General features: G+C 31.5%; 4 protein-coding genes across 5 annotated transcripts; 2 read left to right on the top strand and 2 right to left on the bottom strand.

Moving 5' to 3' along the window:
- The first annotated feature begins 8,705 nt into the window (after window positions 1–8,705).
- On the top strand, window positions 8,706–34,981 carry LOC139529094 (protein yippee-like 1). Its single transcript, XM_071325352.1, has 5 exons — window positions 8,706–8,889; window positions 17,951–18,192; window positions 21,084–21,127; window positions 26,412–26,520; window positions 28,669–34,981. The coding sequence occupies exons 2-5, from the start codon at window positions 18,088–18,090 to the stop codon at window positions 28,756–28,758; spliced, it is 348 nt and encodes a 115-aa protein (XP_071181453.1). The 5' UTR covers window positions 8,706–8,889; window positions 17,951–18,087; the 3' UTR covers window positions 28,759–34,981.
- Window positions 34,982–45,157: 10,176 nt separating this feature from the next.
- On the bottom strand, window positions 45,158–53,989 carry LOC139529093 (uncharacterized). Its single transcript, XM_071325351.1, has 3 exons — window positions 53,737–53,989; window positions 47,895–48,045; window positions 45,158–47,505 (listed from the first exon to the last, which is right to left on the bottom strand). The coding sequence occupies exons 2-3, from the start codon at window positions 47,914–47,916 to the stop codon at window positions 45,236–45,238; spliced, it is 2,292 nt and encodes a 763-aa protein (XP_071181452.1). The 5' UTR covers window positions 47,917–48,045; window positions 53,737–53,989; the 3' UTR covers window positions 45,158–45,235.
- A 5,978-nt stretch (window positions 53,990–59,967) lies between these two features.
- Window positions 59,968–122,695, top strand: LOC139529074 (lactase/phlorizin hydrolase-like). Of its 2 annotated transcripts, none has more exons than XM_071325323.1 (36): window positions 59,968–60,132; window positions 62,369–62,499; window positions 63,198–63,452; window positions 64,167–64,350; window positions 64,562–64,741; window positions 65,477–65,597; window positions 65,984–66,162; window positions 66,363–66,698; window positions 67,134–67,261; window positions 72,400–72,657; window positions 73,466–73,622; window positions 75,303–75,521; window positions 76,182–76,317; window positions 76,570–76,748; window positions 77,373–77,702; window positions 79,753–79,883; window positions 80,546–80,806; window positions 82,129–82,309; window positions 82,760–82,999; window positions 88,293–88,425; window positions 88,899–89,080; window positions 90,582–90,911; window positions 91,287–91,414; window positions 93,382–93,639; window positions 95,412–95,598; window positions 96,453–96,680; window positions 97,561–97,690; window positions 98,041–98,228; window positions 99,625–99,978; window positions 100,410–100,537; window positions 113,328–113,588; window positions 113,926–114,109; window positions 114,972–115,214; window positions 117,607–117,736; window positions 121,452–121,636; window positions 122,197–122,695. In XM_071325323.1, the coding sequence occupies exons 1-36, from the start codon at window positions 59,994–59,996 to the stop codon at window positions 122,541–122,543; spliced, it is 7,341 nt and encodes a 2,446-aa protein (XP_071181424.1). In that variant the 5' UTR covers window positions 59,968–59,993; the 3' UTR covers window positions 122,544–122,695. The 2 variants fall into 2 exon arrangements, with proteins under 2 accessions (XP_071181424.1, XP_071181425.1); XM_071325324.1 differs by lacking the exons at window positions 113,328–113,588; window positions 113,926–114,109; window positions 114,972–115,214; ... (1 more) ...; window positions 121,452–121,636; window positions 122,197–122,695 and adding exons at window positions 101,023–101,283; window positions 101,546–101,729; window positions 102,465–102,707; ... (1 more) ...; window positions 105,144–105,328; window positions 107,338–107,787.
- Window positions 122,649–128,954, bottom strand: LOC139529091 (uncharacterized). Its single transcript, XM_071325349.1, has 4 exons — window positions 128,846–128,954; window positions 125,953–126,100; window positions 124,679–124,824; window positions 122,649–122,904 (listed from the first exon to the last, which is right to left on the bottom strand). Exons 1-4 carry the CDS (start codon window positions 128,895–128,897, stop codon window positions 122,825–122,827), a joined length of 426 nt encoding a protein of 141 aa, XP_071181450.1. The 5' UTR covers window positions 128,898–128,954; the 3' UTR covers window positions 122,649–122,824.
- Window positions 128,955–144,179: the final 15,225 nt, after the last annotated feature.

Raw genomic sequence — 144,179 nt, 5'->3', positions numbered from 1 at the left:
TTAAAATTACTGATTGAGAAAAATGTATTTTGTATTGCCACAAATATTCTCTGGAATAGCCTACTAGTATATGTGTGATGTGGTAATTAACATTATAGTATTTGATGTATTGCAAATTTGTTGTGCTGTAATTTGTGAAATATAATAAAATACTAAATCAAAATCTAGTAAAATGGAGTCTGCAACACTATTATACATCTGCATTTACAAACAGTACAAAAATATCGTCGCTCACTTCAGGATCTAACCAGACCTGTAAATAGGCTAATTCGCAAGGGATATAGTTACGAACCTGTTGTCATTAAAGGCGGTATTTTTTGGAATTAATGTTGATTCACTCAAAGGAACTTTGCATCGGAGATAAACAATTATTTTAAAACCAGTTGTTGGCATGATACAGGTAATGTTCTTCTGATATATTTTATGAATGTATGATACTAAACCTCTTTAGTGAAGGACTGTGCTTGATTTTCATAAAATGATGACATAATCTTTCAATCAGTTAAATTAAGGTCTGGAGCTGACAAGTCAGTAACTTCTAGTAGTCCTTTGTTAATTTATGTTGACTTGTCATTTTGCTTAGTTTCTTCTGTTATCTATTACAACATCGGACTCGGTTTTCTTTTAAACTGAGTTGTAATGTGCGTATTGCATTGCTATGTGTTAGCTTATTCTATATTGGCTAGAGGTATATAGAGAGGGTTGAGATCTCACAAACATGTTAAGCACCATGCATTTATGCTCATGTCCCAATTCAGGAACCTCTAGCCTCTGTTAGTCTGTATTTTTATCGGCCAACTGAAGCCCGCCCCCGGTTCCTTGCAAATCGGAAAACACATCTACTTTAAATCCTTACGGAAGTAGTTTATTATAAAGTTTGGACCGTACAATTTTAAACATTTCCAGGTATATGAATAAAGGCGACAGTAGTTCATCGCTGTTCAAATCTCGTAAATCAAACATTAAGAGACAAATCAAATTTGGTTTTAAAGAAAACACCGTAAGTAACATGATGATCGGAGATTTGAAATCATATCCTGTCCCCATATAAAACACTCGTCAAGTTGCTCGCATAGGTACACATCCGGTAATAAGTCTAATTCGATTGATCACATTCGGGGAAACAGGGATTGTAGTTACGATGATTGGAACAGTGTCCTCATCTGTGAAACACATATTCCATAACGGTCCATCAACTTGTGATGGCGTCCATAGATGTCTTCAATTTCACCACTTTGAATTCTGATTTGATTGGCTCCTTAGGAATAGTGACCCTCCAGCAAAGAAATCATCAAAGGAAATACAAGCACTGGAGTAACGTTTCAACTGAAATATATCGTATGCAGGAGCTCCTAGAATGTTGCTACATACAAATGGAAAGTTCACAATTGGGAAGCTAAAACCTTCTCTTTGGTCGTAAAGTTTTGTTTTCAATCAAAATTTTAACTATATACAGATGCAACCCCATTTGGTGGCCTTCCGTTATTTTCTGATTTATGGTCGGGTTGTTAATTCCTTGACACATTCCACATTTTCATTAGATCTATTTTATTGACGGCAACTTTAAGTAAGTGTGAAAGAATTTCAACTTTACAGATGCTAAGAGAATAGCTTTGGTGAAGTAGACAAGCATAAAGCTTTTAAATTAATGTTCGAATGATACAAACACAAAATAGTTAGAACCATCTCATTATCTATAAGACCATCTTCGACACCTAAATTGGTGATCAAAACTTTTTAGATATATCCTTAGTTAAGCTATGTTTGAGGAACCTAAAATATAGGACTAATAAAGGTGGTTCTCAGACATATTTAATGAATTTTCGATAAACAGGCTTCAGATTAAAAACAATTAATTTCCAAAAGAATTTCTACAATCTTACTGTTTGCGTCAATAAACAAAATATTAACTTTTCACAGTTTCTGTTAAGAATCTATACAAACTGTTGTCATCAGATAAAGTTTTATGTAACAGCTGGTGATTTACACATAAAAAAAGGGTTTGATTGTGATATATTTAATGTTGACATGTGTTGTCATAACACGTGGTCTTTTGTTTACAAACATTTATGATATATGTTATGTTTTTATTTTTAACTACATTGTCAATAGGATCTTAAAAGTATGTCAACATTTGTCCTTAACAATAAGGGTCAAGTCTTAAAAAATTATATAACTGCGTCATAAGTTTCTATTTTTAAATAAGGTTGAAATCCTATTACAAAAAGGTATGCAGTATGAAACGTTCAGGCAAATATAGACTAGGTGTTATACGGATGGTGTTATACGGCAGATTTTTTCAAGCTAACCTATTTCTTCCTCTCTATTCTCATAATTCGTGAACTGGTACGAGACGATATTTTTTTATCGAAATAATATGTATACGTAGTATACTGTCTATACTGATTGAAGGTTATAGACGGCCGCGGGTTAACAGGATAGCTTATGAAAAAATGCTGTTTAAGGGCAAAAAACAACAACGAAGAATAAAAAGGGAGAGAAGAAGAAAGAATAGAGAATATAGAATATATGGGCACAATAAAAAAAAGTAAAGATCAAACTTTAATTGTGTAAAAATTGAATGAATAATCTACATCCTTCTTCTATATCATATCTATAATACTTTTTTTTTTAGCATGCACATGTTATTCTAGAAGTGAGTTAAACTTATTTATTAATGAAGTAGTCAAATTTAGAGTGTGTGCCAATGTAATAAACCAATTGCATTAAAAACAAACTATTATAGAAACATTGTATATGGCACTAACAGGTGCATGTATACAGCTTTTGAATTTCATATTTAGTGCACGTCATCGGGGAAAGGAAATCAGACAATCATATACAACGCAAAAATTAAAACAATGATTTTAGATTATTTATAAGATTTCTACAACACGTTTCGTACAGTTCATGACAACTAATAGCTTTATTAAATAATATTTGCATATATCGTGTTCAATGTTTATAAGCAGTGCATATTTGGCTGATTTTTCACCCTACTCTTTATTTTAAAAAAATTGTCTTTTGATAAGTGCATTTCTTGGTCCATTGACCGAAATTCAAAGAAGGTTAAGATCTTAAAATAGTATATGCTAGTATTTATAGCATGAGCCAGCTTCCTGATGCGAGTCAGGAACTTCGGCAGTTATGCATTTGACAATCGGAAAATTTGGTGTTGTCTGTTAAATCTATCCACATGTTTTTAGCCTGACTTATTGTATAAGCTAACACAACTGTCTATTGTTGGAGACTGTTGGTTTACATAATTACCTCTTTGTGGCATTTTTTTTATAATCTTTTTTAACAGACCGGGATTGGTCTGTAGCTAGATGAGGACATTTTGCAACAATACAATTCCGGATGTTCCATACATCAATTTTGACAAAATAAGTGTGGGTGGGATCACGGATCTCATATTACAAAGTAATTGATGTCTGAACATTATAGAAAACAAAGATAAACAAAGCACTGCATCGTGACAAAACATTTATACTGATCTGACGCACCATATTTTACTTTCAGAAATTGTTATTTTCTTCTTTCTTTTTTTTTAATAAACGTCGCTTACGTATTAATGTCGGATGGGAGATATTCTAGTATATAACTAACTGGCCATATTTCTATGCATAAAAAAATAAGATGTTGTATGATTGCCAATGAGGCAACTCTAAAATGACACAGACAATCAAATTAACGACTAAAGGGAGTTCGCTTTTCAGTTTCAAAATAATAAGCTTTTCAAAACACTAATTTTTATTGATAGGGGATTAATAAAGGAATCCAAAGAGCAAAAAAAAATATAGGTCGCCGTGCGAGATATTACCCATTGAAATTTTGGCGGGAAAATATTCTCTCTGGACTTTTCATAGCTTTTTCATTGACAAGTTGAAGTTCTCCAAAACTGTCAAAAAATAGTTAAAATTTTATAAGACTTTTACAGATGGCTTATCATTATACATGTAAAAGATTTACAAAAAGAAAAATGGGGGTCGCCGTGCAAATTTTTCAAGGCATTCAAATGGATAAAACCAGAGGATTCCGAAAATCTGACAAAAAATTCGAAATATGACAAGCCAGCTTCCTTAACATGCTTAATATTAATAACGTACAAAAAATTATCGTAAAACAAATATATAACGCACATCCATTCTTTAAAACATCAAAGTCGGATTTAATCCTGCCTTTTTATATAGAGCCTAAAAGAATTCGGTTTTAAGGCCGACATACCATACCCTCGGAAAAAGAAAAAAATAATAGTCAGCTGTTGTCTAGAGTTTTCAGAAACTGCGCACGCTTGAAGATATCAAAGTGAAATCTGACGGACATAGTAATTGAATAAATCGCTCAATGCAGAGTACAATTGTTGCGTAAGTGTATTTGATCAGCTGTATTTTCCAGTAAACTGTCTTAATTATTGCATGATAAAATATTAAGCCTTTATCGGTCAATGTATGTTTATCCCAGGTTAAAAGTTTAATTCTTGTTATATAAATGATATGATTAAAATGTTAGAACACACATTTATAAATATCATTGGAATAAAAGTAATCCGCTTATGGTAAATACAAAATGTTACATGCTAAATTGTATTACCTCATCCATTTTGATATTGAATACTAGTAGATGGAAAAAGTGGGTCAATTAAAGTTTAAGAAGTTTATCATGGAAGTAAAAAACAAAATTCTACATGTTCAACAAATACTAAGAATGTTTCTGTTGGACTTAATACAATGTCAACCTTATTTACTATATATATAATTATGCTCTTGTAATCTTCCTTCTAAACAACTTTTATTGGAAATTGGTTTGTCTTTTTTTTTAATAGCACATAAAACAAAATTAGGTCCTTTTACTAATTTGAAGCACTGATTGTTCCGTGTTTTCCCGACTTTATTGATAATTTCTTTCGCCTTGGTAAAACTTAAGCCTTTTAGAAATGAATCTCAGTGTTGAGCTATTTAATAAGCCTTTTCAGTCTTAAAAAAAAAAACCCTATCATATGTTTATCTGGTCCTAGAATTCGGTATTTGTTGTTTATCATACAAACTTCATGCGATATTTATAAGAAAGAGCAGATTTATCGGTCGACTTGGCTTCAGAATAATGTGTCTTATTAGAGTGCGATCTATCTTCCTACGGACAGTTGATTTTGTACCTAGTACGTTAGAATCCACGCCAACGATGGAAGTTTTTAACGACCTTGACTGGCTAAACAGCCATGCAGCGTGTTGGTATATTTTAGTATATATATATAGGGCATAGTGTAACATAAACATCAGGCCCGTAGCCAGGAATTTCCAAAGGGGGTTCTTTGGACTCATGAACTCGACTTTAACAATTTGAACAAAACGTTGACTTTAACAGTGCTTATTTGATCCCCCCCCGGCTACGGGTATGAACATGCATGAATTGTCTGCCGTCGGACGTTCAACATAAATCGATCATTATATCTGTTTCCAAATATTTCGTAAAAGGTCTTTATAATATTTTTGTTTACCATATTGCTTTATGGTGACACTGCTTTACTAATCTGTCATATATACTAAAATACTGCTATAATACCCATTAAATTGACGTACGGTAGATCGAATCTTATTGTTAGAAAACAAATTTGATATGTTATGCAAACATTTTAGCATTTCTCTATACAACAGAACATCAATACCTGCAGCAATTAACACACAGTTACATGACCTTTAAATCTGTAATATATTCAGCTGTTTATTTGTTTTTCCAACCAGTCAAGTGCCAATATTGTATAAGTGTGTTATGTTACATATATATATATATATATTTGACTTTGTATTCTGATGCGAATGTTAAATCGTTTTATACGACTCTGATGAATAATACGATAGAGGAAGATATCATCGGGTGTTATTGTCAATGATAGAACATTTTACCAGAGACCAAGTGGCATGAAAATTACTATTCATAGATCACCGTGCGGCCTTCAAAATCGAGCAAAACCCATAGCGTATAGTAAATTATAACATGTTTTGATGACTCTTTTGTAGAGGAAACGCGCGTCTGGCGTAAATATACAATTTCAATCCTGGTATCTATGATGAGTTTATCTATAATGCAACGAAATGTCAAATGTGAAACAATTCAAAGAGAAAACTACCATATTTATGTAAAAAACAATGAATTAATTTAAGAACAAATGGTATACAGCAACATACGAAAACAAATGATCTACAGGTTCCTAACTTGGGACAGATCTGAGAATACTCCCAGTTAAAGACAACTAGTTGAAAGCCAATCTTACAGTACAGGATATATATCATATTATATATATAGAATTAGATGATCTATATAAAATAATTATTTCTGCGACTGCATCTTTCGATCCTCTACGAAAGATAATTTAGCTAATCTGCAACTAATCCCATCTGCATGCCTAATACATCATTTACTACATGTACAAGGAAATGTTACACTATGCCACCGAAAGCTGATTTTTTTTTTAGGGGGGTCAATCTAGGTGGCAGAGTGGTCTACAGTGCTGGACACAATATACCATGAGTTCGAATGCAGGCGAGGGAAGAAAAATTTGCTTCCACGAAATTAAGATAGTAAAAAGATTTTTATTATACTTCGTGTCATTTCATATGCATGCATATCAACTCAAAGAATGATCGTTCGATCGTTCTTAATATCAAACGGTGTTTTAGTTGTTTCATTTATGGTTTTATTGAAAAACGAGGTTGGATGTCAAATATATAATCATATTGAAACTGATTTTGGCCTTGATTATGTGTTTATACTATTCAACAAACGAGGTCAGCAACTCAAACTTCTTATCAAAGATTTAACGGCCTTCATCATTATAGTATTCAGTCTGGAAATGTTAAGTTTTGCTAACGACATTCGACGTCGCAGAAAACAAACAAGGCGATACAAAAACGGTTTTTAAAACATGCCGACGATTATTTGAAACTAAAATCCAATCGTGTAATAATGATGAATAGTGTCTTTCTAAGTATAAATGAACAGGGTACAGACAACAATACCCCTGTATTTGTTCAATCATTGGATTAAAATTCAAAAGTTGATGAATTAGAATTTTAAGGAGATTCGATAATGTTCCTTGATTTAACATGCACAACAAACATATTATCACAATTGTAGATTTATGTTTGAATTAATTTTTATTTTAGATCTATGGTAACCTCTTACTCGTCTCATGAACAAAACGAAATTACTCAGGGGAGATCTATATACTGTATATAGTTAAGTAGATTGAATACCACTATTGTCTATAGAGGGTGCTGGTTTCCAATTAACTTGATGAGTGAAACAAATTACGGTAACTTTAAAAGTAACTATAGAAGCTTGTTACTGCAGTTTGTTTATGGCATGACATCAGCTTATTCTGTACAAGTTGACCTAGTATCTTTGATCGTGTTCAGTGAATGCATATGTATTTTTAATCAATTTAAAAAGGATGCGGTTTGTGAAAGGTTTTTATGAAATGCAAGCATGTTGTTAGAAAGCAATCGAAAAAGAAGAGATCTATTATATTGTAATCCTGTAGAATAATATATTGAAAATAAATAGGTTTAATTTAAAACGTACACATACATCTCGTGTTTCTTCATAAGACATTTAACTTATCACGAACGCTTTTATGCAACATTAAAACATCTAATATATATAATATACTGATAAGATATTCGTGCTTCTGTTGCCAGAATATTGTAGCATATTGGTCTGTCGTCTTTTGCATCTGCATGTAGATATAGATTTGTATCCTCATAATCTTGGTTTTAATTGTTGATAAATAATAGACACAAACGAAAAATTTTAAAAATCGTTTAAATATTAGATTGGAATGATTGACTATTCCGTGTTCCCCCTCTGATTTCCCTTATAAACAAAAAATATGATATATGTAATATTAAAACCCGCGTCTTTTTATAAACATGTTAGATTTATTGGCTTGTTAGTTTTTTAACGGACGAACTGAAGGAAGAGCAGGTCTCATTGTAGCATGGCTTTTGAATATTGTAAATCTACCACTTGTATTTTTTGTATTATGGTTTTTCTTTAAATTATTTTTAAGAAGCTAAAGTCCTTGGGAGAATTGCCATTAGCAGGGTTGAGAATTTTATCGTTATTTAGATAATAATCTGATTATTATAATAATTTATTATTATTATTATTATTATTATTATTATTATTATTATTATTATTATTATTATTATTATTATTATTATTATTATTATTATTATTATTATTATTATTATTATTATTATTATTATTATTATTGTTATTATTATTATTATTATTATAATTATCATTATTATTATTATTATTATTATTATTATTATTATTATTATTATTATTATTGTTATTATTATTATTATAATTATTATTATTATAATTATTATTGTTATTATTATTATTATTATTATTATTATTATTATTATTATTATTATTATTATTATTATTATTATTATTATTATTATTATTATTATTATTATTATTATCAAGGATTTGATAGTCTAACTATACAAATCCTTGTTATTATCATTATTATCAAGGATACAAATCCTTGTTTTTATATATTCCAAATATCAATACTTCAGATGAGTATAAAGTCACAGCCTCTTATCCATATCTTCATGATACTCTTGAAAATTTACGATAAAATTATACCAATGAACATTTGTTGACATGAAACAGCTGATTGCTATCACGTGGTTTTGTTTACGTTGCGAATGGAAAAGTCACGTGGTAGGTTTCGTCACCATATTTCCGTAATAACACAAGACGACCTCAAGAACGAAGCAGACGAAGTGGTTGATTTCAGGAGAGTTTTTTCCCGATAACAACCAAGGAAAACCAGAGATATTCAGCCAGTTCAGTAGATTAATACTTCAGGTATGACATATCTTTTTGTCATTGTGATGTTTTTATTGTTAGGCCTCGGAAAACCCACTTTAATCGAAGCCAATATCTTTGTTTTGGTCGCCATTCTTTGTGTATTGGATCTTGTAAACAAAGGCGCTCACACACTGTATTCTAAAGTTTGACATTGCATTACAGTGACAGTATTCAATTAATAGAATTTCAAATTCATAATTGATAAAAACATAAGTTACGAGTTTTGTTGTAAAAAAATAGTTACTTGTAAATTAAAAGTGGGTCATATGTGAAACAAAGGAAAACAAAGGACCTTGTTTATGTCTGCCACATGGTGAACCAAACAAAGACAAAACATGAAAATTTGGATTGAACAATTACAAATAAGTAAGGCTATTATAAAAAAAGTTCCACAATTAAATATTATATAATTAATACTCAATAGTAAGATATAAATCTAAATCTAGGCTAGTTCTATCTGAGAGCTAGTTCTATTACCTTTGTGGGGGATTACAAATGTCCACATACATATTTAATATAGCCAAAACTTTGCAAATATACATGTATGGAACACACACACAGACATACTTGTTGATGTATCACATTGCTCATTTGCAAATCCAAGGACATTCAGGTACTGTCTGGGACTATTATACTAAGTCCCAGGTACTGTTGCCAGTTGGAGTATGAAGTATTTTGTTTTATCATGAGATAAAAAGCGGTAAAGGCAGTCCAGATTTGATGACATCATATAATAGGAATAAACAAAGGACATCAAACCTTGCTAACATTTCAAAAGGCTTTGAATGAAGGTTTATCATGTTTATAAAGAAACACAATTTACACTTAAATGACTTCGACTGATTTTATATTTTCTTCATTCATTTCATGGTTTGTTCAAGATCAGTGGATGAACCATTAGATTCATTTAACATGTCAAGTAAATAAGTTAAGGGGGATCCATAAATGATAAATGTAATAAAGGGGGGGGGGGGGGGGGGGCATTGACTGCCTAATAGGGGGTTGCACCAGTCATGCTTCAGTGATTCCTATAATAATCAACCAAATTTATCCCAAAAAAAGGGGGCTAATCTGCTTCTGAAGTTTACATTTTTTGTAGCAAGAAGGAAGGAAATAAAAATGGTAAATAATCAATGATTCATGAATCGGAGAAGAAGAGATGAAATTATGACAGAAAAATTAAAATGAAAACAGTCAAACAAATAACATGTGACATACATGTATTACAAAGAAAACTAAAAGATTGACAAATTTAACCCAATATCAAAAAAAGACAGGTCCAGTGCTCTAAAGGAGGAAATAATGTCGGTGGACCTTTTGAATTTCATTGTTAATGCAATTCCCTGTGCTGACTATATATTGTCATTTGATACCTACGTACAGTCTAGTATTACTGCATGTATTCCCTAAACTAACTACATGTACATGTACCTATTCAGAGTTGATGGTAGACTCTTGTATGCATCTGGTTTGTCTATTTATATGATCTGAAAACTTGGGTTACATATTATTTCACAGCTACATACATGATACATGTATATCATATAGTTTTCCTTGCTTACAAAGATTTAATATTTAGTAAATAATCTGTTAGCTACATGTATATATAGAGACTGTTAGATCTACATGTTAAACAGTGATATTGTTTGCCTTAAATTACTGGAGAATAAAGGCTTTTTCCCCCTGGAGAAGAATCCCAATTTGAAAAAAAAAATGGCTTAAAATTATTCCCAAAAAGATAACTTTTCCCCTAACAGGGCAGTCTCGGTAGTAATTGTGCATGAATACAAACTGAAAAACACTCATTTAAACATTTTTCGAATTATGCCTAAAATGACTATATGTGCAGATGTAAGGGTCTATTTATGTATTATCACTGACAATAAGGGGTCTTATTTCAAATGAGGGTTTACCTTGATTGGGTATCTGCAAATTGAAGTTCCAGTCACATTCGTGGCTTATTATAAATCTCCCAATTTGATAAAATTGATGCATATTTTCCCAATAAAAAAAGGGTAGAGGTACATCTATGGTGTACTCAACTTGAGATTCATGATAATCCATCATTAATTGTTTTATATGTTTACATGTGTGTATATGGGCCGACCAGGTGTTAATAGATACAATGTAGATATATATAGTTGTACATATATATTGATGATGATTGATATGGATATAAATGATGGGTATCTGTTCCTGGTGTATAATGTATACATCTATTACAAATTGTACTGTAGTTCAGTGTGGAAGATCGCTTTGTATAGCATGTATAGTATTTATAGACATTAGATTAAATGAAATAATTGCAGCATATTTAGAAGAATGTTATTAAGAGAGGCAGATTCACAAAGATTTCCTTTTGACCCCCTTCTCAAGTTCTGTGATGCATGTTAGAGTTATCAGGATAGTGCTACATGTACATGTAGTATTCTATTCTTTGTATTTTGAGTATAAAGCATTAAAATGTGATCAATAAACTATACTCAGCAACAAAATAAATGCACATCATCATGATCATGGGTTGAGGTCCCATTTCTTTGTCATTGTGTGAAATGTTGTTTTTATTTAATGAACTAAAGTGACAGTGGTAATCCACAAAGGTTCTAAATTAATTTTATTGGGGATTGTTCGCTTTTAGATACTAGAACTCAGAACATAGAATAAAATGTATCTTTTATTATCACTATTAATGGGGAGGATTTAGCGCCAGTAAACATGTTTAAACTTGCCACATTCTTTATGTACAAAATGGGCATTGTAATTTGTATATGTGACTGCCCCAAGTCAGAATCATGTATTTCAGTTATTGTCATTAGTTCATGTCTGTCGTATTTGTTTTTCATAATTTTCGATGCCCTTGTTGAAGCAGAAGGGGCATGACACATTACCCTTGTTCTGTCTGTAGGTCATACACGTCCACAAAATTGGTGTTTATTCTCTTTCTTTAGTTTGCCTGAGTTCATGAGTTATGCCCCTTCATGAACATAAACATTGCTGAATTTTTCATTTCCATTCTCTAATTTTTGTTTGCCTTAACCTACATAATGTACACTTGGGACAGTCTATTTCGAGGTACTGTAACCTTTTCAACAACACACTTTGACCTGTGAATTTTTCTTGTGTAAGTTTAAGTAAAGTTGTAATATAAAGGAAGTTTGAAAAGACATCTAATGTCTGGTTTTAGAACTTTTGTCCTGTTGACATATATAGTACTCACATCTCCTTTATTTTTGATGTTAATTTCCATGGTTACATTTGGTTGTAGAGGATATCTAAGACTTAATAATACTGGTATTACCAGTTCTACCTGTAGATACCTGGTATTAAACAACAAAATCAATAATGTATGGATCAGCTGGGTGTTAATTGATCGTTCTTCTTTAATTGTTAATGACGTCAGGACTCCAATCATTGAAACTTTCAGTCACTTTTCAACGATAGTTTGTGTGTGCATATACATGTACTTTAAAGACATTGACCTTTAACAACTGTTTAACTATCTGTTTTTCCTGTGTAAACCTGAACAAAATGAAACAAAGATTACATGTAGGTGTTGAGACACTAGCTACTACAAGCTACGTATACGTACAAATTATTAGTTCAGGTCTGATTCTAGCAGAAATGACAGAAATCGTCAGACAACTCTTCATTGGAGTAATTTACAATTTTTTCAAAATTTTTGCTTTTTTGGCTTGAATCTTTAAAACTGAAATAGATAGATAAAAATTAAAATATGGTAGTAAAATTATCAGAGGTCAACATGGTCAATATGGCCAAACTTACTGGTCAACTCATTGTCGGAGTTATTGCTCTTTGATAATGATTTTTACCAATTTCTAATGTTTTTGCCTTATTGTGGAACTATTTATTCGAAGTGTAGAATCTTTGTTGCACATACAATGAATTTTTTTTGGAAACTGAAAGATATATTTGAACAAGAATTAGAAATACTAAACAGGTTTATTGTGAAGATGTGCCTTAGCATTTCTTACCTGTTTAGAAAATTTATTATAAATAAAAATAATATTTCAAGACAATATATAGATGGTTATAAAAAAGATGTAGTATGATTGCCAATGAGACAACTCTCCACAAGAGACCAAATGACACAGAAATTAACAACTATAGGTGACTGTACAGCCTTTAACAAAGCCCATACTGCATAGTCATCTATGAAAGGTCCCAAAATGACAATGTTAAACAATACAAATAAGAAAAGAAAACTCATTGTTGTTCTCTTTACACCTGTTCCAAAAGAAAAGGAAACATTTTAAGTAGAAGGCAACAATTTTGATTCAGACAGACATATTTGGTGAAAATTCCACAAACTTTTTTTCATTGACGTCATAGATTAAACTCTTAGCAGAAACACACGCCATCAGGACTACAAAACTTATTATGCTTTATATGCTCCGTAAATGAACATCAAAAAGGAATATACACCAACATGGTGCATAAAAATTTTGCTGTGCAAATTAGTTGCTGTTGTAGTATAAATTTACATATAACATTCTCTACTAAAAGGATTAATTAACTTCATGTTCAATATAGTCGCTTGTAAATGTACTTAAGGTAGATTCATGGTATACCGCCATCTTGGATTGTACAATTACAGTAAAAAATCGGTCTAGTTATTTGCCCAAATCCGTAAATTTGGAAACAGATTTGCAATTTAATGCTTAGACTATTTATTTATATAAAGAAAACTAGTTAATTTATTATATAATTCAAAATATTTTAACAAATATCAAACTTTTTGGTATTTAAAACCATTTTTTTCAAATGAGCCATTTAAGGGGAGATAACTCTTTAAGTACAAAATTTATACTGGGTTAATAGGGAAATTTTTAATTATTACTTTTGGCAAGAAAACAAGTTCGGTGACACCATCTTTTCTTTTTATTTTCTTAAAACATATTATGAAACCTTTCTTCTCACAATTTATTTCAAAATTCTCATAGATTTTTATACGACCACAAATTTTGAAAAAATTTTCGTCGTATATTGCTATCACGTTGGCGTCGTTGTCGTCGTCGTCGTCGTCGTCCGGCGTCCAAATACTTTTAGTTTTCGCACTCTAACTTTAGTAAAAGTGAATGGAAATCTATGAAATTTTAACACAAGGTTTATGACCACAAAAGGAAGGTTGGTATTGATTTTGGGAGTTTTGGTCCCAACATTTTAGGAATTAGGGGCCAAAAAGGGCCCAAATAAGCATTTTCTTGGTTTTCGCACTATAACTTTAGTTTAAGTTAATAGAAATCTATGAAATTTTGACACAAGGTTTATGACCACAAAAGAACGGTTGGGATTGATTTTGGGAGTTTTGGTCTCAACAGTTTAGGAATTAGGGGCCAAAAAAGGGCCCAAATAAGCATTATTCTTGGTTTTCGCACAATAACATTAGTTTAAGTAAATAGAAATCAATGAAATTTAAAGACAATGTTAATGACTACAAAAGGAAGGTTGGTATTGATTTTGGGAGTTTAGGTCCCAACAGTTTAGGAATTAGGGGCCAAAAAGGGACCCAAATAAGCATTTTTCTTGGTTTTCGCACCATAACGTTAGTATAAGTAAATAGAAATCTATGAAATTTAAACACAAGGTTTATGACCATAAAAGAAAGGTTGGGTTTGATTTTTGGAGTTTTGGTCCCAACATAATAAGGGGCCCAAAGGGTCCAAAATTAAACTTTTGTTTGATTTCATCAAAATTGAATAATTGGGGTTCTTTGATATGCTGAATCTAACTGTCATGACTGTGTATGTAGATTCTTAACTTTTGGTCCCGTTTTCAAATTGGTCTACATTAAGGTCCAAAGGGTCCAAAATTAAACTTAGTTTGATTTTGACAAAAAATGAATCAGTTAGGTTCTTTGATATGCTGAATCTAAAAATGTACTTAGATTCTTGATTATTGGCCCAGTTTTCAAGTTGGTCCAAATCGGGGTCCAAAATTAAACTTTGTTTGATTTCATCAAAAATTGAATAAATGGGGTTCTTTGATATACCAAATCTAACTGTGTATGTAGATTCTTCATTTTTGGTCCTGTTTTCAAATTGGTCTACACTAAAGTCCAAAGGGTCCAAAATTAAACTTGGTATGATTTTAACAAAAATTGAAATCTTGAAGTTCTTTGATATGCTGAATTCAAAAATGTACTTAGATTTTTTATTATGGGCCCAGTTTTCAAGTTGGTCCAAATCAGGATCTAAAATTATTATATTAAGTATTGTGCAATAGCAAGTCTTTTCAATTGCACAGTATTGCGCAATGGCAAGAAATATCTAATTGCACAATATTGTGAAATATCAAAAAAAAAATTAATTAGAGTTATCTTTCTTTGTCCAGAATAGTAAGCAAGAAATATCTAATTGCAAAATATTGTGCAATAGCAAGATTTTTTTTTAATTGGAGTTATCTTTCTTTGTCCAGAATCAACTTAAATCTTTGTTATATACAATATACAATGTATATTCACTTTTTACTACCAACTGATAAATTAAAATAATCTTTACCATTCAGTGATAACAAGCAGTTTTTTTACATCTTAATATTTTATGATGTATTTAAATGAGTAGTTATTGTTGCAAACTCCATTAGAAATTTTAATTGAGATTAGTTTTGGAATAAGGGAAAGGGGGATGTGATTAAAAAAATTGGGTTCAATTTTTCTCATTTGAAATTTCATAAATAAAAAAGAAAATTTCTTCAAACATTTTTTTGAGAGGATTAATATTCAACAGCATAGTGAATTGCTCTAAGAGAAACAAAAATTTTAAGTTCATTAGAACACATTCATTCTGTGTCAGAAACCTATGCTGTGTCAACTATTTAATCACAATCCAAATTTAGAGCTGAATCCAGCTTGAATGTTGTGTCCATACTTGCCCTAACCGTTCAGGGTTCAACCTCTGCGGTCGTATAAAGCTACGCCCTGCGGAGCATCTGGTTTTTTATGCACTCTTATGTGTTTTTTCATGAACAAACTAACCAAATTTAGGCAATTTTTAACGACTCATAGCTTGAAAAATAGCACGGTGACCCACACTTTTTATTATATTTTTTAAAAAAGCATAGAAAAATCTTCATTTAAGCAAAATATTAGAAAATTCTGTCTCAAAAAACATTTACTTTTGATCTACAATGTACCTTAATAGATAGATGGTACGGTAGGTACATACATTGTATGTATGCTGAAAACATTATAAGAACATTGTTTTTATGATACAGAGGAAGTTTTCAAAGGTCAACAAAAAACAAAGCAATAATGCATATCCTGGCTTCATATTAAGATTTTTAAGCTGATCAATAGCATTGTTTTTAGCAGACATTTAATGATTAAATTGAAAATGTCATTGTTTTGATTAAATTGAAAATGTTATTGTTTTGATAATGCTTTTGCACTTTGACAGAACTTAAACAGTTTAAATAATCTGTTAGTGAATGGAAATTAATATTTAAAACAGTCTTTTTATGTTTCTTCATTATACTACTTTCAAAAAAACATATTCTTGATCAGCTTAATTCAATATTTAGTAGTACTTATCTTTTGTTTTACTCTGTACCAATGGTCAAGGTCATATATTATTATTTATACATTGTATGTATGTATGTTTGTAAATATCAATAAGTATTCAGTGTATATTATATTCTGCCATATAATAGAGATGTGGCCAGGAGATAAATATTAGTGGTATTTACACATTTGTCACATTCTAACAAGGGGGAGGATAATTTATAAGAAAATGTATTTTAAAAGAGTTTGATTACATGTTAGCATTATACATGCATGTACATGTTATTATAAGATAATGTAGGTGGAAATTATTTTTGACAAAATATACAATATCAAGCTATTTGAAAACATCTCATTATTTAAGGAAAACGAAAAATCAAGGCAAATACATGTAAGAATGAGAAATGGATGAAGTATGCAGAAAGTAATGCCTCGTTCACACGTACATTTAATTCCAATTGAATTTGAATTGTATGCGAATCGAATTCGCTAATCACGTTCACAGACTCTTCTTTTTTAATTCGAATTGGCTAATTCGAATTAACTTATAAATTCGCATTAGAAATATGTTTTTGTTAATACAAATTAAAAGTTAATGTCGTTGGGACAGTAAAGCGAATTTGACGTGCATTGCAATTCGAATTAGGATTGACGTTAGGACGTTAAATGTTTTGAATGCAAATTTAACTAATTCGAATTAGTTAATGAAAATCATATTTGAATTACATGTGAACTCAGCATAAGAAGAAAATGGAAAAAAAGGCTTCATAATAGAAATGTTAAAATGCTTGCATTACATTTACAACTTTTTAATTTACAATGTACAAATGTAATCCTTTAAAATGAAAAGATGTTTTATATAATTGTAAGTCCAGATCATTATTAATGTATAATTCTACTTTGTAATTATACTTTAACTTTTTAATTGTTTATTTTCTGAGTATACCTTGAATTAAATTTCAAGCTTCAAAAAATGTATTAATATTTGCACATATCTCTAATCAAGCATTATATGTATTGATCTACTACATACATGACATTTATTGTGTTTTCAGTTTGATCTTCTGTTTAAGTTTAAACTAAATAACATTTGTGCATACATGTAGGTTGGTTTAGTGCATACATGTACACCTAGGATTAGGGTGCATGAGGTTTATTTGAATCATTGTGGTTTAAATAATTGTACATAGTTTTGGTGCTGAAACAGACACATAAATATAAACCTCAATGAGTAGTTCACATTAATTTATAAAGATGCATTTAAGTTCGTTTCTTTATATCAAAACTTGTTCAAATTGAAATCTAGAGGGAATTGAGATTTTATATGTTCATATTGGTTAAGTTCATCAATTTAACAAATAAGTGCATGAGTCATTGTTAAAGATTTTAACACGATCGAAATGACAATGATAAATACTCTAACAGGAAAAAACTCGGACAAAGAGATCATGATTTAACTAAATAAAGGTTTTAAACAATTAGAAAACATTGGTGGCTTAGTTGCCCATATTGAACACTGTGTCAATCTTTTTCTTACAGTATACCAGTTAACAGTACAGATAGCTGTATAAAAGTCAAACCAGGGGGAGATAAACCCAGTAAAAAAAAGCTAAACAGACTTTTGGTGCTGTAACCTGGTTTCATGTTAGATAATTTGATGTCTAAGAACACTCAAAATGGTGAAAACCTTTCAAGCATATTTGCCAAACAAATGTCACCGCACTTATAGCTGTGTTCACTGTCGAGCTCACCTAGCCAATCATGATGAGTTGATATCTAAGGTAAGACCAACTTGAAGCTGGCTATTTCTGACAATTTCGTAACAAACTTTCTTTCAAAGACGAAACAGTTTTATTTGAATTTAAATCGATTAGTCATATGATATTTCATTTACATATAGTTTTTTATTTAATTTAGGTACTAATATAATGCAAGGCTTTTGATATTTGGTATAAAGTAAAGTCACAAAAATACTGAACTCAGAGGAAAATTTAATCGGAAAGTCCATAATCACATGGCAAAATCAAATGACAAAACACATTAAAAACGAATGGACAAGAACTGTCATATTCCTGACTTGCATGGTACAGGCATTTTCAAATGTAGAAAATTGTGGATTAAACCTGGTTTTAAAGCACCAAACCTCTCACTTTGATGACAGTCTCATCAAACTACGTATGAGGTTGTGTTAAAGCCTTCACACATGTATGTATTATAGATTTTTAAAGTCTTCAATAAAAAGGGAGTTGTATGTAGTCATATTCTAATAAAGGAGAGAAAAGCTAATGATAATATGTAATTATTATTAAAGATTGGAAAATGTGTTCATAAGACCACTAATATTAGAACTTGTTACTAGCTGTTTTATGGGAAATTAAGTGGCACAAAAATAAGTTTTTACAAATTTTGTATCTGTACCAAGGGAAGTCTTGTCACAAAATCTGAGGTGATTACGCTAATGGTCTTTTGAAATATATAATATTGGTAGTTATTATATTAAGACATTTATATTACTGAAATCGATAAAGATATTTCTGTCCTTTCTGAGCTAAAATTGTAACCATATTATGTGACCTTTCTCCATAGCTTGAAAGCAATATATTTATGTAGCTGCAATCATTATATCATTTTAAGGAATAAATCTACTTTGTTTGTTTGTCAGTCAGTTTATATCAGCTCCTTACCTTAAACATTCATTGATTTATTGACTCTTTAAAGTCTTTCTATTCTTGTAATTGAAATAAGGAATCGTGATCAATATTTCTTTATTCTTCTGTTATTCTGTAATAATACAATAATAATTCAAAATATTTTTGTTTAAAAAACGCTCTGTCACATGCACATGTGAAACAAGTGGTAAACATATATATAAAATACAGTCATAAGAAGAGTAATTAATCAGAAAATTCACGTCACATGATATGGTGAATTTATGATTTAACAGTTGAAAAGTGATATGTTTCATAATGATCATTGATGTTTGGGTTATTTTTTCTTTAAAAACAGACTTAATTATAAAAAATTTTAAAAAATCACCACAACAAACACAAAATTATATATCTTGGCTTTGAGACCACAAAAACTGAGCTTGTTATGGATCTCAAATGAGAAAAAAAATTGTTCAATGTCCTAAAAATTAAATCTTGGTATCTTTACTAATTTGTCAATAGGTTGTAGTCTTGTAATTGACTGCTCCATAGGCTTACATGCAAAACAGCTGATCTTTGAAAATAAAAAAATAAAAAATGCAACCTAGAATTTTTTTTTCATGTTCATATCATGTATGCACTTATGTGAAATTGTGTGATTTAATCGAAAAAAAAGTGGCTCATGCCACGAAGAATAAAAAGTTACGTAAACCTGAAGTCAAAACATTTTTTTTCTACTTTTTGTTTGCTGTGTTTACTAGGCCGCACCACTTCCAGTAAACATGCATATGATATCCTTCCACTTTCCTGGATTGATATCCCCAAAAGATGCAAGATTTTCTTAAATTCTATATATATGTTTCAATTCGGCATAAACCTATAATCAAACAGAAAAAAATCAGAAAAAATGCACTATTTTGTTTCCCTCCATGTTTTGACATGGACCAGAAACTGGAGTTGTAATACAAGACTGGTACCATTAACATAGATAAATTGTGATATGAGCATTGGTGAAATGAAACCATTAATATAATTAACGGTACCAATTTTCTTGCACCAGATGCGCATTTCGACAATACATGTCTCTTCAGTGATGCTCGTGGCCAAAATATTTGAAATCCAAAGCTTATATAAAAGATGAAGAGCTATAATTCAAAAGGTCCAACAGTTGATAGCTGTAAGCCAACTCCATAGTAAATGTATCTTTGAAGTGATTGCATTTAGTCAACTATATATATATGTGTCATATGATATGAAATTTAAGTTTAAGGACATATAATATTATCTTGATCAGGTCAGGAAAATGAAACTTACAGATATCTCACCAAGTATTTGAATAATTTTGTCCTTGTTAGGTTGTCTTATTTAGCTAGCTTCAAAATCAAGTTTAATCCACTATCTTCTACATAAGGAAATGCAAGAAACATTAGTAAGGAATATGACATTTGTTTTTCCAATCATTTGATGTGTTTGAGCTTTTGATCTTGAAATATGATAAAGGACTTTCTGTTTTGATTTTCCTTGAAGTTTTTTTGTTATTTACTTTTTTTAGGGGAAGTCCTTCTTGTTTCAATAGTTTGAGTTAGGAACAGTGTTATAAATGATTAAAATGATAATAAATATGTACTGGTGAATGGACACTTTTTATAGTCCTTTTCATAAAATTTTAATTTTTTGATAGTTTATTTTATATTTTTCAACATTTTAATAAAAAGAATTAAATTTAATTCTTTTTATTAAAATGAATTAAATTTAATTCTTTTTATTAAAATGAATTAAATTTAATTCTTTTTATTAAAATGTTGAAAAATATAAAATTATAAAGTATGTGAAAGGTCTCATTGCTAGCTGGTATATATGCTAGCATTCTTCATTAAATCATTATTTATATTTGTTATGGAATTTTTTGAATTGTACATGGGGTTACTAAACATATGAAACCATTCTTAATACTTGGAAATAGCAGGTCACTGTTTTGATGAAATACTTCCTGGTTCTTAACTTTATCTTTGTTTTAATTTCAGTCATTTCAAGGAAGTCAAGGAAGAGCTTACCTGTTTAATTCTGTGTAAGTATAGATATTAGTTTACCTGTTTAATGCTAGTCAGTAAAGACAATACATGTAGTTGACCTGTGTAATTCTGTGTAAGTATAGACAATAGTTAATCTGTTTAATTCTGTGTAAGTATAGACAATAGTTGACCTGTTTAATTCTGTGTAAGTATAGACAAAAGTTGACCTGTTTAATTCTGTGTAAGTATAGACAATAGTTAATCTCTGTAATTCTGTGTAAGCATAGACAATAGTTGACCTGTTTAATTCTGTGTAAGTATAGACAAAAGTTGACCTGTTTAATTCTGTGTAAGTATAGACAATAGTTGACCTGTTTAATTCTGTGTAAGTACATGAAGTATAGACAAATAGTTTACCTGTTTAATTCTGTGTAAGTATATACAAAAGTTGACCTGTTTAATTCTGTGTAAGTATAGACAATAGTTCACATGTTTAATTCTGTTTAAGTATGGACAATACATGTAGTTCTCATGATGTTTAATTCTGTGTAGTTGACCTGTTTAATTCTGTGTAAGTATAGACAATAGTTCACATGTTTAATTCTGTTTAAGTATGGACAATAGTTCTCATGATATTTATTTCTATGTAGTTGACCTGTTTAATTCTGTGTAAGTATAGACAATAGCTAATCTGTTTAATTCTGTGTAAGTATAGACAATAGTTAATCTGTTTAATTCTGTGTAAGTATAGACAATAGTTGACCTGTTTAATTCTGTGTAAGTACATGAAGTATAAACAAATAGTTTACCTGTTTAATTCTGTGTAAGTATAGACAAAAGTTGACCTGTTTAATTCTGTGTAAGTATAGACAATAGTTCATATGTTTAATTCTGTTTAAGTATGGACAATAGTTCTCATGATGTTTAATTCTGTGTAGTTGACCTGTTTAATTCTGTTTAAGTATAGACAATAGTTCACATGTTTAATTCTGTTTAAGTATGGATAATAGTTCTAATGTTTAATTCTGTTTAAGTATGGACAATAGTTCTCATGTTTAATTCTGTTTAAGTATGGACAATAGTTCTCATGTTTAATTCTGTTCAAGTATGAACAATAGTTCTCATGTTTAATTCTGTTTAAGTATGGACAATAGTTCTCATGTTTAATTCTGTTTAAGTATAGACAATAGTTCTCATGTTTAATTCTGTTTAAGTATGGACAATATAGTTCTCATGATGTTTAATTCTGTGTAAGTTTAGACAATAGTTCTCATGTTCAATTCTGTTTAAGTATGGACAATAGTTCTCATGTTTAATTCTGTTTAAGTATGGACAATAGTTCTCATGTTTAATTCTGTTTAAGTATGGACAATAGTTCTCATGTTTAATTCTGTTTAAGTATGGACAATATAGTTCTCATGATGTTTAATTCTGTGTAAGTTTAGACAATAGTTCTCATGTTCAATTCTGTTTAAGTATGGACAATAGTTCTCATGTTTAATTCTGTTTAAGTATGGACAATAGTTCTCATGTTTAATTCTGTTTAAGTATGGACAATAGTTCTAATGTTCAATTCTGTTTAAGGATGGACAATAGTTCTCATGTTTAATTCTGTTTAAGTATGGACAATAGTTCTCATGTTTAATTCTGTTTAAGTATGGACAATAGTTCTCATGTTCAATTCTGTTAGAGTATGGACAATAGTTCTACTGTTCAATTCTGTTTAAGTATGGACAATAGTTCTCATGTTTAATTCTGTTTAAGTATGGACAATAGTTCTAATGTTCAATTCTGTTTAAGTATGGACAATAGTTCTCATGTTTAATTCTGTTTAAGTATGGACAATAGTTCTCATGTTTAATTCTGTTTAAGTATGGACAATAGTTCTCATGATGTTTAATTCTATGTAATTTCAGACAATAGTGCATTGTAGAAAGACATAGAAAGAAATAAGATTTAAAATTCTCAGGATCACCTTCGAGGCAATATTTCTCCTTTTTTTTTATTAGTTGAATTTAATTTTCTTGAATATTTGAATTGTATTTACAGATCTTTATGAAATTAGTTAGAGAAAACCTTGAAATTTATTGGATTATTGAAGGACATTATTTGGGAAAATAGAACGCAATAAAAGTTGTTGAACCTCTATTTAACATAATTAAGACAAATTAGTAATTTCTTAGGTTTCTCATAGAAACAAACAAGATTTTTTAGTTGTTTTTGTTTCCAAGGAAATATAAAAGTTGTTGACTTCATTGGTTTTGTATTGCTGTCTTTACTGTTAATGGCAAATATTTCATACATATAAAGGATATGATGAATATTTAACTTAATATTTTATCTTTGAAACATTTATTTTTATTTTCACACTCCTGAACCTTTGGGCATATACTGTTTCCTATGTCTGTCCTTCTCCAGGAAATTATGCAGTTCTCCAGACAGGTTTTGCTACAATCAATGGTTAATTATAAGAATTGAGGCAGGGGCATTGATGTCCTATACAGATACATTTATTTTGTAATAACTTGGGATGTACACATTCATTCCATTCAAAATCAAAATCTGTGTTTCATAGAATCCAACATGCATCAACCTGTTAAGTCAAGGTCGTTGACTCACAATGATGAGTAATAAAATTTAATGTTTCTCAGACAAGGATAAATGTCCTTTATGGCATTACAGCATTGATTTGTTTTTAAGTGTTGCATATTCTCCTATATACTGACAGTCAAAACATGTCAATTATGGTTTAGTTATACCTTAAGGAAATCAACACTCAGAGTCAATTTTATGGTCAACAAAATGATTTATTATTTATACCATACTAAGGTCAGATTTGCAATGAGTATATGTAGTTAAATTAGAATGCATTTAATTGAATATTTTAATAACTTAGAAATCCAAGTTGATAGCTGCATCTTAACTTTTTCAATGTTTTACCATATTTATTGATTGAAGGAACACTACTGTTTGTCTATATGAGTTTTAAACTAGTACATACTTGTGTTTAGGTGCCAGCTAAAGTTAATTTGCTTCTGGGTGCAGGATTTTCTCACTGTGTTGAAGACCCAATGGTGGCTGTGGTTGTAGTCTGGTTGTTGTCTCTTTGACATCTTCCTGGCATTTCCATTCTCAAATCAATCTTATATGTTCCTATGAATTGCCCTTTTTAGTGGTATTTTGAATTGTTGTATGGATGTTTCTTTCTTTAGACAGTTTGAATTATTTCAAGTCTTATAAAATTCTTCCACAATGTTTTGTGGTTTTAATATTTTAAGATTGGTCATGGTTTTAGATATTGAGTGTCAGAAATGTGTAGAGGGAACCCTAAAACACCTTTTTTTCTAATTTTAATTCACAGTATTTGTCAACTACTGTAAAATTCCAAAGATGTAAGATGCCCAATTGGCCAGGTTTGGTCAATCAAAAGAAATAAAAATCAAATAATTTGATAAAAGAACTGGCCAGTAAAGAACTTATTGTCAAAGCTTGTCAGCTTGTTCATAGAAATAAAGCGCTAAAATTAGTAATAGCTAAAAAATTATAATTCATTTCAAGAAAGCTTAAAAAAAGTGACAGAAAGATTAGAATTGATTATGAATTAAGTATGATTTATCATTATAAGGAACCTGTACTGCATGTCCAACATGTCCAAGAAATAATATCTGTTATCACTTAAATGAATCATTGTCATATTCTAATTGGACAGTTTAACACTTGTCTTTGTTAAATGATATTGATTTTGATTTAGAAGAGACGTAACAGCATCTGCTATCTTCAGATCATTTGACCTTTTCTTGAAATGTTCATCAGATATTGAATATTTCCTTAATTATAAGCGGCTATTGACATCCCTTTGTGAATTGACTTTATTACATACAAATTGAAGGGTTGTTAAACAGGTGATAGACGTTGACACAAATTGGTGACCTATTTCTTTTGTCAAGCTAGATTGATTTGTTTCATTTTAACCTGTTATTAATTGTAGTGTAATTAGTATGTAGGTTTGTCGGACTTTCCTAATGTATTAAGTGAAAGTAGGTTACATATGATTGATCACCCCTATAATAGATCAGACTGTATTGATCAAAGTGGTTAGAGAAGCTTATATGGTTGAATACCTGCAAGAACATATATATATATGAGAAGTTTAGACACAAATTAAAAAAAAAAATCCTTTGTCTTAATTGACGAAATCTGGGAATTCTGTGTACATGAATAATTCATACAGGACCAGTATATTTGAACATATGTTGAAGAAACCGTTCTTTTTAAATGTACATTCTTCTATAACTTATTGAAGGGAGAAATCGAATTCGCCAAGCGCGTTCACACTGTGTTCTTTTTTAAGTATCTACTGTTAGTCATGAGTCAGTTAATAGCATAATGGTCCACAGGGTGAAATTCAAAATACTAACAGATTAAAAATTTAATTCTCATATAATAATAAATATATAAGCAATAAACTTTTAGAAACTACACTAGCTTGTATTTCTTTCCTTTTTGTAACCAAAAATAATATTTTTTTTCCAAGCAATTGGATTGCCGTGATTGGCTAATATATCCTTTAAGAACAAAAAATTGGGTGTTATAAATGCTTATTATTTATGGAAAGTTGTTTTGGGCTGCTGCTCTTCTCACTTTACCAGGCAGTGGCTGATATTCATAGTAATATGATATGATATGTCACTGTCATGCAGAATAATAATTTGGTTAAAATGTCATAACAAAGCTTCAAAAAGACTGTATTGTGGTTGGTTCCCTTCTTAATATTAATTATAAAAGATCATACCACAACAAAATACATGTCTGTCAAAAAATTAGGTAATAACAATACATGGATGGAGAGTCTCATTGGCACTCACATGACTTCTTATATCTATATACATGTAAATTAAGGACTGAATATAGGTCTGAGCTGGTACTAAATAATAATAAACACTACATGTAGATTAAGGACTGGATATAGGTCAGTTGGTACATAATAATATTATTGTTGTCCAATATCTTTGTTATTGTTTGTAGTGAGATTTGTACTATCTAATGAGCTGTCAGATCAAAGTCCAAAGTTAGAAATATTGTCACAGTTGTTATTTTCATTATTTTAAGTAGCTATGACAGACAAGAAGTCCATGTTTATATACCTATTTACAGGATAGTATTAGAATTTAGATTTAACAAAGATCACCATACTTTCAGGTTTTCCCTGTTAAGATTATTATACCCTTGAATAGAGTATTACAATTTATATATATCTGCTGATGCTGAATGGTAGAGACTAGAAATATTATACCGGTATGTTATAATGTTATAAATAGTGTTATAACTTTTCTTTTTTAGTGTAAATGTAGGCTGTGGTCCTGCTGAAGAAAGAGTATTACTAACAGGCTTACATGCTGTAGCAGATATATTCTGTGAATGCTGTAAAACTACACTCGGCTGGAAATATGTAAGTCTACAATCATTATAAAGAGAGGACACAGATATAGGCCTTGACTAATTGTTATTGTTTCCCCTTGAAATACCTCTAAATGATTCACAATGTCTATACAAGTCTTCTTAAGTGATAGTCCCTGAGATGATGTTCCTGAACCTGGTATTGCAAACCCTGTTGTATCATATGTTAGTTTCTAAGATAATGTCCCTGAACCCCTGATGGTATCACACACCCTGTAGTATCATATGTTAGTCCCAAAGATAATGTCCCTGAACCTGGTATTGCAAAACCTGTAGCATCATATGTATCCCCAAGATAATGCAAAGTCCCTGAACCCTGATGGTATCACAAACTCTGTAGTAAGATATGTTTGTCCCCAAGATAATGCAAAGTCCCTGAATCCCAATGGTATCACAACCACTATAGCATCATATGTTAGTCCCCAAGATAATGCAGAGTCCCGGAACCCTGATGGTATCACAAACCCTGTAGCATCATATGTTAGTCCCAAAGATAATACAAAGTCCCTGAACCCTGATGGTATCACAAACCCTTTACAATCAAATGTTAGTCCCCAAGATAATGCAAAGTCACTGAAGCCTGATGGTATCACAAACCTTTTACAATCATATGTTAGTCCCCAAGATAATGCAAAGTCCCTGAAGCCTGATGATATCACAAACCCTGTATTATTCATATGTCTTAATACAGTTTCATAAGCCCTGTAGTGTAATATCCTGGACCTTTATTATGTAAATAGTAAAGTTTCTGAAGATGTTTTTCCAGAAGAAATGACTACAATAGACTACCGTTATGTTAAGGCCTGATCTGTGTCTGATTATTATTGTTATTAAACTTATCTGTTTCAAATGAATTGTTTGTTTATTATTAAGTACATGTATTTGTTTGATTTAAGTATTTAAGATGACTATTTTGTTAAGAGGTCAAGGTAGAAAGATGTCTGTTTACCTGGTTAAAAGTCTACCTGTAGTGTCAAAACAAATATTTACATAAACTTTGCATGTCAGTTTTACATATGTTGAAATCTGTTCCTAAAAATAAACCACTTAATCATCAGTTGTATTTTGAAATTTTGTAGAAACACGATGTGAAAGTTTTCACAGAATATCCTTAACTAAGAGGGTTATAGTCTGAATAAACACTTTCACTGTCTTAACTTCTTAAAGTCTAGGCAGAATTTAAGAATACTTCAGACTAATGAAAATACTCTAGGCTATTTATCGGACAAGTTAAGAAACAGAAAACAGATTTTTCTGTCAATGATAGAAAGGAAAAGTTTAACATGTTTAAGGGGGAAAAGAGTAACCCAGCAAAGTTTTATGGATTAAAGGTAACACAACCTCTCTTATCAGTACATCTGTTATAAGTGTTGAAGAAGTGGTTTTGTCTTGTGTTTATTAAATTTTAAGATTGAAAGATACCCTCTGTCTTAAACTGTTGCAATCTTTATATTCTGTAGAATTATTTTATGACCTGAACTTTCATTTCAGTACTAATAAATTTTTTCGTCAGGTTGTATATATATCCTTGTTTCATATATCATATATTATATTGGCAGAAAAATGGATTAATTATTAGTACATATCTTCAAAAGGAATATATCATGACATACTATTATTTGTAAAGGTCTTCATAAGGCACAAAGATAATTATTCTTTACCCCTGGTAATTAGATCAGTGACATCTTATTTGACTAAGACAATACCTGCTGTTTATCTCTAGTTTCATTGCAATCTTATTATAAATAGATATAAGAAGATGTGATATGAGTGCCAATGAGACAACTCTCCATCCAAGTCACAAGCTTTAAAAATAAACCTTTTTAGGTCAAAGTACAGTCTTCAACACAGAGGCTTGGCTCACACCGCACAGCAAGCTATAATGGGCCCCAAAAATTACTAGTGTAAAACCATTCAAACTGAAAAACCAAGGGTCTAATCTATGAGATACTAGAAACACTTAAGAACCACATCCATTTATATTGCTTTTCTATAAAGATTGTTTGGCATTTTAATAATATATATATCTTCTTATATATATTTTATTCCTGTACCAAAATTCCAAAATAATTAATCATTATGCATGCTAACCTAAAAAATTGGTCTTAATTAAACTTCTTATATCTTTTCTTATTTGTAGGAACATGCCTTTGAATCTAGTCAGAAATACAAGGAAGGGAAATTCATAATAGAACTTGCACACATGATCAAAGATAATGGATGGGACTGACCACAGATAAATCTTATTTGACCAGATCATGTCATTGTTTTCAGAACCTTGTCAATTGCGATAAATGGACGCTAAATGATTCATTACTTTTGAATCTAGTGTTCATGGATAGAATCGTGCTAAGTTCAAACTAGACACTGTATGAAAGAAATGTTCATTTTTCTCCTTTGTATCCGGTGCACAATCACTATCATTAAAACTGGATACATGTGATCATTTGGAATGATTTAATTGGTTAATTATTTCAATATATGTTGTAGAGTTTGATTCAACATGCTTTATTATTCAAAAAGTGTTGAGTATATATTTTTGTATGTATGATAATCTTTGACCTACCTTTACAAATGTCAAGGTAGTCTGAAATTGTTGTAAAGAAAAGAGTTACAGTCTAAGGTAGACAACTCAATTTTGTAAACAGATAAATTATTTGAAATTTATTTTTCAAGTTGAAAGTTTTTATGAAGTGTGGATGTTTAGATCAGGAAACTCTGATAACAATTTTCAACATCTCAGTCAGAGAATTAAAAAAAAAAAGACATTATACTAAAAAAATAAAAGGAGATTATGAAAAAAGATGAGAATAATTTCAAGATTGTATTTAAAAATAAGCATTAATTGGATCTCACCCTCCTTTACTTTATCTCAGGAAATGTTTAACTTCACTGCTTGTGTTTGTGAGGGATGATAACATAATAACGAATGTACATGTCATTTAGTTTCCATCTTTTTATTAAGAAGGACTTTTTGTATTTATTGTCATATGACAGATTTAATAAGTAAGAATCAATTACAGTACTTACATAATTTTGTTTTCCATGTCTCCTTTCATTCTCTATTTAACACTACTGATCTACTGAAAGCTTGAAATTAAAGGCTGTTCTATTTTAAAACTTGATGGAGAAGTTCTGTAGAAAACAATAAAATTGTATGTGTTCTGACTTTTCAGCTGCTTAAATTTTTGTTTAATTTTTCAATAAAAAGTCTATACACACTAATTTTGGTACTACCGTAATTAAAAACATTAAGTAGTTCTTACAATATTTTTTCAAGTCTCTTTATTTTTCACATTTAGTTAAACATGTTTAAAGAATATTTACTAAATGAAGAAATCCTTTTGATTGCTGTTATAAGTATAATGAGGTGGACAGTTATACACAAATATAGTACTGGTGGTAACAAGCCCTCATGTATAACATGTTACACTTTATCTGCATATGAATACATTGTCGATACCAATACTGGCTTTAATACAATGGTTTATATCACACTATTTACAGTAGCTAAACATTGTCAGAATTGTAAACTCTTGATATTGAAGTAAGATGTACATTTGGTTCCTATTACTGATATGCTCTTAACCTATGTATTTCATTGTTTTTTTAGCCTGAATATTTAAGTAAAGTTTTGTTTGATAGAACAAATTATGTAAAATGAAGAAGAATAATTGTAAATTTCTAAAAAAAAAAAAAATAAACAAGACAGATAAGCCCCATTTGTTTGGTAACAAAATGAGAAAAAAATTATGTATGTAAATTATTACATGGCATTTTACATATATAGCATTCAGTTATTTTAAAAGACTTTCAATGTTTGATTGCAACATAAAAAGTTTTTCAGTCATTTATATTTATTTTCAAATACTAAAAAATCAAAAAGTAGTTTTATTCTTCGTATGGTATCATTTATTTATGTCATAGCTACCTTGAATATCCTTTTCTTTTCATAGAATGTAATAAGAACCACATGTATATTTTATTTAAGCCTTTTTATGAAAAAAATATTTATTTGTTAAATTATTTATTTTATGTAAAACTTTTGTATGTAAACAACCAACTTTTTGTATACTTGTATTTATTTGATGCAGTAGTAAATGGAGAGTACTAAAGGTGACCATTACATTGCCAATTACTAAACAGATAAAGCATCAGTAACACTTCTATAATACAGGTCAATTGTCAAACATTTATTATAAAATTTGACAATATTGTTAAGATACTAGACATTTAATGACAAAATGACATTGTTTCTCTTTTCATCTGTGGATATTTTCTTATAGTTATCTTCAATAATATTATTTGCATGTTATTATTCAAATTCTTTTAAGGTTATTTTGTAGACAAAACAAATTCTTTCTCACAAAATCATCTGAAATGTATCTCAGTTAGATTGTCTTTATACTTCAGGTTCTGCAAAATTGTCATATTTTGTAAGTGTTAGTCCCAAAAAAATAAATAAAAATAAAACAAACGTATTCAGTACATATCAACCCTACAATTCTTTTACAAAAAGGGAAGACAACTCCAGTGGTTAAAAGAGGAAATACTTTTAAAAAAATTACTTTGAAACAATTTATTAAACATACTTATGGCTATAATAGTAAACATATATATAACAACACCACTATCTTTAGGTCAGAAAATAATCAAAGCTTTCATATTTTTGTCTTCTAAGAAAATGAATTGAATTTTTTATGATGATGTCATTTTGTAAGTCTGTAAAACAAGTATTGTATGGCGATTGGCAATACCACAGAACACATATGAAATGAAGATATATTTTTTTAATTGTTGTGATATGACAAAACTTTTATAAAGTGACATTGTAAAAGTTATCAGTAAAGTCTTTCAATTTTTGAAGTCAAAGTTGGCTTACCTTATTGTTTTATATAACCACACGAATCTCAGTACATTAACCATCACACATGTCATGTATTTCTCTTCATATTTTGTTTGAGTTTTCATATTTTGCAGGATACATGAACTGATAAGAAATCCTGGCTCTGACTGTCATTATTTGTCATTTGAGTTAGTAATTCTGTTATTTTACTTGTGAAATTCAAGTCATCATCGGATAATGATCACGGTTTGATTGACTGTGTCATAAACCAAAGAGATACAGGACTATGGGAGCTAGATGGAAGTCAGGTGTACTCCAAGAATTGAAATAGTCCTGCTAAACTGTAGATCTAAAGTGATTTATAAGATGATGCATCACTGCATAAGTGAAAAAACTAATTTTTCATTGCACATACATATATTGTACAAATGTCATATGAGTATCATCATGTGATCTTCTAAGTGCTGTAATACTTTGTCTTTTCTGTCTTTCATTAACATTATGTCTCATGTTGTGTGCTTTTTTTTGTAGTGCTAAGTATACTGCTCCATAATGTTATTATTCAATTGAATGTTTTTTTTCACTTATCTAAGATACCTGATTCATGATTTGGTAACTCAGATGTGCTTTTTTTTTATCTACATAAAGACTCAACAGTGGTGCTTGAATCAAAACAGTCTGAAATATTGAAAAGCATTGAAGTCGTGAAAATGATACTTTTTATAAAAAATAACAAGAAAGTGAGGTGTCATCATCTCTTAACTTTTTTTTATCAATCTACTTTAGTACAAGTGGATTCAAGAACCATGATTTTAATTTGAGCATAAGGCCCCAAAAATTTGTTTGTTATTTCTACTATGTTTTTCTGTTGGCTTGTGTTCAAGACAAGATTTATAGAGTGTTGTAAATTTTCATGTTAATGAGCAGAATGACTTAAGGCTAAGAATATCAGAAGATTATGTTTTTGATTTATCAGAAAAGTTTCATTTTGTTGTTGATCAGCAGATATATTAATGTTGTCATACACTAAAAATACGTAATAATTTATCATTTGATTTTGAGTGCTTTCCATGGTCTTAATTTAAGTGCTTGTTTTTAGCTCGCCTGGCCCAAAGGGCCAAGTGAGCTTTTCCCATCACTTTGCGTCAGGCGTCCGGCGTCGTCGTCCATCGTCGTTGTCCGTCGTCGTTAATAGCTTTTTACAAAAATCTTCTCCTCTGAAACTACTGGGCCAAATTAAACCAAACTTGGCCACAATCATCATTATGGTATCTAGTTTAAAAAATGTGTGGCGTGACCCGGCCAACCAACCAAGATGGCCGCCATGGCTAAAAATAGAACATAGGGGTAAAATGTAGTTTTTGGCTTATAACTCTGAAACCAAAGGATTTAGAGCAAATCTGACATGGGGTAAAATTGGTTATCAGGTGAAGATCTATCTGCCCTGACATTTTCAGATGAATCTGACAACCCGTTGTTGGGTTGCTGCCCTGGAATTGGCAATTTTAAGGAAATTATATCGTTTTTGGGTTATTATCTTGAATATTATTATAGAAAGAGATAAACTGTAAACAGCAATAATGTTCAGCAAAGTAAGATCTACAAATAAGTCAATATGACCAAAATTATCAGTTGACCCCTTAAGGAGTTATTTCCCTTTATAGCCAATTTTGACCAATTTTTCGTAAATTTTTGTAATCTTTTACAAAAATCTTCTCCTCTGAAACTACTGGGCCAAATTTAACCAAACTTGGCCACAATCATTATTGGAGTATCTAGTTTAAAAAATGTGTGGCGTGACCTGGCCAACCAACCAAGATGGCCACCATGGCTAAAAATGGAACATAGGGGTGAAATGTAGATTTTGGCTTATACTCTGAAACCGAAGCATTTGGAGCAAATTTGACATGGGGGTTAAATTGTTTATCAGGTCAAGATCTATCTGCCCTGAAATTTTCAGACAAATCAGACAACCAGTTGTTGGGTTGCTGTTGGAATTAGTAATTTTAAGGAAATTTTGCAGATTTTGGTTATTATCTTGAATATTATTATAGATAGAGATAAACTGTAAACAGCAATAATTTTCAGCAAAATAAGATCTACAAATAAGTCAACATGACCAAAATTTTCAATTGACCCCTTAAGGAGTTATTGCCCTTTATAGTCAATTGTTAACAATTTTCATACATTTTTGTTAATTTTTGTAAATTTTGGGGAAATGTTTTCCACTGTAATTACTGGGCCAAGTTCATTATAGATAGAGATAATTGTAGCAACAAGAATTTTCAGTAAAGAAAGATCTACAAACACATTACCATCACCAAAACACCATTTTGTCATGAATTTATCTGTGTCCGTTGTTAATATGCACATAGACCAAGGTGAGCGACACAGGCTCTTGAGAGCCTCTAGTTTTTTATATTTATAAGTATCAGATATAAATGTAATGGAGCAGTATACACGATATGATTGTTGTGTATTTAATATATATATAGTGTAAATGTGATCAGTTTTAGATATGATATACATACCATCAATGTTTGATGTGTACATATTTATTCATATATTATATATAGTGTTTTTTTCTGAATTGTTTGAAGTTTTAGTTCTTAGACTGATACACTCTTAAATGTTACATTGATTTTATTTATTATTTTGTTAATGTTTGTTGTTAATATGGAAAATTGTTTTATCTGAAAAATAAGGAAAAAATTGCCATTTGCCAAATATTGCTTACTTAAATGTTATGTTTAAACTTTAAAATTCAGACAACTGTGAACAATATAATAAACAATCTTGGGACATCATTTGAGGGAGTTAATCTTCACTCTGAAAATTTACTTCACAGTCATAATATTTTGTAACTGTCAAAATTTTACTATTTGGAAAAAGCAAAATATTAACCTATTGAAAATAAATTGAATCCAGAAGTTAGTTTTATTTTGGATGTTACATGTTTTATGATCTTCTTATGCCCTTTGATGTTGTAGAATCTGGAATGTGGGAAGTTGCTTTGATCAAATTTACATGTATTGTTTATAAAAAAAAGATAACATCAATATTATGTTGTTCACAAGTACCAGACTTATTGTTTTGAATTTTTGTTTTTATTTTGACGGTTTCTTCACTCGGAGACATACACAAGTGTGTATATGTATCTGGTTCACTTTAAAAAAAAACAGTCAACTTTTCTGATTGTCCTTTTTTAAAATTAGAAACTCCACAACTTGACTAATGTTCCATTGAATAATAAAAATTAATAATTTTGGAATTAATTTTTTTTAGTGAATTTATGAAGACTACACATATATAAATGTCTTGCAGTTGGAAAAAAGTTTAAGCTTTCCGATATTTTATTTGAAGAGAACAACCAGTAAAGCTACACAAATATCAGAAATTAAAAACTGTTAAAGTAAATTACTCAAAACTTGTTTACCAACATTTTTCCTTCAAGATTGATTAGTTTATTGTGTGAAATTCATTTGTACATACCTAACCTGAAGAAGAGAGTTCCTCATCAAGATTGTACATCAGTTTTATGTGATTGTGACATTGGTAAGAATGATACTAGGCTGAACGGCTTTGCAATAAATATCTAAATATTGTAGTTCTTGTTTGATTTTAGTCTAACTAACATAAAGGTCAGCTGAGTAATGACAGTTGTAACTTGTTTACTTTTTGGAGCTGTCAAACAAATATTTACAACATACAAGTTTGAACAATACATGGATATATCTCAAATATGTCAAGCTCTCATTTATTCTAAGTCTTTCAAAGGTATGTATAGATAAAGGCAACAGTAGTATACCGCAGCCTGCTGATGCTGCATATAGCAAACAACAATCAATCAATTTAGAGGTATGAATTAGTTGAAGATGGTTTGTAAATAAGGCAATAATCAAATCTGTTTTAGTAACTATTACATTGACCTAATATAAAGTGTCTCCTCATCACGTGAATTAATAACCATTAGTGAAGATCTCAGGTGTCATAGACTTACATTGTTACAGTGTTATACTGTTTGGTTTTTTGTCTCACTTAAGTGTTTCTGTTGTTTCGTTGTTTCCTCTTAAAGTTGATGTGTTTCCCTTGTTTTTAGTTAATAATCCGGATTTGTTTTCCCTCGATTTATGACTTTCAAACAACAATATACTTCTGTTGCCACTACTTACAATTTCTTTGCCTAACAGACATCAGTTAATTTTCAAAGGGTATGAACCTACCTGCCTGAATTGTTTGGGTTAAAAACATAGTAAATAAAATTCTAACCTATTTCTTCATATATCACCTGACAGACATAATTAACTAACTCACAGGGTGAGATTTTGGTACGCAATTATGACATGGATACATTGAACCTGATTATTGCAAGCCATATCATAAACAAAACACCTATTCCTTAATAAAGGAGTTGTTACAAAGTAAAACATATTTGTGCATTGTATCTGAAATATGTTTACATTCCTTTCAACTGATTACAAGTTAGTTTTTATACGACCGCAAAAAATTTTGCAGTCGTATATTGGTATCACGTCGTTGTTGTCAGCATAATCCGAAGACGGATGGTTTCTGTATAATAACTTTAGTATAAGTTAACAGAAATCAATAAAATTTTAACACAATGTTTGTAACAAAAAAAGGAAGCTTGGGATTGATTTTGGGGGTTATGGTCCCTTAGGTTTAGGAATTAGGACCCAAAGGACCCAAGGATAGCATTTATCTAGTGTCAGAACAATAAGTTTATAAGTATTTCAATTGTTCTGAAATTGTACCACAATACCACAAGTAGAATGTTGAGATATATTTTAAGAGTTATGGGGCAAACAGTCTAGGAATAAAGGGCCAAAAAGGGATAAAAAAACAAGCACTTTTGTAGTTTCAAGTCAATAAATTGGAGTTATCTTTCTTTGTCCAGAATGGTTGTTGAATCACCTAAAACCAATGCTTTATTTAATCTTCTTTGAAAATTGGAGTTATCTTTCTTTGTCCAGAATAGAAGTTGAATCACCTTAAATCAATGCTATATACAATATACATGTACAATGCAATATTTACTTTACTACCAACTGATAAATTAAAGCAATCTTTACCATTCAGTGATTACAAGCACTTTGATTACCATTCTAGGGTTATGCCCCTTTACAAGTGGAAAAATTAAAGAATTTTTTAGTTTCTGTTCTCTTAACTTAGGTTTGTCTCGACTAGATTTAATGAAATGTGTATATAATGCTTATAACCTCCAAACTCAGTTTGAGTTCAATTTTTGGCAGCTTCAATTTTACAGTTCTGAGTTATGTCCCTTTATAACATTATATACTAGCGGGGTCATCATCTGTGTCCTTTTGGACACATTCCCAATTTATTTTTTTAGAAGTTACTATTAACTATTATTAATTTTAACCATGACTGTATGACATTTTATATTTGAATATTTTATGATGTATTTAAATGATTAGTTATTGTTGCAAACTCCATTAGAAATTTGAATTGAGATCATGTCTGGAATAAGGGAAAGGGGGAAGTGAAAAAAAAAATTGGGGTGGGTGTCAATTTTTTTTTCTCATTTCAGATTTCAGAATTTAAAAAGAAAATTTCTTCAAATATGTTTTCTTTGAGAGGATTAGTATTCAACAGCATAGTTAATTGCTCAAAAGCAAAAAAAAAAATAAGTTCATCAGACCACATTCATTCTGTGTCAGAAACCTATGCTGTGTCAACTATTTAATCACAATCCGAACTCAGAGCTATATCCAGCTTGAATATTGTGTCCATACTTGCCCCAGCCGTTCAGGGTTCGACATCTGCGGTCGTACAAAGCTGTGCCCTGCGGAGCATCTGGTTCTTATTAATAACAGATATAATCTTGTGCAACATATTTTTATTTTGTTTACCTTAGGCATTAAAAGTTCCCCTTGACAACCCATCCTTCTGTATGTCCGTTCTCTCGTCTGTCAGTCTGCCATTTCATCTGAATTAGAATATGGACAGTGAGCAGTGAGACATTGCTGTTCTAGAGTTATGCCCGTTAAAATTTTAAGTTTTTTAGTTTCCAGTGTGTACTTTCCATACATGAACTTAAGTTAGTGTAATCCTAATTCTACGAAACTCGTACACTATGCTTAGGAACCACAGCATGCAGACAGAGTTCAGATTGAATTTGCAATTAATTTACGGCTAAAGAGTTTTGCTGAACTAAGTTAATGGAAAATAGCAAAGCTTAAGCGGGGGCTTTCATGTCCTCAGACATAATCTTTTATTTTTAGATAATTTTTTTAATATATATATTTCTCAATGTAGGACCACTTTCTGCATTCACAAATTTTACTTGGCACAGTTGTACTGCCTAGCAAGTTATCTTCCACATTCTTGAGAATGAATAATAAACTTGACTTAAAAGACTCACAAAGTAGAAAGAAAACTATTAGAAAAAATACGCGGAGACTTGGAAGTAAAATTTCTCAGAATGAAACATTTATTAAGTATTTATTTCACTGTATAAATAACTGTAAGATGTAAAAAGATGCTGTTAAAATTAATGTTATCTAGTCACTGATACGTGCTACACTGTTTATATAAAAGCAGCACATAATCAGTAACAAGAAAAAATTTTAACTTATACATTTTTAGGCAGTAGTAATTTCAGAAGTTAAAATGTTAAATTTCTGAAGAAAAGAAACTACATGAGAAAAAAGAGAAATATGCACTTCCATTAGATTAGTACAAAAAATAACATACTCTCACTTTTATCCATCTCATTTTCCATCTCCCCCTTTTAAGCTCACCCGGCCCGAAGGGCCAAGTGATCTTTTCTCATCACTTTGCGTCCGGCGTCGTCTGTTAACTTTTACAAAAATCTTCTGAGTTATGTCCCTTTATAACATTATATACTAGCGGGGTCATCATCTGTGTCCTTTTGGACACATTCCTAATTTATTTTTTTAGAAGTTACTATTAACTATTATTAATTTTAACCATGACTGTATGACATTTTATATTTGAATATTTTATGATGTATTTAAATGATTAGTTATTGTTGCAAACTCCATTAGAAATTTGAATTGAGATCATGTCTGGAATAAGGGAAAGGGGGAAGTGAAAAAAAAAATTGGGGTGGGTGTCAATTTTTTTTTCTCATTTCAGATTTCAGAATTTAAAAAGAAAATTTCTTCAAATATGTTTTCTTTGAGAGGATTAGTATTCAACAGCATAGTTAATTGCTCAAAAGCAAAAAAAAAAATAAGTTCATCAGACCACATTCATTCTGTCTCAGAAACCTATGCTGTGTCAACTATTTAATCACAATCCGAACTCAGAGCTATATCCAGCTTGAATATTGTGTCCATACTTGCCCCAGCCGTTCAGGGTTCGACATCTGCGGTCGTACAAAGCTGTGCCCTGCGGAGCATCTGGTTCTTATTAATAACAGATATAATCTTGTGCAACATATTTTTATTTTGTTTACCTTAGGCATTAAAAGTTCCCCTAAAACAACTAGGCCAAATTTTACCAAACTTAGCCACAATCATCATTGGAGTATCTAGTTTAAAAAATGTGTCCGGTGACCCGGCCAACCAACCAAGATGGCCGCAGTGGCTAAAAATAGAACATAGGGGTAAAATGTAGATTTTGGCTTATAACTCTGAAACCATAGCATTTAAAGCAAATCTGACATGGGGGTAAAATTGTTCATCAGGTCAAGATCTATTTTCCGTGAAATTTTCAGATGAATCGGACAACCCGTTGTTGGGTTGCTGCCCATAAATTGGTAATTTTAGAAATTTTGCTGTTTTTTGGTTATTATCTTGAATACTATTATAGATAGAGATGAACTGTAAACAGCAATAATATTCAGCAAAGTAAGATCTACAAATAAGTCAATATGATCAAAATGGTCAGTTGACCTCTTAAGGAGTTATTACCCTTTATAGTCATTTTTTACCAATTTTTCGTAAATTTTGTAGTCTTTTACAAAAATGTTCTTCTCTGAAACTACTTTGCCAAATTTCACAAAACTTAGCCACAATCATCATTGGAGTATCTAGTTTTAAAAATGTGTCCGGTGATCCGGCCAACCAACCAAGATGGCCGCCACGACTGAAAATAGAACATAGGGGTAAAATGTAGATTTTGGCTTATAACTCTGAAACCAAAGCATTTAGAGTAAATCTCAAAAGGGGTTAAATTATTTATCTAGTCAATATTTATCTGCCCTAGAATTTTCAGATGAATTGGACAATGGGTTGTTGGGTTGCTGCCCCTTAATTGGTAATTTTTAAAGAAATTTTACTGTTTTTGGTTATTATCTTGAATATTAGTATAGATAGAGATAAACTGTCAACAGCAATAATGTTCAGCAAAGTAAGATCTACAAATAATTCAACATGACCTAAATGGTCAGTTGACCCCTCAAAGAGTAATTGTCCTTTATAGTCAATTTTTAACAATATTCATTAAAAAAATATTTTCCGCTGTAATTACTGGGCCAAGTTTATTATAGATAGAGAAAATTGTAGGTAGCAAGAATGTTCAGTAAAGTAAGATCTACAAACACATCACCATCATCAAAACACAATTTTGTCATGAATCCATCTGTGTCCTTTGTTTAATACATATATGCACATAGACCAAGGTGAGCGACACAGGCTCTTAAGAGCCTCTAGTTTTGTATTGATAAGGTCTTTCCACCTTTCTGTTGAAAGACCTATTGATTTTTTTCTGATTATTATTTTTTCTTCTTCCGCCATATTTTTGTCCTGTAGTGTAAAGTGAAAAGGCAAGAAGTGGCTTAGATTTTTTTTGCATATGATATGGAACAATTATTGCGCTTTTGAAACCGATCCTGTTTAATGAAAACTTTATAATACGACCGCACATTTTTTGTTGGGTTCGTATAATGGTATGATATAGTCGTATTTTATCCAATGTGCTCGTTATATCCTCAGGATCTTAAAACAATTTGACCAAAGTGACTCAAACACTTCATATGATAGTTATTTCTTTTTATGTATTTCAAATAAGTGAAATGTAGTTGTAACCGGTAAACCTGAAGTGATAGATACCTAGAGCGTTCCTTGAATTGAGGCCCTTGTTCCACCAAACAGAAAATAGGAGTAATGTCAAAGGTCAAGGTCAGTTTTGTTTTGGCTAAATATTGTGTCTTTTCAGAAACTGCGTAATATATCGACACATTATTTTAACTTAACTGATATTTGCAACACATCGTAACATACATATTTTGTTTAGTTTTAAAAAAGAGTGCTTTGACTTTTGATGGGAGTTACCTCTCTCTTATACTCAAAAATAAGAATTATGCTTTATGAACTTCAAATTTAGTTCAAGGTCGAAGGTAAATTGTCGTTCTACGTTTTGACCTTTGCTGTAGATTCGTATTTATACATAATTAAGCCTAGGGCTCTTTGGCGTTAGTTTAGTAGACATATAAACTTTAAAATATCAACCAGAAGTGACATTTTTTTTAAAATCGGAAGTAGCAATGTATATGGTAAGCCGTTTGACTATTTATTCTAACTTCAAGATATCTCAAATAATATATAAGATATCTCATATAATATATATTATAAGATATCTAATATAATGTATAAGATATCTTATCTAATCCAGTTTTTATAGATATCGTATAAACTTTAGAAGATATCTTATAAAGAAAATTATATGAAATATCTTATCTCATAAACTTTATAAGATATCTTGTATACTTTATAAGATATCTTATATAGTTTACAAGATATCTGACATAATTTATAAGATATCTTATAAAGAAAATTAAATGAGATATCTTATAAACTATATGATATATCTTATAAAGTTTATAAGATATCTTGAAAACAATTTTTTATATAAGATATCTTATATACTTTATAAGATATGTCGTATAGTTTATAAGATATATTATATACTTTATAAGATATCTTATATAGTTTATAAGATATATTATATACTTTATAAGATATCTTATATAGTTTATAAGATATCTTATAAACTGTATAAGATATCTTATAAAGTATAAGATATCTTATAAAGTATAAGATATCTTATAAACTATATAAGATATCTTATAACCGATATGAGCTAACTTATAAAGTTTATTAGATATCTTGAAGTTAAAATAAAAAGTAAAACGGCTGGCCATAAATGTATCTCCATTATTTTAAGCAAAAGTATATAGAAGCTAATTGATGAAAAAAGTTCCCCAGACAATTTCAAATCCTTTTAATCTTTCTTATATCTGAGGCTTGAATCTACTGAATTTATCTAACAAGATTTAAGGTTCAGATACTAGTATAGAATTTTGGTGTTTTGTGTCTATGTGTTACTGGTACATTGATGTATATCTTAGACATCTTACATATTCATAGAATAAAATCTCCCTCTACAGTGCTGTTGATCTTTAAATTGTTTTTTGATTGAGGAGTGTAGAAAAGTCTAAAAAGTTGAAAATATCTTTAAATGAGTTGTTTTCTTCTCTAATCTCAAAACTACACTTTCAGTGTAATTAAGCAACTGCATATTTTAAATGTTTATAAACTCCATGTTAAATAGTTATCTTTATATCCAGCTGCTTATTCAAATAATGTATATTTGATTGCAAATTAATTTACTTGGACGTATGACCCCATAAAATGAGAGAAAAAACCTCCATTGATGTTTAGATCACTATGTCAAAGTCATTGTTACTAAAAATGCACAGATATACGTATTGAAAAGTGATTCCAAGATCCTGAATTTAATACATATAACATATTGGATTACAACCTAACTTGCATATATATATATATATTCCTCTTTTACGTGTAGTATTTGCTTTAGCATCTACAAAATACATTTATACACATATTCTTCTGATTATTGTGTTCTTCAACTTTTCTGTGCAAAGACCTACATGTATAATTGTTTTTCTTCTGATTGTATTTTTTATCTTCTTCCGCCACTTTTATTCCTTGCGTATAAACTTTATTCCGTAAGATGTTGCTTAGATGTTTGATATATGATATCGAACAGTGTATGCGCCTTTGAAATTGACTTATTATTTATGTACGTGCCTGTCCAAAGTCAGGAGCCAGTAATTCAGTGGTTGTCGTTTTTTGATGTGTTACATATTTGTTGTTCGTTCATATCTTTATGTAAATAAGGCCGTTAGTTTTCTCGTTTGAATTGTTTTACATTGTCATTTCGGGGCCTTTAATAGCTGACTATGCGGTATGGGCTTTGCTCATTGTTGAAGCCGTACGGTGACCTATAGTTGTTAATTTCTGTGTCATTTTGGTCTCTTGTTGGCGGTTGTCTCATTTGCAGTCATGACACATCTTCTTTTTCATATAGGCTTAACAGTATACTTTTCTTTGTAGGAGTTATCTCCCTGGACACTGTTTTCCTTGCGAGTGCATCTCCTCCGTAACAGTAAAAGAAATTGACAAATTTCTTTAACCAAATTGCTCTTTATATCCTCAGGATGTTTTGTTCAATTTTAATCGAAGCAATATGAGTACTCAATATAAGAATCCCTTCTGTATTTGACATAAGGGATACTATTATATAAATGTATAGCATGAATGGTAATTGATATAGACCTAAGGTACATTGATTTGAGGTCCCTGGTTCATTTAAATGAATTTGAGGCAAAGGTCAAATGTCGAGGTCATTTTATAAATTTTGACTTTTACTTGTTTTATGATCTCCTTTGTGGATACTTTAAAAAAAAATTCCAAAGATCTTTTAGAGTACATACAATCTAACTCTCTTTCATCGTGTAATAGTATTAAACATTTGACTTTTCTACACTTTACACAAGTATTCCACATTCCAAACTAAAAGACAAATTGAAAGAGTTGGTATTGCTTTGTTTCATAAAAAAGAATGGCCAACGTAAATACAAGTATCTTGTCTTAGGGAGGGATAAATCCTACTTTGTAAAGGATCACTCTGATTCAAACAAAAAAATCTCTGAAACTGACATTATCAAGATTCTTGATTTCTTGATTGACAACATATTTGTTACGTTTGGAGGACATGTTTTTCAACAGACTGTCGGCATTTCTATGGGAGCAAATTGTGCGCCTCTTCTTGTCGACTTGTTTCTTTATTATTATGAGGCTGACTTCATACAGGAACTTCTTAGGAAGAAAGATAGGAAGTTAGCAATATCCTTTAACTCTACTTTCCGCCATATAGACGATGTTCTTTCACTAAATAATTCAAAATTTGGTGTCTATGTTGAGGGCATTTATCCCATTGAACTAGAGATAAAGGATACTACAGAACGAAACAGTTAAGTCGGTCTCATATCTCGACTTACATCTATAAATTGGCAATGAGGGTCAGTTGAAAATAAAACTTTACGACAAATTAGATGATTTCAGCCTTCCGATTGTGAATTTTCCATTTCTATGTAGCTACATTTCAGCAGCACCTACATACGGTGTATATATCTCCTAATTGATACGATATTCCCGTGCTTGCATTTTCTATTATGATTTCCTTGATAGAGGGTTGCTGCTCACAAAGAAGCTTTTAAGCCAAGAATTCCAAATGGTGAAGTTGAAATAATCACTTCGTAAATGTTACATTTGGTCTGAAACAATCCATTGACATCGGAAAGGAGTTTTTGTCCCTGAAATTTAAGGTGTATTTGATTATTACTCCAACTTATTTCACGATAAAGCCATAAGGTTTTAAGCAAACTGTTAGTTGACAAATATCAACCGGAATGACCTTGAGTAAACCGGAAGTAGTAATTTTTGCACTTCTGTAATGGAAAAGTACATAGTTACTATTTCTTTTTTTAAATATGCATGATACATAAACCTATCCTGTTAGACCGGAAGTGACCTTCACTAAACAGGAAGTACATAATATCTCTCTTATTACGAGAAAAGGTATATAAAAAATACAGTTTTGGAGTCAGTGTAAATCACTTATATGAGACCGGAAGTGACATTTTTAAAAGTTGACAATTATCTCCCTCATTTTTCAGGCAAAATATAAAGCAACATTTATTATTGAATCCGTATGAAGAAACCTAAGCCTGGACGCCAATAGTTACTCTGAGTAAACCAGAAGTAGCTTATCATCCATAATTAAGAAAATTGATGTGGAAAGACCTTCAATTGTTCTCTGAACAATTGGTTTTTAATTTCTTCGAGTTTTAATTTTGGTTTCTTTTGTAGTTCGCACTTTATAGGCACCCAAGAACATGGAAAATATTTTCTAATGGCAGATATATACGCCAAATTCTGTATATGCTTGTATCAAGTCAGAAGTCTGTTATTCAGTAGTTGTCGTTTGTTTCTTAATATATAATACCAGTCATTTTGTCTTATACTGAATGAATATTGGATTATTTATAAATAAATTACTGCATTCTAATTAAAATAAATCCCATCGGGATAGTGAACAATTGAACTCAAGCTATTAATTTTATTCGTAATTTCTTGTAATGCGTTGCTTTCTCGATTTGAGTGCAGAGGATTGTAAGTAAGATCCTTGGCCGGGTCAAACGAAAGACCTGCAAATTTGTGTTTTCTATTTCTCTGCTTAGCATTCAGTAGTTAGAAGTCAAATCATAGAATTATCAGCTCGAATAAGAATTGTAATACTATATCCGAGTATAGTTACATGTTGCTCTGTAGGATTAGCACTGGTACGTTTAAATGTTTATCGATCTAATAAAACATAGGGTTTTATTCATATCCCATTATTATGGAGTCGCTATAAGAGTGCTTGAACTGGTCTTGTGTTTTAAACATTAAACTACAATGTAAATAAAATTTGAAACTTGTTTATTGGAGTTCAAGGGTTTAATCCCTACTCCTAGAACACCGACGATCTTGAAGAGGTGCATATTTCAATGTGAATCACATTTATCTTCTATGCCATATCTGAGTAGTCGCAAATAAGATTTGTCTTCGTGTTGTAACGCCCACGAGATCGGACTTGTCGATGCATTATCGGTTATGTTTATATCGGCCCCTTTTTTAAAGAAAAAATCAACCGTTGATTTTTGTCCTTCTAGGCATGCCCAATATATTGCTGTTTTACCTGTGTTGTCCTTTTCGTTAATGTTGCAACGTTGTTCTAATAACTTATCAATGGCACTATTGTTTCCTGTGATACCCGCCCACATAAGTGGTGTTTTCCCGGAATTATCTGGTTTTCTCGTATAAGCACCGTTCAGAATAAGAAATTCAACTATAAAACTAGTATTATGCCATTGACATGCATATATGATTGGCGTCCAGCCATTGTCATCTTCTTGATTAATGTCTGTTCCTTTTTCAATAAGTAGAATAACTGTTGAATAAGGTGCCCATTGGCATGCCCACATCAAAGGACTCTTACTGTTCCGATCTCTTATGTTAATATTAGCTCCATTTTCGATTAGCAATTCTATTGTCTTTTCATGCCCTTCTTTACTTGTCCAAACTAATGGCGATTTGCCTTGATCATCTTTTTCGTTGATATCTGCTTTGTTATCGAGTAACATTTTAACAACTGAATAATGTCCGTTTTTACTTGCGCATAAAAGAGGTGTCATTCCATCATCATTTTGAAGTCCTATATTACCACCATTTTTAATCAGTAAATGAACTATATGGCCATGCCCTTTATCACTACTTATTAGGATTGGTGTTTGGCCGTAAATGTCCAATGCATTCACATTTATTCCTTTCTCTATTAAAACATGAACAATATCTATACATCCACTGCGGCATGCTGTATGCATTATAAGATTTTTATAAAACATTGATAAATCGACTTGATGTATAGCATTAATAATGTATTCAGTAATTTCAAAGTATCCTTTTGAACATGCCAATGATGCAATCGAGTTTCCTGCTCTGTCGATTAGATCATGACAAAACGTATTGTAATATATATCAAACATTGAAAACAGGTACAAACCTTTTTGCATGTAAGTAACCAAAATTTTTCTAAACTTCGGAAATTTCATTTGGTGGTTGTTGACAACGGAGGAAATTTCTCCGTTCTTGATATCTTTCATGATTCTCATCATATATGCGTTTTCATTATCGTTTGTAATCATAATCTGAAATTCCTCGTGGTCTTCCCTGATACTTTCTACTTGTGTCCTCTCACACAATACCGCACTTGATACGTAACGGATAAATGTGCCTTGTACTTTTGTTCCAAAATAAAAGCATACTACATCAAACAGGCGATCATGAATACGGGAGTAAACTTTCATGTTGATTTCTTCAAATCGTTCATTGAAGAGAGTTGACATGATTATAATTAGATAGGTATGGTCGAGTGTGTTCAATTGTTCAACAATGTCACAAACTGGAGTACCCCGGTTTAAACCAATTTCATCAAAGATACTTTCATAGTAGGATCTACTGATTGTACTTATTTTTGACTCACTCAAGAAACCATTATGTAAGACGTACAAAAGTAAAGCACAGAATTTGCGTTTATCGCTTTGTTTGTAAAGTTTTTCGATATCATACAAATAAAAATTGTATGGATTTTCAAAATACTCACTAACATTTATGGTCGGATTATTTTTATACAATGAGCACATCAATGGAAATATGTCAAATTTCATAAGAGAATTATTATTTATCAGTTTTACAGCATTAATCGGTAAATATTTCTTTGCAACTTTAAGTCGTATTTCAGCTGATAGACCGAATTCCTTCGAAGAAAGATTAAAGAAGTTCTCAGTAAAAAAATCGAGACGCTGAAATTGTTTCTCGTGATAAATTTGTAGTCGACATGAAATAATCAGCTTTACTTTTCTTGTACTTAAGATACGTAAAATAGTTTGTTCATGTTTTATCCATTCATCCACCGCGGATTGATTAATTGTGTATCTTCCGCATACATCATCAAGGATGAATAATTGAGTTTTGTTTGCTCTAAAATGTGATTCAATATCAGATGGACTATGACACAGAATAACTCTGAAACCATAATTTTCCCTCATTTTCAGAGCAACATGGATTATTGTGGAGGTTTTCCCGATTCCAGGTTTGCCAATAATTGTTGTTGTGTTTCTTTCAATAACAGATTTCGTAATGGTTTCAACTGCCTTCGTCTTAACAAACGTTGCATCATTTTCTTTGCTATATTTCAAATCGAGGTCATGTAAGTCTGTAACAGATAGGTAGAAAATTAATCTATTGAAAAACTTAAAATGAGTGGTTTAGATATAAAGTGGAAATTACAATTTCAAGGAAGCATCGTCGTCATACTGAATATTTGTTTGTGCAATGAATTTGTTATGAATTTCGCGAAGTCATGATTAAGTTATTAATAAGTGATTCTAAATGAAAATCATAAAATAAACGTCGCTAGGTAAGCAACTCGACATACATCTTTAATTGATTCAAATTCATTTGTTTGCATTTAACAAGCAATAATATTACACACAAAAATGTTTTGACTGCGTACAAAGTAAGCGACAAATTTGCATACACATGTACTTAATTCTTTTCTTTCAGAGACATCACCTTATTGAATCTGCAATGTGGTTTACTTACGAACACAGCTACAGTCAGCCATAACTATAAGCCCTGTTTAAGTATGAGACTCCTCAGTTTTCTAAGTTAATCTGAGCCTTTAAAAATCTTCTTTTCGGCACTGTTATTGTTGACACATTCAAAATTGTCTATTATTCTTTTTTATGTACACCTGGAAGGATATTAAAATTTCAATCTGACAAAGTAGTTAAAATATATGTCAAACCATAACTTTCTTTTGTGTTTGGGTTCTGATACCTTTTAGGCATTCACATGTATGAGGGTTTTACCTACTTATCATTCAAATGATTGAGGTTTAAAAACTCCTTGTCATTAAAATGTTTGTGGGTGTAATACTAGTACATACTTGTCATTCAAATGTTTGGAGGCTTACATCTCCTTGACATTCAAATGTTTGAGATCGTATACCTCCGTGATATTCAAATTATGAGGTGTTATTAAAATCTGCTTGTTATTCAAATCTCTGGGGTCAATGATTAATTGATTGTTGGTTGCTTAACGTCCAGTGGCCAATATTTCATGCATGTTCAGGACGAGAACAAGTTAACAATAAATACAATATGTAGGTCTTTTTATAATACAGGCCATTCAGGATGATGGTCCGAGAAAATTTGGACTGCCACTGGAAAAAGAGGGAATATTGGAGAGGAACAGAAATTTTGCCTCATAACAGGCCACCTACGGACCCCTCAAAGAGTTGTTGCAAGGGTTCCTAAGAGTGTGGCATTTTCTTAACACGAGGCATCGGTATATGACACTGACCGTACGTCAGTGTCATATACTTTCGTGTTATTCAAATACTTAAAGTCTTTTTACTCCTTGTCATTCAAATGTTTGAGGTATACTTCCTCCTTAGCATCCAAAACATTGAGGTCAGTCCGTGGGAGTATCACCAGCATAGTAGTCAGCACTTCGATGAATATCTTTTATATGGTCATTTTTATAAATTTTCTGTTACAAAACTTGGAATTTTTCGAAAAACTAAGGATCATCTTATCCCAGGAATAGATTACCTGAGCCGTATTTGGCCCAATACTTTTTGGATTTGTTGACCCCCAATGATCTACAAATTTGTACTTGTTTGGCGATATAACTATTTTGATCTGAGCGTCACTGATGAGTCTTATGTAGATGAAACGCGCGTCTAGCGTATTGAACTATAATCCTGGTACCTGTGATAACTATAATATCTCCTCGTCAATCAAAACATTAAAGGCTAATACCTCCTTGGCTTTCAAATGTTTGGGGTTTTTTACTTCTTCGGCATTCAAATGTTTGATGTTTTATGCCTCCTTGGCATTCAAATGTTGAAAGTCTTATACTTCTTTGGCATTCAAAAAAATATGGTTTTATTCCTCCTTGGCATTTAAATGTTTCAGATCTTAAACTTAATTTGCATTCAAGTGTTTGAGGTCTTATAGATTCTTTTCCTTCAAATGTTTGAGGTATTACACCTCCTTGACATTCAAATGTTAAGTGTCTGATAACTCCTTAGTTTTCAAATGTTCAGGTCTACACCTTGAAATAAAATGTTTGAGATCTTTATGTCATTAGTATTCAAAGGTTTGTGTGGGTATACCTCTGTAGCGTTCGAATGTTTGAGATGTTAAACCAAATCAACATGCAAATGTTTGATGTCTTATAGCACCTGAGATCACCCCCTAATTTTTGGTGGGGTTCGTGTTGTTTTTTCTTTAGTTTTCTATGTTGTGTCATGTGTAGTATTGTTTGTCTGTTTGTCTGTTTGTCTGTTTGTCTTTTTCATTTTTAGCCATGGCGTTGTCAGTTTATTTTCGATTTATGAGTTTAACTGTCCCTTTGGTATCTTTTGTCCCTCTTTTCTTGGCTATCAAATGTTTGAGATCTTTTAACTACTTTCCATTTCAATGTGTGAAGTCCCCTTGACAATCCAACGTTTGATGTCATATACCTTTTTGGTATATAAATGTTTGTTCTCTAATACCCTCTTATCATTCAAATGTTTGAGATTTTATACCTCCTTGGTATTCAAATGTTTGAGGTCGTAAAACTCCTTTGCACTAAATGTTTGAGGTATTTTACCTCTTTAGCATTTTTAAACGTTTAAGGTCTTATAACTACATGGTATTCATTTATTTAGGTTTTACACTTACATGGCCTTCAAATGTTTGGGTATGTTTAACTTCTTTGTAATTCAAATGTTTCATGTTTTATACCTCCTTGGAATTCAAATGTTTCATATCTTTAACCTCATTTGCATTCAGATGCTTTCGGTCTTATACCTCATATACATTCAAATGTTTGAAGACAAATAGTTCCTTAGCATTCCAATATGTGAGGTCTTATACCTCTTATGCATTCAAATGTTTGAAGTCATAGAACTCCTTGGTTGTCAAATATGAGGTCTCAAACCTCCTATGCATTCCAATGTTTGAAGTGATATAACTTCTTAGCATTCAAATATGTGATGTTTAATTGTTATACCTTCTATGCATACAAATGTTTGAAGTCATATAATTCCTTGGCATTTAAATACCGGTATGTGATTTCTAATACCTCCAATGCATTCAAATATTTGAAGTCATATAACTCCTTGCCATTCTCATATATGAGGTTTTATACCTCCTTAACATTCAAATGTTTGAAGTCATAAACTCCTTAGCATTTAAATATGTAAAGTCTTATACCCCCTATCGTTTAAATGTTAAATGTCTTATACTTTCTCGACACTCAACTGTTTGATGTTTTATACTTCCGGGATATTAGAGTATCTTATGGTTTAGTCAGATATTTATCAATGTATCTGTTTTGTCGTTGTTTTCCTCTGATAGTTGATGAGTTAACCTCAGTTTTGGGTTGTAACCCGTGCTCAATCAGTTTATAACTTTCAAACAGCGGTATACATCTGTTGTCTTTATTTATAACTCTTTGGCATTCAAATGTTTTATGTCTTATACCTACATTTCGTTCAAATGTTTTATGTCTTATATCTATTGGTATTAAAATCATTTAGGTCTTATAATTCGTTGGCTTTTAAAATATGTGCGGTCAAATACATTTTTGTTTTCAAATGTTTGAGGTCTGATACATCCTTGGCAATCAAATGTTTTGGGATTTATATACATAGTTAACATTCAAATGTTTGGGGTCTTTAACCTTCTTGACATTTGAATGTTGGGAATCGAGCGTTCATGGTCAAGTTCAATTCCCAAAAAGTGCTTCGGGCGTTAGAAAGTGCATTTATTACTTAGAATTATCATCTTTATCCGTGATGTTTTAAAAGCTTTAAATCTTACTGCATTGATTCCAACGGCAAATACGTGAATAATTAGATATTATGTTCAATTTTTAGAACCAGTTTATGCTGATATATATTTGATGTTTTTATTACTGAGATTTTTAAAAGACTAGCTATCGATTAACAGAATAAAACAGATGAGCGCCACGGAAATTGAGGCATCTAATGCAAAGCAGGAAACTTCAAAATATAAAGACATAAAGCTATTACAGAACTTATTTATTTTCATATTATCCTGAATAATTGGCTTGGAATATTTAATACTTTTACAGATTTGGGACGGTTAAGAGCTTTACATATTGTATAGCCGCATGCTTTTGTTCAAGACTTGTTGTTGTTAGATTATTGTCTCATCTCCTTTTCTGGAAGATAAGTAGATATAAGAAGATGCGGCTTGAATTTAGATTAAACATATTTTAATGTTCAAATATGGGTTATACACAAGTTTTTCAAATTAATATCGTCTTCTCCATGAGTGCAAATGAGACATCTCTCATCCAATTCACAGTATAAAAAAGTAAACCATTAAAGGTCAAAGTACGGTCTTAAACACCGAGCCTTTGGTCACACCGAACAGGAAGCTATAAAGGGCCTCGAAATGACATGATTAAACTATTCAAACGTTAAAACCAACGGTCGTATCTGTATCGTATCTGGCAAAACTTTTAGGAATTTTGGTCCTCAATGCTCTTCAACTTTATTTGGCCTTTTTAACTTGTTTGGATTAGAGCGTCACTGATGAGTCCTTTGTAGACGAAACGCGCGTCTGGCGTTTATACCGAATTTAGTCCTGTTATCTATGATGAGTTTATCTATACAAAACATCTAAACAAAACGGAGAAACGAAAAACACTGATGAACCACATCAACAAACGACTAAACATCAGATTCCTGACCTAAGACAGGTGCAAACAAATTCTACGGGTTTAAACACTGTAACAACCTTCGACCTCATCTGAAATAATAGAACTTTTACCACAGTTCAACACAGAAATAGCACAACTTAACGTTTAGTGTTACCTTTTCACTACTTGGTCATTTGATATACTATGATGCAGCGTTCAGACATTGAGTCTCATACCGACACACCCAACAATCATTGTTTAAAGACAAGGTAATACAAAAGCTTCAATTTTAAACTCTATAACTGACAGTAATCTTAATTTATTTTGTAAAGGTAACACTAAACCGTACAAACGTATATCATTTAGAAACTTCCTGATCTGGAAAAAATATTTCATTGGAAAGTACCTATTACACACCATTTATAAATATTGTCGTGCGTATCAACAAATTACATATAGATAAAATTACAATCAAACTATCAATGTATGAATTAAAAATGCAACACAGCTTTATATATTAAAAGGAAATGAATATTTGATTTTACAAATTTTTATCAAAATTTCGTCTGCTTAACAATTCTTTTTGTATGCTTCTGGTATAGTAGGACCATGTGATCTTTTCCATTTCATATGTGATCCTTTAAAATTAACAAAAAATATCAATATATATTTTATAAACTTGAATTATCAAAATGTAGATAGACTTTCTTTTAAAGGAAAATTAACTTCTTAATTCTACCAAAATCTGAAGAAATATACTGCTGATGTACGGTCTTCCCACTATCTTAGATATTCGCTAACCGCATATCGCAAGCACAGAGGGAACAGCCTTGATGGAAGAAAGGGTTAAAAAATTGTAAGGGATATATACCGATTTAAACAAAAACATACACCAAATCATTTTAACAAATATCAAGACAAAAGTTCAATAACAAATGGGAAAGCACAAAACATAAAAAAAACACAATAAACATCGTTCTATCATCTCACTTGTTATGTATACACGTGCTCCATGATACCGTCTTGGTTGTTTAGCAAGGTCACAATCGGAAATCATGGCCAAACCTCCTAAGTTAACAGCCAAACTTTTCCATCAAAAATCAACAAATGAATAATCTTTTGTGGATTATACGTTATTGATTCGTAAATGCAGAATACTTGCACATATGTCCATGTTTACTATGCATTGTTTCAATAATAATCTAACATAATTATCACCTAAAACATGTTTCAAATCACTTGTAAATCTATCATACGATTTTCTTTAAAAAATTCTAAATTGGAGTCAAATTTCAGTAAACAATGTAATAATCCTCGCTAAAACTCATGACATTTAATTGAATTTGTTAGCTATGAAGTGTAACATCATTAGCATATTATTGGTATGACCAGGTTTGATATTAAAAATAAAAATAAATGAATAAATGGTAAAGGAAAAGATATGGGGTATTCATTTATAAATTCATGAAACAAAATCAGTACCACAGCAAAAAACACACAAAAAGCAAACAAAAATAGTTTTTTTTTTGGCTGTTCTTGATCTCAAAGTCAACACGAGGCCGTCAACACGGAGCCAAAGAAACTATGATCATTCTACAATTCATTTGAGTTTCAATTTTTCATTATTATACTTCGAATAAACTCATCAAACTAAAAATAAAAGCGAAATAACTAAGTAAAAAATTGAAGAATGCACAAATTTACTGCAGACATTACTTACCCGATCAAAAATAGTGGATTTTTAATACAGTTGAATCACCAGCATTAAGTTACTTAGCCCTTTAAAAGCAAACAGTCGTTACAGCAAAAAAAAAACCCAGAGGAAGTAATAAATATCTCCTAACATCCTAAATAAAAATAAAGTCTATACTGACATATGACTTGACTTTTGTTTGTAAAGTCCCAAAATCGACGGAGCTGTAAATAGTATAACTCAACTTCCTGATTGAAAATACGTTAAAATAGGAATACCTGTATCATATAGCTATATACAAGTCTAAATTGAAAACTACGTTCAAACCTATGATTGCGTTCGATAAAAACCGCAATTCTTATACGTGTGCATGTAAAACAAATTTCGTTGTAGAAGGGCACAAACAACATTTTCCAAAAGACCAAAAGAGTGAAAAAGTATATTTAAACAAAACGCATTTGACTAACAGGTCGAACAACTGATGTTCTTTAACCCTGCTGACTGCCATTGGCGATTGCCAAAGAAAACCTTGTCGAGTGATCACAATGAGTAATAAAGTGTTAAATATTACCTCCCCTGCAAGCACTGAAAACTTTATCCTTTGAGTTTGTCCCGTTTTAGCAAGGACGCTAATATAACTATAACAACAGACTGTAGCAATATAGGAGAATTGTGTAAAATTTATTTAATATGCTGCTATATACGGATAAATGTCTAGAGTGTCAACCTCAATTTATTCTTCGACTTGTTGAATACCTCTCTGGATATATGTATGCAGCTAGAGATCATAGAAGAAAAGGAAAAATACACAAAAAATGATTGATATGCAGTAACTTAAGAAAATTTAAACTGACCTTATCCGTAAACTTTGAATGTCCGTATATGTACATAAAAATCGACACAACTTATTCTTAAATTTATGGGAAAAGGTCCAAATTCTTTGATGGGATGTCCTACTTTGTGAAATTATTTATCTTCAATGTTTCTGAACTGCATAAACACTTCTTTTGAACAGTTATATTCACTTAAAGACAATACGTCTAAAAGTTGAGAAACTTTGTGAGAGACAAAGAAGCTGTAAAATGTCTATCATCTCTTCACGACTAATATGTTATTGTTCCTGCACACAAAGCTTCACATAATATTGTCTTTGTATGTAAATTGTACTGCCACGAAGGTCTTGCAAACGAATACGGACTAAATGAGCACTCAGATAATTCCACATACAAAAACATATCCTTTGACAAGGATGAGATTTTGGCGAATCGTGTCCTTCATGGATGGCTTCAATAAACATTACATTGAACAGCAAATCGCCGGCTCATATGTATATTCGACGTAGGGGTGTCCATTAGATTGACAAAGAGTATGTCTGCGGTGGAAGTGGTTCTTTAGAAAAACTGTCAAACTGTTTACTCGCGTAGTGTTATTAACTTAATGTGGGTTCTAAAAATCTCTATACATAATTTCAAATTTCGATCTTTCTCTGCAATTTTTTCTTTCAAACTTTTGATTCATTAACCCTGTATACCACTAAACCCAATATGAAATTAAAATTGTCTAAAAGAAATAATTAACGATGCTTTCTAACATAAAATTTTCCTTGCTGATCTCTTTTTATTTTCATATGAATCGGAGTTCCTTCAGACACTTGTCAAAAACAAGATCAAAGAAGACAGGTTATCTAATTTCATTTTCATATATATTGATGATGTTCATTTCATTAACAATCCAAACTGTTCTGATTGCGGTCAATTAATATATCCCCAAGAACTAATAATTACAGAAACAGCAGACACGCCTAATTTATAGACGTAACACTCGAAATTGACATACACAGTGAATCAATGACAAACGAGACGATTTTAATTTTGAAGTTATCAATTTCCCCCACCTTAGAAGCAATATACCAACTTCACCTGCATATGAGAATACATTTCCCAACTGATTCGGTATTCAGGAGCTTACATCTCCTACTCAATCTTTATAAAACGTCACCAGTGTCTGATCAGAAAGTTGATGAACCAGGGGTATGTCTAAGAACGCCTCGTCCTTTTTTCTAGAAAGTTCAAGGTGCCAATCCCTTGTTGATAAATATTCCGTATCAACTTCATAAATAATACACGATAGTCTTGAAGTATAGATTCTGAGTGCTGACGATGTTTATCATCTTAATACGTGTTATAGTGTTCTTTTATTTGTTTTTATTAATATTACTTTTACTGTTTGGTCTGTTTTTGGTGATATCTATTTGACGTGGCTCTTTAATTATGCATCCCATCATTGTGTTATTTGCATCATCTTTCATAGTTGCTTTGTTCGTGTGACTGTTTGTGTTTCTTTGATACATATTTCGTGGCTCTGTACTTAAACATCTCGGTATTGTTCTAATATATTTTTTGTATTCTGGTCTTCTATATTTATAATGCTTTGCCTATATGCCCTTTTGTGTTTCTTTTATACATAATGACGTGGCTCTTTCTTTCTTTTTTTTTTATAGAGGAAATAGACAATTAACCTATATATAGACAAGCGGCAAGAATGAAATGAAAACTTTTAATTTACATTGTAAGGGATCTGTATAAAGAACTATAGACTCAAAGACAAAGTTATTTTATATCTCTACCTGTGTGACGTTTACATTCTGACATCAAACGTGCGATTTTGTGCGGTTCCAGTGTTTATAGTCTTTCAATCGTTTATGGGTGAATTTCATCACATAAATAAAATTTATATATTATTGTTTATGATATTTTCGAATTCTTGTCTTTCATTTTACTAATGTGCTTTGTTTATTATACACCTTTTAGTGTTACTTCGAAAACTGTTAGTTGCTTGTCTTTTATTTTTGCTATTACATTTGTCTATATGCCTTTTTGTGTTTCTTTGTTATCGCGTGGCTCTGTACTTATACATCCCGTCATTGTGGTATTGTACTATGTTAAATTTGTGTATTCTTGTATTTAATTTTTCTAATATGGTTGGTCTATATGCCGTTTTGTGCTTCTTTGTTACATACTTGTATGCTTTTAAGTGATTAAGATTGAAACACAATGTTCACTGCTGTATTTTTGACATTTTAACCTATTATGTCTGTTTGTTTTGTTCACTCATCGTTGTCAATAAAATGATGCGACTGTCATACAAGTGAGAGGTTTAGCTAGCTATGAAAACAGGCTCAATCCAACATTTTATACATGGAAATTCACGGACATATGCCTCTATAAATGTCAGAGCAAGTTTTTGATACGCCACGGGTGCTTGTTAAACGTTCACGAAGCGCTGAAACAATGCTTGCCGTATGTTACAAAAAAGCCCCGCATAAGTCCAAGTAAAAGTCCTGGTAAAAGTCGAAAGATCTTGCGGGGTATACAACGTGCCCTCAACGTGTCTCAAATATATCTGTAGCATTTTGAAACGCGATTGTAACGTATATAGTACGCGCTTGAACGCTTGACAAACGCTAGAGCTAGGTACATTTTTTATGCTTCATAAACATTTCCTGGAGTTGCAGCGTTCATCAAGTAAATACCTCTGCATTTCTACGTACTTTAAACATATGCAACGCTTGCGTGCATCTAATGTTTACGGGCATAGTCAATTTTCTCTGTACGTCTGGTGCACGTCTGTCTAAATGCCAATGTTTGACGCCGGCACAAGTCCGAAAAACAATTATCTTTGGCTGGATCCGTTTCCGGTCTTTCTTATCGCCGCTAAGCATATACCTGAAAAACATTTAAAAACAACAACAGAAAAATAATCCAAATAGGAGAATGTCGGGGTAGATTGGTTGGATTGAGCAAGCTTCCCGTTGAAATGGTAGACACGGTCAAAGTTCAAAATGCAAAAGATAAAAAGGGGACATCGAGGAGAATAAATACGGAATCATAATTTTTATTAACCTGTATTATTAATAAATCGATATACAAAGTCTTTTTCAAAAAAGTTAAAAATGCTTTATGTAGATTCCAATCGTAATTTCTCACTAAAGCATTTGACATAAGTTCAAGTTGAATCTCTGGTGACATAAGTTTGAGTCTCTGGAATAAATTGGTTGTTATGATGTTTGGTTTTTGCGTGTGGGTGTATTTTGTGTGTGTAAACTATGTGTTAGGAGATGTCTCAGCATGTGTAATTGTCTTTAGATAATGTAACTATTTTAAGGAAATTTATCTGCTTCATTTGAATTCTGACATAGTTATATACACCATTTTAAAACAATAAATTATTTTACAAGTAGCACGATCAATGCTGTTTTTTTCTATGGTCGGGTTGTTGTCTCTTTGGCACATTCCCCATTTCCATTCTCAATTTAAATTTTATGTTGTATGTTAGATTGTGCAGACACCAACTTAAAACAGTGTATTATTGACAGCAGAATTATTATAGGTGGTTAATGAAACGTGTGTTGATCAACTTAATAATAGACAGAATTTTTTTTATATAATACATGTATTACACTAGTAATTTTTGGGCCCGTTATAGCTTGTTGTTCGGTGTGAGCCAAGGCTCCGTGTTGAAGGACGTGCATTGACCTATAATGGTTTGCCTTTTTTTAAATTGTTATTTGGATGGAGAGTTGTCTCATTGGCACTCACACCACATCTTCCTGTATCTACATATTACGGTTATTATTACCATAATGAATATATCAAAGTTTGATGCTTTAACACTATCTGCACTCTCAAAGAAAATTGCCTCTCGAAACCAGAATCTTGTACGTTTTTATTTTTATTTAAACATTTTTATTTACAGTAGATTGGGAAACAAATTATTTAATACAACTTACCACTTTGCAGGTACGAGTGCTGCCTTGTAGCATAAGCCTGCTCTTTTTTGAAATCTACAAGGTTGTCTTTTACGTGCAAGAGATATTGATTTCTCTTAACACGGGTCAGCCATTATTTATCGTCCCCTTCCGACGGACTATGATCTTTTCTCAAGACCATACTCGCAAATGGTGTCAAGGGAATGCCGAAAATTCAGTCCCTGAAATTTTCTCAATGGAACGGGGATCGAACAAGAAACCTTTATGTGACGTCCTATGTGTTAAATACTTCACCAAGGCTGGACCTTCAAAAAAGTAATTGTCAATATAAAAAACAGTTGTTAATCTATAAGATAGTGCCAGATAACGATGCTTACCCACAGTAATTTGAGTAAAGTATATTAATGTGTTTGAATTTTATTGAAACCTACTTAGAAAATACACAAAAAACTTATTGACTTTTCTAGCTCTTAAATAACGTGTTTACACAAATAAAACATAAAATAGTCTTTAACATTTTTTGCCCCTTATAGAATTAAGACACTATACATATCGTGTGCTTGTATCAACTTACCCAAATAAAGATTTTTTATTAAAGCCTGAACATTGTGACACGGTTTTGTAATTTGTATCCGTGCTGTTTTTTTTAATATTATCACTGGCTCATGTTTAGGTTCGACTAAATATCCATATCCAAATTTCGTCAGGTGACTATAATATTTTGTGTTCTTCTCTTTTTCTTCTTATTGTCTGTGATCTTGTAAACTGTTATATTTACAATAGAATAGACAATGTTTGCATTTTTTCCTAAGTTATTTTTTTGCTTTGGTGGCCTTAACCATGATAACGGTTGACAAAAAGGGCTATCGGACACATATTGTTTTTTACTTAATACCCAATCAAATACTTATTGCTCCAATTTGCTCTATGGCTCCAGCGGAACGGCTAATGGATAACCGACAACGGACGCCAGATGGTGTAAAAAGGATCACTACGACTTAAAATATTTATCTAACTTTAAATTTATGTATTTTGCACTATTGAATGTGAACGATTGTTACAAAAACTAAATGAAGGAAACAATATTCGTCGTGTCAATATTCTTGTTTTGAAAGCGATATAACAAACCTTTGAAATAAATAGTATTACATGTAATATAGATTTTAGGTAAAATAAAACGATTTTTTTTTCTTTAAAAATCAAAGGTCGTGTTGTTACTGTCGAGTGAGTGAAAAAAAAATAGAGGACATGATATTTCAGTTAGTTTTTTCAAGAAAAGAAACCATGCTCAATTTGTTTAATGAAAATTCCTGATGAAAATAAATCATCAAATGCTTCCAAAGAACCAAATATTATAAAGTGTTGTTCTCAAGAAACTGATAAAACATACACACACACAGTCATATGATGTTAATGGGTTATCCATGATACTTTACAAACATTAAATTACGATAAGAAAATCAGTAGATAAAAGTTTTTCAACGGGTAAAGTGGTACATCATTAATACTCAAAAGAATGCTAAAATTATTGATTTTTTCATCACTTTTATATTTTTGCAATTCAGAAGAATTTTTATTAGGAAAGTTTCCAGAAGGTTTCGGATGGGGGGCTTGCAGTTCTGCCTATCAAACAGAGGGTGCATGGAACCAAGACGGTATTTATTATTTCTTGTATTACAATATTATAATCATTGAAACGAGCAATGGTAAAAAATCGCATTTAAAATCTTCCGAATAACTAATTGAAATTTTGTTTTTGTCATCGGCTTCCAACCACTATGACAATGTGAGAGGTTTACCTCACAGTAATCTGTCAGTATGTGTCCTGTCTTATTTGAGACTTTTCAGAATCGTATATGTCTACATTATCATACAAAATGTCTGCAAGTTCTCTCGAAAAAATTATTTGAGAGGTTCGAATTTCTCGTCATCCTTTGATGAATGTGTGACTTTTTCAAGATGATGCTTCGAAACTATCATTGGTCATTTTTAATCCTTTTATAATTTTTCCTATATTGTCAGACTTTGAACTGACGGATGTTTTTCAGGAAGGCCTATTAAATAAGAATGAAAATTAAGCATACCCATATAATTCAGAAAGGGGTTTTGGTATAGGTTCACTAGGCAGCAATTATACCACTATAACTCAAAAACTATTTTTTTGCACGCATGCAGGTTTTTTTAACTATATTATGTCTTGATAAATATAATCTTGCGTCATGCACAATTTGTTGTCTTAAAAAAAAAGAATCTTGCAATATTTCATTCGAAGTCGATTTTTTTTTCGACCGAGCAAAACATAATTAATTGTCTAATTTCTATTTTCCAAAGATTTGGACTTCGAAATAAAACAAAATTGAGCCGATGTTAAGATTTAACAAATAAACCAGTTCCCTGAACAGCTTCTCGTACTAGTGCATTGTCCGGCGTACAGAGATTTAAAAAGTGTTTGTCTAGGTATAATACAACGTGTAGACAAAATCTCAAAAGGTTGTAAATAAGGATGGATCTTTGTATAGTCGCATTTACTTAGTTATTTATTGTCATGAATGTAAGTGCGTATTATGATATTTTCTTTACTATGATATACCGGAATTTGTTCGTCGTTATCTTTGAATTGTAATATCTCTGTAAATATTGGTTATATCATTGATAACGAATTGAAGCACAGTGATACACGAGAAAAAAGTCTGGTCTGAAACCTGGGAGAATACATTAATTATTATTCTAAACCTTACACATAAATCGTCGATTAAATACAATAAAATAAAATTTAAAACATAAGAATATGTACAAGGTGGTGTTTTCCTGTGCAAAATAAATATACATTTATTGTCGTTTTTTTTACTGACATGGTATATATAACCTAAAAAAAAGTAACCAGGATTACAATTTAATACGCCAGACGCGGTTTTCTCAGTTAAAAACAAGTACAGCAGTTTTTAACAATATAATTTTTTTAAGTTTTTTCGCATTCTGTAAACGATTACAATCTTTGAATGGTATTAAATTTTTTTCATCTTTACTTCAGTCAAGTGTGTTACTAAAGAGTTAGATAGCATTTATAATTCCACAACAGGAAACTGTGTATGTTTTGTAGAGTATAATGATCTGCAAATCAAAAAAGGACAAAAAGAAAACACCTTATCATTCAGACTAATCAAAAGTAAAAACACAAAAATACTGAACTCCGAGGAAAATCCGAAACGGAAAGTCTAAAATCAAAAGGCAAAATCAAAAGTCCAAACACATCAAACGAATGGATAACAACTGTCATATTCCTGACTTGGTACAGGCATTTTCTAATGTAAAAAATGGTGGATTGAACCTGGTTTTATAGCTGGCTAAACCTCTCACTTGTATGACAGTCGCATCAAATTCCATTACATTGTCAACGATGCATGAACAAAACAAACAAAGTCATACTCAAAGAGTAAAAATGTCAAAAATAGGGGTACAGCAGTCAATATTGTGTTATCATCTTAATATCACTATAAAAAACAACAAATGTAACGAAGAAGCACAAAAAGGCATACATCAAATTTAACATACTCATTTTGCTTTTCTTGTACGACTTAATTTATCTATGTAAAGTCTATAATGAGGGCTATTCATCATTGACGCCGTTAAAAGAAACGTGTCTTTTGGTCGCAGTATAACATTATAGTAATAAACTAATTTTATTTCTAAAGATAGAGATTAAGAAATCAGTTTTTTTTTATTTTTACAAGCATGTCGGAAAAATTAAATGGTTTATTTTTTAAAACTCTTGACTCTTGTCTCTAAACAATCCAGACAGTAAACAAATAATATTTCTATTCAAATCAGAGAGTAAACATGTTATTATTTAATTAAGTGAATTTTCACAGTTAAGATACTTCACTGTTTTAGGCAAGGGATTGAGTATTTGGGATAGATTTACACATACACCAGGAAAGATTCCCGGCAATGCCACGGGAGATTCAGCAGCTGACAGTTATCACAAATACCCGGATGACGTGAAATGTTTACAACAACTTGGGGTAAGATAAATATCAATTTCATATTCTAATGCTAAATAAGAGAATATGGACCTTTCGAATATCTCTCTAAACGATAAGATATGCGACTACCCACATTTTGTGTAATCTTTGGACAATATTTACGCGATGTTACACATATAGGAAGATGTGGTGTGAGTGCCAATGAGACAACTCTCCATCCAAATATAAATTTATAAAAGTAAACCATTATACGTCAATGTACGGCCTTCATCACGAAGCCTTGGCTCACACCGAATGGGCCCCAAAATTACTGGTGTTAAACCATTGAAACGGGAAAACAAATACCTACATTGCGGGGAACAACAAAGAATAAACAATAAGGAGTGGAGAGGGATTAATATAAGTTACAAAACTTGTGTTTCAATCCACTATAAATACATATGTTTTAACTAAACATTCAGGATATAAACAAATATAGAAAACATTCCGTTTTCAGTTAACAGTATAGTGTCTTACATGTTTTCTTTGACACATTAGGGAAAATTACATTTTGTAAAAAGATACGAAAGTGGAATCCCTTTATCGAGTTGTAAGTGATATTGTGAATGGTTGACCAAAGCGAGATTTGAAACCTGACAAAAAGATGTAAAATAAAAACTGATGGTTGTTTGTGAATTTTCTTACTGTACTGGTAATACGACATTATTTTGCTTGTGAATATTGCAATTGTCTTTTAGGCTAAACACTTCAAACTACAACTGTCATGGAGTAGACTACAACCGAATGGCGAGGGTAATTTAAACGCTAAAGCTGTAGAACATTATAATGGTGTTATTAATGCCTACAGGGATGCTGGTGTCCATCTTATGGTAGAGCTATATCACTGGGACCTACCTCAGGCTCTTCAGGACATCGGAGGATGGCTTAATCCGGATATCATACAGACTTTCACAAACTATTGTGATCAATGTTTTGAGACATTTGGAACTAAGGTTATTATCATTTAAAATTTAAAAAAAAAGAAAAGAAATATCTTTCATTTATGTTCCATTAGAGCAATATGACACAAGTATATATAGTAAATTACATAATCTAACTTATATATAACTACTTACGTGTACCATATGTCTTAAATTGATGTGTCTTTTGTGAAAGTAATTTCATCTAAACTTTAAATCTAACTTAAATACATTGTATATAAATACTTTTCATAGATTGTATCTTGAATACGACAAGAGGCATGGCCTATTTCTCCTGAATTTGTATTACTTAATGGGTCAACATCTGCTTTCTTTGAACCTATCGATATTCAATAAACCATATGCATATGTATAATTAAAATATGTTTCAACAATTTCAAGGAAAGAAACAAATCTTAACTTCGCTAGTATTTAACATGTTTAATGCTACGCAATCCATTGACAGTTAATTTGAGAGAAAAAACACTGCAAAATGTTTTTTGCATACACTTTACAAAATTTACTTCCGCAAAACTATTTTGCTTAAGACACTTAATTTCAAGTACTTGCCATAACCCTATTTTTTTCAAAAACAAAAAAAAATACACTTGCTTTTACATGATAGCATGTTGGGAAATACACCAACGTTTTCTTAAACCATCAAGTACTCATATGAAACTATGATTCTGAATGAAAAACCGAAGAACGTAAAACGTTAACCCTTCTATTTATAAATCATTTATGTAGGTTACACAATGGATAACATTCCATGACCCCTACACGTTTGTTTATGGAGGATACGGACGGACAGACATGGCTCCTGGTATTGGTGGACCTGCAGAATCTGTATATAAAGCAGCTGTCAATGTTTTACAGTCTCATGCTGCTGTATTCCGACTTTATAAAACCGTCTACGAAAAAACACAAAAAGGTATACAGTTTTTATCATTTTCTTACCAAAAAAGCAATGAATTGATTTATAATAGAAATGTTACATGGCAAATCATTCTTTAAATTGTCTTGCTGCAGCTGTGCATTCATATCTTTAAACTTCATAATATTGCGTTATTTTTTAAATTTTTTTTGTATATTGCAAACATGATACGGTTGACAATGATTATAAATCAGTAGAACTACTCCAGGTAGTGTTGGAATAACCTTACAATCAAACTGGTATGAGACCGGAGATAATACATCTAGAGATAGAGGGCTGCACTTTGATATCGGCATGTGGGCACATCCTTTGTTTTACGGAAAATGGCCTGAAGAGATGCAGTCATTCACAACAAAGTTCAATTTAACAAGTCCCTACGCTGTGCAAGGTAATACAAGTGCAAATTTATTTTCTTTAAATAAATAGCATATTACACAACCTGTGAAATCACAAATCAATGTTCTTTCGGGCAGATTTTTTACCTATGAAGTTTTTGTCAACGAGAAGAAATGTAAGCGTTTTTATTAAGTTAGGAAAATATATTCGGTGTGAGTAAAAGATAAAAAAAAACAAAAAAACGCAAGCCTAAATTTGTTCAGCATATCATCTACCGTACAAGACGTTTTAAAATTCAAGTATATTTCTGTTTACAGTCTTTGCAGTCTTTTGAGTTTGTGATAGTAAAGCTGTATTATTGCAAGATAAAAAAATACTGCGTTCCGCTATCACCTTTCGTAAAATACTTATAATATATATTGTTTGAGCTGCTTATTCGTGTAAACCAATTGAAATATATATACTGTAAAAGGGTGTGGTTTAACTGTGTTACTAGTAACTTAGGGTTTATAAAATTTACAGTTTGTGTAATGGATTTAAATTTTTTAACAAATATTACCAACAATGTTTGACAGCAGATTAGATAACACAAATCACGGACTCCTGCCAGAAAATATACCTTCAAACGAAATGTTACTTGCTTAGAATAGCTTCTGGACAGATATGTCTATATGAATGCAAAAACAATATTTACTGTCTATTTCCTTTGCAAAATAAAATTACACTTTTGCTGTATATATGTGTTTTGAGGAATATTTTTCATGTAATAATCTTATTCTTTTGGCAGGCACTCTTGACTTTTTGGATCTCTTATACGTCGGAACAATGTTTGCCAAACCGGTTGCAAGAATAGAACATCCGTTCTCCTCGTTCGATAACGACAAAGGTTTACAAATCTATGACTATAGGTGAACATCATTGTAGCTTGTTTATTCATTGAACTTAATAAATAAAAAAAGGGGGATAAGCACACTGTCATGGTTCAAGGAATTTGACTACAGGCACCATTCTTAATTCTAAATGCAATCTCTATAATCGTTAAACTTGCTGTAAAAATATTCTAGCAAAGTTGTGTTTTTGTCGTATTTTCTGTGTTTGAATATTTTTGTAATATATCTCTGTCATTCAGCTTCCTTCGAATATCCAAACAGTTATTAATTGATATTGTACGACCACTCGACTCTTCAACAAAATTTCAACTTTGCAACATCTATTTAATTCTGGATTTGTTTTTCATCAAAGTTATATATTGGCTTTACTACATGTTAAACTCTTTTGTTTGTACTTCGTATAGATCTGATCCTGAAACAGCTTCAGGAATAAGAAAAATCTTAAATTGGGTGAATCGTCATTACCCTGTTAAAGAGATGTATATTGCTGGGTATCTAGGTCGACCGACAACAGGACGTAACTCGCTTGAGGACTCGGAAAATGTCATGTGGTATCAAACGCACATAAATCAAGTACTTAAAGGTAATTCCATTCGTTTGATGTGTTTGACCTTTTGGATAAGGGAATTTCCAATTCGTATTTTCCTTCGAGTTTGGTGTTTTTTTATTGTATTTTTTAAAAATAGAAACATATCTGAGCTAATTTCTAAAATTATAAAAAAAAATAGTTCATCCATAGCATTCCGTGTACATGTACTAAAAGATCTTTCACTTTTTCAACAGCTATTCAAACAGACAAGGTAACGAATCTGAAACGTTTTTATGGGCGATCCCTTGTTGATAGCTTTGAATGGACAGATGGTTATGAGTTTAGTTATGGGTTCTGTATGGTAAATTTCACAGATCACAACTTACCGAGGATTCCTAAATTATCGTCATATTTCTACAAACAACTCATTATTGATAATGGGTTTGTCCCAGGTTATCCCGGAATTGGTGGATTATCAACAGCACCTCCTGAACAGACAAATGGCATTTTGTATGAGCGGTTTCCCGATGATTTTATGTTGATAACTGGTACATCTGCGTACCAAGTAGAAGGTGGATGGAATAAAGATGGTAAGTCTAGTATAGTCATGTTGTATTTTTAACTGCCTATAACGGGGAAACTTGTACCGTCACGTACTTAAAAGTTGTTCTGATAAAAGAATTCAAAGATTTGTTGTTGCATGAAATTGCTATACATCAGAATTTAGTCAAGGTATTAATTAATACCTTGACTAAATTCTGATGTATAGGAATCTGAAATTTGACACATTAAAAATAAAATAATTAGGTAACAACATGTTAAATGAACCTCTTGAAAATTTCTTTAATATCAAATTAACTTGTTTTAGCATTCCAACTGAATTTAAAGACTTAAAAACTATTTATTGCATGTGAAAATATTTTTTCAAAGATGATCTTTTATGATGTACAGTTGAAAAATGTGCATCGGGTGTATTATTGAAATTGCTATCGCTAATGTTATTGCACTAATATTTTATTACAAAGGTAAAGGTGAAAGTGTTTTGGATCACATGCTACATACAAATGGTCTGCATGGGAATAAATCTGGAGATGTTTCGTGTGACAGTTACAATAACTATGATAAAGATATCCAGTTACTGAAAGATCTCGGTGTAAGTTACGGTTAAATTGAATAACTTTGAAATGTGATAACATACCAATCTGATTTTTTTTCAATTTTATTACGTTCTTTTAAAGATTTTGCAACTCAAATTACTTTTTCGGACTTTTACTTAACATTTCAAAAAACTTCATCAGCACCCACTTAAGGTAACAGGTACGTAAATGGCTTGTCCTGCGATTTTTTAAAGAAATTGTATGCACGTAGAACTTATTGAAAGATAATGAAAAATGGAAAAATTTAAGTTGGTCACCGATCTAATTTCCGAGTTCCAGGCATTTGAAAATGGTAATGAAACAACATAAAGTACATAGACATAACGTCAAATTTGAACCAAAAATAAGAAATTTCAAGCTGTATTTATTCTGCAGTTTAAACCAGTCCTACGATTTTTCTATAAAAATCAAATGTTTTTAAGGTATTATTTTCCTTTCTTTTGATATATAATTTTCATGGGGTTACCGAACTCCTTTTTCATATATCAGCCGTTGAAAGGGTGTTGTTGACGGGAAAAGAGAGAAAAATCATGACGTCGCCGAAAGGATTACGCAACGTCAAGGCTATTTCAGCAGAATTGTAAAGACAACGACTGCCTCATTATAATTTGTTTGGCTATTCAAATGCGCTATAGAGCATATTATCCTGTCTGGAAAAAGGATTGATTACCTATTATTGTTTTTTCAGTAAGTATACGAGGTCCTAAGTATTTATAACATATTTCTGGAAAGATTAAAAACACAATGTTTAAGGACATATGTTAATAAACTTATTGAACAGAAACGATAAAAGATCTATCATTAAAATAGATTCTCCTAATGACGAGATACATTCAATGTTCACATATTCGACCACAATGTTGCTGCTTCACAATATTGAAGGCGAAATATAACGCGCAACGGGAAATTGAAACTTATAAGCCGAAAACATAATGACAATGTCTTGTGAAAAAACGAAAAACGGCCAAAAGACAAACAATGGTAAATAAATGGGAAAATGTGTCCATGGGATACAGATGCGCCCGCTTGCATATGATGTTAAAAAGTGATATTACTAAAATACTTTAAAAGTGACGCCACCAAAATTTAAACTAGATCTGTAATTTTTTTTTGGTAATCAGCATTGTGTATAAGTCTTCTAACATTTGGTTGAGGCAAACTAAAGTTAGAGATCGGAAACCAATTTTGGACAGTACGACGGAGGGACAGACGGACAAGTGTTAAAAGTAATGCCCCCTCCGCTACGGCGTGTACATAAAAAAAATCACAACATTTAACTTTTAATCCTCCGATAGTTGCAGGAGGTCATGCATATAAAATATATAAAATTAAGGTTCAATGACACGAGAACACAACATAAACATGAACACATACTTCGATCCAAATAGTACTGGTCATTTGCAAACTTAAGTAGTGTGTTTAATATGACATGAAAGGAGATGGGGGATAAATGTAAATTATAGGCAAAAGACCAACAAAAAGAATATTTCAAAGTTTGTTGTATATTATCCCTACTTTTTTCTCCATCGTTGGTTTTGTTCCGTTATTATAGTGCGGAAAGTGCATATATAGATGTGAATATCTAAAAACAAATGTATATAAATAACAACTTATTTATCTTTTTTTTTTTGTTATTCGGCTTTGCCGCGGTTGACAATGTTTTCTCGGGATACCAATCTGCTATATCCCCCACTCAGCTATGTGTTGTTATAAATTGTTCAACATAGACTTTGAACACTTTATATGACGTTCAGATAAATGTATCCAGTCTAGATTTTATGAGCTGTAATGATCAAGCTAACAATGTACTGAATAGAAAAGCTATCAGGATCACTGTACCAAATTCAGTGGACTGCGCCCGTAAAAGGCAGAGAACAGCTGAAGTGGCTTACCAACTCACTGACATAGTTTTTACTTTTTGGAGCTCCACATATCCTGCATAGTGATAATTAATAGGAATTTCTTCTTTGGTCAGAGCTATAATTTATGCATGATTGACAACTTCCCTCCTCAAAGTCCATAGGAATATAGAACGCTGACACAAAGAGTATGATGATTTTATGATCACACCAGAACAACTGACAATGGTCTGAATGATTAGGAATTGTGCAATTCTATTTAAAAAAACAAGTAAATAAATAATTAATATTAAAACCCAACTGTAAGAAAACAATTGAATAATTGTTTCCATCCATTGAAAAAATAAAAAAATAAAAATAATTGGAAGAAGATTTTTATTTTATTTATTCTTTCAATGACTCTGTCACCTGACACTAGTAGTCCGTATTTTAGTGTCACCTAGTTGTTTAGCCCAATATGCTCAAATTGGCATATTTGCTGAAGTTATTACTTAAAAAAAAACCAGATGGAAGGAAGAAACAAATAAAACTAAAAGATAGCGAGTTGTACAAGTTATTATCTTCTTCTCAACAAAAACTGTACAGGTAATTACTCGTACAATTATTTTTGTACAAGTAATAACTTGTATGATGGCATCATACGAGTTATTACTCTTACAAAGTTTTTGTACAGGTAATAACTTGTACAAAATAATAAGATGTACACGACATATATACTTTGCTAATTATTTTATTTGAAGTGGCGGGAAAGCCGTAGTTTTCAATCAGCGGATCTATATTTTTCCCTGCCGCTTTTTCATGCTGGAAGCTTCAGTGTAATTCACAATGTTCCATTCAATTCAAATTGACTGAAAAGTAAATCGTATTCATTTCTTTAAAATTTTGTTCATTTTGAAAGACATTTTTACTTCGGAGTTCCCGTTTGTTCATGCGGAAGGCCCCATCACCATTAGTCATTAAGATTCTCGTTCAAGTTTATTGTCACTTTCCTCTGCTTACCCGTTTGAAGTAATTTCCGACATTATATTTTACAAATTTCTTGTCACACAGAAAGCAATTAAACTCTTTTGCTTTTCAATATATTTTTTTACTATAAATTGTTTATTTTAAAATAGCACCAGTACTTTCATTTTCAAATTCTATTTATAGACCATATCGCGGACGTGAAAGAAAGCACTGTAAAGAAAGATGTATGTTTATATTTATATGAGAAAATGGTTATATAACAGTTATAACAGGAATATCAAAATAAAAAAAAATATCAGTATTAACCTCTTTTTTTGTGTCGAGGATTGAATACGTCCTAGCCGTTTTCACTCACCATGCTCACGTTGACAGTTGTTTTGGGAAAATGTATTTCTTTGCAAATGAATGAATGCAAGTCCGTGACAAAGTTTGCTATGGAATTTCAATAAATAAAATGACAATATATAGTGTAAGCTTTAATTTGTTATTGTGGGAGTTTACGCGTGTAATGCATGTACGTGTTTATGATATTCTTATCAATTTATACTACATTTCGTTTTCACGTCACATAGTCTATCAACATTCCCGATATTTTAAGTCTCTGATCTTTGCCGATTTCCGGCGTATAGTAAGTTCATGTATGGACAGTTACCCCAAGGTATAAACAAAAAAAGTTCCGAGATCCATTCTTTGTACTTTTAACAGTTTTGTAGAAACATAATTTATATGCATTGCAAGCTTTACGTTGGTCAGCTAGTATTAGTGAAGGACAGTAAACCCAACTCAGTCGCTCTTCGGTCATCACGACATGCCAAGTTTCTTTCATTTTCATGGGAGGAAAGCACTGTTGAAATGTTACAAGATATTTCATTTTACATTCTTCAATTTTAGCTATATTTTGATGAGATGCATTCAATACTCTTCCACCAAATTGACCATTATTCCGACGAAGCGGAATATATACCGACATCTTGAAAATATTTACATTGTGTTTATACTTTCAAAGCTTTATAAAGTTGTTTACCCGACGGCGGTATTCCAAAAATACAAATAGAACGTACACAAATGGATACTGCATAATACAATTTGTACACCGAAAAAACGGTTTCTGTGGAAAAATGTCAGAGTTTTGATATTGTTTTCTTCTGATGTTTCAGTCTCGTTGGAATCTCGTTCTGGAATTATTTCCAAAACATGTAGTTTTTGAGTAATAAATTTTTCAAATTTTATTACCAATCAAGACAGTCTTTTTGCCCAAAATTTTGAGAAAATGGGTTAGGGGTACAAAAAAATGATTTTACCAGAAATGAGTACATCCAATAACACTATTTTTCTTTTCAAATTTATGACATATGTATTTTTTCAATCATTTTTAACAAAGAGGTTGGAATAATATGCATTTTGTTCTTTAAACAGAGAAAAATCACAAATTGACAAAATTAACAGCATGGTAAACTAACACAAAAAAAGCATCAAAATATGATAAGACTTTCTTATATTTCCTCCTACCTATAGTTAAATTCATTCAGATTGGTCCACTTCATCTTTGTTGAAAGTATGAAAAAAAAATAATTGTGGAACTGTAATTTTTACACAATAGTTGCAAATAAATAATGGGTAAAAAATTATGAAAATTAGGAAATCAAAATTGGGTACTTTCAAAGGGCTGTAAGCCAAAACAATTTTTTTTTCTTCACCAATTATTTTATTACAGTCATATAAACCCAAAAAAATCAGGTTGAGAAAAAAGTTATATTCTAGAAATTTACATCCTTAAAGTTCACAATCTTATATATCTGGCTTTCAAAAACTTTGGGACATTTCGTTTGCTACTTTTTTTCAAAACTGTCCGAAGATTTTTGAAGTTTTGTCGATCATAAATATATTTTGCCATCCGGACAGAAGTTTTTTTTTCAGTCAGTCTTCTGAAAAACAAAACAACGTCCATCTTTCTTTGTTTTACGACTATTTTATAAATATTGTACTGAAACTATTTAGTGGTGAATAAATCTCTTCCATTGTGAATTTTTTACCTATCATTAAAAATCCATGATTTTGATATAGTATGGATGAGTTATTGAAATAGACGTCATTTATAAAATATTGGTATTTAGAATTTCAACACCGATCTTTCTTATATGAATGAACATTCACTTTGGTAAAACGAACTTTTCTAATTCATTGAACCACTAAATGATTTATGATTGATTGAAAATAGTATTATACTACTGTCGCATCTTTAAACTTCAAGCACTTATCTTTTTATAATTTGAATTAACAGGACAATTCTTGTCATCATTTCATTGAAGGTACCGGCTTATCATTTCTCTATTTCCTGGACAAGAATACTACCTGATGGAACAAACACGAGTCTTAATCAAGCAGGAATCGATTATTACAATAATGTTATTAACACTCTACGAAAGACCAATATCGAACCTATCGTTACGTTATATCATTTTGACTTGCCTTACCAACTCGAGAGATTGGGTGGCTGGATGAATGAAGAAACTGGAAATCATTTTAAGAACTATGCTGATATATGCATGAAATACTTTGGCGACAGGGTAAGTATAACCAAAATCATATTATTTTAAATATGAATTTTATCAAATAATTTGAAAGGTTGAGGAGTACACTGAGGTCTAAAATATTGAAAACAACACCTTTAAAAATTTCTTGCGTCCGAAGCGCTTGTCTGGATTTACCTCCATCAGGAACTCTCAAAGCCAAACATTACAAATCCGAAGATGTATAAGTACCGAAACCGTTGAAGAGCTATATGTCAAAAATACCTAAAATAAATAGCCAATTTCATCTAAAGCCAACTTCTAAGGGATACAGTAACAAAAAAGCGGAAAACTATATGTAGCAATTATTCATTGCTTAAATTCATTCTTTTGAACTCTGATGATTAGTTGTTATCATTGGCAATCATACTACACATCCTTCGTTTTATATACTTAACATAGGGTAAACATTAATACTAATAAATATAACATTAAAGCGATCCAAGTGCTCCAAGAAAAATCCTTCAAAAAATGTTACAAGAAAATATAAAGAGTACAAGTTGTCATATTTGCAATCTAAAGACAGCCGTGGTGATCCGTAGCAATTACGAAATAAATAGTAAAGACAAGTAAAAGAGGAAACTATATGTTAACTACTTCTTGGTTGTGTTATTTCTTTTCAGTGAGGGTACACGCACATTTATATATCAAAGTGTTTTGAAAGTCTTCACTATATGTATGGACTTCTAGTCTTACTAATATATAATGATACGTTATGTTTTCGATTTATATCAATGGTGTTCCTTCGAAAGATCAAACATTTTGTAATAAAACTGTATAATTTAATAACCTTGTTTGCATTTAGGTTACTAAATGGATAACAATAAATGATCCATTGAAAGTGGCAACAAATAATTCTACACCTGGTAAACCTGTGAGCTATATAGCTGGTAAAAATCTTATGCTTGCTCATGCTGCGGTATACCATCTATACAACAAAACATATAAAGCAAAACAAAAAGGTACGAATAATTTTTGATATGTGTTGTTCTCTATAATGAGTAAATCAACATCCACCATGCTTTTGAACATTCGTGTTCCGTCCGTTATACTTTTATTAACCGGATTTTTGTGACAAAAATGTCGGTTATTGATTTGCGGATGCACGGCGGGCGGGCGGGCGGCAATCAAATGTTGTCCGTGCATTAACTCATGAACCGTTCAACCAAAGCTTTTAAAATTTTAATATGTTGTTACTGACAACTAAATGAAGGTCAAGTTCAATAATGGCGATTTTGACTTGTACCGTTCAGGAGTTATGGTTCTTGAAAGATTGAAAAATGGAGTTTCCAGTCGTGTCAGTGCATTTACGCATGAACTGTTCTACCAAAGCTTCCCAAATTTTAATATGTTGTTACTGATGACAAAATAGAGGTCAAGTTTAATAATGACGATTTGGACTTTTACAGTTCAGGAGTTATGTTTCTTGAAAGATTGAAAAATGGAGTTTCCAGTCGTGTCAGTGCATTTACGCATGAACTGTTCTACCAAAGCTTCCCAAATTTTAATATGTTGTTACTGATGACAAAATGGAGGTCAAGTTCAATAATGACGATTTTGATTTTTACCGTTCAGGAGCTATGGTTCTTGAAAGATTAAAAAATGGAGTTTCAAGTCGTGTCCGTGTATTTACACATGAACTGTTCTACCAAAGCTTCCCAAATTTTAATATGTTGTTACTGATGACAAAATGGAGGTCAAGTTCAATAATGACGATTTTGACTTTTACCGTTCAGGAGTTATGGTTCTTGAAAGATTGAAAAATGGTGTTTCCAGTCGTGTCCGTGCATTTTCTCATGAACCATTCAACCAAAGCTTTTGAAATTTTTATATGTTGTTACTGATGACAAAATGGAGGTCAAGTTCAATAATGACGATTTTGACTTTTACCGTTCAGGAGTTATGGTTCTTGAAAGATCGTAAAATGGGGTTTCCATTCCCGTTGTTGCATTTACTCATGAACCATTCAATCTAAGCTTTTCAAATTTTTATATGTTGATACTGATGACAAAATGGAGGTCAAATTTGATATTGACGATTTTCACTTTCACCATTCATCAGTAATGGTTCTTGTGATATTGCCAGGACACAAATAAATGTTAATAAATCCGGTTTGCTGTCGTTGTGACAGTCTCTTGTTTGACATTACACTTACATTTCTACTTAGAGGCATCCTAATCACAAATACAAAAAAGTAATATACACATTTATTTAAATTGCTTTATTTTATAGCAAACATTAAGCATTTGAATACAGGGATACGTTTCGTTTTATTTTCGAGATATGAGTTTAAAATTATCCCGTTAACGATGTTAAAACACGGAAACTGTTCAATTAAAAACTGAGCATTTATCCGGGTAACATAAAAAAAATGTTCCTTTCTTTTTATTTTCTGATATTTTAATACACAATTGTTTTGGTAACCAGGACGACTATATATTATCCAAAGAGGTTTTGATGAATTTCGCTCTTGCATTTTGAGTTGGAAACTTGGTTTCTTGATAATTCCGAATGTTATTAACAGAGAACTTAATAATCATGGAAATCAAATTCTAATATAATTGAAATTATATTATGATAAAAATGATACACAAACAGAAATGTGCCATATTGTTTCTTTAAACAATGAACGTTTATTCCAGGAATGGTCAGTATTGCATTAAATACAGAGTGGTTTGAACCTAAAAATCCAAAAAATCCACAGGACATTCAGGCTGCAGAGCGAGCCCTACAATTTCATCTAGGGTGGTTTGCAAATCCTATCATTAAAAATGGTGACTATCCAGAAGTAATGAAAAGCGGAAATAAAAATTCTGAAAAATTGCCTAGATTAACAAAGCAGGAATCAAATATTCTTAAAGGTTTGATATTGATTTAGTACTATCTTCTATATTGACAGGAGTATGTTGTTTAACTATTGAAACGGACAGTAAGATTGATGTAAAGACACACCATATTGTTCTATTCTATATCAATGCATACTGTATACTCAGGTATACTTGATAGTTATCAAGGTACCAGGGTTATAATTTAATATGCCAGATGCGCGTTTTGTTTACATAAGACTCAGCAGTGACGCTCAGATCAAGATAGGTAGACAGCCAAGTACAAAAAAAAAATCCCTAGTATTTCGAATAATTCATACTTTTGCAAACGAAACATGGTTCTTTGTACAAAAATATATGTATTCAAAAATGAAAAAAAGATCATAGGATCTCATTGCTATGATTCTTTTTTCTTATGAAACTACACATACATTTCTACTTAAGTGCACCCTAATCACAAATTCGAAAAAGCAATATAGGCACATAGATTTCACTAAGTAGTGACCCCCCCCCCCCCCCCCCCCCCCAACAAAAAATCACCTTGTCTTTGGATTTTTTAATTTGCCAACACACATTTGGTCTCAAAATATCATATAAGGAAAGAAAAGCTACACACCTCGAAAGTCATGTTTTCACTCTTATAGTTTTGCAGTTAATTATATACAATAGATCATTATAAGTTTTGCATTTTAACAGGAACTGTAGATTTTTTGGCTGTCAACACATTCACTGTCAAAACTGTTACCCCTGACAATGAGTTTAATGTCAATTTTCGGTCGGATTTCGATAAAGACGTTGGAGTGAAAATCGAAGTAGATCCTAAATTAAAAGGGTAATTAATAAAGCTTTATAGTATAGTGTGTCTTCTACTTATATCTAAGTGAATGGTTAATGAAAAGAGTGAGACTTAAACATCATGTTTTACATTTAGTAACAGACTTTGTTTTTAAGATTTGGGAAGCCTTACCCTTTTTATAAATTTGTCACTTATCTGAATACTTACAAACCGCAAAAGAGTAAATATTTAGCTATTTTGATATACGGTTATTTTCGCAAGATTTGATACTTTTTTTTCATAATGCAGAACGTGTAAGGCAGATCTAAAAGTAGCAACTTGGGGTATTCGGAAGTTACTAAACTGGATAAACTATAACTATAACATATCAGTAATGGTTACCGAGAATGGTATATGTGATAACGGAAAAATAAAGGATCTGCAAAGAATTGATTTCCATAGACAATCTATCAACGAAGTTTTAAAAGGTAAAGTATTTTTAAAAAGAACTGCTTTAAATTTAACCAAAAGGGCCTTTGATGTTGCGCTTTCTAGAATTTCATACTATTAAACTACATGTAAATATAATGTTGTAATGTTAATTTGCCAACTTGGTCAACTTACATGAAAGCATATTTGCATTTTCTGCCATTTGATTCTATGATGCTCCAGTTGAAAAAACTAATCATTACAACAACAAAATGCATATGATATAAACCGGACATAAAAAATAATTTCAATAGCCAGTATCTCAAAGGTCACTTTGAAAAAGCCAACTCTATGAACCAAACATACCGAATGTAATGCAGCCTATGGTAATGTCTTTACAGCAAACAAACTTTCACTGTTTAAAAGAGTACATAATAAAATCATCATAGATTCCAGAATTGAAATTTTATATTTGCGCCAAACGGGCATTCCCTCTACAAAGACTGATCAGTGACACTCGAATAAAAAAATGTTAAAAGGCAAAAAAAAGTTCCAAGTTGAAGAGCATTGAGGACCAAAAATTCTTAGATGTTTTGCAAAATACAGCTCAGGTAATCCATTCCTGAGGAACTTGTTTAGGCATATATTTTTTTTTTATCTGTATTTAATATTTCATTCTTCAGCAATTAAATATGATGGCTGTAAAGTGATTGGATATTCAGCATGGTCATTCCTAGATAGTTTTGATTGGAATAACGAATATAAATCACCTTTTGGTCTCGTTCACGTAAACTTTAATTCGCCAAATAGGACGAGAACGCCAAAATCTTCTTTCAAATTTTATAAGCAACTCATAAAAGAACATGGATTTAGACCTGGCTTTCCGGGGAAAGGAGGCCGTGGGACTGCTCCAGCATATGGAAATCAGTTTTATTACGACGTGTTTCCAGAGAAATTTGTATGGAGTTCAGCTACATCCGCTTATCAGATTGAAGGAGGATGGAATGAAGGAGGTATGTTTTAAGGAAATAAATTGCTCCCTTTATTATATTATTTAGTCTTACTTTCATTCATTTGAATTTGTCTGATTGTGAGAATCATATACTGCACATAAAGTAACACATTTTATTGGTTTTGTCAAACTATTGTTTCGTTTATTTCACAGTATTTTAATGTTTGTATTCACAAAACAAAATCAAGTATTGGTCTGTTTTCAAGGTACATTATGTATTTTGATTTTGACAGTTCTTTTTCATTATGATGATCAAAACGTTTTTGACATTATGTATTTTGATTTTGACAGTTAAGAATGACATAGTCTTTTTCATTATGATGATCAAAACGTTTTTGATTTTTTTTAACAAGAATTGAAATTTGTTTTTGTTACTATAAGACTAAAGCTAGACAAGATTTCAATAGACACTAGGCAAAAAAAGAAACGTTACATTGGTTTTTAATTTGAAAATATCACATATATTAATTTCAAATATTTTCATGATTAAAACTAGTAACCCGAATGATTTATCTATCAAATTTACTCATATATAAAAAAATCGGAGATGACGTGACGTCATTTTCTGATTTCACACAAATAACCATTTTTTCAAAAATTAATCCTGTATAGAGTTGGAATCGAGTTGTCCTTTTTGTCATTTATTGTGTCGAACACGATTGTTAACAAAAGGTCGCATTAAATAATTGAGAAAGTTACACGTCAAACAATACCCCGTCCACGCCAAAATGAGAGAGAACGAGCTATTGGGATGTTGGAAGCAGGAATGACTCAAGTACAGGTTGCAAATCATTTTAATGTCTCTAGAATGACTATTGCAAGACTTAAGACTCGTCTTAGAGATACTGGCACAACAAATGATCGCCCCCGTAGTGGCAGGCCACGTGAAACGACGTTACGTCAAGACAGACACATCCGCATCATTCATCTCCGGAATCGATTTGTTAACGCGTCACAAACTGCACGACAGACCCACGGAAGACATAACAACAGAATATCTGCTCAAACAGTTCGTAAGCGATTGCGTCAAGTTGGTCTTAGAGCTCGTCGTCCATTGAAAGGACCTATCCTTACGCAGCGTCACAGAATGGCGCGACTTCAATGGACACGGGTACGGATTCGATGGAATAGGCAAACATGGAAACAGGTTCTTTTTACCGATGAATCTAAATTCAACTTGAAATTTAGCGACGGCAGAGCCAGGGTCTACCGGAGACGCAATGAACGATTTTCTGATGCGTGCGTGCAGGAAACAGATCGGTTTGGTGGTGGCGGAATCATGGTATGGGGCGGAATTACCTACCAGGAACCCACCGAGCTCAAATCATCGTTGGTAACCTAAATGCAACAAGGTATAGGGACGAAATTCTGGCTCCATTGTACTCCCGTTTCTCCGAAGACATCGTTTTAACCACGTTTTTTCAGCAGGAAAACGCCCGTTGTCACGTGGCACACACTTTTATGACCTTTTTGGAGAATAACCATATTCGTGTGTTGCTAGCAATGTCTCCAGATTTATCACCAATTGAACATCTTTGGGACGAACTTGGACGACGTATCAGAAATAGTCAAAAATCCACCGGAAACGCTAGCCCAGCTCCGAACAGCACTTTTCAGGGAATGGAACAACATCCCTCAAGATTTTATTCGAGGTCTTATTGATTCCATGCGACGGAGGTGTCAGGCGGTCATAAATGTAAGAGGTGGTCATGAAGGTATTGACATGTTAACCCGAATTCTGTACTCGTCCTGTTAAAATTGTCTGAAAATGTGCAATATTGTTTTCAATAAAGAAAACATGTTATTGTTCTCTTCAAAATCATGTTAGCTAACTATTCCATTAAATTTTTGTTATCAATTTTTTGTTATAAAAAAAATTAAATGATCTTATAAGCATGTAACGTTTCTTTTTTGCTCAGTATATTTCAATCTAAGTGTTAATAATAATGCATTCAAATTTAGAATAAAATGCAAACGTAGTTAAATTATTATGAATTATTTTATATCTCAAACTAAGGTAGCAACAATTATACTCCAGTTTTACATTGTAGGAAGAGGACCAAGTGTTTGGGATGACTTCGTTCATTTGGGTAACACAATTGCTGGCAATGTTACTGGTGATGTGGCTTGTAATAGTTATCACAAATATAAAGATGACATCAAAATCTTGAAAGAAATGGGGGTATATACAACTAGTTTAAACTTCCTTATAATGTTTCTTCTTATGTTTGTTCTTATATTCTCAAAGATATAATAATTGACTCGAGACTTGATTACCAGTTTTTTTTTTAAGTTTTAAAAAGTTTAAAAATATGTTGTTATTTTACTTTTAAAATCAATGCAGTGTAAACATGTTATGAGCAATTATTACAGAGCTTGTGTATTACTAAATTTCATTCATTACTGAATTCTTTCAAGTTTCTTTTATTATAATGTGTCAAGGACTGACGCACTTATAAATCACTCATTGGAGGATATCTTTATGTTAGAAGACATGTAAAGATAAAACAGTCCAATATTTTTCCCACGAATATACCAATTTTGGAAAATATTTTTTTTGGTTGACGAAAAGTTATAATTCATGTATAAATGTATTTTATCAAATTGCCAGATTCAAAAGGCAAATTTCCTTTATCAGGAACAAAAATCTAACAGAAAACAAAAGTTTAGCAATTATTTTAACACAATGCAATTATTCCGTATGTTGTAAAGAGCTACAATATGTGCTCGATTTTTACTGTGCACACTCTGTTTTATTGTTATTTGTGAATTTCTTTATTTATCAAGAATTTTTCTTGATAATCAAAGGATATCTAATCTCTGAAAACAATGTCTTTTTTTTAGGTGAGCGCATACCGTTTTTCAATATCCTGGTCAAGGATATTACCTACTGGGTTAAAATCCAGTTTGAATCAAGAAGGTATTAATTACTACAACAGTTTGATTAACGGACTGATTGCGGAAGGAATCAAACCTATGGTAACACTATTTCACTGGGATCTACCTGCCAATCTAGAAAACACATATGGTGGATTTCTAAATAGCTCAATTCAGCAATATTTTACAGACTATGCTAAAATATGCTTTGTAAACTTTGGTGATAGGGTAAGATTTAATTTATACTATGAATATATTTACTTCATATTTGTATGACTCGTATGGCATGATAAAATAGATAAAAACAAATACCTTCTCTCAGACCTGTACTTTTTTTAATGTGTATAGGAATGAATACATACCCTACGACGCCGCCAGGTCTGTGTTTTTGTTAATTTTCTTGATTTGAACTGATGAGTTTGATCTCTTCAACACAACTGTCCAAGGTGACATTTTCTATTAAGTGATAAAGTTCATTTATAGAAGAAAAAAAAAAGCAAAATTCTATATTTAAACAAAATAAAAATGGATTGATACCATCGAGCCCCCCTAAATAGATATTGTATATATAGTCATATCATCTGAAATATGGAACTGAGTTTCAGTTGAACAATTATTCAGGTAGTTGTGGTCCTTCAACATAGACAACTATAAGACAAAAAGGTTGTTTATGCTGCTTAACTTTGTACTTCTTACAGCCTTTTTTTGCGCACCTAACGAGTCTTATGCAGACGAAACACATGGCTGGTATAAATAAAGGCAACAGTAGTATACCGCTGTTCAAAACTCGTAAATCTATGGACAAAAAACAAAATCGGGGTAACAAACTCAAACTGAGGGAAACGCATTAAATATAAGAGGAGAACAACGACACAACACACAGAAACGGACTAAGCATTAGACAAGATCCGATGAGAATAAAAAATATCAATTTGGGATAGAAAAGTACCGTGACACGTCTTATAGTAATGTGAATTCACACTCAAATATAAGAGAAAACAAACGACACAACGGAACCCAACGTGAAAATGTTAAACACACAGAAACAAACTATGATATAACAATGGCCATTTTCCTGACTTGGTACAGGACATTTTTAAAGAAAAAAATGGTGGGTTGAACCTGGTTTTGTGGCATGCCAAACCTCGCACTTTAATTACAATGTTAAATATAACATTAAAATGACAACATAATATTACAGGACTACAATACAAATAAATAGGAGAACGTATTAGGCAAAGAAACACATGAATAATAGATAACAAAAGGCATCAGGTTTAAAATTCAATACGCCAAAAACGCACAGCATCAGCGTGTTATCTTTGATGAGTTTTTCCTGTTAAAAGTTTATTCTGTTCATTAGCGGTAGGGTTCGGTAAGTATTTGTAAAAAATATCTATTTTTAATGAATATTCTGAAAGAATAATGATAGGGTGAATGTTATTAACTACGCTACCTAAAAACCAAAATGACAAGAATTTTTTTTTTATACAGAAGCATTATGTTTGATAATTTTTGATACAAATTAATATTTTTCCTTCCTCTTAAAGGTCAAGTTATGGATTACATTTAACGAGCCCTGGATAACAGCCTGGACCAGTTACGGGGAAGGCGGATTCCCTCCTGCCAAACATGGCAAAGGCACAAACACCTACATTGCAGCTCACAACATCATATTGTCACATTCAAAAACTTACAGACTGTATAAAAAAAATTTTAGTCACCAAAATGGTACAGTATTTCCTATTGCTTAATTTTTTTTATTTAGCAATGAAGAACAACAGTCAGAATCCATTCAATGACGAAAATAATCTTGTTTTATTCCAATTGTTACATATTTGCCTAAACAGTTTAAAGAATGGTGATAAATGAGGATCTTCCGTTTGTTGCCAATGTAAGCCAGGATTAATAGCCAGTATTTTGATACATTTAAACAATGAATAAATCTATGTATTCTATTGATCTAATTAATTCCTCGTAAAAATAGTTAGATCTCCGCATTTTATATGTGGCTATGTTACTCACCTTGGTAGGATTAATTTATATCGCGATATTTGTAATATCGATGGGAAAATAGTAAAGATCAACATATTGTTAATGTATTCATCATAACCTAGATATTTCAATTATAAGAAAACTGGTACACTTTTTATTGAAATAAATTATATATTTCTGCGTTAGGCGAGGTTGGTATTACATTAAATGTTGGTTGGGCTGAACCACGAAATCCGTATAATCAAGATGATATAGAAGCTTCTGAACAAGCATTGATGTTTGATTTTGGATGGTTTGCAAGTCCTGTAGTGTACGGTGATTATCCCGACTTAATGAAATGGAGTGTGGGAAATAATAGTAAAATACAAAGCATACCGTCATCAAGGCTTCCTGAATTTACCGAAAGTGAAAAGCTTTTAATTAAAAGTAAGTATGCATTAACAACATTTAAACCATAGCAAACGTAGAAAATAGATGAAATTATTATGACGATGACGTGAAGTGATTACTTCTATGTTTCTGTAATAAAGGCACAAACGGTAAATGCTCTTATTTTCAATACTTCATTTATTTAAATCTTTTACAAATTCACACACCCTTTGAAAAAAGGACATTTGTTATTTGTCACAGTTTTTTAATGAGAACTTTAAAGGGAAAATTCACGATTTTTTACTTATGGTTTAAATATGTTCATTATGACATAATATATATATTCACAAAGTTTTATCGCTATATGTGCAGTAATAAAGGAGAAATTCAATAATTAATGAAAAAATATCAACTACTTCCTGTAGGTCGTGACGTTTTCTCCTGATTTTTGCATGCCGGGATTTAAAATACAATCATTAAAAGTCTTGGTTTTTAATCATATTTTAACGTAATCGTAAGCGCGCCGATGACGTATGCTTTATCTAATAACCATCCGATAATAAGAAGATAAAACGCACAGACGTTCAATTGTACTCATTCGTGAGATAAATTATCTATGTTAAACGTATATATTCGAATTATTTTTGTAGACAACACAACAAGTTATAAATTTATTTTTAATAAATGCATTTTCGGACTGATAAGGTGAACAAATTAAAGTACAATAATCTGTAAAGACAATATGTTGGTGAACTATTATTGACCTTTTACTATCTCTGCTATGGCTAGGTTTATACGATGTGTGTATTCACGGTTCTGTGGCAATACTCGTAGATGGCTTGTTGAAAGGTAAATTGTTATTTGCACTTCGGTATTTAACCACGCCTCTAGGGCACACCTTGCCAGGTGTGACTGTCTATTCGGATCAGTGGTAGCATTTAATACACACATTAAAAATACATATTCAAGTTGGTGACAAATAAAAATTGGTCGCCGTGGAATTATTTAATTATATTTGGTGCTATTATTTTTTGAATTCAAATAAGTTAATTTACTAATAAATACACAATTTTCGGTTAAAGACGGGAAACTTAATTCATATGTCAGAATGAAATGATATACAAGTCTTGTCCTTGATTTATGTCTCATAAAAAAGGGGGACTTAGAAATTAGAAATAGCTTTACTAAATCATTTTTATTTGTCTTTATTAGGCGAAAAAATGTACGAGAACACTTACATTTAGACTTTTGAAAGCCATGTATTAATTAATATATGAAACTATCTGAAGATAACTCTACCGAAGCGGAATATAATATGTACGAATAAAGAAAAAAATATTTTTGTAATGGAATCGAAAAATTACGAATAGATATTCTTTTCAAGTGTGATAAACGTCAACCAAATTTATTCATAATCGGGTACGTCCTTATTAAAATCTGAGACAACTATAATAATCGTCGTCTCCCAACGTATACTTAAATAACTATTTGATCAACGATGTTTAAAATTAAAGACAACGAATTTAATGTTATCTTTCCCTATTTTTGAATGTTATTATAAGTCTGTTCAACTTGCAAGAATACCCCTAAAGCGGACAAATATCCGACAAGCAGTTTATTCTTTAAATTGCTGTCATTGAATATCAAGAAAGAAAATAAATCCCGAAATTGATACTCAATAGTTTTCCTAGAAAATATTCACATTTCTTGGGGATTATTAGTGTACGTCCAGTTGCATATATTTTACATGAATGTTGGAACAATTGTGATGATGACGAATTTCGTCCTTTATTCGAGAACAATTTAATTGATATATAAATCTGTGAGTTTACTATGTTCTTAACTTCGATGAACCAAAGCAAGTTATAAATTGACCTGTATTTAAATCAAATTGTTTCTTTTTTTTCTTCTTCTTCTTTTGGTATACAATAGTCTATCGAATTCGTTGATTACATACTGTTGGCATACGTGGACTAGTCTATTTACAAAACTTTTACCACAATTTACACAAAATGTATGTTTCTTTCTTATGTTCAATGTATTCATGTATACATATTTTAAATAGCGCTACTGACTATAGTTCCGTAACTTTCTACCAGGCGTATGTATACACGAATCGTCGACAAGTGCGCACATTTTTTTAGATCAATAATTCTGGTATGTTCCAATGGTAAACGGACAGAAAGTCACAGGACAAAAAGTCACAGGACATAAAGTCACAAATTTGGTAGGACAAAAAGTCACAGGACAAAAAGTCACAAATAATTTGTTGACAATTGTTTGAATTTATAAGAGAAATATCTTGAAATATTTACTTTTTAATACATATATTCAAATTAAAGTTTAGGAAATGTGTCATTATACTTGAAAAGTCAAGAATTATTTAATTTTAATCATGCAAAAGATATATTTCTTGGCACCATGAAGCCATTTAAGTGCCAAGCCACTTTGACATTTTGTTTTTTTAACAATTATTTGATTATCTTTTATATATTTTTGATAAATTTTGTTTACAAAAATGGTATATATACAATAGTTCAAGAAAAATACAAAAATATTTTTGTAGAAATAAGCTGTTTTTCTTTAAAGAAAATAATCGGAAAAAATGAATTGTGACTTTTTGTCCTGTGACTTTTTGTCCGTGACTTTTTGTCTGTGACTTTTTGTCCTGTGACTTTCTGTCCTACATTCGTTCCAATCTGTCCTAAACTATTGACAACGAGTATATATTACATTTTCCCAAATTAACCCTTGGAAAAATATGTAAATAGATTTGTATTTCTTCAATGATTTTTTTTTTTTATAAATAATATTCTTTACACCAGAAATGTTATTTATAAACAAGCGTATGAGTTCAGTAATGACTAGTATATTATATCACTTTCGGACACGCAAGACAAAAATGTATATTATACATGCACCTGATAGTTCAAAATGGAAAGTTATAAGTAACGGTCGTGTACACTGATCAATACCTACAGAAGTGAAACGATGCATGAACTTGCAAGCCCGCCGGACAGGAAATCGATTGAATACCTGGACGTGTCACCTTACACCCCTTCCAATACCTTTGGGAGTAATACCTTTAGCCATGCTGGTGATCAGATGGTTCATTCTCATTTATCCAACTTTTTTAAAATATAGGTAGTACAGGTAAAAAAAAAGTTGGATAGATGAGATCAAAGGTAATCAAGAACAAAGGGTTTTCCAATTAGAGTTTGGTTGAATGACAGGTGAAAAATAAGGCTGAAAATTATACCAGGATTAAATTTTCTGTAGTATTATTTAGCATAGCATGTTAAAATGTGCAACTGACATTTAGTTAATGTAATGTAAATCATTTGAAAGTATTTTAAAGTTATTTAACCGTTAACTAAAATGTGAATTTGATAGAAAAATATCAGTTGCACTTTTATTCATGATGGAATTTGTCAATGAGATGGAGCTTTTTTTGTGTATTAGATCCTCTTCGTTCATTTTTTTTTTCTGTTCTTCTGTCCAAATGATCCAAATAGGACAAAATATAAGTTGAATACGTTTTACTACACAAAGACTGAACAGAACAAAGTTCACAAAACATATATGCATGCATATATATATATAAAAAAAGCAAAAGCAATTCTAGAACAAAGAATATAAAATACTGGCACAGTAATATCAACCGCACACCATGACTAAATGAATGTTCAGTAGATTCACAAAACATACAATGGCATTAAAGAAATGTCCACTATAGATATACACATCACAAATTTTTTTTATTAAAAGGTTAACAAACGTAGCACAGAAATATTCATAGCACACTAAAGGAATGTTCATTTGATCTTTATCCTAGTTTTAGTAGGTGGGATACTGCATCAGTGTAGTGATTTACGTTGATCTGTCCTTGCTGTAGTCTCTCCTTAAGTTGGGGTCAGTCTGTTGTCTATGTTTCGGTACTTTAACTTGCGAGTCTTGCGTTTCCCCCCTGCGGCGTACTGGATGAGTCGAATTTCTGTGGCAGCCTGTGTATTCCTAAGCTTCTGTATGATGAGGAACAGGCTAGGATGAGCCTTGTTTAACTGGTTGTTGAGTTTATGGTGCCAGCCTTCCAAATGATTTGTTGTCCTTGGTCCTACGGTACAGAAGTGGTTCCATCGTTCTGGTTCTATTTCAACCCACTGTTCTGTGACGTAGTCATTAAATTTTTAATTTTTAACACTTGGAGATATGGGATTAGGTTGTGAAAAATGTTTAGATTTTTGCATTGATGAGCAAATATGCTGAACACGAACAATGATTAATTTGGTAATCACTTTGAATCAGCACCACAAATAAAAGTTAACAGGTCTAAAAAAGTAATAAACACATCATATTTACTCAATAAAATGTTAATATAAAATTATTATTGATTTGTGGGTTTCTTCTGTATAAAAGATGAAACATTTATTTATTATTCAAAGTATTCTGAATTTTATATGAAATATACGAAATTTTATTCAAAATATACTAAATTTTATTCTTAAATAAAATGTAACAAGTTTACTATAGCCTCTTTTATGTATATATTTTTAAAATAATATAAAAACATACAGGAACAAATTTACTGTCAAATTTGAGAAAAACACCTTATAATTACTAAACAAACAACTCAATAATTAACAAAAATAAAAGTTGGCTAAATGAGAATGCCTTATTTTAAAAAGTTGGATAAATGAGAAGACACCGATCAGATGAGGGAAGATCCGAATTTATTTAAATAAAGTTTATTACTTGAAAGAATTATGAACGAATTAGATTTTCGAAAACAATTTCCACGGAACACTTATTTATCATTTTATGATTTGAACTTTGACTTTTTAACTAATTACAATATTATCAGTTTAAAAATAACAGACTATATGGTTATTTAAAAATATAAGACCATTTTCCGTATCAAATTAGTCAGTCAGATAAAGAACAACCGTACGATTGACAAGATATCGACACGCAATTACGACTACATCGTTTACTGTAGTTTTGTTCCTTTGTGGTTTATTGACATATCGTGATTTTTCATCGGAGAAGGTGACAAGATGGCGGAGAGTAGAGAACTGATACTCAAAATTTAAAATCGATGGTGATCTCTTATTTAGCGGAATAAAACTTTAATATCTATAAATTTGAGCATTTTTATACAGAATGGACATAATATCAATTTTTGATTTTTTTGCGAAGTTTCCCTTTAACATTGGAACCTCACACTTAAGTAGAGTTTTATGACATCTCCAGCATCGGTTTAAAACTATTTGATAGATACTGACTGCATCAACGAAACTTGAATGTAAAATTCTGCGATTTGGAACAAAGCTTCTCTTGTTTTCTCTTTCAGACAGTACTGATTTTCTTGGATTAAATGCCTATGGATCAAGCCTTATGTTCAAAGAAAAATTTGATATAAAAAATGATATAAGTTACTGGGTAGATAGAGGGGTTGGTTCAGCTACAGATCCAAATTGGCTTGGGTGAGTTTCGATTTGTCAAAATGTAATTGATCGACATGTATAATGTCTCAATTTATGAAAAAAAAAGTACTGAAAGAAGTTAAATATAAATTATAGAAATCTTTTAGTCTGGTTGAGATGAGATGTAATTCTACACAATTGAATAGCGGTTTAATTAAAAAAGTTCCACACTAAGTAAACATTTTAAACTTTCCTTTCCTTGGACGTCTTAGCTCATGTAGCAATCAACATTGTTTCCAATTAATACTAAAAAAAATAGTAATTGTTTTCTGAATGACAAGTGCCTGTAGTTAATAAAATCGGTAACATATCAAAATAACCTATTTTTTCAACGGCCTTTTTGTCGTTTTATTTTGTGGTTCCTTCTTGCTTTTTGTTGTTAGGTGTTATATGTCATTTCCCTTTCGTAAGTATTTTCTTGATTTTATTCGTAAATAAATTGAGCTTTGATATTCAGACACATATATTTATAGATCAGGATCAAGTTGGTTGTGGGTGACACCATTTGGATTACGTAAACTTCTTAACTGGATAACGGAAACCTACAACTACCCAATCTATGTTACAGAGAACGGCGTATCGGACAGAAATGGTTCACTGAATGATGTACATCGTGTAAACTATTATAGATCATACATAAATGAAATGCTCAAAGGTATTTATAAATGTATTTACTCTAACTATGATACAAAAGTATGATTTAGTTTTCAGTAAGACAGAAACCAATGTTAACAACACCGAAGCAAATTCAAGTAGGGTACAAGTTTGTTGCTGTTTTAATCATGAAACACAATTGTTTAAATAAAAGATAGCACTAGACTTACTAGAATTGATCAATCTACTAGTATTTCAATTGGTGTTGATTTTATACTATTTGATATTAGATTTATTTACTCAAATAAGTTTTGTCGTTTGGGTAACATGATGCTAACGCCTTGCATCTGTGTTCAAAATTTATCTTCATTTAGAAAAAATGGCACTTTTTCAGAGATCAAATTTTATTTGATTAAGAAATACATAACATACTTAATCATGTTCCGCTTTTTGCAAACGTATGCCTAAATGATATTGCAAAAATAAATGACACCAAACATTTGTGTTATATTTATCAAATTATGTGCTCATTCATTCGATTCTTTCATTCTTAGAAGACACCGGTTCTGTGCGCGCGCAAGAAGATATGCTCCAATACTATGATATTATTACGTAAGTATTTCTGTATTGGCCTTGTTATTGGTCCGAGGCTTGCTGTATTGGCCTGAGGCGAAGCCAAAGGCCAATACAGCTGGTCGAGGACCAATAAAAAGGCCAATACAGAAATATATAGAAATACACGTAATAATATCTTAATTAATTAACTACAGTGTTACAATATTTTTTTAATTTCATTTCAAAAGAGATAAATATTTTTACCTTGAAGTGGAACTATCCAAATCTCAGTTTGTTTCTTTTTATTAGATGCAATACATAATGATCTGGTGCTGTTTCCAGGTGTCTTCAGCATTTTCTCATCTGATGAATTTTCTACCCTTTTCAGTCATTATAAATTGTTACAACTTAAATTTAGACGCAACGCATTAATAGTAATTGGAAAGGTACTGCCATTGCATGTGTTAACTTATGCAGAAACTATGTACAATCATGAAATTATGAGGTCGTCAAGAAATGAACTTTGTGATAATCTACTCGTTCCCCAAACCTGAAATAGTTCTATCGTCTGCTTTCAAAATACATTTTAAATGAATGTGACCGTCTTTTTAGCATGTTTAAGATAGTTAAATGACAACTGCGTCTTCAAAACAACTGTTTACTTTCAGTTTGTGTTTATCGTGACTTTCGATGTAAAATCTAGAGACATTCCGAAATCCTGCACTTATGTCAACTCGGTCAATATAGAATATCTCGTCCAATACAGAAAAAAAATCTATATTGGCCGAGTTATTCTGTATTGGCCTAGTTTACACATTATATTGCATAGGCAGTTTTCATCATATTAAGTCCAATAACAGTGTAGTTAATTAATAATAAATTTTAAGGAAGCCAAATATTCATAATAGACCTCTGCATAACAGCGACACTTAACTTGTGTTCAAATGTAATGCAGTTGTACCCTTATTCGCATAGAAAAATAACCGATATTTGTTTTAATCAAACAGCAATCAAATTGGATGGGTGTAAAGTTAAAGGATATACCGCTTGGTCATTAATGGATAACTTTGAATGGAGGCAAGGGTTTGTTGAAAAATTTGGATTGCATTATATTGATTTTAACGATCCAAACAGAACCCGAATTCCAAAACTGTCAGCATTATTCTATCATAATCTGATTAAAGACCATGGTTATTTGGAAAAAGCATTCACGGCACCAGGATGGCTGCCAGTTATTGAGTATGAGGATACGGTATATTATGGAAGTTTTCCTGATGACTTTGCTTGGGGTGTCAATACAGCAGCCTATCAGATAGAAGGAGGCTGGGATGCAGATGGTAAATATAGATAATCGAAACATTGTAAAGTTGATTTATTTATTTGGCTTGTCGGAATAAAGATTTAACCTGATATATCATTTTTATCTATGTAATCGGATTGAGAACTGAAAAATATTTTAACATTGAAAATGTGTCATTATTCCATCAATTACATTTTATGGAAAAGTTAATACTAGTATGTTATAACATGAATTTTCTACATTTGATTCTTGAGTAAGAATTCAAAATTTCCACAAGGTCTAGACAATTTGTAAATCATACTTAATCAAAGATCTGCATTATATTTTCTCCCCTAAATGACAAAAACAGCAATTCACTATTCAGGGGATACTATCCTCATTGTGTACTACTTATCTTCTTTACATTTTATAGGGAAAGGACAAAGTGTCTGGGATACGTATACTCATGCTGGAAAAGCAAAGAACGGCGACAACGGTGATATATCAACAGACAGTTATAGATTGTATCTAACAGATGTACATTTATTAAAAGATCTAAATGTATGTTCTTGTTTTTAAATATTCTTTTACAAATTGTTCATTTATTTATTTTGTTTATTGCTCAGTATTTAAATTTACAAAGTCCGGAACGAAAAATAAATAACTATGGAGTATTTGCGAATAACTGTTTCTATTTCAAAGATAGTACATTTCTATATTAAGTTATTGTGAAACTGCCTATTCTAGAGGTGGTGTGAATCAGATGTGGATACTTAAAAATTCAAAAGATCTTTTAGAGTACATACAATCTAACTCTCTTTCATCTTGTAACAGTATTAAAACATTTGACTTTTCTACTCTGTACACAAGTATTCCACATTCCAAACTAAAAGACAAATTGAAAGAGTTGGTATTACTTTGTTTCATAAAAAAGAATGGCCAACGTAGATACAAGTATCTTGTCTTAGGGAGGGATAAATCCTACTTTGTAAAGAATCACTCTGATTCAAACAAAAAATTCTCTGAAACTGATATTATCAAGATGCTTGATTTCTTGATTGACAACATATTTGTTACGTTCGGAGGACGTGTTTTTCAACAGACTGTCGGCATTCCAATGGGAACAAACTGTGCCCCTCTACTCGCCGACTTGTTTCTTTATTATTATGAGGCTGACTTCATGCAGGAACTTCTTAGGAAGAAAGATAAGAAGTTAGCAATATCCTTTAACTCTACTTTCCGCTATATAGATGATGTTCTTTCACTAAACAATTCAAAATTTGGTGACTATGTGGAACGCATCTATCCAATCGAACTAGAGATAAAGGATACTACAGATACAGTTAAGTCGGCTTCATATCTTGACTTACATCTAGAAATTGACAATGAGGGTCGGTTGAAAACAAAACTTTACGACAAAAGAGATGATTTCAGCTTTCCAATTGTGAACTTTCCATTTCTAAGTAGCAACATTCCAGCAGCACCTGCATACGGGGTATATATCTCCCAATTGATACGATATTCCCGTGCTTGCATTTCCTATCATGATTTTCTTGATAGAGGTTTGCTGCTAACAAGGAAGCTATTAAACCAAGAGTTCCAAATGGTGAAGTTGAAATCATCCCTTCGTAAATTTTACGGACGCCATCACGAGTTGGTTGACCGTTATGGAATAACCGTTTCACAAATGATATCGGATATGTTCCTTACGTCGTAACTACAATCCCCATGAATATGACCTACCGAATTAGACAATTTACCGGATTTGTAATCACATAAGCAACACGACGGGTGCCACATGTGGAGCAGGATCTGCTTACCCTTCCGGAGCACCTGAGATCACCCCTAGTTTTTGGTGGGGTTCGTGTTGTTTATTCTTTAGTTTTCTATGTTGTGTCGTGTGTACTATTGTTTTTCTGTTTGTCTTTTTCATTTTTAGTCATGGCGTTGTCAGTTTGTTTTGGATTTACGAGTTTGACTGTCCCTTTGGTATCTTTCGTCCCTCTTTTAATAGATATAACAAGATGTGGTATGAGTGCCACGTCACAACATGTAAAAGAAAAAAATACTTTAGGTCAAAGAACGGTCTTAAACACGGAACATTGGTCATTGAATTGCACCCTAAACTACTATAAATTCAGAAACTATTGCGATATTTTTTTTTATTATTGCGAAAAATGCGACAGGGTTTACTTTTTTATTCGCATTTTGAAATTTTGTATATGAAATAAACAGGATTTTCAATTTCGCAAAAATTAAAATTGCATAAAATGACAAAATTGGAATAATTAATGTACGCAATAATTTCTGAATTTACAGTAGTTTGGGTAGATGTATTTTTAATTGTTTCTATGTTCTGCAGTTATCTTAACTTGTCCACAAACATTGCATATGATAACAATGATAAATAAACGAGAACTTGAACTCAAAAGAAACTTTATTCTGAATAATCCCACAAAAGCCCTTTAAGGTAAATGAGCCAGTTTTTGAAACTATAATTAAATTTATATCTGTATTTTATTTCATAGGTGAGTCACTACAAGTTTTCTTTAGCATGGTCACGAATACTTCCAAATGGTACAGTGCAATCAAAAAACCAAGCTGGAATAGAATATTACAGACAGCTGATAGATGCTTTAATTGATTCAGGAATAGAACCAGTAGTGACGCTCAATTACTGGGACCTACCACAAGCGTTACAAAATTCTGGTGGATGGCTCGACAACCATACTGTCACATTGTTTAACGAATTTTCACGGCTATGTTTCGAAGAATATGGAAACAGGGTATATATCAAATCTATTTTATATATGATTTTTGTATTCGTGAATTCAGCATTGAAGTATTTTAACCGGGTCAATTAACACATCAAACAAAACAAAAAGAAAGCCGCACACAATAATTGGAACTATTGGTTTTTGATCAGAAAAGATATATGTATATATTAGCGGCAATAAGTGACATTAGGCATTAAACTTAAATCCTAGGCAATAAGCTAACGCCTAGGCATTAAGTTATTGCCTGAAATTTTCAGGCATTAAGCTTATTTTCTGAAATTTGATGATGATTATTCATCTTATTGCCGAACATAATTTTAGGCAATAAGTGAACTCTGGAATTTATGCACCTTTGCCTTTATTTGGTGATTTATTCTTGATACAAAGTAGTTTCTTATTTATATTTCTTATATTACATGTATAAATATGCATTTATTTGACAGATCTTCAAATTTAGTAAGTTTATTTAGTAATTTTAGCATTTAAAAACTCGTACTTTTTTTCATGTTTTGTGATATTACAAAATATTAAAAGATTTTTTTTTAAAGTGATTGTTTTCAATTTAAAAAGTGGAGAGATTCTATAGAATAATTATTATATTAATTTGAATTTTTTATTTTACACTTTACTAGTTGAGCTGGTTTGAAACTGTCAAAAGTAGACAAAATCAAAATATGATTTTTTTGCTCACACAATTTTTTTAAATTGAATAAGTAAATTTGCTTTATTAACATTTACACAACTTGTGATAGCAAAATGACACAAATTTCTATCAAGTTTCATATCTTTAAATCATTATTTGATGCGTTTTGATATAAATAACATATTTTATTAGTGATTTTATTTCTGTTCTCTTGTGGAGAATTGACTCAAACCACATCTTCTTTTTAGCTCACCTGGCAAAGGCCAAGTGAGCTTTTCTCATCACTTCGCGTCCAGCGTCCGGCGTAGTCTGGCGTCGTCCGGCATCGTCCGGCGTCCGGTGTCGTCCGGCATCGTCCGGCGTCCGGTGTCGTCCGGCATCGTCCGGCGTCCGGCGTCGTCCGGCGTCCGGCGTCGTTAACTTTTACAAAAATCTTCTCCTCTTAAACTACTGAGTCAAATTAAACTAAACTTAGCCACAATCATCATTGGAGTTTCTAGTATAAAAAATGTGTGCGGTGATCCAGCCAACCAACCAAGATGGCCGCCATGGCTAAAAATAGAACATAGGGGTAAAATGTAGATTTTGGCTTGTAACTCTGACACCAAAGCATTTAGAGCAAATATGACATGGGGGTAAAATTGTTTACCAAGTGAAGATCTATCTGCCCTGAAATTTTCAGATGAATTGGACAACCGGTTGTTGGGTTGCTGCCCTCTAATTAGTAGTTTTTAAGGAAATTTTTCTGTTTTTGGTTATAATCTTGAATACTATTATAGATAGAGATAAACTGTAAACTTACTGACTAGGCGTTAGCCTATTTCTTAGGATTATAGCTTAATGCCTAATTTCACTTATTGCCGATAACATATATATGTGTATATACAATCAACATTATTTTGAAATACAATATTATTCAAAATTCTTAACTATACATACCTTTTCAATTTTACATTCAGTTACAGAGTATATTATATTGACTTTTAGATAAAATAGGCAATTAGCTGTTCCTTATAGAACATGTAAAAAGGAAAGTTTTAACGGAATATGTCAACATTTCATGATTAGGCCTTAGAAGAATGTTTAAAAGTATTAGTCTTTTTATTGATATATTTTCTCCTCTTATGAATTTAAAAAGGTTAAGATGTGGATAACACTTCACGATCCTAAACTATTAGCCCATGAAGGATACGAGACTGGATATTTTCCACCATCTGTTGGACATAGAGATGGGATAGGAATCTACCTTGCTGCTCACAACATGCTCAGAGCTCATGCTGCAGTATATAGAACGTATCAAGCTTTGTTTAAGGAAAAACAAAAAGGTTTGTTGATAAAATAATCATGCTGGAGTATATTTATATAAAAAATTTATTAATTGTAGAAGCAAATTTGATTCTTTGACAATAAACGCGTTTGAACACATTACAAGTTGAAGTCGATTTTTTATGAATATACTGATCGCTACTGAAGTGTGATTAAAATTGGTGTAAATAATCTATTCATTCATATATCTATTCTTATAAATATGTAACCGAAATATTACCTTTAAAAGGATAGAAAGCTGTGGTAAGATTGCCTATGAAATAACTTTCTACAACAGTCACATTGCGTGAATTCAAACACTTTGGGTCCTTCAACAATGAACAAAACACATACTGTATAGTCAGCAAAATATGACGACAATTACCAAATAGAAGGCGCGTCACTTCGTAGGGTAGTATAGGAATAATGTATGTACCGTAAGTACGTAATCTCAATTCCCATGTGATTGAGAGCGGGTGACCATCTTATCAGCTTTTAATTTCCCAAATATTTTTTGCAGTAAAAAATCAAACTTTTTCACTCTTTTGTTCAACACATGTTGAAAGTGAAGATGCATACATTTTGGTCACGCCTGGTTTCAAGTCACATGACAGTCTCATCTAACTACCGTATCCCGAAACTGACGTATTGTGACAAGTAAATATAGAAATGAGTTCATAGAAATAAAAACAATCTTTTTTCATTTTATCAATTTGAAAAATTAGTTTTAAAACTTGTTACATATAATTAAGGCAATCACTGTGAATTTAATTTTCAAATAATTTGTTATTATATTCAGACATGGTGTAGTTGATAAGAAATAAATATTGTCAGATAATCGAACTCATCTAAACACTTTTTTTCTCTTTAATAGGCAAAGTTGGAATAGCATTAGGGACAAAATGGGCTGACCCTCTAAGGATGTATAGTCCAGGCGACTGGGATGCCTCTGCAACTGCTATGGCATTTGACTTTGATTGGTTTGCAAATCCTATATTTGGCGATGGAGATTATCCTACACAGATGAAATCAATTGTAAATAAAAACAATACGATTAAAAGACTTCCATCGTTTTCTGAGAAAGAGAAGGAGTCTTTAAGAGGTACGATAAAATTAGATTTACTTAAATCAACCGAAATGTCAGAATATAATATCATCCTTGTAATTTATTTAATCTGCAAAACATTTGAATATTATTGAATATATGATCAACGATATATATCTCAGAATAGTATGAAAAACGAGATGCCAACTAATAATTCATCGTTCCTTGTTTCCAATTATTTTAGATCAAAATATTGTTGATTCGGTAATTATCGTGGGTACCATTTTTTTTTTTTTTGGATAGAGGAAAATATTAAATTCGTACATATTTGATTACGTTGTTTTTCTATGTTTTAATACATGCCTTTGGAAATTTGTACTTCGTAGAACATTCATTTTAGTTTTACCAATAGCAAACAATACTTTTATAGTGACAATTGATAATGAATCAACAGTTATCTTTTCATTCAGCATACATGTAAAAATTGTATATTAATGAAATTATGTAATACAAAAACAAGAAAATGTGGTTTGAATAACAATGGGACAACTCCACCACAAAATATTGTAACAAATACAAAGTCTATAACTAATTGCCTGATTTATGAACAATTCTTCTTCTTCTTCTTCTTCTTCTTCTTCTTCTTCTTCTTCTTCTTCTTCTTCTTCTTCTTCTTCTTCTTCTTCTTCTTCTTCTTCTTCTTCTTCTTCTTCTTCTTCTTCTTCTTCTTCTTCTTCTTCTTCTTCTTCTTCTTCTTTGAGTGGTATCACATGTCGGAGCCTTTTATAGTTGACTATACGACATTTGTTTTCCCTTTGATAAATGCCTTCATTTGCTTATAATCACGCTGGTAGACAGTATTTTTATTGGCAATCATATATTCATAGCAAATCAGTTATTGTAAATTTCATTTTAATTGAATTATGGATATTTATAGGATCTGCTGACTTCCTAGGACTAAACCTCTTCACAGCAATACAAGTTACACCTACGATACGAGAAGGGGAGTTGAAAGGTTTACATAAAGATGCAATGGTTGACTACTCAGCAGATACGAATTGGGAAAGGTATATAAATAAATCAACAAACATATTGAATAATCATTTAATCAGTTATGAGATCTAAATGCCTTTGAAATCTAAGTTGTACAAAAAGGTGAAATTTGATATACCAGCTAATTCAAACATGATACCTCTAGTAATTAATACAAACACACATAGATACAATTATCAAACCATCTAGTCAGTTCTTTATTGTCAATACAGTTCTGTAGGTTTGTAACTCTGTATAGAGTTCATTATCTTATATTAGTCTTTTTATATTCCTGCAAAAGGTTGCATTTTATTAGTCAAATGTTTTGTATATGGGACTTGATTAAATTTTTTATTTTTCACGGAAAACTGTTTTTTTTTAATAGGACGGACACTAATTATGAGTCCTATGTGACGCCTTTTGCAATGCGAAAAACATTGAATTGGATAAAACAAAAATATGGAGATGTCCCTGTTTACGTTACAGAGACAGGACGATCAGACCATGATGGAAGACTTCATGATCAACATAGGATATCATACTTCGAGAAATATATAAATGAAGTTCTAAAAGGTACATCCGGATATATTATCATTACTATTTCCTAAACATTTTGAATGAAATGGTTACTACTTACTTATGTATTTTAATGTATTTCATATTTGCATACATTTGTTCATTATTTTCGCCTTTGAATATTACTCATGTTATCGTAGCAATATGTGTAGTTAAAATCTTATTTGGCTCCGGGGAACTTTCCGAAAAAAAACATCGAACAATACTCATAAAAATACGTGCATATCTGAATATTAGAAGAAAATTAATGGTAGTATAATTTTTTTTCAAATGAAAATGAAATCTGTAAATCAACAAGGTGAAACTGAAGGAAAACACATGTACTCCATTTGGAGCGCTTCAGTTAGTTGATGCACCAGCTCAAGGGGCGAGAAAATGAATCTCGTTGAAATGACCAATAATCATTTGTATGATTGTAATTGTATTTCTTTTAATTAAAAGTATATTTGAAATGTTTGTTTTGAATGAAGCAGTTAATTTGAAACGTAGATGAATTTATTTCGCATTCGTATTCGATTATCACATTGATGTAACTAAATGATAACAAAAAGTAAAATCACAAAATTACTGAACTCCGAGGAAATTCAAAAAGGAAAGTCCCAAATCAAATAGCGAAATCAAAAGCTCAAACACGTGCACATGAAATGAATGGATAACAACTGCCATCCATTGTATGTTCATATTCGAAGTTTGCACATAGCTTAGAAACCTAACGAATTGACTGAATTCTAACATCGAGTGTGATAAGATATTTATCCACTCGACACAGTTAAATTTTCAAATTTTAAACGCGAGGCTCGCCGAGTGTTTTAAATATTTTAAATTTAACTGTCGAGAGTGGATAAATATCGTATTACACGAGATTTGGTGGAAGAACCTGTTTTTCTAATGATTTTCAAACAATATGTAGGCAAACATATTCCTTCTTTTCGAATTATCTACAAAAAGATGTGTTCTTTCTATGTCGCCTTTTTTCATGCCGTCACAATAGGAAATTCAGAGGAAAGCAAGAAAATTCGACGTCATAATCGGATTTTAACCAAAGAAGAACTGAGATCAAACGAACCACACGTTGATTAAATTTGTTTATACAATGGGTGCAGAAAGGGATAAATTGACGAAGAATTAAAGAAAAATCATTTAAATACTGAAGCACTGCTGCTCTGGTGATACCTCGGGGACTAACAGTGCGATGTCGACCAGGTACTATACTAAATAATGTAACACTTTATAAATGTTATGAATCAGGAGCGCTGTTCTATATAAAGTGGTCCATATGTTGATATGAAACTTGACGCTTAATATAGATCAGACTTATGTAAGTGATTGAGAATGAAAAAAAAACCTTGCACAGCTAATTCAAAGTTTATATTTAAGTTTATTCTCTTTTCAGCAATTCGACTTGACAACTGTAATGTGAAAGGATTTTTTGCACATACTTTGATGGACGGTTTTGAATTTGATTCGGGTTTCACAGATAAATTTGGTTTGTATCAAGTTGACTTTAATGATCCACAAAGAAAACGAATACCAAAAGATTCTGCTTACTTTTACAAGGATCTGATATCATCTAACGGTTTCTTCAAGGAAACTGTGCCACTTATGCCATTTGAACCTGTCAAATACCCACGTGATCCAAACAATTTACCAATGCTAGATGACTTCTATTATGGAACTTTCCCTGATGATTTTGCCTGGAGTTCAGCAACAGCAGCTTATCAAGTAGAAGGAGCATGGAATGAAGATGGTATGTGATAGATTGTTTAATAACAAATATTAAATACCTTAAACAGGTGTAGTTATATACAGTTGTGTTCAATTTCTGAAGAAGAAAAGTGAATGACAGTGCTTCCATGTGTCAATTAAAAGTCCAATTTTAATTTATGAATATCCAATGCGTCAAACATATCAAATATCGACTCCATTTTGCTCCTTTCTGGTAGTAAATTTTCGTAAACGTTTATAATTATTTTAGTTTGAACTTGTGATGAAGTGATGTGTCAGTTTAAAAAAAAATGTTTTCATTATTTTCAGCGTGGATGCATGTATCATAAATTGGTCAAAACAGTTACTCAATATTTACATTCATTTAAGGATTTGGAATTTTTTGAGAGTATACACTATCAAGGTTCACCATGCTATATATATATTCATACTATATTTTTACATTAACTAAAGGAAAAGGACCGAGCATCTGGGATGTTCATTCACACAATGGTAAAATAGACAACAATGCTACAGGAGATATAGCTTGTGATAGTTATCATAAATACAAGGAAGACATTAAAATTATGTCGGACATGAAGGTGAGAGACTATATAATTATAACTGATTTTGTTAGATTACTTCATAATTTAATAATGAAAGTCAAAACAAATGGTTTTTATGTCAATTGCTTAGTTTTTTCTCTGGTTTTGCACTTCGATTGTTTAAATCAGTTTTAATCGAGATATTAATTTCACGAAATATATCACTTTTAAGACCTAGACGGTAAAATATTAAAGATCACTTTAAAGTTCATAAAACATTCGTTTTCCAATCTCTCGATTAACATCTACTCCATACGTCTTAATTTGTATTGAAATATAAAAGTATCACTTTTTTTGATCTATGTAAAAATAATAGATTGTTACAATGAGAAAGGGTAAATTGAAAAATTGTCATTGTTATTATATGATTTATACATCTTAATTTTTTAATAAGGGTAAATTGAAAATATATCGATTATTGAGTTACTGTTACATAATTTGACACACGTGACGTGAAAATATCGCATATCTGTCCGGTTTAGGTAACCCATTATAGATTTTCCATATCCTGGCCAAGAATTCTACCTGACGGTACAACTAGATATATTAATCGTAAAGGAATAGAGTATTACAACAAATTGATTGATGGTTTAAAAGCTGCAGGCATCGAACCGATGGTGACCTTGTACCACTGGGATTTGCCACAGGCATTACAATCTCCATACAGAGGATGGTTAAATGAATCTACATCAGACCTGTTTGCTAAATATGCCAGGATATGCTTTCGAGAATTTGGTGATAGGGTAAGAACTAATAACACAAATTATTTTGAATCAATAGAAAGTATAAAATAATGTTAGTTCATGTTTTTTTTATATTTAATGATATGGTTCGAATTTGATTTGTCAAATCTAAAAATTGGATCTTGGGCAATTTCAGTAATATACAATTTAAAAACACTTAAGATCTATCGATTGTACTGTTGGGAGAATCAAAATTTTATTAAGTTAGAATTTTTATTTTTGTCTTGATTTCTTATTGAATGTTTTTAAAAATTGTATCTAGGTTAAATTGTGGATTACACTCAATGAGCCCCGTGTTGTAGCGACACAGGGCTATGGAGACGGACACATGGCTCCAGGAATTGTAGGATTAGGAACCACTGTGTATGACTCAGCTCATAACCTCATCAAAGCACATGCTAAAGCATATCATATTTATGATAAGGAATTTAGACCAGCTCAGAAAGGTATAATGTATCTATTCGTTGTAATTTGCGTAGAACAAGCTTTCAGTAAATATTCAATTTTTAAATCAATGCTTAGTGTCTTTTGTTTTAATGATATTTTTTTAAGCATCGTACCAATCTGTTTTATTAAACCGTTTTCAAATAATTTTCCAAGTTTGTAATTTTATTGTGCTGGTACACCAGTCTCATGCTAGTCGGAGAGTTGATAGCCCATAAACTTGTTTTACCTCGCCATATTATTAATGGGCTTGCCCTTGTCGTGAGCCTATATTTTAGTGGCTCTAATATCTATCATATACGTTTTTCATAAAAATTATTGTATTAACTTATGCATTGTTTTAATGCTAGGCCTTTAACAGCTGACTATTCAAGGTGGGTGTGTTCTTACTGTTAAAGGTTGTAAGGTGACCAACAACTGGTGACATCTACTTTAATTAAAGCAATTAAAGGCAACCTTAATGTCTTCATTAATGGGAAGAACCCATTATGTTAACACTCGAATTTCCATTAAATTCGAGGCAATATAATGACCTTATTCCACCTACTTCTCTATCAGCAAAAGAAGAGTTTTGTCCTTCTGTTGTCTTATGATATTTAATTTTATTATATTATGCAAATATGTTAACAATATCATACGGATGTGACTTTTTCATATTGGAATAACAACGGTATTGGTCAATTGTCAAATTTGAATTGTTTGAGAAAAGCTATAATGTATGTGAATTGAATTTCCAGGAAAGATCGGAGTGACAATGAACTTCGACTGGCATGATCCAAAGAATAAATCTAATAGCGGAGACATTAAAGCATCAGAAATAGGAAACCAGTTCTTTTTAGGCTGGTTCGCCAATCCAGTATACGTAAACGGCGATTACCCTGTCGTAATGAAGGAAAAGATTGCAGCTAAGAGTAAACATCAGAAGTTATCAAGGAGTCGTTTACCTAGCTTTACAGAGTATGAAAAGATCTATATTAAAGGTACTTTTGACAGAGAGACTAAATTAAAGTAACCAGTAAACCAAACAGTAAGAGAAAGTGTGATCGTGTACACTATTTTTTTATTTCAAAAATAGTATCAAATAAATTAACGATATTTACTGTACAAGGATCTACATGATAAGAGAAATACATTTTAGATGTTTACTTACAACACAACTGAACTTGAAGTAACGTTGATCTGACAATATTTTTTTTAATAAAGTCGTTTATTTGTTATATACAAACACCCTTTTGTAAAGTTTTTCTTACAGCTAGTGTCAAATATATGTATTGTAGGAACGGCAGATTTCTTTGGATTGAACTTTTATACGTCGCAGATTGTAACGTTGAAATCCAAATACAGTTATAAAGCTGATTATAATACAGATGCTGATATATCCACAGAACAATACTCTTCATGGATTGGGTAAGTTAATCATCAGACTAAGGATGACTTCTAGGTAAGCATGAACCATATCGAGACTAGCATAGTAAGTGGAACCATTATTAAACAATCAAGGTGCGCATGCAACACATCAGGACAAGGTTAGAATGATCCACATTTAAAACATTAAGATTTGCATGACCAACATCAAACAATCAAAATGAACCTAATAAAAACATTCATGATAACATGAAGCTCTTCTAAACAATCAATGTAACCATTTACAACATTTAAAGTATGCATGAACTACATTTCTATCATCAAGGTAACCATAAATCTAATCTAAACAATCAACGTAAGCATAAACCATTTTTAACATTCAAGAAAACCATGATCAACATTTAAACTGTCATGGTATGCAGGCACCACATTTATTTTATAAAGGTGTGCATGAACTCCATCTGAATCTTCAAGATTAGCATTACCCACATTTAAATCATTTAGATAAGCATTAACCGTATTTGAACAATCAAAGTAAGGAAAAGTCATATATAAAGCATCAAGGTGAGCATAAAACACTTTAAGCCTCCACGATAACCATAAACCACATCAATTCCTTAAAAATGTGTGTTTTATTTTAATTTAAAGGCATTTTTTATGCATTTACAACTTGAACTTCAAGTAGATGTCAACAATTATATATATTTGTATATAACATATATATTTCAATACAGAATTGAGTGACACGCACATTTTGTTAATTTGTAGAGTTTTATTTCTCTATAGTCAAATGAGACACAAGTTATTTATGTTATTACAACTTTGCTAATCCCTTTCCTCTTTGCTGGTGCAAGTGTTGCCTTATAACAGCTTTATACTGCCCTTTTCGAAATCTACAAGGATGTTTTGATGTATGGCCCTTTAACGTAAGTGTCGGTGCCATATAGTTTTACCCTTGTTTAAATGCAAGAGATATTGCTACGCACATTTGTGTATTGTTTAAATGAGATTATAGTGCCATCAGAATCATTTCAGTAGAAATCCGTTTCTCTCGATGAGAAATATTGAAAATAGGCGTCATAGGAATAAAAAATTGTCGTGACAGTGTCAAGTATCAAAAATGAGTAAATTAACCTTTTCCATGTTTTCATGCATCATACCAAACCAGATGATTTTGACTGCAAAAACTAACTCGGCTGTTCCCTGATATTTTCAAAAAAATTTATCAAGTATCATTCAGAAATTAAAACATTTTTAAATGAAATCATGGGGACTTAGTTGCGAGAAATGTTTCATAAAGATAAAAAAAATATATAATACAGAACTCTCAAATCGTACTTTCTTTTCATTTGACCTGTTGGTGCTATTTGTAATGCTTTTTTGTTATTTGATGTTTACTTATTATTCAGGGGTTTATATACCAGCTTTGATTAGTGTTTGGTTTTACTATAATTTCCACTTCATCCTACTTAAAGTACATTCTGTGTGTATGTACATAGATTATCTTTTCAAACTTTTGTGACTTGGATTGAGAGTTGTCTCATTGGCACTCATATCACCTCTTTTTATATCTATAACCTTATATTTCGTACTGGAGATTTTGAATGATGTCGTCTTAAGTTACACCAAATAAAGTCTTTTGTATCCGTTTCTATTTACGATTAGTTTATTTCAGACACAGTCATAACGAATATTCCTGTTCCATAATAATGATGTTAGAAAAAAAGGCCGAAGATTTCAAGAGAACGTTCAAAACTCTTTAAGTTCTAAAGAAACTAAAAGTGAAACAAAATACAACAACATAAACCACTAAACAGAAAGTTTAAACTATATAAATACAGCCGAAAATGAATTATCTCTGGTTCTCTTGAAGAGTCAGAACAATCTGATCTTCATTTTATACAGTAGTTGTTAAAGCATTCTGTGTGTATGTACATAGATTATCTTTTAAAACTTTTGGTTTTGACATAACGTATATATTTTGCTATGTTAATGCACTGAAAAGAAAAGACTATATGGAGCCTAAGTAATGTCATACTTTTGTAATGTAGGTCTGGTTCCCCTTGGTTAAAGGTTACACCATGGGGACTACGAAAGGCATTAAACTGGATCAGGAATCACTATGGCAACACTCCAATCTATATCACAGAAAATGGTGTATCAGATAGAAATGGAAGCATTCAAGATACTCATCGAGTATATTACTATAAGCATTACATCAATAACGTCTTGAAGGGTAAGTAGTTACATACATACATCGAATTAAAAGATAAATAAATATGATACGACTTCAAAGCAGTAGATACTACGTATTACCATGAAAGTATTATATTGACAGGAACCACAACGGAAAATTACCACATTCGCGTCCAACTTATTTCTTACGGAAAATAAAAGTTCCGACTCAGTTTGTCAAGTCAGTGATAACTCCTTTGTTTTGGTATCTGCGATGCCTCTGTCGCCTGTAAAGTTTACAGAAACTAATCTTATCACGTGATCGAAGGTCTTATCTACCTACCAATGTAAATAAACACGGAAACTCCTGTGGCTTTTTGCGAATCTCTACATAAATAACGACACCTGTTTCCATTCAATTGACATCAGACTACAGCTGAAACCATCTAAAATATCGGTCCATATTTGACAGAATGGCAAAAGAAAATTAGCTGTATTCGGAAAGAAGTTAAGATTATTTTTAGTTTTTTGTTTAATATGTTTTTATTACTGGAACTAGGAAGTCGGGAAATATCCTATTATAAAAATTACATGACTCTGAAGTAGAGTGTTTGCAGAAAATAAGGTGAAGCGCCTGTAGTTTGCCGGATGGTGCCGGATAATTCAAACTTTAAGATAAAGATTGTAAACTTTTATCGAGTGTAACACAAATATTTCTGATTTTCGCTATCGTAAAACATCATAAAATGTTATTAACTCATTTATCAAATAGGTTTTAAGACTAAAAGAAGTTAATAATTACACACGTGTGAAATTAGATAGCAATATAAAGTTACGAGACATATGCAGATGAATTGTTACACCTTTTATAATAATTCCAAAGTTGAAAACAAACCTTAAATATTCAACCTAGTCCGAGATTACTCAGCCGTCTGACAGATTATTTTTACGGAGGGCTTCAATTATTTCTGGATGCACTTTATTAAAGAACAATCACCATGATGAGCTCTGGAGCAGTTTATTTTTTTTTTATCATGGAAATCAAATTAGAATTAATTTATGTGTTAAAAAGGGTAACAGTTCTGAGGCATCTTACACCGTATGCTACGCAATTTATGTTTTTGTTTCTTGCTTAATTGCATAAAATATAAAATAATTTGTGTTCCGATCAAAGCTCTGTAACCCCGTCCCTCCCACCCTTAAAATTGATTGTAACTTAAACTGAAATGTTAATGGTTTGTGAGTATTTTAACTCTTTCGTTTCTTTTTATTTGTTTTTAGCAGCAAAACCTGTAAAAACTTATATATTTATCTTTTTCATGGTCGGTAAATGTCATTTCCTTAAAAATTAAGTACACTCCTGGTTATATCGATATGTTTCGTAATTACGATCATTCACGAGGTTCCAAATTTTTTTTTATCGGAACCCATGCATCCGGAAGACATGTCGATTTAATTAAAAAATAGTTAACGATTTTGCGTCATCGCACTATAAACGTTTGAAGTCCGCTTGTTGTAGTTTCTGTCAATACAATACTTCCATAGTATTACAGAGTTAATAATATCACATCTGACTTGGTTGTTTATTACTAAAAAAAACGTCTGTTATATTATTCCATTTATCTGGTTTCCTATTTGATGCAGTTGGTTCTGTTATAGTTTTCCTCTAATACCATAATTAAGCGTTCTACCACCCGTTAACCTATGATAGACATATCCCAGAAGCAAATAACTCGGTATTTGAATGAATTTTAATAATACAAAATATTCACAAACGATTTTTACATAGTCATGATAGTATTGCGTTGAATTATTCAAAATTAAACATAAGAAATGAATATTGTAATTCAACATCATATTGAATCATTCGTATTCTATAACAAATTAAGACAAATAGACAAATAATATATCACTAGTATTATGATGTTTTATCCTTGTTTGATTTTGAAATTTGTTTTTCTCAATCAGATGTGATTTATTTATTAATTTGTATTGCATTTGAACTTTTTTAATTTTCTAGTGAAGAGTATAGATATTTAAGTACTTTCTAATCATAATCTTTAATTGTAGCTATACGACTTGATGATGCAAACGTCAAAGGTTATACAGCATGGTCATTAATGGACAATTTAGAGTGGATGAGAGGTTATACCGAACGTTTTGGTCTTCACTATGTTGATTTTAATGACCCTAATAGAACAAGGACACCAAAAGCATCAGCACGATTTATTAGGGATTTGATAGCGAACAATGGTTTTTATCCTGATAAAAAGCCGCCAATGCCAACTGAAATGCAACCAGCTTATATCAGAACGTTAGCCCCTTGTACATCAACAGCTACAAATATAAATAATATGTATAGTATATTACTATTTACTATTTTGGTTATTTTAAAAGTAATGATGATGCAATAATTAGTTTTTACAATTTAGAATTTCAAACCCTGTGTTGTTCATCAACAGTAATATAATGTAATATTTTTTCTTTTTCTTTTTACAATCTGAATTGGTTTTTTTCATTGAGATAAAATTGAGAAAGGAAATGGTGAATATGTCAAAGCGACAACCACCCGACCATAGAGCAAACAACAGCCGAAGGCAACCAATGGGTCTTCAATGTAGCGAGAATTCCCGCACCCGTAGGTGTCCTTCAGCTGGCCCCTAAAATATGCATAATAGTACAGTGATAATGGACGTCATACTAAACTCCGAATTATACACAAGAAACTAAAATTTAAAATCATACAAGACTAACAAAGGCCAGAGGCTCCTGACTTGGGACAGGCGCAAAATTGCGGCGGGGTTAAACATGTTTATGAGATCTCAACCCTCCCCCTATACCTCTAGCCAATGTAGAAAAGTAAAACAATAACAATACGCACATTAAAATTCAGTTCAAGAGAAGTCCGAGTCTGATGTCAAAAGATGTAACAAAAGAAAATAAATAAAATGACAATAATACATAAATAACAACAGACTACTAGCAGTTAACTGACATGCCAGCTCCAGACCTCAATTAAACTGATTGAAAGATTATGTCTTCATCATATGAATATCAGGTACAATCCCTCCCGTTAGGGGTTTAGTATCATACTATCATAAAATATATGAGAAGAACATAACCCGTGTCATGCCAACAACTGTTTTTTTAGAAATAAATGTGTTTAGTTCCGATGCAAAGACCCTATCAGTGAATCAATGTTAAAGCCAAAATATGCAATCTTTAATGACCTGACAACAGTATCGTAACTATATCCCCTTTTAATAAGTCTATTTAAAGGTTTTGTTAGTTTCTGAGGAGAATACTGACATTTTTGTGCTTTATAAAGAATATTTCCATAAAATTTTGGATGTGAAATACCTGAACGTATAAGATGTCTGCATGTTGAGTTATATTTACGAATTATTTCCTTATACCGGTGATAAAATTTAGTAAATGTTTTGACCAGTTTGTGATATCGAAAACCCTGGTGTAATAATTTTTCAGTAATACATAAATTTCTCTCGCTAAAATCTAATACATTGTTACATACACGAGCGAATCGTACAAGTTGAGATATATAAACACCATAAGATGGTGACAAGGGAACGTCACCATCTAAAAATGGATAATTAACAATAGGAAATGAAAAATCATCTCTTTTATCATAAATTTTTGTATTAAGCTTCCCGTTTATGATATAGATATCAAGATCGAGGAAAGGGCAGTGGTCATTGTTATCATTAGCTTTATTTAAAGTAAGTTCTACAGGATAAATTTCTTTAGTAAACATACTGAAGTCGTCATTATTTAGAGCCAATATATCATCCAAATATCTAAAAGTATTGTTAAATTTTTGTATCAAATGTTGTTTTGATGGGTCTTTGCTAATTTTAGTCATAAATTGTAACTCATAACAATACAAAAACAGGTCCGCAATAAGTGGTGCACAGTTAGTCCCCATTGGAATTCCAATAACTTGACGATATACGGAATCTCCAAAGCGAACAAAAATGTTATCAAGTAAAAATTCAAGTGCATAAATAGTATCAAAGCATGTCCAATTGACATAGTTCTTTTGTTTATTGCTACTAAAAAATGATCTAAAAGAGTTTGAACATATGTACTCGCATTCCGACTTTTTAAATGCCCAGTTAATTAGGGATGTGAATTTTTTCTTAATAAGAATATGAGGCAAAGTGGTATATAGGGTAGAAAAATCAAAACTTTGAACAGATTCAAAATCACCAATATATGCATGCAATTTATCAAGTACTTCCAACGAGTTTTTGACACTCCAAAAGTAATTAATTCCACTATTTTCAAAGGCCTTATTTGAACAATTTATTATCAGGTTTTTTATTGTACCAAGTGTACTAGTAAGTAAAACAGACAATTTAGTAGTTGAACAATGGCTGGAAGATGAAATAAATCTATATTTGTAAGGTTTTTTGTGCAGCTTCGGAAGCCAGTACATAGTTGGGACTTTCATTGTGTTTGGTTCTGCTTGTAAAGAAGTAGCTAAAAGTTTATGTTTGTTACAGATGTCGTTTTCTGAAAATGAAGTCAGTTGGAATGTTGGTGAATTCGTGATTTCCTTTTGCAGAACCTCTATATAAAATTTACGTCAAACAATAATGATATTATTAGCAGCTTTATCAGCCGGGACAAAAACAAATTCCTTGGCTAGTTCTGTAGTACAAATGAATACTTATACTTTTGAAATATTATATCTTACATTTGTAATTTTATATAAGATCATGATAAATTGACATGCAATTCTAAGAATATTCACAGATACTGTTGGATATTTTTGAATCATTTATTTCGCTATTGTCCCTTTTACATGTACATTTTGTTTTTCTACATTTTTATAGAGGTCCTGATTTTTAGTAAATAAAGAAGATAACATCATTTTGTGATACATGTTTCTCGTCTCTTTTTTTGCTTATTTTTGTGTAAAGTAAGAACAACGACATGGGAACAAAATAAACAATTCAAACATACAGAAACAACAGAAAGGCATGCACAGGTAAACCGAAATACGAGTAAGACGAATACTACTATATTGCATTCTACACTAGTAGATATTTAAAAATCAACTGTGGAGTTACTTTATTAGAAACACTTGTACTGATTTGTTTGCGATATCTTGGTTTTATTACTAGTACTTTAAGCCGACAATGGATCAATTCGGTACATTTTACAATTATGTTCAAACAAACATATGGAACACTAACTGTGAGACTCGAAGGTAGTAAACATATCCGAGTCATGATGGACACTTTCGTTATATTGCCAATAATGCAAACTTATTTATAAAATTAAAACACATTACATTAATATGGGTTTTATTGCAAAATGCTTCAGATAAAAAAATGCATAAAAAATATGTGAACCAATAAAATGTTAAAATAATAGATGAGTATGTTTAAAAATAATTCTTATATGATTTGCATATCTGTAAATACTTGGATTGGATTGGTCAATACGAAATTTTCTCTATATTTCCGAAACTACTTTCGTAATCTATTCATGCGCGATACACATTCTTGCAGGGATACTGGGATTTTCATCAAAATGAGATTGAAAAACAAATGTATAACCGTGTTATATTCTAATGCATAAATAACAATAAATAAATAAAATAAATGCACTAAAGCATCGAAACATGTGTAAAGATAAGATTTAAATAAAATTCCGAGAAATTTCATGAACGATTTGGCGAATTTACGTCATGGCAAACACGTCGTCATACGAATAAAAACTTTAAAGGGAAAGATTTTTTCGTTTTGTGCACGCTTCAAATTCGGATAATACCTCATTAAAATGAACTTTTGGAGGTAGGTGCTATTTTATTTTAATTTCTGTTGGATTTATAGAACATTTATGGATTTGGCGGCCAACTCCTTAGTTACGACCTGTCAGTTGTGCATGTGATGGTCATTATAGAAGCCTTTACACAAACAAATGTTAATAAGAAATCGCGAATATTTGGCTTACGAATTATAAGGATTAAACACATTTTTTCTAGAATTTTTTCTCTTACTCACAAACTTTACATAAATGTCCTTCGGACTTTTATTCAGTTTGTAAGTTAATCGCCCCGGTTTACACATCAATAACCTCTAAAAAATGTGTTTAATCCTATAATACTAGTACTTACATTTTTTGTAAACTGCATGTTCAAAGTAGAACGACTACTTTAATGGGTATTTGTCATTCCTGTGACCATTTCGATTCATTGTGTGAGAGCGCTTGTTTTAAGCGCGGGAAGTTGTTTTTGCAATACTAAGATTCCTAAGATTAAACCGAAGGCAAAGTTTGAAATATACTGCTTCACCGCCAAGGTCGTGGTTATGACCAAGCGTCAGCAGCGAGATGTATGTGTTTCTGTGTAGCTTATTCTGCGATATAGCACGTTCAAATCATATCAGTATGATGTCTAATCAACATCACAGTATATAATGGTTCTAATTAAGCATGTTATATTTGCCTTTGAACATTATGCCCAATCATTTTTTTTTCTACAGTGCATTGTTTCTCATTTGTTTAAATTAAAAGGTATTCTGAAAGAAAATGTCCGTACTTACAATAGAAGACATTACAAGTGTGATTATTCGAATCCGTTTGAATTTTTTTTTACGATTACTAGATTTACAATTCTAAACGATTCGGTGCCGAACTGAGAGGTAGCTATCTAAAACATAAAAGGAATAAAAAAAAAATGGGTTTACGTAAACACTTTCTCTATTTGCGGAGACTACACTCTATTAATAACCATTTATATACTGTCAATGACAAATATGTTTCTCAACTTGTAGGTTAAGCTCCGACTATGACCTTGTCGGTGTGAATTAACATAATATCTTGTAATATAAACTATTATTACAGTGCTGATATAACCAATGAAATTTGATACCAATAACATTGAGAATGGATTTTGTTTTATTCCTTTTAGGTATTGACAAACATACACTTCGATGTACGGAACCCAAACAATGCCTTATCAAAAGTAATACTACTGGGTCGGTCAAATAACCCATGTTGATCAGAACAAAACCCAATAATCTAGTGAAAAATCATACAATAATAGCCCATTTCGTGAATTAGAATAAATGATGATTTAACTGTTTTCTGCTTTCCCAGTTTGAGATTGATTGTTTCATACTAGCAGACGCATAAAAAAAATTTCACAGATACCTCGTTTAAACAATGTACAAAAATGTTCTGATGATATCTACCTTCCTGACAAAATCTGTGTTATTCCCGCATATAAAGTCCAAACAACATCGATTTGGTGTGAAAATCAAATTACATAAACTGCTTAATAAATGAATTAGGCATTGACAATTCACTTTGAACCTCATCATACACATACCCAACGAAACTTTACAAGGACGAAATCATGTCTGTTATATGGGTGGTTTTTTTGGAAGTTCAACCAAAGATCACTTATGGTTTACCACTTACAAAGCATATCAACTATTTTAAATGCATGCGGGAAAATAACTATCATATGGAGTCTTCGTATCACTTCCGTCAAATTGCACAAAAAATCCTCGGGATCTAGCAAATTTGTAAAATAAAGAAAACAGTTTTTTGGGGGATAACTCTAACAATAAAAAATCTTCGACTAAACAGGGTCAGTTTCAAAAGCGCAATATCATATGCAAAACAAGGAAGAGGCATCTTGCGAAACCACAAAACAGTGCACAAATGTTATCAGAACTAATACAATAGGTTTTTCCAAAGAATAGTGGAAAGACCTAATAATATAGATAGCTTTACAACAGGGGATTTAGTATATTTGTACAAAATAAGGAGATTACCTATGACAACTTCATCCACCAGAACCCAATGACGTAGATTTTAGCAACTTAAGGTTATCATATGGGCATTAACCATTAGCTTCAAAACACAACAACATAACAAAATGTAAATCAATTCAAACAAAAAAAAGATTTATGTACAACACTCCAATGACAACCAGTGAGTTATAGGCTCTTGACTTGAGAACGGTTCAAACTATTGAATTGCTGAACAAATAATTAGATATGCATTATTTTCATTTGTGCTAGGTTACTCATTACCGATTTTCTTTGTCATGGCCAAGAATCTTACCCGATGGAACAATAAAGAATGTCAACCGTAAAGGAATAGAGTATTATAACAAATTGATAGATGGTCTGCAAAAAGCTGGTATCGAACCTATGGTGACATTATATCACTGGGATCTACCACAAGCTCTGCAAGATGCCTATGGTGGTTGGCTTAGTGAAACAGTTTCAGATCTTTTTGCAGAATATGCCAGAATATGTTATAAGGAGTTTGGTGATAGGGTATGCTATAATCAGAAATAGAATTGAAATTTGCAATTTGGTACTAGTATTTGTTTTCATCGTTTCGTTGTCAACTTTTTTGCGAGAAGTGTAAGACATGCAGCTCTCCGAAAGCATTCAAATATGTGAATCTAATCAAATTGGCAAATAACACATATAATATGGACCATCAGTGACAGAAAATCACCATATACAACACAAAACATTCATGCATTTTAGACGATTATATCAACTTATCTCAAAAATATATATTAAACAGTAGTTATCAAATTTGTTTTAATACGTGATAAAGGGATATTTTCTTAATGTGACTAACCAATATAATTTCGCTATGAAGGTTAAATTATGGATTACTCTGAATGAGCCCAGGGTAGTAGCAACACGTGGATATGGTGGCGGTACAATGCCACCTGAGGTTGGAGGACCAGGCACAACTGTCTACATTGCAACGCATAACCTCATTAAAGCGCACGCAAAAGCTTATCGTATTTACATCAACGAATTTAAAGAGATACAAAAAGGTAACGAAAGTATACACAAAAACATATGTTATTATACTGTTATTCTGCTAAATTATATATAGTTTGGTAAATACACGGATTTCAATTTAATAATTTTTTTCTAAAAATATTTATAAAACATATCATCACTAGACCATTAAAATATGTGCATATATATCTTACCAGTTAATAAAAGTTGCCAGCGCAAATAGAAAATAGACGCATTTACCAATACAATTACCGAAAGGGGAAATCTGTGATCCTCAATAAGCCTCTTTTACATGCACATACACTTTGTTGAATAAAGCCAATCTCAGTAAAAATAACACTCTGGCAATTTCAATGTTTTTTTTTTTGGCATAACACATTAGTAAGTTGATTAGGGATTCTTGGTGGAAACTTCAACTTTATGAGCGTGTTGAAGTGCAATATTGGCCAATGATGTGATTTGCAAGAGCATACTCAGACTGTGGTCTATCTGCTTGAACATGCACAGAACGGGAATGAAACATATTATCAAGACTCTTACGAAATCAATACTTAAGCTAGATAATACTGATATGTAATAAAAACACAGTCTTAATAGTATTTTGTTTATCACTACCTTTCAACATTTATTTGGCAAACGTCAACATTAGTATTACACATTTCTCGTTATAATGAATCAACCTATTTCTACACGTAGTTGAAACATTTTAACATGTTTAGTGTCCGTTCTAAGAAACACATTTTATCTAGCTTGTGTGCAATGTCAAATTTACACAATATATCATAAGTCTTATATTTCTTATATTAAGTTTACATCTTTAATTAATACAGCATAGTCATAATTAAAATCGTTGAAACGGCTTTCATTGAATTTGTCATACATATTTCCTGATAGGAAATGTTGGGATAACCTACAATTTCCATTGGCAAGAACCAGCGAACAAATCCAATCCAGAAGACATAGAAGCGTCTGAAACAGGTAACCAGTTTTTCCTCGGATGGTACGCCAATCCTGTATTTGTTGATGGTGATTACCCAGATATAATGAAGAAGAAAATAGGGAACAAGAGCAGACGTCAACACTTTAATTCCAGCAGACTTCCAAGTTTTACCGATTACGAGAAAAAATGTATAAAAGGTATTTAGAAAAAAAAACCAAAACGGAAGAACACAAATCATGATAATTTTTTTTGGTGATTATAGTATTTAAAAAGTGTTGCTCATGGTGTGAATTAATTTCATAGATTATCCGTGGATAGATTTAGAATTAAAAATAGTAGGGTTTTAACTCCTTCAGGAAAGTTTACTTTGGTGGAGTTTTTTGTCCATTCATATAGCGTCTCACGTATTCAAGTAATCTATATCTTTGACATTAAATATTTTTTTTCTTTTCTGAAAGTATGTTCAGAAAAGCGCTCCTAAAGTTCCAAATTTATAAAGTGCAATCTTCGTTACTCATGATTGGTACATACTGACTTATTTTATTGAACGCAAACCGTTCAAAGTATATAACTTGTTTTCTCATTAGGCTTGTATTTCTATTAACTGCAGCATATTAGTTTTTATCGCATCGCGGGTAAATTATCACGTTGTGATTGGTTTAGCGGCGTCACGTGGTGACCCCCTATGAGACCGTAGGGGGTTAGTAAATTTCATAGGGGGTTCATGACGCGTTAATGGTAACGTCATCTATTAATGTTGTTGTGTTTCCTTGCTTATTTTTCAACAAAACGCAACAAAAAATTTACAGCGTGCGATAAATTCGTTATACGGTTAACTACTGACTCCCTACGGATCCATAAAGGGTTAATAAAATCCATAGGGGATTCGGCCTCCGGCCTCACTCCCTTTGGATTTTACTAATCCTCTATGGATCCTTAGGGGGTCAGAAGCGAACCATATAACTTTCGTCCCCTATTACAGTAGAACAAGAAATCGGGAAAATTTCCCGAAATTTTTACTGTACTTACATGACTAATGAACTCAAAATCGTTAACTTTTTTTTTTGGCACTTTTTTAATTCTCGCATCCCACGCAGGAGTATGTCCGGTAAGGTGCGATTTTGGCCTCAAAAACAGCTCCATCTCACGAAAGATTTTAGACACTTTTTAACCACTTAAGGTGGTACATTGTACCTAACACTACAGGGAGATAACTTTGTAAAATCAGCTAAACTTTTTAATTAGTTGTGCTGTTAAGGGAATATTAAGCTTCTCAATGATCAAAATTAGTGTTTGTCAAACTGCAATATAACCAGTGTAATTTTTCTAATAAATTGGTTGGTCCAATTTTTTAGAAATTTTAATATTTTTGTCAAAGGGTCAAAGTAAATATTTTGTCAAAATTTTATGAAAATTAAACGAGCCAAATAAATTTTAGTCAAGGTGTTGGGTACCACCTTAAGTGTCTATTTCAGTTGATTCAATTAGTTTATGTGAAAGATTTTCACTTTTAGTCATTAAAAACGCTCCGATTCCAGCTTGAATATGAAAAATCTATCAAATATGCCTAAAAATATAATTTTTCAGATGGTTTTGTCAAAAATGAAAGTGGCCGCATACATGTTCGTTCTCAACCTTTATATATGTTATGTGTTATCATCAAGTACAACTTACTTTTCAATATTAAGAATGAACACAAATGCCTTTCATTTAAGACGGAAACCGTCTAAAATTTAACTAAAATGCTAAAATTGTGAAGATTTCAGTAATTTAGCATGACTTAACGATGTTAGTTCCCGATATTTGTGCATTGTATTGTCAAAAACAGCCTATATGTATGTAGAAGAAGCATTCTACTTTGCAATAAATAACTAAAAGTTTACATTTTATCAACTTTGTAAAATTGCTATATTTTGGGGCGAAAAAGGGTCTTACTGGACCTACGTTATACTCCTTTACTTCCTTCTTCCGGTCTTGTTATCATGAGACTTTGGATAAAATATTTATTATCAGTCTAGTAAAATATAAGATGGAACACAATACCAATTTCATTTTTGATAATTCTTTGATATGAAAAACATTACCTGATGATGGTGTTTCTTTGTTTACATTGAATATGACGTCATAACTTAAGAAACGTCACAACAAAAATCCCTAACAACAGAACCAAAATCGGAAACGTTACGGTATTTCCTCTTCTTTTTCAACATACTTTTGTATACATACTTCGTTCCCTTTCACAGGTAATGCCTACCTCATATTAAAAAGAACAAAAAGCCTCTTCAAAATGATAGTCAAGTTTAATTGAAATATCATTATTAGATTATTTTTACCTATTAACCTAACAATATATGCAGCAAGCTTCTAGATCATTTATCTTTTTTAATCCGTGATTATTTTTTTTTAAATCTATCCATGAAAATCTACAAGTTAATTTTCTTTTTATTTAATCTCATAATTTACTTAATCTGTAGTTTGAATAATAACCGTTACACATTAAAGAGTAATGCTGAAGTAATTTTGTTTCCTTTGTACCTTGTCTGCAGTCATCAACAAGGTCATTCATCTCTTCGTGGCTTTTTACTGTAGGTTCCTCTGATTTTATTGGTTTAAATTTCTACACATCGGAAATGGTAACCATGCGCAGAACCCCTACATATAAAGTTGATTACAGAGATGACACAGATATCATTGCCGTTAAAGATCCGGCTTGGATTGGGTAATTATTACGACCTTCATTTAAATCGAATGTTAATAAAAAAAAAAAAGAGAGAAAAAAACAAATTTTCAACGAGAGTTAAAATTAAGTGGTTTTAAGCAATTATATATGTAGGTCGTAGAACGGCCTTTTATCATATGAAAAACCCCATACCATATAGTCTGCTGTGAAAGGTCCCAACTTGAAAAATTTAAAATATTTCAAACGGAAAAAATAACTGCCTAATTTATAACTGAACAATGTACGGGCCAAACAATATGACAGACATGAACAAACGAAAATCAGTACATATCCTACGAATTTAGTGTACAGACATCATAACCAGTCTAAAAAATGCCATACATATAAGTGAACAGCATTGAAAGGATGTCAAAGTGTGAGTTTGTATAACTGTGCACATATAGAGAAACATGATGATGTTTAAGTTTTAAAAAAATGAATGTTAGTATTAAAAAAATAAGATTCTACTGCTGTGTTTAATTTATAACCTTTAAGAATCAGTGTATTCAAAGGATTGATTATTTTATATGTTTCATGTCTAACTTACATTCTTTATAAAACAAATGTCACCTTGGTAATTATGATATGATATCCAGTTTTAATAAGACTTATATGGGTAAAGCCAAATAAACTAATCATATATTTGTATTCGATTTATTTCACTTGACTGGGCGGAGTTTGTCCGGTTCGCTCACAATAAACCAGTCCAACTATAGATAGGTGTTTTAGGATAAACTCATCAATGAAGTGTCCAGTCATTATTTTGTAAATTCCTTTGATGACACTGATAGGTGATTATAAATCACTGATTATTATAACGGCAATCATCCTAATCACACACATTTTCAAATAGACTGTCCTTATGCAAATGAAAACGTAAGCTCCGCCCGATCAGTTGAAATAACATTGGTAATATCTATGAAAGAGTTAACGAGAGGTTTTAATTTGTTTGTGGTAACGACATCGGTACCTTGATAATTTACCAGTACTACATAAACAACGTTCATTGAAATTTAAAATGCGAATACAGACCCAGGCATGGCAAACACGTTGTAGATCGTGAAATAAATAACCGTTAAAAAATGAAACATTAACAATTGATTAAAGAAGAAGATTCGGTTTTTTGTCAGAAATTTGAGTATAGAGTTTCCCGAGTGAAACAGAAATATCCAAATCTTATGATGTCTGTATAAGATATGTTTCAAGAAAATCTTTTATAGGTTTAATTTCAGCCGTAGAATTGTCGTGTATGAAAACCGTTACCTTGAGGATAATAATACACATATAGTGTTTAAGATAATATCACAATGTTGATTGCTGTACCCCTATTTTTGCCAATTATCTATTATGTATGTTTGATTTCTTCTCCCATCGTTGTCAATATGATAGCATTTTATGCGACTGTCATACAAGTGAGAGGTTTAGCTAGCTATACAACCAGGTTGCATCCAACATTTTTTTACTTAAGAAAATGCCTGTATCAAGTCAGAAATATGACAGTTGTTGACCATTCTTCGTTTGTTGTGTTTGAGCTTTTGATTTTGCCAAATGATTAGGGATATTCCGTTTTGAATTTTCCTCAGAGTTCAGTTGTTTTGTCGATTTTACATTTTTCTTATTGTACTTTTGTTCCTTTTTGGATGAATGGTTATTCATTTCTTGTCACAGTAGACAGTTTTACTTGGAATATTTCTTTATCCATAAAAACTAAACTGTTCCTCCGTTTTTATCTCAGGATGTCACTTGAAATAGTGGTATTAAATCGCTGCAAATGGGTTTACTTGAAACATTCTGCGATTTGCTGATCCAAATTCGGACGCATTTATCGTTGGTGGGGCAGCAATGGTTAATTCCAGGGCACAAATTTGGGCAAACATATTTGATGATTATGCTAATGATGTCATACTGCCTTATATATAAACCTTGCATCGATAAGTATTCAAAAGTAGACATTGTAATTGATGTTTACTAAATGAATAATTTAAAGGCTGTGACAAGAAAAAGGCAAGGTTCTTGTGCCAGATGGAAAGGTGTTGATTCTGGTAGAACACCAAGGGTTTGTAGTAGTTTTCTCTGTGAAGATGACAACGAACCGAAATTGTTCAAGTTTTTGGCTGACAAAATTACTTCTTAAGAGACTAATAAAAATGTGTATGTTACTCATGGTGAAAATGTTCTTTGCAATTTTAATAAAGATACTTCCTATCTACCCCCTTGTAATCATGAAGAAGCAGATACACGAATGTTCGTCCATGTTCGGCATGATTACGAAAAGTGTTGTAAAATGTAATTTTATGTAGTACTAACACAGATGTAAAAGTTTCAGGAATTGCAGCAATCGCAAAATTAGATAGAACAAATTATGGATAGGTTATGGAAAGAATAACGCCTTTTGATGGCTTCCTGTACGTGACATATCAAATGGGTTTGGTCCTTGTGTAACTGCTCCTACTTTCGTCCGTGCATTCAGTGGATGTGGCACTTTGTCGAATTGTCGTGAGAAAGGGAAGATGTCAGCTTGGCTAACAATGGAAGGTATTCCAGATGTAAAGGACGTTTTTTTTTTTGGCTGAAGTATGAAACGAGGCATGATGTGAATTGTTAGCCAGGAAGCAGCGGCATTGTGATGCAATTCCGCCTACAAGAGGTTCTTTTCAGAGCACATCAAAATATAAGTATATCAAGGAGGAGTTGTTTGGGCTCAGCCTGATTCATGTATTCCACAGGTATATGTACCAAGTCATGAACACTGGGGTTAGATGAAAGAAAGAATGACAATTGGAAACCAAAATAAACTTCTTTGACTGCCGTTGCATCCTCGTGTCAGGAAATTTTGAAATGCGGAGGCGAAACTACAGCTGTGTTGGTAACTGTAGATGCTACCGTTCTGGCCTTCCTTGTACGGGTCTTTGTATAGGCAACTATCAGATAGTTAAAAGATAAGCAACCTGTCTTTCTAACCAAACTAGGCATTTAAAATTAACAAAGACTGTTATCACTTGTTAATTTGATGGAAATAATAAAAATATTTTCTACGTATTTGCCGCCATTTTTTAACCGGAAGTCACCATTTTTTTCATTTATGTGTTGTTTTGTCGTACTTAGGAACTGTTTTAACGTTTAATCATAACTTACATTGGATTATACCTATCACACATCTTTCAAGGATTTACATTCCTTGTGAAGTTGCTTGAAAGTATAAAAATTGAAATTTTTGACTTTTTGGCTGGCAATTTGAAACCGGAAGTCACCTTTAGTTTCATTAATGTATTGTCTAGTCGTAATTTAAGAACTGTCATTTACTTTTTATCAAATCTAAAATTAGATTGTACATATAACACACCTTTCAAAGGATTAACGAATTATTGCCAATTTATTATGACGCCATTTCCGAAATGTGTGGTGGCCATTTTGAAAAAATGATTTTTTTTTCTGGCCAGCAGCGGATTTTTCTTAAGTATCATTTAGTCAACCTTCATACCAAATTTCATGCTTGTATCACGATTTGCACAATTATGTCCATAATATCTCCCACTATTAGCAGGAACACATCTAAATAACACAAGGCAGCTTATATGGCGTCACTCTTTTGCTTATGACAGCATTTGCCACTGTCGCATTACTAGTAAATCAAACCTCTTGAATTTGTTCATCATTCACAAGGGTTCAATTACTATATATTTGAATTTCGACTACAAATAATGAAACTTTCTAGGTCAGGATCTTCATGGTTGAAACTTACTCCTTGGGGAATAAGAAAAGCATTGAATTGGATGAGAAACCACTATGGAAATGTTCCAATATACATAACAGAAAATGGTATATCTGACAGAAACGGAAGCTTACATGATGATCATCGAATATTTTATTATAAACATTACATCAATAATGTTTTGAAAGGTAATTCTATTTTTTATGATATCACACACAGGACTATACATGAAAAGGGACACCTGAAAATACCACATAGTACAAAACAGCATACTAAGAACCTAAAACGACTCTTGCGAATAAAAATTGATTAAATACAAAAAATTACAATCAACAGCGAACAACTTATGGTCAAGATGGTCTAATTATGTACAGATACAACATGTTGTGGGTTTAAATTAGTTTTACTTGGACTCCTTCCTCGCTTTTGTATATGTAGACTCTATTTCGTAAACTCAAAATACATAGCAATAAACCTGAAAATGCAAGCACAAACATGATGATCACTGACTTGAAAAAGAAATAACAGACTGAATATGATTTAGAAGACGATGTCAAAATGTGGTCGCTAATGTAAGAAGCTAAGGTAGCTACGGTTGTTAGTCTGATATCTAATTATCGACGTCTGTGATTCGTGAGTCTGTGAAGACAAATTGAAATATTTCAAAAAACCTGGCAATATTTTTTTTAAAATAGTCTTTCGACAGTATAAATTGAAATATTCTTTCATTTTTGTTTCATATAACAAGCAATACGCATTGATGGTATCAACATAAAAGGGTATACAGCTTGGTCTCTTATGGATAATTTTGAGTGGATGAGAGGGTATTCAGAAAGATTTGGACTTCATTTTGTTAACTTCAGCGATCCATATAGACCAAGAGTCCCAAAAGCATCGGCTAAATTCTTTCGTGATTTAATTATTAACAATGGTTTTTATCCGGAACATAATTCGGGTAAACTGGCTACGATAACAGAGCAAACACCAGTAATTCTACAATCATTATCGCCTTGTTCGTCAAAATCGTCAAAAACTTCAAACAATTTCTTGACTTTAATCGTCTTTCAGTTAAGTGTCTTTATGATTTATGAATAATTATGAAACAGTTTGTGTTCAACAAACTTATCATTCTAGGTATGGATTCATCATGCCAAAACATTTCGAACATATTTTTCCTATTATAAAACAAGAGTACAGATATACAACAAATATCTTTATTTTATTAAATTATTTGCCTAAAAGGTAAAACATGTGTGAGGTTCCCTGAGCAATGATTTCACTTTATTGCATTTTCCGATGAATATGAGGTAGTATGAAAAATTGTCAGACAAAACGAAAATGAGGTAGGAGGAAAACAGAACGCTTCACATGACACGTCATACTTCCAATATTCCGCATGGCTTTGTAACATTAAAAGGCCAGTCACAGACCTGGAGCCCTTGGTTAAAAACCAGTCCTGCAAAATATAGAATCACATTTCACTTTATATGATGCGTGTAAAAAAGGACATAGTTTTTATTTGTTAAATTAGGAGACACTTAACGTGTGTCTTTACCATACAAACGCCGAAATTGGTTTTATGAGGATATTTAGCGTACTAAGCTCCTATTTTTGTTTGGTCATTTATTATTTTCTAATGAATATGTTTTTATTTTATCAACTCTATATTGCAGATAGAAATTTTAATAACTAAAGTGAATTTTAACAAATACAAATTTAAAAAAAATCATTTTGATCCGAATCGAATCCAGGAACATGGATCGAATCCTGCAACCAAAATGACAAAAGTTTGTTATAACTTATTTTTAAGAGAAACAAATGAATGAATATTTTATCGCAGAAAGAAACATACATCTGAGATATTTTTCTTTTTTAACCACAAAGAATATAATAAATTTGCATGTTCAGCATTGGTAATGCTTTCGCTCTATTTTACTGTGAAATGATTAAGTGACCGGTTGTAGATGCTACGTAATACTTGATGATGTAGTTTCTTTTTATTGTCGCAGTTTCACGATTCTAACTTGGACAAGTTATGAACAAACAAAGTAAAACCGATAAATGAAATGTATAACAAAATAAAACTCATAAATAAACATTTGCACTGACGGAGAGGAAAATCTAAGTATGTCAAGCAGTCTTTAGTTTAGTTTGACACCCTCATAATTATTAATTGTAATTATTTAAACCTGTTTGACCTTATAATTGCATGACCCAAATTATTGCAGAGGTCAATCTCCTCTCTTTTATTATTATATGTGTTTTAAAACATCAAAATATAAATTTGGAAAGTAAATGAAATAATTTAGGATATATTGACTGCCAACCCAAAGAATGCCACTATATTTGTCAAATGGCGATAATTGTGGTTTTGATGTTTAAAAACAAATATAATAAGGAAAGAGACGAGATTGACATCTAAAATAATTTGGGTCATGCAATTGTAAGTCAAACAGGTGGAAATAATTACAATTAATAATTATGAAGGTGTCCTCTGGCAAAGTTGATCTTACATGGATTTGACTATTTGTTTATGTCCTTTTGCTCAACTGTTTTGGTTCTTATATATTTTGGCTTTCAAATACTCAGCTTTGAGCATTCCTTGTGAAGATAACTCGTGAACAGCGGTCTGGACGTATAAAATGTAAAATATGTTGTATTATTCTGTTACAGCACTTGGTCGATATATCTGCCGATGGGCTTCGAGGGTATCATCTGCGCAGTAGTCAATATGCTTATATATTGACTTCTTTGAAGCCGTACGGCGACCCCTTGGTTTTAATTTCTGTGTCACTTGGTCTTAGAAGAGTTGTCTCATTGGCAATCATTCCACATCCTCTTTTTTGGATCAGATAAAATTATTAGTAGTAACCTTTGAAGTGTTGCGCTATTTATTTAATACGCCAGACGTGCGTTTTGTCTACATAAGACTAATCAGTGACGCTCAGATCAAATAGTTAAAAAAAAAAAACCAAAAAAACAAGTACAAAGTTGAAGAGCATTGAGCACCCAAAATTTAAAAAAATGTGCCAAATACGGCTTAAAGAAAAACCCTAGTATTTCGAATGATTCATATTTTTAAAAACGATAACTTATGCGTTGAAAACGACCAATAAATCCGGACACCTTGATCTTCCTCATATTCTTCAGAAACATAAGTTTAGAAATAAGACTTATAATGTAAAATAAGTGAACACTTGAATCTAAGTAAACACTGAATGTGTACATACCTGGTGCACAGGGTGTGTGACCTAGAAATATTCCTCCTAGACATGTGTAAAAAGAGGTGCACATATGTTCTATATCCGGGTAATTTCCATCTCCTAGATGAACACATTCCCTGTATGTTCCGCATGGTGGTGGTACATGAAATTCACTGGAAAAGTAAATCAAATTTAGGAAATGAAAAAAAAAATGCATTTGAAATCCATATTTGCCTTCAGTAAGCAAGCATATAGCTTTTTTTCCCTAACATGTAGTAAAATTTAAGGATCTGTTTATAAAATTGCACATAAAATGCATACCATAAACCCTAAAATAATACAAAAATGTCTGTTCCTTAGGCACTTGAGATCTAATATGGCTGATTTTTGTTCTTTTTTAATTACTAAACGTATTGATCATAAGGAGCATATTTATACTATAATCAGCAAAAACGATTTCGGTTGTGAGATATAAATTACTGAATTACCGCAATTATTTTTTTCACTTTGTTAAATAATATTGAATCAATTATCTTTCATAATGTCTGGAGAGATATTAAGATACCTTTTAAATAATTTAAGTTCAATGTTCATAAAATATCAATACAGATTAAAGAACAAAGTAATGTTCCTTGCGTTTTATTTAATTTCTTTCTATTTTTTTAAAAGGTAATTAATAGTCCACCATTATTTAACTTGTCCGATATATTGCTAATATTAACCTATAGTTTAAGTTTTATAAAAATATGGCAAGAATTGTACCCGGGAGATCACTAACGAGGCCATTTTCTATTAATTTAATATTTTCAAGGGGCAGAACTCTTTTAAATAAAGGTTTATCGTCCACCATTATAGAACTTGTCCGTGATATTGCTGATATCAACTTTAAGAATAATTTTATAAAAAAAAACCATACGAGAATGTTACTCGTGAGAGCGCTAACGAGGTCATTTTTCGTAAATTTAGTATTTCCAAGGAGCATAACTCTTAATAAAAGTCGATCGACCACCATTTTAAAACTAATTCGAGATAACTGATATTAACCTATAGTATAGGGTTTATAAAATTCAGGCAAGAATTGTACCCGTGAGAGCGCTGAAAAGACTGGAAGGACTGACGGACGCACGGCCTATTTCCAGTCTCCCCATAAAAACAATCATAAAACATCAAAACTATTAAAGAAAGAACTTTTATGATTGTAAATGGCTAAAAAATGGAATAAAGATGGATAAACATTCGAAATCTAAAAAGCTAAATCTAATGTGTAAGGAACAAAACTAAATCATTTAATGTGTACTCACTATTCACATTCATTTGTGTCAGGATTAAATCTGGTTTTGTTTTTGCAGTTGACAATTTCTGCTGTTTCATTGACACATTTGGTGAATGCTTTACATCCTCTTTCATAAACACCATCCTTTCTACCTGTACAATCAACACTCAATACGCCTAGAAAAATATAAAAATTAAACAGTGTTCTGTACCCGTATTAGATAAAATGAACACTAACATCTTTAACCAGAATCGTCAAGCACAATAGACATATAGATAAAGACTAATGACAACGAACAAAACATATGGTATAGAAAACGTTACTTATTTCAGTAAAAAAATATTGTAAAAATAGTTTATGTAGGCACAAATTGTCCGTTTGCCAATCGAGATCAGATATCTTAACAGTTGAACAAACAATAAAAAAAACCTGTATTTGGCAGCTACTTGAACTAGAGAAAAAAGACGGCATATAGTTTTTAAAGTAGATTTACGTGTGTTCGCTACTACCGGAAGCTAGCTATGGAAATATAAAGTTAGGCAACAATAGTTAACTGATATTGAAATATTATCAATTGATTGATTAGAACAAGGGAACTAACAAAAACTGATGGAATGTCACATACTTCAAAAGGAACAATACCAGGTGCGTCGACGGGTGAATGATAAATAAGGGGTTGTATGATTACTAATCAGACAGCAATCTACCGGCGGCGTAATACCAAAAGTAATAGCCTGTACAATACAAATCGAGAAATGTATTCAAATTTTTAAGATAAAAATGTGAAAAATGATTTATTAAAAGCTATTGTTTGTTCATACACTTATAGATATACTCCTCATATACTAGGATCTAAGTTTCGTATTTGCGCCAGACGCATAGAGGAAATATAAGATGATCTTAGAATATATCTTAGTTCTATGTGATATCGCATTATGAGGACATCAAAATATGTCTAAAGATGGTCTCAGGACGGTTTTATAGCTAGGTAAACTTGTACATTGTTGTAACAGTCTCATAAACTTGCATTATATTTGCAACAATGTGTGATCAAAGCAAAACAGACAAAATAGATCATAATGTCAAACATTTTGGTACAGCAGTGAACATTGTGGGTAAAATAACTTTTATTTTCTATGTCCTCTACCTTTTTTAATTACCGTTTCAATAATATTTTCTTAATGTAATAACCATATTATTAACCATTCTTAAAGTAAATTATATATATTGAATATTGTAGAAGACGAAAAAATATGAGGAAAATATTACTTAGGATTGTCAAACAATTAATTTAATAAAAAATTACCATGCTTAAATTTTGTATGCTAGGCGCTCGTTCATCTTCAAAAGACGACTCACTGACGCTCTTATGCAAAGGTTATAATAAATATAGTAGTGTCCTAAGAACATTCTGATTAGGAATAATTAAAGACAGCTTTGATAATGCAGTCTAAGACGTATCCTAGAATTTTCTTGATAATTCTAACATATGTAATAAGACAGGTCATAGAATATGTTACAGAATACTTTCGAAAACCATACCTTTGTCATAAAATCGTCTGAGGACATATTTTTGTTTTGTTTTTTTTACACTATTTTAAGTTCAAATTAATATTGAATTCAAGCGTACTGTTAGGACATCATGTCATAAGATGGTATCAGTATAATCATAATTGTTTTCCCTTAAACATTGCACCGATTGAATTATTATATCGACACATGTAGCCTTCTTCGTGCTTTGAAAATTGTCATTTGACTTCACATTGTAAATGTTGTACTGAAATTAATAATTTTGATACTTTCAATAGCAACTTATTGTATAACTGAATTCATCTTACGGTCCAAACTAAAAGTAATAAAAAAGAGTTGTTTGTATTGGTCCTAAAAATGTATTAAGCTGCATGTATGCATTTATGCTTTGCGCAAAAATGATCCCTTAATTCTAGAAAATCCTGAGGGCATCAATATCTTTTCTAACCGAACTTTTCAAAATTGTTATAAACTACATCTGAACATTATAACAAATTGTTTACATATAACCACAAAAACTCCGTTTAAAGATTTTTTCCCCAATATTTAATCATATATAAGTATATTTCAAAAAGATATTTCAACAGATTATTGAAAGAGAAAAACAAGTAATAATGATCATTTTTTTTCTAAAATTGAATAAATTGTTTGTTCTCGTTCACCTGGAAGAAAAAAATACTATAAGCATTTCATTTTTCTTAAGTACTAGGTATGTGTCTTTAAATATTATATGTGTATGAAAATATGGCAATATTTTACTCAAGAAAACGCAAATACAATATCAATTGGAGCTTAAGCCATGCACCAAATTGTTCTGTATTTTTTTAAAGAGGGACGAAAGATACCAAAGGGACAGTCAAACTCATAAATCTAAAACAAACTCACAACGCCATGGCTAAAAATGAAAAAGACAAACAGAAAAACAATAGTGAACATGACATAAAGAAGATTTCTATAACCTAGAGGCTACATGTGTGTCTCCTCGTTTAATATTCGTAAAATGAGAAATATTTTTTTAACAAAATATAGAATCATTTTTTTATCTCTAAAAGGGAAGTCAAGACGCCACTAATTATATGCCTTTCAAAGATATAAATGCATGAACATATATATCTTTATACAATTAGATTTAATTCAATTCTTTATTTATTCAAAGAGGTTTGCAAACAAAATTAACCTGAATGAAAATATGTATTAATATACATGTACATTGTATTTATCATGTTAAAGGCAAATTACTTGTGACGGAGAAAAAGTAATTAGAAATGCTAATGGTCTTCTTATATTTGTAAGTCTATACTATATGAAAATCATATCATTATCATAAAATTTCCTCAACACATAACATGAAATAATAAGGTATAAATTAGTTTTATATTAAGCAAACCTACCATATATGGATGAAAAACATATACAGATGCTGAAAATACGTTTAATTTCCATAATTCGGTTACACTTTGTCCAAGTTGGAACTGAGATATATTATAGATAACTCTTATCATATCCATTCTTGAGTGAAATAAGTCACGACCTGAAGACAATGTCGTCACACTAGATGATTCATATGTAACAGTACATTACTAAAAATATTAGGAGGGTAGTACAAGACAGTATTTGGTTACTAATGAAAATAAATGAATAAGTCTATTTATAAAAACTTCTTTTATAATCCTTTTAATTTAGTCTTTATGAATAAATGGGGAGAGCAGATATAATTAAGAATATAAAAACCCAAAATAGTTTAAAATTAATAACGCAATTTGAATAAACAAGACATTTATTGCTTGTTTACTATTATTAATGTCAAGCAAATGTCATTATGGTGTTTCAGTAAAACGCTTCTGTTTAGTTTCAGAGAAGTGCACGTACTTCTTTAAAACTAAACAGAAGCGTTTTACTGAAACACCATAATCGTATTTCTTCATTATTTTTAGAGCCTATCATAAACAAAAGAATATCATATTCCTGAAAATTATTTATTGGAAGCGTAATTCTAGAATAGTTTTGATTAGATTGAATCTTGCTTAAAAAGTAAGAAAGAATAACCCCTTCCCTGTGGCAGATTGCGAGTAGGCAATACAACTTTTTGGGAATATACATTTACCAAAATAACTGTTCAAAAAGATTGACGTTGCAAAAAAATAACTCTTTTATATATAATCGGACCACATAACATGATTTTAATTTGCACCTCGAAATAATAACTATTTACCGACGTTGAAAACATGGCGACCGCCTCAACGTTCGTCACAACAATTCTATCATTTTATTCAGTGCAGTACATTATAATATTGCCATAAAAGCGGGAGATTTGGCATGCCACAAAACCAGGTTCAACCCACCATCTTTTTTCTTGAAATGTCCTGTACCAAGTCAGGGAAATGGCCATTGTTATATTATAGTTCGTTTCTGTGTGTGTTACATTTTAATGTCGTGTTTCTGTTTTGCCCTTGTTCTCCTCTTATATTTGATGTGTTTCCCTTAGTTTTAGTTTGTAACCCGGATTTGTTTTTCTCTCTATCGATTTATGAGTTTCGAACAGAGGTATACTACTGTTGCCTTTATTTATAACAGTTAGGGCTTCCATTAAAAGTTAGTATCAAAATTACGATGTAAGTATTGTTTTTGGTAGTAAGATATCCTTCATTTGCTACTATTATTATAACTGCTGAAAATAACTGATAATTTAACCAAAAAAAAACTATCGTAGGTCCATTAAAAGTTAGTATCAAAATTACGGTGTAAGTATTGTTTTTGGTAGTAAGATATCCTTCATCTTGCTACTATTATTATTACTGCTGAAAATAACTGATAATTTAACCAAAAAAAACTATTACTCAAGGTTCGTCGGTCCAAAGAAAATAACCTTTTCGAGATTTAATTTTTTTATATTTGCTTTTTATGGCCTCGCAACAAAGTTGCCGGTGCCTTATAGTTTTATCCTTGTCCGTCATTCCGTCATTCCGCAACAAATCATTATGCTGACTTTTTTCTAAACGCCTTAAGATAATGGGCTGAGTTTTGGTATGTGAGTTAAACCATGATGAGTTACAGATCAAGTTTAAGTTTCGTTTCGCTCCGCTAATTTTGGCCGAAATTACGGTCTTTGACTTTGATAAATTGTTGAAAATCACAGGTATACGGACTTTTTTTTCTAAACACTTTCATATATTGGGCTGATTTTTGGTATGTGAGTCAAACATGGTGAGTTACAGATCAAGTTTAACTTTAGTTCCGCTTCCGAAATTAAGGGTTGCGACTTTAAAAATTGTTGAAAATCACAGTTATACAGACTTTTTTTTCTATACGCCTTCAGATTTTAAGCTGATTTTTATTATGTTAGACTACCGTCATGTTTGTGTCCACATGTGTGTTGAAATTACAGATTTTTCAATTTTTTGAAACGGGGTCATTCGTGTCGTGTCGACACAACTAGTTTTGTATTGTTGTTGGTAAAAGTTTAGTAAATAATTCTGGTGTAAATTCTATGCACTATTTCGCATAAATTGAAATTATTAAGATAATGTAATAGTGGTATCATTTTGATCGAATTTATATAATAATTGTAAATTGAAACTTTTATGAAACTACACAAACAAAAAAACAATTACATTAGTTATAAGAATTAAACAAATTAAGTGCAAACATTTTATATTTGATTTCTAGACCTAAGACTGCTTCGATACATAACTGGCCCCTATTGTATTTGGTATTAACATATTACATTCACTGTAGTTTCATTTGAAATTATATAATTATAATCGGCACTCTGTATCTTCCATAGAGAAGGTAGCATTCAATTTAGTTTTTCTTCTTCTTTTATATCCATGATATCCTTATTAATCTTTTTTTTGTTTTTCCCTCAACAGCAAATTATATGGATTTTTTTTCCTACATAATATTTCATACTAATAAAATTGAGAATGGAAATGGGGAATGTGTCAAAGAGACAACAACCCGACCAAATAAAAAACAACAGCAGAGGGTCACCAACAGGTCTTCAATGTAGCGAGAAATTCCCGCACCCGGAGGCGTCCTTCAGCTGGCCCCTAAACAAATATATACTAGTCCAGTGATAATGAACGCCATACTAATTTCCAAATTGTACACAAGAAACTAAAATTAAAATAATACAAGACTAACAAAGGTCAGAGGCTCCTGACTTGGGACAGGCGCAAAAATGCGGCGGGGTTAAACATGTTTGTGAGATCTCAACCCTCCCCTATACCTCTAACCAATGTAGTAAAGTAAACGCATAACAATACGCACATTAAAATTCAGTTCAAGAGAAATCCGAGTCTGATGTCAGAAGATGTAACCAAAGAAAATAAACAAAATGACAATAATACATAAATAACAACAGACTACTAGCAGTTAACTGACATGCCAGCTCCAGACTTCAATTAAACTGACTGAAAGATTATGATTTCATCATATGAACATCAGGCACAATCCGTCCCGTTAGGGGTTTAGTATCATACCATCATAACATATATGAGAACATAACCCGTGTCATGCCAACAACTGTTTTTAGAATAAATGTGTTTAGTTCCGATGCAAAGACCTTATCAGTGACTCAATATTAACGCCAAAATATGCAAAAATAGTTTTACTTAGTCTTGTGTGGACGAGGCGCGTTTTTGGCGTATTAAATTTTAAACCTGATGCTTTTTGTTATTCATTAATTATGTGTTTCTTTGTCAAATACGTTTTCCTATTTATTTGTATTTAGTCCTGTAATACTATGTTGTCATTTATATGTTATATTTAACATTGCCATTAAAGTGCGAGGTTTGGCATGCCACAAAACCAGGTTCAACCCACCATTTTTTCCTTTAAAAATGTCCTGTACAAGTCAGGAATATGGCCATTGTTATATGATAGTTCGTTTCTGTGTGTGTTACAATTTAACGTTGCGTCGTTTGTTTTCTCTTATTTTTGAGTGTAAATTGACATTGCGATAATACGTGTCACGGTACTTGTCTATCCCAAATTCATGTATTTGGTTTTGATGTTATATTTGTTATTCTCGTGGGATTTTGTCTGAAGCTTGGTCCGTTTCTGTGTTAGTTACATTGTAGTGTTGTGTCGTTGTTCTCCTCTTATATTTATGCGTTTCCGTCAGTTTTAGTTTGTTACCCCGATTTTGTTTTTTGTCCATGGATTTATGAGTTTGAACAGCGGTATACTACTGTTGCCTTTATTTACTTACTAATGTTACTGAAATCTTATGATTTATTTTTATAGACTTGTGAATTATAATATGAAGGGTCTACCGTTATTATTTATTATTACACTGGTTGCAATGAATCCCAGTGAAATAGAAACCGATAATTGTACATGTGAAATGAACGTGGTCTGACGTCATACAACAAAATGTAGTTCCTTACATTTTCAACTTTATTTTCATAAAAATAAGCCATTTGCCAAAGTAATAAAAAAAGATAACTAATCAAAGAATTCAAATATCGAAAAATATTTAACACTGATAATTAACTCATGCCCTGCGCGCATTCATGAATTAATGTGTTGTTCGGTCACTCGTTGAATAGTTTTCTCTATTTGAATTCTTCGATTAGTAATAATATAGTTTAATTATTCTGTAATACTTGGGTTGATGGCTCGTAATGAAAAAATAATCCAGAAAGCGTTTTGAAAGCTACAAATTAATACAGTGTGCGATTTGTTTTCGAGTAATCGATTTACTATTAAACAGCGGCATATACTACTGTTATTCCATTTAATGATAAATTTATAAAATGTTGTTTTCACCTAAAAATAATATCATTATTAAAGTAATCCAACATTTTCTTGTTAATTATCAAGAAATTACATTATACCTAAAAATTCTTAAACAGTAAATACAATTTATCTAAAACTGACCACTTTTGAATTTACATAGCAATAATGCTATCTTTAAAACTCGTCAACATGCTGCATATAAATTATCTTATTTGTAAATTAACATACTTATTAGGTAGTTCACATCATAAAAAAAGAAATAAGCAAATAAAAATACAACAATGCATGCAAATGAAGACAAAAGTCATTAATTACAACCTTGTAAATCAGGAATTATATGTAAATTAGTAGTTCAGCTGTGAATGCATGTAAAACGATGAATGGAATGTATACCAGGAAGATAAGGAATACTTCACTTGATAATAACACAAACTAAACAAATAGAGATTATAAGAAATGATACAGATATAAACCAATTTATAGTTATATACACAAGTTAGTATGAAAGAAAATTATATGGTTTAAATTGAAAAATGGAATGATAAAAACAAATTAAATAACAAGGAGATATAATAATTTGTGAACTAGAATTATTTTGAACATGTAAAAATACAAAGATAAAAGCTTGACTTTCTAGTATTAAGTGACAAAATCTTTTGTAACATATTTTAGTGTACAAACATGTTCAAAATTATCAGCATTTTCTGTAACACAATGCAGTAGTATATACATTGGCTCTAAGGCCTTGCAAGCTCAGACCATTTTTCAAATTTATTTTTTGACGTTCTTAATATAAAGTCAATACTGTTTACAACGCCAAGATGACACAACTTAACGACTTCATCAGTTACGTATTTATATATTATTTGAAAAAATGTATATAAAAAAACCACAATTGTAAAACGTTAACTACTAACATCCTTTATGGACTTTATCACGGTGTCGCATGTGTATTTAATTTATTTATCTTATCAGATAACACTGTTCGGAAAAGTGTGTCATTTGCTTCTTACAATAAAGGCATTTTAATATTTTAGATACAGAAACAAATATGGACTATGTTGGGGTTTGTTCACTGATATTTGTCTGCAAAAATAATAAGTTTATCACCACCGTTGTAGAGTTATGCCTCCTTTTTCCAAGCTTCCGTTGATGCTCTGATAAAAGTCTTCAATGGACATCAAATTTCCTAAAAAAAACTCCTTTCCCAAGGTAAAACAAATATTTTTATTTTTTTTCAAAATCTCCTTCTATGAAATCTTGTGCATTCAAATAGATTATCCTTGGGGAAATTTTTACAAACAATTTCCATAAAAACATTCTTGTACATCACGTTTTCTCGTAGGAAAATTTACAGTATTTATATCCAAAGATATTTAACGAACCAAAATTAATTTGAAAAACTAATAGATTTTAACATTTTAAATTTGTTCCCTTAATGAAATTCACATGCAGAATGAATTTCCCTTTAAGAAAATTTACAGAACCAAATTTTCTTTTTCCTTGAACAAATGCCATATTCCTGACTTGGTACAGGACGACTAGGTCAATATTCGTAATGGAACTTTAATTCTTCTTTGTTTATTTTACAATGAATATTTTTTGGTGAATAAATAAAACATATAGAAAGATAAAACGTATATTCGTATGTCGAATTTGCATATCTTTGATTTTATATCATAATCATAAAAAGAGAAACCTTATTTAAAAAAAGAATTCAAAAGGGGAATGAAAAACTAGAGGCTCTAAAGAGCCTGTGTCGCTCACCTTGGTCTATGTGCATATTAAACAAAGGACACAAATGGATTCATGACAAAATTGTATTTTGGTGATGGTGATGTGTTTGAAGTTCTTACTTTACTGAACGATTTTGCTTCTTACAATTATATCTATCATGAACTTTGCCCATTAGTAACAGAGAACTATATTTGGTAAAAATTTACATAAATTTACCAAATTAATGAAAATTGTTAAAAATTGACTATAAAGGGCAATAACTCCTTAAGGGGTCAATTGACCATTTAGGTCATGTTGACTTATTTGTAGATCTTACTTTGCTGAACATTATTGCTGTTTACAGTTTATCTCCATCTATAATAATATTCAAGATAATAACAAAAAACAGCAAAATTTCCTCAAAATTACCAATTCAGGGGCAGCAACCCAACAACCGATTGACCGATTCATCTGAAAATTTTAGGGCAGATAGATCTTGACCTGATAAACATTTTTATCCCATGTCAGATTTCCTCAAAATGCTTTGGTTTTTGAGTTATAAGCCAAAAACTGCATTTTACCCCTTTGTTCTATTTTTAGCCGTGGCCGCCATCTTGGTTGGTTGACCAGGTCACGCCACACATTTTTTAAACTAGATACCCCAAAGATGATTGTGGCCAAGTTTGGATTAATTTGGCCAAGTAGTTTCAGAGGAGAAGATTTTTGTAAAAGATTACTTTAATTAACGAAAAATGGTTAAAAATTGACTATAAAGGGCAATAACTCCTAAACGGGTCAACTGACCATTTTGGTCATGTTGACTTATTTGTAGATCTTACTTTGCTGAACATTATTGCTGTTTACAGTTTATCTCTAACTATAATAATATTCAAGATAATAACCAAAAACAGCAAAATTTCTTCAAAATTACCAATTCAGGGGCAGCAACCCAACAACCGATTGACCGATTCATCTGAAAATTTCAGGGCAGATAGATCTTGACCTGATAAACATTTTTACCCCATGTCAGATTTGCTCTAAATGCTTTGGTTTTTGAGTTATAAGCCAAAAACTGCATTTTACCCCTATGTTCTATTTTTAGCCGTGGCGGCCATCTTGGTTGGTTGACCGGGTCACGCCACACATTTTTTAAACTAGATACCCCAATGATGATTGTGGCCAAGTTTGGTTTGATTTGGCCCAGTAGTTTCAGAGGAGAAGATTTTTGTAAAAGTTAACGACGACGGACGACGACGACGGACGACGACGGACGACGACGGACGACGACGGACGACGGACGCCAAGTGATGAGAAAAGCTCACTTGGCCCTTCGGGCCAGGTGAGCTAAAAAACGTACTTATAGGAAAATTCAAGAGGGAAAGAACTTTTAACAAATGGCAAAATCAAAAGTTCTAACACGTCAAACAAATAGAAAATAACTGTCATGTTCCTGTCTTAGTACAGACATTTCCTGATGAAGAGAATGGTGGATTACACCTTGTGTTACATTTTTGCAATCAATTATATTTTCTTTTTTGTAGTTTTAATTTAGGACATTTTTGTCTTTTTTTATTTACTAAGTTTTACAGATTACGTTTTCTATCCATCTATTTAATCTTTTAGAAAATTGGCAAAGTTAGATTATTAGAGAAATAAAATCTTGATATTTGATGACAATAAATCCTGAATAGTATCGGTTATTTGACATTTTTGTAAATCTTCTACGGCTGATTATTTTTTAAATTTTTACCTCTTTATTATTATATAGTTCACCCTAGTGTTCTTTTCTAAGTAAAGGCAAACTTGTTTGTTGATTTTATGTTAATCAAATAAAAACACAAACAAAATGCTAAACACAATCGCGAAATAGGCACTTATTATCGGCAATACCTCTCACAGTACCAATTTGGCCAGGTAGGCTAAACTTGTGTTACATTTTGTTTTATTTTCCACTTCCAGAGTCCAATCTATAATTGTGTTGATTTTTTTTTCTTCAAAAGATGTAACAACGAAGTTCTGCAATTAGGAGTCCGTGGTTTGATTATCGAAGGTGTCATATGATCTGTTCGAAGATATATCTGAGGACATGATTTAAAATGGACTTGGGTGGCATAACCGCTATCTCGAAGTCATAAGAAACCTCAAATTAAAAAAAAAATGCATATGTTTTTTTTGTAACTCAATGGATAATTTTCATTATAAAACTTATGTACATATTATACTTTTTTCTGAAAAAAAATCTTTAATTTGTTCATATTTAAAAGCAGTTTACTTTATTTTGATTGCTTCCTTTCAGGAAGCAATTCCCCGACATATTTTCTATATGCAAAGTGACCTCAGTGTGACCCATCTCGTAAAAATTCGGTGATCGCAATACGCATGGATGTCCTTAAAATAAACTATTATCTGATTGTACATCTTAAACACGTGCTCAATATCCATGTTTTTTTTGTTGATTGTTGAAAAACAGGTGACAATCGTTAAACTTCGGCTTCAAAACACGAACTTTAATTACCTGCCATCTTTTCACAACAACACTGACCGATTGAGAAAAAAAAATTGACGATTTTACGAAAGGAGTAGGTCCGGTAAGGACCGATTTTGGTCTCAAATTTCAGGTTCATCTGACGAAAGATTTTGACCACTTTTTAAACACTTGAGTGTCTATTTTATTTAATTCAATTAGTTGATGTGAAAGATTTTAACTGATTGTGCCATTTAAAACGATCCGATTCAAGCTCAAATATGAAAAATCTACCAAATATGCAAAAAAATGTCACTTTTCAGATGGTTTTTGTCAAAAATGAAAGTGGCCGCATCCGTGTTCATCCTCAACCTTTATATATGTTATGTATTATCATAAAATACAACTTACATTTTAATATTAAGGATGAACACGAATGCGGCCACTTTCGTTTTACACGAAAACCGTCTAAAATTTAACTAAAATGCTAGAATTGTGAAGATTTTAGTGATTTAGCATGACTTAATGGTGCTAGTACCAGATTTTGTATTGTCAAAAACAGCCCATATTTATGTAAAAGAAGCATTCTGCTGTTCAATTGATAAATAAAAGTTTACATTTTAACAATTTTGTAAAACTGCTATATTTTGGGGCCAAAAAGGGGTCTTACCGGACCTACTCCTTTATGCGAAAAAAATTATAAAATCGTGCACAAAAGACTAAGTTTATGATGTTTGTATGCATTGGTTCAAGAATTGGAATAATTTTCCCCCGGTCACTCGTTTATTGTGACTTTAAGTAAATATCAAGATAAAAACAATTTGAAATTACGTATTCTGCTTATGATGCATAAGAATTTACCAGTGCATATAATAATTATATAAAGATAATGTTAATATAATAAAAACTATTAATAGCATTATCATAATTATTATGAAAAAAGCTATGATAATTGCATTTAAACAACTATTTCTTTAAAAATAAATAGTTATCCAATTTACGTGTAAATAATTACCACGGTAAAACAATGAATTATTTTTAAGTGGGTAGAATCCTGCATCTTTGGAAAACAATTACTGTGGGTTTATATTATTTAGTACTGCAAAAAAAATATGATCAATAGGAGGAATCACAACTTTACAGATGCCAAACAACAAGGGTCTGGTTTTCGAAGCGCACTTACATGTATGAATAGGACATCTTAGGGCATATATTTGTACTGAGCAGGGTATCGTAACTTGTATCACCAGCCCAGTATTCGGCACATCGGTGTTGACATGAATATCAATTATATTGTCATTTTTATAAATTTCCTATTACCTTAGCCGTATTTAGCACATTTTTTTGAAATTTTGGGTTCTCAATGCTCCTCAACTTTCTACTTCTTTGGCTTTATAACTATTTTGATCTGAGAGTCACTGATGACTCTTGTGTAGACGAAACTCGAGTCTGGCGTATTAAATTATAATCCTGGTACCTTTGATAACTATTTACACCACTGGGTCGACGCCACTGCTGGTGGACGTTTCGTCCCCGAGGGTATCACCAGCCCAGTAGTCAGCACTTCGGTGTTGACGTGAATATCAATTATATTGTCATTTTTATAAATTTCCTGTTACAAAACTTTGATTTTTTTCGAAAAACTAAAGATTTTCTTATCCCAGGAATAGATTACCTTAGCCGTATTTGGCACATTTTTTTTGGAATTTTGTGCTCTCAATACTCTTCAACTTTCTACTTCTTTGCCTTTATAACTATTTTGATCTGAGCGTCACTGATGAGTCTTATGTAGACGAAACGCGCGTCTGGCGTATTAAATTATAATCCTGGTACCTTTTATACCTATGTCGTAACTTAGGAAAAGTCAAAGTAATTGTCCATAGTTGAGGACACCTATTTGTGTATCTTAAGATGGTCTTAGGAGGTCCTCACTCTATATTTATATTTTATAATGATTGATTTGTAATCATTGAAATACGACCAACGCCTATATAGATTTATGCTCTTGTTCAAAGAATAAGAGTGGAATAAGAATAAGAAATTTATTAGTTTAAAATACAAACAATAGTATTACTAGAAATAACCAATACAAAACAAAAACAAAAACAAAACAAAACAAAACAAAACAAAACAAAACAGACAGACAGACAGACAGACAGACAGACAGACAGACAGACAGACAGACAGACAGACAGACAGGTATATTATAATAGTTCGTTCTTATGTTGTACTGTTATACCACTGTCCCAAGTTAGGGGAGGGTTGGGATCCCGCTAACATGTTTAACCCCGCCATATTATTTATGTATGTGCCTGTCGCAAGTCAGTAATTCAGTGGTTGTCATTTGTTTATGTGTTACATATTTGTTTTTCGTTCATTTTTTTATATGCATAAGGCCGTTAGTTTTCTCGTTTGAATAGTTTTACATCGTCATATCGGGGGCTTTTATCACTGACTATGCAGTGTGGGCTTTGTTCATTGTTGAAGGCCGTACGGTGACCTATAGTTATTAAGCCTGTGTCATTATGGTCTCTTGTGGACAGTTGTCTCATTGGCAATCATACCACATCTTCATTTCTATATTAATGACAAAACTAATACAAACATGTAGCATTGAAAAAAAAAGTTCAAAAGATATCACAATAACAATAATATACATGTATATATATGATTTCTCTTAACGTGGATAATAAGAATATATGGCATCATATTATATTAATCATTTTAAACAATTTAAAAGAACATTAAAGAATATTTACTTGAAAAAGTTAAAACACAAAAATCAATACAGAAAAGGGGTTTCATTCCATAAGTGCCTGTCATCCATAATTGAATTACTGACTGATGGTTTTTAACTACATTGACTGGCTGGTAAGCCCGCGAACGTTTGGTTCGGTGCCCGAAGTCGTTTGCTGAACATTAAATATTTTGTTGTTGTCGTAAAAGTTGGAAGGACGATCGCTATTTTTTTTGTTTAGCATATGATGATAAGGTATGCTAACTATTTTTTTTTGGGGGGGGGGGGGGGTGTTTTCATCCTTCATTTCAGCTGCTTTCATTGTTAGTTGATCAGCTTGGCAGCCCGCTAACCACGTCACTGTTTAGCTGGTAAATCGTGGAGAATATCTGTAGGAAGTTTGGCCAGGAACAGTGTGGTAGGTATCGCAATGTATAACAGATGTAGAACTAGGTATGATCAACTGGTTGTTCTACTACGATGGAAAACTGTTACATTACTCAACATCTTAGATACAGGGTCCTCGAACGTCTGGGCGAAATAACATTATCCCATCTACAATGGTTTTTGAATGCATGCTGACGCGGATCATTTAAAACGTTTGGCGTTGAGTCAGATTGCTGTAGATATGAATAAGTGTGGTTTATATGAAGAACAGACAAATAGAGTGTTATTGCTATAATGTACCAAGTCGGTGTAGTATTATACATAGTAAGATAATAGGATCCAATGGCATTATCGATTAATGCCATTGGATCCTATTATCATTCACCAAAACAAGAGAACCGGGATGAGTCATGCAAATCCAGTTTTTGTTATAAACTAAAATATAAATTATCCTATAACTAAATAATGATTTGAACCTTTTTGTAGCATCAGATCTTTCGCAATCCTTTTTACAATCTTCAAAAAGCGGTACGCGATCTTTCACAATCCAATAAATCTTCTTTTTTTTTCGGTATAGATTTTATTTTTTTCAAAATTTCTGTTATAGGCGAGTGACATTTTCAGAAAAGACGCTTAGTTAGTGACTTTAATGCACCCACCTAACACACAGCTGAATTTTTTATATGGTATAGTATAATATCTGAACTTCCTTTTTTGGTCGGTCGTAAAAAAAATCGTACGGTGCAATTTTTGTAAAAATTGAATTAAATTCGAGAAATAATTCAAAATTGAACAAGAGGCTGTCACAACGACAGCAAACCGGATTATTAACATTTATTTGTGTCCTGCCAATATCACAAGAACCATAACTGATGAACGGTGAAAGTGAAAATTGTCAATATCAAATTTGACATCCATTTTGTCATCAGTATCAACATATTAAAATTTGAAAAGCTTAGGTTGAATGGTTCATGAGTAAATGCAACAACATGAATGGAAACGCCATTTTTCGATCTTTCAAGAACCATAACTGATGAACGGTAAAAATCAAAATCAACATTATTGAACTTGACCTCCATTTTGTCATCAGTAACAACATATTAAAATTTGAAAAGATTTGGTTGAACAGTTCATGCGTAAATGAACGGACACTATTGGAAATGCCATTTTTCAATCTTTAAAGAACCATTATAACTCCTGAACGGTAAGAGTCAAAATCGTCATTATTTAACTTTACCTCCATTTTGTCATCAGTAACAACATATTAAAATTTGGGAAGATTTGGTTGAACAGTTCATGCGTAAATGCACGGACACGACTGGAAACGCCATTTTTCAATCTTTCAACAACCAAAACTCATGAACGGTAAAAGTCAAAATCGTCATTATTTAACTTGACCTCCATTTTGTCATCAGTAACAACATATTAAAATTTGGAAAGATTTGGTTGAACAGTTCATGCGTAAATGAACGGACACTATTGGAAATGCCATTTTTCAATCTTTCAAGAACCATAACTCCTGAACAGTAAAAGTCAAAATCGTCATTATTTAACTTTACCTCCATTTTGTCATCAGTAACAACATATTAAAATTTGGGAAGATTTGGTTGAACAGTTCATGCGTAAATGAACGGACACGATTGGAAATGCCATTTTTCAATCTTTCAAGAACCATAACTCCTGAACAGTAAAAGTCAAAATCGTCATTATTGAACTTGACCTCCATTTTGTCATCAGTAACAATATATTAAAATTTGGGAAGCTTTGGTTGAACAGTTCATGCGTAAATGAACGGACACGACTGGAAATGCCATTTTTTAATCTTTCAAGAACCATAACTCCTGAACGGTAAAAGTCAAAATCGTCATTATTGAACTTGACCTTCATTTTGTTGTCAGTAACAACATATTAAAATTTTAAAAGCTTTGGTTGAACGGTTCATGAGTAAATGCACGGACAACATTTGGTTGCCGCCCGCCCGACCGACCGCCCGAATGCCCGCCGTAAATCCCTAAATCAATAACCGACATTTTTGTCACAAAAATCCGGTTAAAAATTACCAACAGGTTGAAGATGAACAGTGAAGAAGGTGAAAATTAACATGTAGCTTTATTTTCTGTTGTCACAATGCAAAAATTATGTTCGTTTAACATCGGTCAATGTATAAAAAAATACTTTTAAAAAAAAAAGGAAGTAATTTTTGCGAGAAAAAAAAAAGAATTTTGTGACATTTTTTGATTTTTTTTTTATAAAAATGGTGCCAATTTTCATATTTGTTTTTCATTTCTTACATATTTTCGGCTTGAAACCCAATTTAATGATGTTCGTATTATTCAAAATTTCATTACTTGTTTAATACATATCGTTATCACTGTATTATTCTGGATTTTATACACTTTTACACACTCCCCCTTTTCAATCAAATTTCCGAAATCGTTTTCTCTGTTAATTTCCCTTAAGTTAACGGACCTAAACGCTTCGAAAAAAGAGTATGAAAACCATGAAGGCATTTTTATTAGTACAAATATTACGCAAAGTATAAAAAAAATTAATTAAAAGGACCATAGAACATGTAGAATCTGATATGTCAACGTTTTTTCTTGGTAGAAAACCGATATCTTATTATTCTAAGTCAATTTGCACTTTCAAAAGGCAGAGATTATGAATAACTATTGAAAAATACTTCTTTCTCAATTGGATCAATGCACATTTTAGTTTTGCAACTAAAAGTACGCAAAAATGTGTCAAATCTGATATTTTCCCAATGAACTTGAACGTGGGATATGTCCACCTTTTAAATTTCCTACCGTTTTAACCATCGCATACGGTAGACTTATTGATGGTGCAAATTTGGTCAGTATTTTAGAGGAAGCATAGTGTATGTGCTAGGGTCACGTCAAGAGCCTGTATGTTGACATGCTATAAATAATTTAATATATGGGGATATCTATTCATTCAATTGACAAATTTTGAATTCTTCATAGATATTTGTAATACAATAAATGTTCTACTTCAGGCGTATATATTAGCTAAGCCGTAATTTAAATAGCAGTATGTGTTTTTAAATATTCTTCGAAGTTTTACATGGTTCGAGCGTCACCGATGAGTTTCATGTAGACGAAAAGCGTGTCTAACGTAAACAATCGATCATATGCCTGATATCTTTCAAATTGATTTGTTATTCATTATGGTTATCGTTAGTTGCTTTTTATGATTTTTGCTTTTGTTTGTAGTTTTGAGCATGAATCAAGCTTTTGGGTATCTAATTAAAATTGTTTTAGAACCTTTATAGCTTATAATATAGTGTTGGCTATTGCTGTTTTAGGCCATACGATAAGCTATAGTTGTTTACCTCAAAGCATTTAGTCTTTGGTATACAGAGATCATAGTGTCTTTTTAATCATACTTATCAAAGGTACTGGGCTTATAATATGATAGCATCAGGCTTCTTATTCTAAATACGGATTAACAATTTAAGAGGAGTAATGTCAGAGGGTCAACGATGACCTGACACTTCGTTGTATTCTAGACATGAAACAACTGTGTGCTGTTTACGAGTTCTTTAACCAGTGGGAATTATGGTTCAACTTGGCGATGCACCATGTTTATTGTGCATGTATATTTTCTCTTATTAAATAAATGTACCTTTACCAGCAGTTCATGCTCTTACAGGTTCTAA

This window comes from Mytilus edulis, chromosome 6 (assembly GCF_963676685.1).
Source record: "Mytilus edulis chromosome 6, xbMytEdul2.2, whole genome shotgun sequence".
In the NCBI taxonomy this organism is placed as follows: Eukaryota; Metazoa; Mollusca; class Bivalvia; order Mytilida; family Mytilidae; genus Mytilus; species Mytilus edulis.
The sequence above is the reverse complement of the archived record's forward strand: the minus strand, read 5'-3'. Positions and strand labels throughout refer to the sequence as shown.

What these genes read in the sequence shown, in the direction of transcription:
- LOC139529094 (XM_071325352.1), top strand. Translation starts at nt 18,088, where the DNA reads ATGGTGAAAACCTTTCAAGCATATTTGCCAAACAAATGTCACCGCACT. An exon ending in ATGATGAGTTGATATCTAAG is followed by an intron (nt 18,193 to 21,083) that starts GTAAGACCAACT and finishes TTTTAATTTCAG; the next exon opens with TCATTTCAAGGAAGTCAAGG. An exon ending in GCTTACCTGTTTAATTCTGT is followed by an intron (nt 21,128 to 26,411) that starts GTAAGTATAGAT and finishes TTTCTTTTTTAG; the next exon opens with TGTAAATGTAGGCTGTGGTC.
- LOC139529093 (XM_071325351.1), bottom strand. Translation starts at nt 47,916, where the DNA reads ATGGCTGACTGTAGCTGTGTTC. An exon ending in GGCTGACTGTAGCTGTGTTC is followed by an intron (nt 47,506 to 47,894) that starts GTAAGTAAACCA and finishes TATCTGTTACAG; the next exon opens with ACTTACATGACCTCGATTTG.
- LOC139529074 (XM_071325323.1), top strand. Translation starts at nt 59,994, where the DNA reads ATGCTAAAATTATTGATTTTTTCATCACTTTTATATTTTTGCAATTCA. An exon ending in AGGTGGATGGAATAAAGATG is followed by an intron (nt 66,699 to 67,133) that starts GTAAGTCTAGTA and finishes TTTATTACAAAG; the next exon opens with GTAAAGGTGAAAGTGTTTTG. An exon ending in ACAGATCCAAATTGGCTTGG is followed by an intron (nt 88,426 to 88,898) that starts GTGAGTTTCGAT and finishes ATATATTTATAG; the next exon opens with ATCAGGATCAAGTTGGTTGT.
- LOC139529091 (XM_071325349.1), bottom strand. Translation starts at nt 128,897, where the DNA reads ATGGAAATTAAACGTATTTTCAGCATCTGTATATGTTTTTCATCCATA. An exon ending in GACACAAATGAATGTGAATA is followed by an intron (nt 124,825 to 125,952) that starts GTGAGTACACAT and finishes TTACTTTTCCAG; the next exon opens with TGAATTTCATGTACCACCAC. An exon ending in TCACACACCCTGTGCACCAG is followed by an intron (nt 122,905 to 124,678) that starts GTATGTACACAT and finishes TATATTTTGCAG; the next exon opens with GACTGGTTTTTAACCAAGGG.